The sequence below is a fragment of the Anguilla anguilla genome, chromosome 2 (assembly GCF_013347855.1).
Source record: "Anguilla anguilla isolate fAngAng1 chromosome 2, fAngAng1.pri, whole genome shotgun sequence".
NCBI classification, from domain to species: Eukaryota; Metazoa; Chordata; class Actinopteri; order Anguilliformes; family Anguillidae; genus Anguilla; species Anguilla anguilla.
In genome coordinates, this window is record NC_049202.1 from 50,412,146 (window position 1) to 50,555,905 (window position 143,760).

The window sequence follows — 143,760 nt, forward strand, 5'->3', positions numbered from 1 at the left end:
GGGCTTGGGCTATTTAAGCCATAGGAAAAGTTCTCCTGGCTTGGAATTTTTATTTTCTGTGTGTGCTGAATGGTTATGCTAGACAGGCAGCTTATTTCAACAAGTAGGGCCTACTAGGCATAGCCTACTGTGTTTTGTTTACTCATTTTTGTTTTGTTTGTGGTATTTGTTGTATATATATTTTGTCTTGTTGTCACCTGTACATATTTTGCACCGGTTCTGGGTTTGAAGCACGTCTCCTGTAAATAAACCTGGGTGAACAGAAGTTTTTGTCTCCTGCCACTCTTTTGCTGCTCCAACCGCCGCCGGACTCCTTCACAATACCTGTAGAAGAAAGTGTCAATGTAATTGAAGTGGTCTATACGTCAGTACTTGAGCACTCGTTATTTTTGTCAAACTTTGGGGTACAGTACTTATTTTGCACTTTGTTTGCCTTCTTTAGGGCCCACCTCTATTTATACTGTAACTGAGTACAAGCCAGTGACACGCACATGCTCACACACACACATGCACACATAAGCACACATATACACATACACACACAGAACGAACATTTGCTGTTCCCAATCATATGGATCACGCACAAATATAAGGGACCTCACCACTCTATTATCTCTCCCTTTAAATGGTTCATTACAGTGCCGTGAAAAAGTATTTGATCCTGATTTCCTCTGTTCTTGCATTTTTGTCACACTGAATGATTTCAGATCTAAAAGCTGTATTTGGCTAGTTTTAGCATTTTTTTTTTCCGTTTGTTTTTTTAGTTTTTCATTGCTTGTCCGCTTATGTTGATCATTTCAATTTTTTTTATTTTTTAGAATAAAGTCAGGATGGGCTAACTGGAGTAAAGAAATATAGTGCAACAATATTATGTGAGGAAATGGGGAAGAGTACTGGACGCAACTAAATTGCTTGACAAACTGGACTATTCAGGACATTAGTCTGCTCATTGCATGTCTTCCTCTTCAAACAAAAATGCATCCTCTATGCATAAAATGTGCAGTTGATTCGTAAGTGCAAGTGCCGTATCTAAATATGTTCTAGAAACATTCGATTAATTAGATTAAATGAATGATAACACACCCTACTATAGTGGGTTAATGCAGGACAGCGAAATGTAGCGTGTGTAGAACACCAAGCAGGAAACCGAAACCACCATCTGTGAGCAATAACTCAAAGCTACCTAATGGTGTTTTTCTTGTGTTTCTCAATCAATCAAGGTGTTGTGTTGCAGCTGGAAAGGAAAATCTGTACAATCCAATAACGCCATTTAACTTCAAAGTTAAATTAAACAGGCGCTCAGATTCACAAACACACATAGATATGTCATCTTCAACATTGTGGCAAAAGTAGGAGCAGGGCATAATTTAGCCAGCCAGATAATCTTTGGGATAAACTATATATATATACAGTGAGTTCCATAATGTATTGTACAAATAAATATGTTTTTTTTTCTCTATAATTTTGGATTTGTAATCAAACAATTCATGAGTGATTATTGTGCAGATTCTCTGCTTTTGTTAAAGCATGTTTTTACCATGTAGAAATTACATCACTTTTTATACATAAATGTCCCTAATCTCCAGATCTGAAGCCCTCTCCATGAACTCACTGGGTACCTGCCCTCTCATTTTCTCTTTAGATAGCTCACATAGTTTGTTATAGCCACTCAGAGGTGGTGTAACTGTAACAGCTGTTACATTTATACAGACAGGGACATCCTGTTTTTTGGTCACCTAGCATCCAGTTTTTCGCTAGAAAACACTCAGAAACCATAGAGAATCTGAGAGACGCTGACTGGAGATGGTTGTGTATTTGGTACGAAATTAAACAACTTGAAATATTAAAACTGTGTTCTGAAGGTTTTTACTAATGAGACCTGTTAACATTTAGAGGTGGCTATCCATGGCATCAATGGATCCTGACACCTGTCCAAAACCTGACTTCACCAGAGATGGTTGCTTTCCTGCCATGCGTAAGATGCATCTTAAATACTGGCAGTGCATTTAAATGAACATGGTGTGGCTGTGAACATTTACATAACCGCTCTTAGTAAATACCCAGCTAAATTGAAAACATGCGGTGACACAGAATTTTGCAGCACTGACGGTAATTTGTGGCAGGCTTAGTAAATATGGCCCTTTGTTTCAACTGCTGACCTTCTGTCTCTGGAGTGAATCTGTAAATGATGGTTTTGCACCGAATGAACCGTTGCCATTAGCCTAAAAAATGACATACAATTCAGAGGGCACCCACATTGTGTGAAAGGGAACTCAACTGCACTAACAGGCAGACGGCAGCACAGGGTTATGTATATTTAAATAGTGTTATCTACATAAATTTCAGCATGAAGGTTACTAATTTTATGCAAACAGAACTCAATACAGGGCATATCTGTTTCACAAGAATGAATACAAATTACCACTGGCACAATAAACATAGATTTTTTAAGACAACTTGAAGCCTGCCGGTAATACGGATCTTCGGTCCAACGGTACCTTTGGGACAGAAATGACTTGTCATTACAAGCTGAGTCATGCAATTTCTAGATTACAAAGGTGACATTGTACGTGCTCCATGTAATTTATGTTCTGCTGCAATTTCATTGCATGGAGACAAATATTTAGGCCATTCCAATGCCCAAGTTACTTTAATTAAAATCATTCATTTATAATGGTCCAATTCTACAAATTGAAATAGCTGTTCCATGAATATTGAAGAGGTGCTTTTGCAGGTCATTCAGCCAAACTCATCTCAAGCTTAGTGGTTCCTTTTTCATGTAATTATCATTCCTGCCCCATTATTTGGGCAATTCAATCGTTTAATTGATTACAGGTAAGTTTCCAATTTCCTACTGTCACTGAATACGTGCTTGCTCAGCTTCAAAACTGGTGTGAGAAAAACCAGACTTTTTCCTTATTTGTTAATTTGGAGGTCATTTAACACCATGACATGTTTTCTTTTTTTTTCTTTTTTATAATTGTGCTCAGACAACTGAGACGAGGTGCAGCCTCAAATGTAATCTAATGCAGACGAGAAGATGAAACTTAGTGTAACTCTACAGTTAAAAAAAATCTTATGAAGGCTGACCTGAAGTTGTGTGCTTTTACACACATGCATACCTTACTTTTGCAGCTTTTAGTCTCTCTCTCTCTCTCTCTCTCTCTCTCTCTCTCTCTCACCCAGGGCTTTTAAATAATAATTTTGTTGAATTTAATGCAGTTTAACCGCATTTGTTTACAGGTACTGCGCTCTGTTAAAACTAGGCAGTTTTAATTTATGTGGGTAAATGTCAATAAAAACCTGAATTCACATTTATCTAAAACCCCAAAGGAAAAGCCAATGAATAAAGATCACAATGCAGCTTGCTGGCTTTATCTGATTTCACAAGTTAAAATAGCGGGTCGGAAATTCCCTGAAGTCACATTATCACGTCAGCCCATACGGACAGAAACATTTCAAACAAACATGGTTGTACAGAACTATTATTATCCTCTAAAGATCTGTTATTTATAGTTCACTAATTACCTTTGCTCACCCATATCAGAAATTGCATACAAAATACACTTGGGATTAAATTTATTTGAAAGACTTACTTAGTGAGGGGCGTAAGGGGTTACTAACTTATGCATTTACATTGCATCCATTTATACAGCTGGATATATACTGAAGCATTGCAGGTTAAGTACCTTGCTCAAGGGCACAACAGCAGTGTCCTACCTGGGAATCAAACCTGTGACCTTCAGGCTATAAGACCAACTCCTTACCCATTATACTACACTGCCACCAAATTTTTTTATATATTGCAGTATACTCCATTTGCCAAGGACAGAGACCCTAGGTGTCAGGATCCAGTTATGGTTAGATAGATTTAACATCAAAATATTCATTGTTAAAATGAGATTACATGGGACAAGTTGTCTTCTCATTCTAGTAATGATGACTTAATAGTAGAGCTGAAGAGGAAATGATAACGTTTTCCATCAAGAGGGAAGTTGAAAATGTGGTGTAGTATCAAGACTTCTGGTGAATATTGTAGAATTTCACTGATGTCATTTTTAACATGTCATCTGACCAATAAAGGATGAATTACGACCAATATGTCATTTGCTATGGTGTTCAAAGGGGCTCATTTACTGATCTACCTTAATGTATGCCCTTTTCCCAATGCATCCAGGGGGAGGGAGAACGGTACATCAGAGTTTTCAGATCGGACAATGGATAATTTTCCTCAGAAAGTTAAAACTAGAAAGGTATGTTATTTTTAACATTTTTTTTTCATGCACGTGATAAAACCAAAATGCAGTAAACAAAAGGAGAAAGATATATCTACAAGCACGAAAAGTATATTAAATTTGGATAGAAAGTAAATGTTCATTGCAGGCTGTAGGATTTTCTGTGGAAGGATAACAACAGTATTCAGAGCTGGCCCTAATATTTTGGTGGCCCTAAACAGGAATGATGTGGTGGCCCCAAAGTGCTCCAACATAAATTACTCCCTCCACTTAACAGCTGACTGAATGAACTCTCTTATAGCAGTCTAAAAACAAATATGTGATTGCTTCCATCCTTCAGCAGGATGAAACTCTAATTCTGGTGTTGCATGTGTCTACAGGGAAACATGCTGGCCAACTGGATATACAGACAAGCAGACAGACAGACAGAATGTTTATGCCAGCGACTGGGTCTGTAAGTATTAATGTATGCATTTTTTCTTTTTCATGTAAAACCATTAAATTGTCCTCTTTATCTGCATAATCACATTGCACAAGATGTAGCCATATCTTTGGCACCCCCTCCCCTTCCAAAATTCCAGAGATATGAGTAAAATATGCAGAAGTTGATCATAGAGAACCACTGCACTGGATAATGACTGATTCAGTTCCCAAAATGAGATCCTTCAGAACTAAATGTTGGCATGACAACTGGCAGCACAGGTTAGAAATGTTAATAGGCACAAGTCAAGCATGACATTATGCTGATGGAAGGATGTTATTGAATACCAGCTGAATAACTGCCATCTGTGAGTCTTTAAACATTATTAGGTATGGAAGCTGCTGTGTCTTTTGGGGATGCATTAGGACACTGCATATTAATAGAACTTTAACCTTGTGTAATAATACCTCATCCACCAGTTGTTCAAGTTTGGATTTTCAGGATTGTTGGCTAACAGAAATATATGAATACTGATATTGTCTGGACAATAAATAATATGCAACAATTCAAAGTATGAATGACCAAATGAAAATGAATACACAAATAAAGCAGTCCACAAATATAATAATAGTATATAATAGTGATACATGTGGTTAAAGACTGCAAAATCCTATTTACTGAAGATGTTCATATTTTTGACAGATGTGCATGAACAGAAGTGGAGAGAAAGGGTCAGAAGTAGCTTGTCTCAAATGCATACCCTATGACAAAGCTGGTCCTGTAAGAATTTATCTGGTATCCTTCTAGCTCTTAAAAATCACTGGAATATCAGTGTAATCTGTTACTGATTCACTAATTATTGATAACTGCAAACACATGATGTTATAGTGGCAAGGGAGTACAGCAAAGAAGAATCTATTGTTTCTTCCAAGTAGTTCTGAGCAACAATGTCATCATATTGACAGTGGTCTGAGGTTCATGGCTTTTTTGCATGTTATTTTATTATTGTGTCAGTGAGAGGCATCAAAATAAATTGGGTTTAGATCCTTTGATCATAACTGGTAATTTGGTATGACAATCTTAAATGAATAAAACATGATATTTTTCTGTGGCTTATGGTTGTCTTTGTTTTTTCCATTTGCATAAACCTCAAACCCTGTTTGCTGGCTGATGTATCCTCCTTAATTTCCCAACTTCACAAAGTTTTGAGATCCATAATCATATTTCACCATGTCTGGCTCATGTTCGGGTATTCAAGTTAAATGTCATTTGTCTTCATGGCTTCAATCAAACTTTCACAAGTTTCATGCATAAAAATATCTTTGGACTGCAGCGTCCATAAAAAAGGTAGATGGTGAATGAGAGTGTAATTAAAGTTCCTGTTTCCAGCACAGTCTGTCTCTTGTTGCTGATTTCCACAGGGATGTGCTGCAGAGATTGAAAATTCTCGGTCTTCTTCACATCACTTGTCACGGCTGCACAAAAATAAACAAGATGACCTCATACAGAAAATAGACTCCGAAATGTTTAGGGAAATTCAGAGGTTCTGTGATTGCCCCATTGATTCTAACCTTTAATTTATTTTACATGCAGTACACCATGGTGGTGTGTGAGATGAATTGAAACTAATCGTGTCAACAGGAGACACAAAGTACGTGTATACTGTAAACTTGGCCTTACAGCAAGACTAAAAATATGGCTAGTACTTTCTATATGTACAAATTACAGTTAGAGTAAAAACTGAACTTTGCGCTTTAGTGAATATCTATGTGATTGAATCTAAGAGCTAAATGTCTTTAATTAGAATGTTTTTCATATTATTGTATTTTTCAAGATTTGTTATCACATTGATTCTGTCTATTGAGTAGAACACAGATTGTGTTTTTACTCTAACTGTAATTTGTAATCACTCAGCATATACCTTTATTCAGAATGATGTCCAGTAGTACGTGCAATAACCATGCTTTGTACATGTAGAAAGCTCCAGCCATATTTAGGCCTTGTGCTAATAGTGTCAGACAGCATTGAATTTCACCTCTCCAAATATTAAAATGTTTCTGCTACTGTTTCCTAAAGCCCCCAACTGAGATGCTCCCTAGATCAGAGGCTGGCGAAACAAAGAATTTTAATGAAGCTCCTCAATCAAAATGCATATTTACAAGCATCCAACCTGGTTGCCTGGCCGTGGCCCGAAGTTTGACGCTGGATCGGCGCAGCACTCTCTCCTGAATGCCTCTTCACCTCTCTCTGTGTTAGACTGTCCTTCAGAGCTCTCACAGTCTCTCGGGGGCAGGGAACAGCCCATCAATCACAGCTCCCTGATAGAGCTCCTCCTCCCGTCCCTTTTAGACCAGCTAACCGGATTTTGTGTGCACTGAGGCATGGCACACCTGCTCGTGAGGAGAGGCCTGTTACTCCACTGCATGAGAGGGTTTTCATACCCAGCAAAAAACTATAGTCTGTACAGCATCCCATAATTACAGCGCTGAGCATTTCAGTTAGGCAGCAAAAGTATTTGCGATAATAACTGATTTACAGCTTGGGTCAAGAGGAAAAGCAAAACAAAACATTTTTTTGACAGATTACTGTGTCAAGGGCACAAATTATTGGAGCATGATCATAACTTATAAATATAATGACACTTAACATAAGTATGTTATTTATTTATTTATTTATTGTGAGAGGAGGGTTACAGTGCCTATTACATACAGTATATATTATAGCTGATTCCACTATTAGGCAACAGCCTATTTGACTAACTCTTCTGAATAGCTACATATCCAAAATATGAAGTTTACTTAGACTTTTTCATAAGCCTTAACTCACAGAAAATCTGAACAAAGTCTGAGTTACCTGAATTAGATAGCATACACGAGAAATTGACAGCACAACCCTCTATAATTGGCATGTCTGAATTCATTTTCTATTTCAGAAAATCATTTATTTATGAAGAAAACTGAGCTGGTCCTGGTGATTGTTCCTGTGTATGATTTTGCACATTACTGGATGACGACAGCTTCATTGAATGGCATCGGGGTAGATTTACCTCTCAACTCAAAGTTTCAAAGTGAACCACAGTTTGCTGAAAAAGTTCAATTTATATGCAATCATTCACTGTCTTCAGACAAATTACTTCCACTTCCCTAATTGTTGTCTGTCACATTTCTTGACTAAGAATAGGTATCACATTGGAAACTGAATACAAATGCATGATAAAGTGAAATGGAAACTTCAAGTCCTTTACTGCCCTCTGCTGGCCTTTCTACTCAGGCCCACAACCCAGTCCCACCAGCCAAATTACTAACAATGTGATATCAATAAAATTCTATGATTCGCACAGCTCTCAGGCTGCAGATGCAAATCTTTTTTTTTTGTTGTTTGGTTTGCTTTGTTTCAGTGTGTTTCCATCTGTGGTTTCCCCCCATAGATTTGTTTATTCCCCAGAAATATTTAGACTTCCATCAGTACAAATTTGTATTCACTTTTTTTTACAGAAGAGTTCACTGATAATAAAACATGTATTTTATTATTATCTGTCTGATAAATGAGAGAAGAGTCAAAGGGTAGATTTTTTACCATGTGCTATACATCACCCCTATCAATCAATATCATCCGTCTCTGCAGCACGGCCACAGGATTCATTCTGTTCCTTTTGATCTGCCATTTGATCTGCCATACTGTAATACACTTCTCCTGCCCGTAATTGCTCTTCAATAAACCAGACATCTGCTGTAATGAAAATCAATTCAAATTTGTGTGGAGGAAATATGATATAGATCATGTTAAATACTGATGAAACACACACACTCACACACAGGCAAGTCTTTTATATATATATATATATATATATATATATATATATTTATTTTTCCACCTGGGCTCACATTTCTGTACAGATAATCATAAATGCTGAAGCTTGTGAGAGGCCCATGTGGTCATTTTTGCAGGAATGCAATCACAGTGCCATTATCGGGCCATCATATGAAGGCGCCAGATCCATTCACCAGAATATCAGCCACAGTCGGTTGGGTTTAGTGTCCCATTCCAGAAGGCCAAGATCAGATGCAGGTACATAGTGGAAAATATTTTCCAGTGGAGTTCTGCAGTGAGTCAGAAATAAGATTGATCAAGGGTTATATTGAAGATTTATGAGTGATTTGTGAATGATCTTCTTATTAATAGAATGTTTCAGTAGTTAGAACCTATCAATTTCCTAATTGAACAACATCAGCTGTTTATTGGGCACAGATTGGGTAATTATTTACTTTTTCACTGCTTTGCTTGAATTGGAAATCGTGCTATTATGACCAAATAAATACACATAATCGTTTCATAATTAGCGCTTACCTTATAAATATATTGTCTTCAACTGGCCAGCTGGCACAAAATGATTGAAATGCCTTGATTCATTTGAATTCCGCATTACATATATGCATTCATGCAAGCTGTGTTGTTGTGTGTGTGTCTGTTTTATCTACCCTAAAATGCCTCATTGAACTTTGTTATATTGTAACTTTAAAATGTGGCATTTCCATTACACAGTGAACCAGATCAGAAAGAAATCTTTGGCACATTATGAACCTTGTGATGCTCTGAGGTCAACTTCATAAAGAAACGAATGTATTGACCATTAGTTTCCAGTCACACTGTAGAGCGCCGGTTTGATGTGACTCAACTGCTGGACACGGAATTATTTTCAAACAGCTGTTGAGTAGAGCAGTATGTGTATTAGTGTTTGGCATAGTATTTGTCAGATTTACTTTTTAGGCATTTAGCAGATGTTTTTGTTAAGAGTGACTTACAAGGTATGACATAAGTCATTCTTTTTTTCTTTCTTTTTTTGAAGCAATTCTGAAGCAATTCTGGTTTAATATTTTACCCAGGGCACAACAGCAGTACTCAGCCTGGGAATAAAACCTATCACTTTGGAATTACAAGCCCATTTCCATAGCCCTTATACTACACAGCTTCACAAAACTGCACAATACATTTTTAAAAAGAAATAATCGGAACTGATGAACACAAATCTGACCTTTAACCTAACAGGTCGACTTACGATAGGAAATAAGCAGTACCAGAAAGTAGAAGAGCTGTAGTATTTGAGTAATAAATTCAATCTTGCACCAAAAATAGCTAAAAAGTTATTTGAAAGAAGAAAAAAAAGCCTAGAAATGATCCACTGTGTACAGTTCAACACCTCAGGTGCTTGGCAAGGACAATCATGGTTGGGGTGCTGTTCATGTGGCAGAGGTTTGGGAAAATATGGCATGTTTTATTTACAGTATGGCAGGTGTATTATTTATTGTGGGATTTTTTATTTATTTTTTGGATTAAGGGTGAAATTGCTGTCATTCTGGAGAAATCATGGCAATATATCATGTAGGTGTAGGGCTACAATAGCACTTTGAATGACATTCATGTGCCCTTGCATCAGATAAGCCCCACTGAGCTTCACGGACAGGAATCCTCTCAGAGAGATGTTTCCTATCCATTTTAATCGAGTTGCACAGTCCTGAAGGGTGATCATCACAAGGGGCAAGGCTCGTAATCACCAGTGGACTTTAAGGTTGTTCTCTCATCAAAAGTTGTTTTCTCAGTTGATTGCTTTTATCTGAAAATCAAAGGCACCAAAAAGGTCTGCCTCCTCATTTTGCCACAATCAATTGAACAAACACGCACATTCTAACCCAGACAACACGGTTCAATTTTAAAAGCCTCACCTGTTTGACAGAAGGTCCAAAAAGAGAAAGAAAAAAAAAAACGTCAAATAAAAATAGAGGGAGAGGTGATTATATACAGAGTGATAATCTGTCTCATCTCATTTATAGGCATGTTCTTGGTTGGGAACAGTCCATTGAACTTCCACTGACCCCTCCGATCATGGGGGGAAACACACACATCTTTTTGAGACTGGGCTCAGTGCCGAGCACAGCCAAAATCTGTTGTTTCTGCACAGCCAAATCTACACAATGAGCAGGGTCTGCTGAATATAATCATTGGATTATCAAGTGTATTAACATAATTACTGTACTTTTTCTTCCCCTGAATATGCTCACTATCCCTTTTTTCTGTTTATTTAGGTATACAGTATGAAGTGCATATGCATGAGAAAGGTTGTATTCAGTTTTCTATTTTTACAGTCCTGAAAAAGCCTTCAAACACTAGCATAATTGACCAGATTCACGACTCCCAGCTGGGAGCTTTCCATATTTAGTAAGAGGGAAAATAAATGAACCTCAGTGCCAGCAGAAGGCTTGCAGTTGTTTACAGCACCTCGGTCCCCTAGGATCTGCACAAAGGGACACAAAGGCATACTTGTTTATCATCACAAGGAACCAAAGACCTTGCATCATAAATCATACAATGAAAAAGGAATGTGCATTATGAAAGGTATCTGTAGGTCACGAGTCATTCTTCCCTATTGATTTGTGGAGTGGACTGGACATATGGGCCTCGTCTGAGTGAGGTTTCCTACCCCTGCATGCCCAGGCAATCAGCCGTTGTCAGGGACACTGTGAAGCAGGAGCACTGATTGTTTAAGGTGCACAGGGAGCACACCCGACTCCCCAGTCAGGAGGATGAACAAGATACAGTGTGAACCATGATCCCTATCAGACTGCAAATATTCAATTTAAGGTAGTCTTAGGGGGATGCTTGGATACCAATTTGTATAAAACCAGAGTTGTGTAGAATAACTAGGACAAGTACTGTTGGAGAATGCTACAGAAATACCCAATGTATGCAATAAAGAAACAAGAGAGTTGTAAATTGGGTACCTATATATTTAAATGGATGCCTTATATGTGTTATTTGTGTGAAATGAAAATCCATCCATGAATAGCCCAGTTAGAGGAAGGAAATCAAAGACAGGAGCCTATATGACTTTAGAAAATAGAGTTTAGGGGAACAGTAAGGGCAACATTTGCTTCAATATCACCAAGACCCATTAAACAATAATGACATGCCTCGGTTTTCAACAAACCCGGGCGAATCCCGAGCAGGTACAATTTTACAGGAAGCTTAATTGTTGATTTTTACTTACTATTGCTGTGCAATTCTATCAGTTGGTTTGAATTTCCACAGTAAGGCTTAAGTATAAGAGACAGCTCCTGAGGTGTTTTTGTTGTGGTAACCGATTTGAAACAGGTTTCAATGCTACAGTGCAGCTGTGGAATGGTAATTCATTTTCTGAGCTGTCATACACAAAGGGGCTAATGAATTACGTCACTTCCATAAGTTCATTCAAAGAGCAGGCAAACCACTACAGAGCAGCATCTGAAGGAGAGTCAAATGAAGACCAACCAGTTATGTTTGAGTCTCCCCTGCTTAAAGAACTCCAATCCAAATTCAGGTCTGCAATATTTTTTATTTCAATTTTCAGTGTGATCAAGAATATCATCCAAAGAGGCCATTTTTTAAACATTTCATAAGGACACAGTCAAATTCATGACAGCTATGTTTGGTGTATTTTTGTTCATATATTGCAACTGTTTTTGTCATAATCATTTTATTCAAGTCGCTTACAGTTGAGTATAGCCAAGTGGAAAGAGCAAAATGAACAAGCAGGAACCTCAATTTAACCTCTACCCAGAATTCAGACAACAGTAAATGAAGATTATTTTAAGATTAAAATTATGATTTAACCTGAACTTCAAAATTGCTTTATTTATTTATTTATTTACTTATAATTTGCAGTTTAAGGCAGTGCCTTTTTTAAACTAGCAGGGCGTTTCTTTCTTATTGAGGGAAGGGGTTCGTGTAAATGTTACTTTTTTAAACTCAGCATGTTTTACTTGTTTCCCATTGTTATACAATAAAAAGAATACAAAAGAGCCATACAATTAACAGATGTATTGCATAGCTCAAACATTCTTTTTTCAAGCAAACATGCATTTAATTACACTAATTAACACTGTGTCGTTAATGCAAATGGATGTATTTCAGCAGTTATACAGGCAAATGCAAAAGTATTGGGCTAGTGACACGCTTTTTTGTTGTTTTGGCTCTGTACTCCAGCACACTGGATTTTAACCCTCCTGTTATGTTGCGGGTCAAATTGACCCTTTTTAAAGTTTGAAAATCTAGGAAAAATACTTAAAATTATTTTTTCAGTATGAAACTTCTTCTACTGGCCTTAATTAGTGTAATCAACATTTTAAATGAAAATGGTTCATTTCATGTATTTGCAAACCCCCCCTGTATGGGGATTGACCCGGGAACATTTTTGCTGTACCTAAAAAATGAACAGAACAGGAGGGTTAAATAAAACAATGAATGTTAGGGTAAAGTGCAGACTGCCAGCTTTATAGCAATTTGAGGGTATTCATATCCATATCAGTTGATCTATGTAGGAATTACCGCCCTTTTTATACATAGGCCCCTAATTAAGGGGAGAAAAAGTAATTGGACAATTGTGTCTTGGCCAGCTGTGTGTCTTTGCATCATTAGCTCATGCACAAGAAAGCTAACCAAAGGTATACAGTTGATTCTTGGTGTGGAATTTGCATTTGGAGTCTGTTGCTGTTGTCTCTCAACATGAGGATCAAATAAGTGTCAATGCCAGTAAGGCAGGCCATCATGAGGCTGAAAATCTGCATAAACAGATCAGAGACATAGCCAAAGCACTAAGGGTGTGAAAATAAACTGTATGATACATTGTTACAAAGCAGACATGCACCGCTCAGCTCAGCAACAGCAAACGATCCTGGTAGACAACAGAAGACCACTATAGTGAATGACCAAAGAATACTGAAGAAAAACCCTTTTCAACTGTCCAACGGTCACCTGATTTAGAACACTGTTGTAGGCATAGATTTGTACTGTAAACACAAACATAAAGAGAAGACTACACCAGCATAACCTCAGAGGGTACACCGCAAGATGCAAACCACTGATAAGCCTCGAGAACAGAATGACCTGGTCAGAGTTTGCTAAGAAGTACATACTGGAGAGTTCTAGAATTAAGTAATCTTATGAACAGATGAGACAAGTATTAACCGGTTCCAAAGTGATGGAAAGAGGAAAATGTGGATAAAGAAAGGAATGGTTGGCTAATGATCCAAAGCAGATGGTTAGTGCTCTGGCTTGGGCATAACACAGCAGCGGGATATATTCTGAAATGCACAGAAACATCTTATCAGCTCAGATCCAATCAAATACCTCAAAAATCATGACTCCAAACATACTGCTAAAGCAACCAAGGAGTTTTTCAGGGCCAAAAACTGGAATGTTCTTGACTGGCCAAGTCAATCATCTGTCCTGAACAACTGAACATGTGTTTCACTTGCTAAAGACAAGACTGAAGGCAAAATGCCCCAGAAACAGAAACTGAAGATGGCATATAGTGATGTCTGTGGTTTGCAGACTTCAGATAGTCATTGAATGCACATGATTTGCACTCACACGTATAACCTAACAGTAAGTAGCCTCACAGAGTTGATTTAATACGGACTATTTCACTGTGGAAATACTAAATATGACTTTATTTCAGATTGTGATAATTTGTCTGATTATTCCCATAAAATGGGCCAAATTAATGTACAAAAGGGCCGTAATGCCTACATGGATCACCTAATATAGACATAAATGCCCTCAAAAAGAAGACAGTCTACACTTTAACCTCATATTTTATTATATATTGTTTTATTTTAAATCCAATGTGCTGGAGTACAGAGGCAAAACAACTAAAGTTGTGCCCCCATCCAATACTTATGCATTTAACTGTCGTAAAATGCAAAACAGTGAAGCCAATAGCTTGATTTTCTATGTAAAAAAAAAAAAAGACTCTCATTGCGCTGTGTTCTGGCACTCAGGTCAGCGGTCTCTTTGTAATGTCCTGTTCTGTCAGGTAGTAGTTCAGGAATCCGCCCAGAGCACTGACTGCAACCCCTGTCATATGACTGGAGCACCCATCTGTAAGGGAAAATGAGAGGGTTCAGAATCTCCCATGGCCTACTGTAATCCAATTAATGTGTTAGAGTGAAATTACATTCTAAACTCAAATCATGGCTCATGAATGAATTCAAGTTCCCATTTAATTGCTGTGTAAAAGCAGACAATACATTCATAATGAAAGTGTGTAATGATGCTAAACCAAAGCAAAAACTGCCTTACCATTTAAAGTTTTTTCTCTTCTCCTCACTCTTTTGTGAACCTGTTTGTTTTCCACCTGCTCCTCACCAAACACTTGTGCGATGTCCTTCTCTATAAATGCCCACAGAACATATCATAGGCATGCAGTCGTCAAGGCTTTTAAAACAAAGATCAAATGGGAAGAAGTGAACAAAGATGATGTTGTGAAGCAATTTCAAGTTGTTTCGACCATTGTACTCACCATCTTTCCCAAAACAGCCCACTTCTGGGTCTTGCCATGACAAAATATGCCGTAACCAGTCCGATTTGAAAAAGTCAGAGAAGCCAGTCAAGCCACACAACATTACTGCAAAACAATGAAAAACATATTACAGTTCTTAATGCTAACCTGTGGGAAGATTCACGTCCCTTGGAAAATTTGTCAAATGATTCACAGAAAAAAGACAGCACTAACTGTTCTCTATGAAGATATCCCTTGTTTGACCAGGGAAGCCATTTCTTACAAACTCTGTGTTGCTCTTCATCATATTCGAGCAAAACAGCTTCTGGTAGTCTCTGTCTGTCATATTGGCTCGAGACTCCCTCCTGTCTCCTTGTAGGATGTTGGAGCATCCTCTCTGGAAGAAGAGGGAAGACAGGGAGAAACAGGTCAACGGCAATTTGTAATACTACAGTGGATTGTTTTATTTTTAAGTAATATAATAACCATATTAGCTTTCTGGCTAAAAAGGATTAAGATCGATGTATCTATCAACCTGACTGTTGATTAATCAGTTACGGTTTTGGGACACAGAAACACCCAGAGATGCGGATCTGGGCTCAACCAAGAGATTTTATGACTTCATGAAAGCATTGTTCATTTTATTTCAATATCAACTGGAACTGGAATATCAACTTACACAGGTGTAATACGTCTGCTCCCGTTTGGTCGGCTCTGATCTTTTAGCATAAACAGCTACAGTCATTTCAGCAACCACTGAACTCATTGTTTTAAAAACTTAACACTCCTATATATTTGCTTCACAATGTTAAAGGGAAGGTGCATCGAAGTTAGAATGAAGATGGAGCAAAATATCTTTCTTTGATCTTACCATTTTCCCAACCATGAAATATAGCAGCTGGTGAGAGAGGGAGTAATGAGGACAGCCAAACCTCGTCATTGTGTCCCTGCAGGCCTTTGTAACAATGCAGGGAGTTCCATTATCTTTCCTTTAAAAGAGACAGAACAAGACAAAAAAAATTTGATACCAGTTTTTTCTGAATATATACTGTACTACAGTACATTAAGATTCAGCTATACCAGCTATATCAGGTTTCCATACCAGGTTCCCAAGAGCAGAGTGATGCACTTATCGCTAAGTTGCTCATCATAACACTCCATCATCCTGAAGGCTGTGTAGGCCAGCGCTGGATCCGAAGTGTCCCATTCGTGGGGAACAGTCCAGAAGGATGCATCCAGAACAGGTTCAAATTCTTGAAAGACAGATGATTGCTTGTTTGTTCTTGGGTAGATGCATCTTCCAAAAGTCAACTTTAACAATCAGGTCACTGTTCTTTTAATTAGCCTACTACTGTTAAATTATGAACAATTTCCTTGCTGTGCAGTACAGTTACATGCATTTTGATTTGTGACAACAATACCTCTGAAGTACTTTGGATCAGTCTTCTGTAGTGCATCTACAGCCTGGGCGGTGCTGCGGTCAAGTCTCTTGGCCAGGTTCGCAGCTATTGAGCGCTGACTCACAAGGTCTGCTTGCGGCCATATCCGGATAGACTCCTTCAGTTCAGCTATTCATGGTTGTAAATTCAGAAGTACAGTGATTTTGTTATAAAAGAGAAAACAATTCTTGCTCAGACATATTTTATTATTAAATGTATGTCATTTGTAAGAATCAAACAGTAGGCTAGTGTAACAAGCAGGCACTTACCTTGCAGTTTTTTTTAGCAGCAAGAGACATGTTTTATCCTTCCCACACATAGCAAACTTTCACACGGTTGTTTATTCACTCTTAACTCAATAACTATCTACACTGGAGCGAATGCTAAGCACACTTAACTACTGTTACACATCAACAGTTTCAGCACTAAAAGTCTGAATCTCATGGCGTCCATTGAACTAGAACAGCGACGGACGTCTACTTATTTTTCAAGTAAGTTGTTCTTATAATCTTGATTTGGAAATACTAATAATTTTAAGTTCCATAATCAAATGGTATACCTGGTCTATTATTAACAATTAACAAGTAAACTCCAACAAAACGTTTGACAATATTTAAGCAATGTAATTTGTTGGTCAAATCCTCATTTCTTTTAATGAAATAAACTTACAAAAGTAAATTTCAGACAAAATTACTTGTTGGCCATTTATTTAGGACTGACCAACTCAATCACTTCAGAGATATTCAGTAATTTTATTGAGACAGTGTAACTTACAATATTAAAAAATATTTTTGAGTCTAGGCTACTGTTTACTGAAGTAGGCTACATTGTGGAAGTCTTCTGTGACTCAGCAATAAAAGATTCCACCAATTAGGTGGAATCAACTGGCCTATACTGTAGCCTTTATTTAAAAGTCCACGGCGCTGCTGTATAAGATTGAGTATACAGTTATGGATGGGGAAAGATAAATCACATCATGGTGCACCACCGGGAAAATATTCGGGTTACACAATGTAACTAACTACAAAACTGTAGCAAGGTATAATGTTACACTGGGCTTTATTTAATTATTATTGGTGAGATACATTTAGCCTACAATAGGCTACCATCCACTAGACCGTTCTGTTAACGTAAAACTGTATTTTGGCTGCGTTTTCACACGACGAGCGACGCAATAACTAATTATGTTGGTCCTACTCTAATATGTGAGCTAATTTAAAAAGCCAATTACAAACGTGGATGAGAAAACACAAATACATGCTTTCAAGCACGCTTGATGAGTAGCTGTGTATTTTCAGTTAGCCTATTTGAAACGTCATTCGAAAAAATTACATTGTAGCCTACATACCTTGCAGAATTATGTACCCAACTACTCCATCCAGGTTTATTTGTTCGAGCTGATTTTCAAAGAAAAATGTCGCCTTGCCCAACCTTCCAAGAATATCGTCAATTACGTCTTGTTGTGAGCCAGTAGCTGTCGCAAAGAGGAGGGCTGTCAGCGACATCAGATGCAAGCCTCTCATTTTATTTCTAATTATTATTGTTTCGGTAACTTTTAAATACAAAAATAAATTGTTACATTAAAATTCACAGTTACTATTGACTAGTCTTTTCTGTGCCACGACCCTTATTTTGGTTTCAATGAAGAAGCGTGGACTCCCTCGGAGTAAAACTGGTGTCACGTGGCTCCTTTGAAGTTGCTGATGCTATGGGAAAACGGTGTGTCTGCATATGGAAAGACATTTTAATCTGTATTAATATTGTTTGCACACAGTAAGTTTTACTTTCATTTGGAAAATAGCTAACGAAAACGCAATTAAATCTCAAAATGCCACTGAACCAATATCCTCCTTGTGTACAAGTATGTCAGGTCTGGCTGCATGACATGGACATACTTAATTAGTTTCAGCCATTCAAGAGGTAATGGGCCATAATGTCTGAGTCATAACTGACTGTGGTAGCAAAAATGAGCAGGAAACCAAAAACAAAACGACTGCCTACAGAACTCTTGCTTTCAGTACAACTCTCTGCTCTAAAAATGCTTCAATTTAAATGCTGACACAGTGCTTGGTACCATGCTGAATTTACAACATATCAACATACCCCCGAATCTTTTGACCTTGAATTTTACATACAACTCACAGTCAATGAGACTCAAACCAAGCCCTAACTTGTAGCTACCAGGCATGTATGATGTCGACAGCAAATGAAAGGAGAATCCATGCTTTCTATCAACATCTGCCAAACATCTTACAAAAAGGAAGAAGCTTGGCAGATGTTCCTCCACCTTCCAGTGGAGAAGAACAGACAATTGAGGTGCATTACAATTGACTTACGTCAATAAATAAGAGGTTGACAATATAGATCTATTAGAACTGAACCAGTGGTATTAAAGAATGCGTAGGAACAAGGTCTTATTTAAAAAAAAATGTATTTGGGTGAGCAAGGCAACCAAATAAATAAATGCTGCTATGTTGGATGAAACATAGAAATTCCAGGGTAGCTGAAATTCAAATAAGAAAAAATAGCATATACTGTATATGTCAATACTCAAATTTCCTTTCAAGAATTTACTTTACACAGACTCACTCGAACCAGTAATCTCTGCTTGTGTCACATTATTGCTATGCTGATGACACAATTTCTTATTTTCTCCACCTGACACCCAAGTTTAGGTACATACCGCTGCATGATTGGATGACATAGCAGCAACCACCTGGTCCTGCAGATTCTCCCTTCACAACACGGGGATAACCTACCCCTTCTTCACCCAAGGGGCAACCCAGCTACTTGTACAAGCCCTTGTAATCTCTTGACTGGACTGCTCTGACACCTTGCCAGGTGGTTTACCAGTCTGTGGAGATCACTGTAACTGTTCCAGAATGCTGCTGCCTGCCTAGTCGTCAACCTGCCAAAATTCACACATGCCACGCCAGTTATGAATCTTCACTGGCTTCTGGTGGCTGCCCACATTCAATTAAAATTTGTCATACTGGCATACCAAGCTGCAAATTGTATGGTATCTCTTGCTGTTATGGTGTATGGAGGTTGCTATGGTTACTGTGCAAAATACACTTTTGTAAGTTGCTTTGGCTAAGAATTCCTAAATTTTAAACTGCTTCATGGGGCATTGAACAAAATACTGAGCAATGCTCTAAATACAGCAGACATTTACAAATGTTCACCTTACGTATGATTGACCCATGTTAGGTCAATTCATGTGTACTTTACCTGTTCTAACTCCTTTAACATGCACCTCCGCGTGAATATCCTCTCTCCAACTTATCACGGATCAGGCTGTTTCTTTGTCTGCAACACATAAGTGCACCAGTAGAGTGCATCATTTTACAAAAAAAGAAGAGTCACTATTGTCATTAAAAGAGTCCCTTGCACTGTTTCTGAAACACACAGTAGTTTACCCTAAACTATTATTTAACATATATGTGTGTTAGCATAGAGAGGTGGGTGTGTGCATGTGTGTGTGTGTGTGTGTGTTACAGCTGCAGCCATTCTCTGCCTCAACAGTGAACAGCTTCCACCGGATGCACGCAAATCACCTATGTGAAAACCCCCTTTCTAATATAGGTATATATCACTAACTTTTAATGATCAGTGTGTTAAATATTACTGCAGTATATTGTGCTGTAATGTCCATTTTGAGCATTACATAATTAATTTACTGTTGTATATCTTTCTGCCTTCATTGTTTATACGTTTATCTTAGTTGACTTAGTTATTGCACTTGTGCCTACTCAAATATTGCGTGTTTTATTTGCATAGACTAATTTGTTGCTGTTTTTGTTGTGTTAATCAGATTAACCTACAGGGTCCAAGTTAAACTATGCGGTCGTTCCCTGCACTTGGAACTGGACTTCCCTCTAGGGTTTTCAACACACCTGTTCCTGGTTTTGGTTATAGTCTTTGTTGTATGTCGCTCTGGATAAGAGCGTCTGCCCAATGCCTGTAATGTAATGTAATGTAATGTAATGTCTTTCCTCATGTACTACATTGTCTGTACTCTGATAAATATGTATAGCAATATGGCCAAAGGGATGTGGTGGATAAGAGGGCAAGCCAATGCATACTACTGGTGATATTTATGCATTACGAATGGCTGAATGCAGTGTGGTTCAGGAAGGGAGGGACTTCCTTTTCAAAGCAGGTAGCAGACCACCCATGTAGTGCAGGTAATTTGTATATGAGCATAGTGTTATTTGTATATGCGCATGTATGAACAGTAACTAAACCTTTGTGACCTGCTCAATGCTGTGTAGTCAGCATTGGGCAGGACCAAATAGTTATTATACCATTGCACACAAGCTTCTTGGCGGTGCACCACCAATATGGTGCAAACAACCAAGAATACATTTAACTGAGAACACATTGAGAACACAAAAAGTAAATGTTCTTGCTAGTCCAGTTGTGAAGAATCCATACATCATTGGGGGAAAAAAACTTTACAATGAAACATGATTAACCTGAAACATAGATGTTGATTGCTGCTATGAGACAAAGACACATGATATTGTAAATATGGTTGCAAGTTCTCTAAATTGTGTGTGTATGTGTGTGTGTGTGTGTGTGTGTGTGTGTCCTTGTGTGTGTGTGCACGTGTGTCTGCTGCTACCCAAAGGACTCCCAGATTTGTGCTAGAAGCCATCTGTGGTAGTGCTCCTCTCCCTTCATAGACACTAATAGGCAATATGAGAGAGCCAAGGAGGAGACACTTGTGGCATAGCTAGATTCAGATTTACACACCCCCTCATGTGGTGTGGACTCAGCATTTAAAGTAGCATAGGCACAGCAGATCACAAGGGCAGCAGCAGTAGAGTACTTCATCATCTTGTCATGGCTCGGACTGGGTCTGTGTTGCACAACAATATGTAATTTGCACAAAATAAATTATATTTTACATGCAATAAAAGCTCGGTATAAGGCATTATTATAGCTGGAATGTACTGCAATCCTTTAAAAACAGATTTCCAAATACACACTTTATGAATTTACAATGTATGTTGTTAGGGTTTTAGTAAGTACATTCCTACTGACTTGGCAATGCATTACACATGGATTACCAGTGCAGTAGTAAGCTGTTTGCTGTGGCATTAGATTCTGTTGTGATGTTGCATGAAGGATTGTATGGAGAGTTTTGTGTGCATGCACTACAGGGTTCTTAGTGCAAAACTGAAATGAGATAAAATTATTTTCTAATGTAGTTCCATATAGTACATTAAAATGCATTTTAAACATGTCCTGACATAAAGCATGTAATGCGGTGCATTAGTTTTAGATGTTGCACCTATAAATGCAGCTACTAGCTTTATTTATCTAAATGCATCATACATTCCAATGCCATTGTGTTTCCAGCACTCAGTTTAAATGATATTCCAATTAGTGTCAGTCCTCATTGCATTCTTCTTAATTTTATGTGCCCAAGAATTTATTTCAATCTCTGAACTTTATAGGATGAAAGAGAAAAAAAATGCACAACACTACTTTTAAAGAAGCATTTTATTTCTGCAAGAAAAGTAGGCTTCTGTTTTTTTTTTTGGTTTTTACACCAAAATTTTACACCACCTTGTACACCACGAGTACTGCCATTTTGTACCTGATAAAACCGTGATAGGTCAAATGATATGGAGGCAATATTGAATTCCATGTAAATATCACGAATCGGTACTGCAGCGGATGCATTTTCTTTTTTTTTATTGACAATTGATAATATAAAAATGACAATTTTATATAATCATACTTTTTATAGTATGTTTGTTGTTGTTGTGTGTGATACTATTTTATAATGTAATGAGACACAATGAGACATCTGTTTATGAAATACCAAGACCGTGACAAAATCGTCTCAGAGATACACTCCAAGAACAATTTGATGATATTCCTTAATGCTGTTCTATGTATATTTTATGGTGTTAAATGGGCAATCATGTTTCGGGGACCAATAGGAATGAATGTTGTGCAATGTTTTTTACTTTGAGTGCGCGATGTGGGTTGGTGTTTTTTGACTGTGTATGATAGTCACAGTCAACTGACTGAACCAGTATGGTGGTTGAAGAGACAGGTAAAGCATCAGGACTAGATTCATGATGATGGAGAAGTGGACAGGAAGGTACAATAGGGTAAACCTGAAATTACAGTGAAAGTAATTGTAGATTAGGACAATGGTGCATGTCACCATGCACTAGAAACTGTTTTAGAATGTGCTTTTGTGCTGGGTTATGATTTACACAAACTTGATTATAATCATTGTATTGTGTTCTACTCTATTTTCAGTTTGGATTACTTATTTTTTGGTCTTATTTATTTATTTATTTATTTTGTTCATAACTGGTACCAGGCAATACCATTCTCAATGCTCAAAGTAATGAAAATCTGGGACACAAACTCACTTGTCACCAACATTATAATAAATCATGTATTCCTGAACATGCATTTGTGTGTAAAACAATGACAGTTTTCAAATAATGCCCTTGATATTGATTCCAGAAAAAATAACATGACACTACAAATAGAATAGAATCTACAGCTGGTTAAAACATGATATCGTGACTCAGGAGAGGCATGATAAATATTGTGAATGAGTCCCTTGGCTGCATTGACCATGTGAAGTGAAGAAACATACTACTTGTTCTAGTGTGTACAGGAGCAAAGTACATAAAGTGGGTTGTTTATTGGCAGGCAGTTGCCAGGAGACTGGGGGCATGACTTAACTGTCAGCTCACCACCAGCCACTCGCACTCCCAGCTCAAGCATGAAAAATAATCTTTGCCACATCAACAACCCTGAGGTAATACACACAACAGTGCTGGCAGCAGCAAACAGTGCTCTATTTGAACTGCACACGCGGGTGGCTTTAAAAGCCTCACAATACGATGTGCATGTAGCATAACACAATAAGGTTCACAAAGTTAATTGGGTGGATTCAAGCTTAAAGCTATAAAATATAATGCTTCTCACAGATTTTAGAGATAAAATGAAAATTCTTTTGCATCCTACATTGTCAAGATTAGTAACACTCAAGTTTGTTCCTTTATCTTGGCATTTCAAGACAATTTAACCATTTAGATGCAGGCTTCTTTCTTCCACAGAGACAGAGCTCTATTTATATACATACATATAAATATTTATATACATACATACATACATATATATATATATATATATATATATATATATATATATATATCATTGCCAGTTGGGAAGTCTGAATACTGGTTGAAAAAATTGCTGGGCCCAGATGGCCTCTTTTTCCTGGGGAGCTGCTGGTCGCTCTAATCTAAATGAGCAGACACAAAGGCTGCTCACATTTGCATTTTTATCCATTCTGCTTTCTCCCCCTTTCATCATCATCATTTAAGTGCTGATCATCTCCCCTAATCATATAATCTCCTCACTATTTTACTGCACCATAGAGACAGCAGCCCAGAAATCACAGATAATGATGATAATGAACGTGTGGTAGCCAGGACCATGGAACCCTACTATGCAACATCAAATATGTTAATGCAAACATGCCTTATTTAGTGAGTGACTGTGAGCAAATAAGAGCATCTGAGTCATAGAATTGGCTCTGTTTTTATGTACATGACTCTAAAATGTAATCTGTGAGTGTTAACTGCCCTGACTGCCTACAATGGTGAGGTTTACAACCACCCTACATTTTGTTTACTGTTAGTGTTATTGCAAATAATCTATGTGTAGTTTACTTTGTTTGCTTGGCTACATTATAAATTAAAAGCCATACATAATGCTCCAGCCATTTGTTCAGAATTGCTCTTTCTTACCATAGTCCAGTTAGTCATTTTTCTGTTGTCTATAATATTTCATGCATGTGGTGTTTGTTTTGTTTATTAAGATGTTAACAATTTAGCATTAAGTTATTATTAAAAGACGTATTATAAATGTGAGTGCGGGTCCATTAAATAGTATACATTTTCAATACAAAGTTTGCTCTCCTATTGTTAAAGGATAGTGTTTTTATAATGGCTTTACTGTAAAAAGAAGGGGATCTTTATCAAACGTTTTAACAAATTGGTAAAACAAGTTTAAGATGAATACAGACATCTATGTAATATTTTTACTCTTCATGTCAATTAACATAAATTATTACATCGAACTTTGACAGTAGTTAAATAATCTAACAGATCATAATATGGTATAATAAGAATATGTCATGAATATGTTCAGTGCTAAGGGCTATTTAATTGCAAGGCTAAAACTGCTGAAAAGCAGTAAAATATTACCCTTATCTTATGACATATACTCATTTTTATTTATTTATTTAATTTTTTGGTTTTGCTTTTGGTTAAATGAACAAATACTAAAATGGCATTTCCCCAAAAATCTATACTGCTTTTGATGTGTAATGTTTTTTCATTTGTAATGCTGCTGTCAGGTTTGTGGGTAAACAGTGGGTAATCTTTCTCCAGCTGTGACAGTATATGTGATTTTTTTTTCCCATTGGCAGTTGTTTTTAGAAGCAAAAAAAAAAATCACACCAGTAGAGTTGGCAGTTTTATAAACCTCTAAAGCCATGACAGGCAGTGGAGAGGGGTGTTTGAGTGCCTGAGTGGAATCGATACTTGGAGAGAAAAATACATTAAAAGCATCAATGCAGAAGGTCAGCCACTCTGAGATGCTCTGCGATCTATGAAAGAACAGCACTTTACATAAATGAGGTGTTCAGATTAAGAATGTTCTCTGCAGCTTGGAAAGAAATTGTCTAAGCACTGCAGTTTTACATGGAGTTAAAAATTACTAAGTTGGGAGAAGGGGTGGGGGGAGGGGGGGTTAATAATATTGTGCTTTCAGACCAATCTGACCATGCTGCATTATTTGCTGCATTATTGTTAAACTCTGAGAAACTCACAATCATAGTAACACCACTGACAATGTATTATGTTTATAAATAATAGTATGTGAACTACTGCAATCATTACCTGTAATTATCAGAGTATTTATGCGGCAGCTGTCAGTCCTGGTAGAGGCATACCATAGCTCTATGCAACCTGGGTTATTCTATCTCCAGAGTAGATCTTCAGGGAATAGCATTTGGCAAGCATTTACAAAAACACAGCTGATGTCTAGAATTTATTACATATCTAAGTCTGGTATTGAAATATAATTTAGTAGAAAACGGAGGATGGCAAATGCACAGAATGGAATTATAACATTGTTATCTGATTGAAGTAGTAGGCCACTTCATATTTGATTGTTTCAAAAGTATTAGGGGTGTTATTTATCTTAACTGCCCCACAACATGATAATAAAGGTATAGAGGTATTCATGCACGGCACCAAGTTGCTTTTTCCCTTCATTTCAGATTGCCACTACTTGAAATGGACAAAACACAAGATTAAGATAGATTTGCAGAAATTTCCTAGAGGCAAGTAGTTTTACCTCTGCTTACCTCGTTGAGGAAATTCTCTTGGTTCTAAACCTAGTACAGAATGCAATTTTGAATGCAAATCAAAAGGAGTAGGGTTAACATCTGCTTTATTGAAATTTGAGCAAAAGTATTGTGCCTAAAATCAGGTCAGTTCCAATCTATGTTCTGTGTGAGTGATGAGAAATGCAGACTCGGGTTTTTTTAATGCTAGTCATATATTTTTTAATAAAGAAAGGGATAGAAATACTTTCTTACACATAACCATCAACAAAGAATTAACTTACCAAATCGAGCAATTACCATTCACCTCCTCGATGTGTGCCAACATCTAAACCTTCATATCCCCCATACATGACACCACAAGCCTTTCTGCAATGACACTGACCTGACTGTTGTTTGATCTGATACTTGCACCCCTTTGTGGTGAAATGTTTGAAGAACGGTGGAGCCCAGTCTTTTTAGTAGGTCATACATAATTCACAAAGAGAATGGGAGAGCGGCTCTTCGCAGAAGGGTCCAGGGAGAGCACGTGCTGAGTCGGCAAAGCCCGAGGGCAGGAGGCGGTCTCCCTGGAGAGTTCCAGTGAGCAGGCCTTTCAATTCAGACCACGTTGTGCAAAAGTCCAGGATGAGAGGATCGCTACCAATCACATTGTCAACAATCTGTGAATTTCAGCAATGTTGTCTGGCAAAGACCTTACATTATGCAAAAAGGTGTGTTTGCTAGAAATTGTAACAAAGGGGGAAACATTGATTGAATGCATAAATAAATAAATAAATAAATAAATTGAAAAGCTCTGACCGGTTTAAATAATTTAAAAATGTAACAAATATACTCATGTCAAATGTGATGCAGGCATGTTTAGACAGCATGTCTAGCATGAAAAGAGTAACTAAACAACAGGCTTCAACCTAACAAATATATTTTAAAAACAAGCCTATTGACTTTTATGCAGGTTGTATTTTTTTTTTAATCAAAAAAGAATGAATTATTGATTCCTTGGCTGCGGTAAAACAATGAAGCATTAGAAAAATGCAATTTAAAAAATTTAAATATTTCTGTTCACTGCTATGCCAGTTGTTCAGATAACAGAAAAATGAACTAGGCTTGTTATCAAACGTGTGCTGATATTCAGTCACTGCATGTAATAAAAAATAATCTCATCCCATTCATTAGAATTAGGCCTATTCATTGTTAATAATTGGTGATATGGCAATGAGGCCACATGTTATAGCCTCAGTTCTGATGCATTACCTTACAGTCAACTTCATAAAATGACAAAACGTTATTTATTTATCAACAGATTATATAACATGTGGCTGGAAATCTTCCAGTACTGCTGGGTCAATTTCAAAACGGAAGAGGGTGGGATTTGTAATAGTTGGGGGTGGGCAGAGTTACAGCGTGTGGTGTCACCGGGCAGTGACAGCACAGCAGCTAGGTGGCCTGTTTACTGCCTGAATATGTGAATCAGTCTGAAGATGAAAATGCACGAAATGTGAAATAATGTTATTTTCATTCTAGTTAAGATTTACTATAAAACCACTGCGTATCCTACTTATGGAAAGGCGTTCCTGTGGCATTATCGTACTTAATCGCTGTGGAATATGCAAGCTTTGTTGCTGAGCTAACTAGCTAGCAAAGGCCTGGATCCAAACCTCGGAATGGAAGTAGAAATGCATGCGGTGTTTCTGTCGCTTTGAAGCGGAAACCCCGGCCGCGCACTAGATTGTGCCCACTGGATTCGCTGGTTAGCTGCTAAATGATGGGAACGGATTTGAATCGGTAAAGGGTAACGTTAATTTACTTTAAGCAAATGGTTACTTCTCGCGTGTGACGTTATAAAGATTTTTGCGATTCCTTGCTTAGCTAGAACAACCAGCTAACTAACATTAGGTTTATTATCATACCTACCGTGGAAATCTGCCTACACAGTCTGGCTAGCCTACCTGACTGATTCCGCCGTACATTAATATACATTGTAGTTAACGTTTGCTGCCAGGCTAGCTCTATCTTTGACTTCACGGGAAATAATCTTCTGCAGTAATCCACCTACCAAGCAACGACAAAGGTGTGCTACATTTTGTAAGCTTCATTGTAAGAGATCAATGCGTACATGCTAGCTAGCAAGCTAGGCAGCTATTTTAGCAATTCGCGCAATGCCCGGAAAACCTTGGTTACTTAAATCTGATTTAGCTAGCTAGCTAACGTGGCCGCTTTGTGGCTACTGAAGATGGCTTTTCCATTAAAATGTCAACGGTAGTTTCCTGAGTAGCGTTGGACATTAAATAATATAAGTATGATTTGTTATTATTGGTGATGCGTTTCTTATGTTACTATGGGACATTTTGAACATTTCGTTTAAAGTAATTCCTTTTGCTACTTGATCTTTCTGATAAGAACAGTATCTTAGACCTGACCGGAGCTCATCGTAGCGTAAACAAATATGATTGTCTTCCCAAGCCAAAGCGCAAGAGGCTGGTCCTGGTGAATAGCGTTTTCCATTTCGTAACTTACCTAGCTAGGTTTTTGTTCAACAGCAATTATGTGTTTTTGGTGGAAAATACTAGATGATTAGTTGGGACCCACGGTGCCATTTTTTTCATTTTGTGAATCAACTGTCTATCTAGTTTGCTCTCGACTGGAGGTGTCAACAATCTTTCAGAAGATAGCCAGGTTGTTAACAAGCGGTATGCCGGCAGATAGTTATACCTAATACTCGGTCATCTCACCTTGCGTTTCATATGATCTAGTGATATTTTCATATTTACTTGTAGTGCATGAATTCGGTCAAAAGCTACTAAACTGAATTTGGTTTGTATGTCAGAGACAAGCAACGACATACTTTCCGATTATTTATTTTCGAGGGAGTTTCTTGAGAGGACAATCTTGGCTACTGCCTAACTGTAGAATACTGACATTTGAAGCGGAGGTGCATGCGGTAAATCTTTGACCTGGAAAGAAACAGAAAGAAGGACTGCTATCGGGAGAGAAATTCACGGGGCATCCAGCTCTGATCTCAACTTGGTTCAGATGCGAGGAAAGATGGGCACCCCGGGCAGCCCTGTCAAGAGTTATGATTATCTTCTCAAGTTCCTGCTTGTCGGAGACAGTGACGTTGGGAAGGGGGAGATCCTGGACAGTCTGCAGGATGGATCAGCTGAGTCCCCATACGCATACAGCAGTGGTAAGTGTTACTTAGGTCATATTATGTATGAAGTGTAACAAATATGAGTATTGGAATCTGGCCATTCAGCTGACTATAGATCAAAAATTAAGACTTGAATTTTAGATGTTCATCATGAACTGCAGAAATCATGCCAAGAAGCCTGCTACTGTTAATGGATTCTCTTGCGGTGTTGGGGTTTACCTCAGTGCCAGGGATAGCTGAACAATAATGGTGGGTTCTGCACCTTGATTACATGATGAGAAATGCGCTTCATATTTGTACATTGACTGTGTGCACTCACTGTCAGTAACCCATCAGCCATGGTTTAAAGAGATTTATGTGAGGAAATTGTAGGATTATTGCAGTAATCTATGGCACAATATCTGTAGGATTTACAAGCAGGGTATGAGCTTCATAAAAAAGACTAAGTGGGGAAGAGGCTTCATATTTATCATGACTGTGATCAGCTTTAGGCTGTCATTATCAACCAAATGGTAGCCGACCTGGTGTAGTGGCGGAGCTTCACAAAACACCCTTGTAATCCGAAATTTATTAATCCTTTACATTCCCTGGAAATTAGAGCAAAATACAGTGCAAATACTCTTGAAGTTTACAGCACTGTACTACTGGCAGCGCTTTCCTATAACCACCGGATGAGAAATTTGGAAAGCCTGTTCTGATCACTGCACATTGACCATGGCATGTTTTCGGAGTACGAGAGTATCGGCCATTAGGTGTTTTTTAATGCAGTTGTGAGGATGGGGGGCCTGCCACATCTTGACCTCCCTGAAGCTGAGATGTTATCAGATCTGCCTGTCCAGTTGTCTCCCTAAGCACAGGAGCATGTTGAGGCTTGTTTATGCATCGCTTTGGGTGCCGAACAAGTAGGGCAGAACAAAATATCTTACACATTTTTAAGCAGCTACAACAGAAAATACTTCCCCTCTCACCATGGGGAAATGTAAATGATGATAATTTGGGATTACCAACAGCTTTTAGGGCTGCCTGAAACAGAGGAGACTGAATCTCAGATTTGAGATAACATTATGGCGCACGGGCACTGAAGAGGCCTGAGCTCCAGCACCCTGTTAGCTAAGCGAGGATCCCCAGACTAGAGGACTTCTCAAAGTGAAGGGAAAAGCGGTAGGCCTGGTATCAATGGATTTGTCGCGCTTTAGCATGGAGATGCTGCAACCATGTTTCAGGCATGTTACCTTAGAGTGTGTGGAAACTACTTTTAATATAGGCCTTGCCAAAAACATACATTATTATGTGACAAGGATAAACATCTACCATACCAATCTACTCTTTGTACTTCAGAAGGCTTTCTCTGCTTTGGACACCATAGAATGGTTGGTCCCACTCTTTTAAGAAATGGTCTTAAAAGTTATGTGGACACAGGGTAGGCTTTTGTGATTGTTGTTTAAGTCTTAAATTCCCCTCAAGGCATTTTGCTGCCACAGCAATAAGTCAGAGTGGTTGTCAAGACCGAACAACACTTGTCATAGATTCCCTGCAGAGCTCAAGGAGATTGTCAAAAGTCAGTGAAAAATATTCAGCTTTTTTCCTCTTATCCCTGGAGGCAAATTTGGCCTGGCTGTTGAGATAAATATTTCATACATCAAATATATAATTCATTACTACCAGTGCTGTGTCTTTTCATAAGAGTGTAGGAGTATGAATCATTAAAGTCTTTGTAGAAATCTTCTCATCAGGAGAATGTGAAGAAAAGGGTATCTTCTCTTTTGTAGATAGGTGAAGCCCTTTTCCCTGAGGAATTATTCTTAAAGAGGATACTGTTCAGTTTGTGTGATGGAGATCTAAAGGCTGTAGGCTATATGAGGCATTTCAGCTTGAAAGAGAAAGGAAGGCAATTTGTGGATACACTGCCGGTAACAAAGCAATAGATTTTGTATTTGAAACAGTTTTTAAAATAAATACTGTAAGAGAAGAGGGCAGACTAGGGTTGAGCAGCCCCCCCCCCCCCCCCTATTTTAACCTCCAGGCACCACATGACAGCCATTTAAGGTTGATATGGAAAGAAGACTGTTTGTTGAATGGACTATTGCGTCGCTGCCACTGTTACTCAAGGAAAGTAACGGCACACTGTCAACCGTTTCACCCGCCTCCCAAGATTAATGGAGCCCTTTAGCCCAAGGTTCATTTTGTGGGTCGGGTTTCATTGGGGCTGTAATCCTCCACGGCTGTGTGTCTGCAAGCCGGGAGAATGTTGTTATTGCCATGCCCATGTGAGGTGTAGCGCCACTGCTGTAGGGGCCACTTAATCATCTCTGTTTTAGCGGTTACCTGTTGAGCAGCCTGAGCCCTGAAGCATGATGCCACAGAGTTCAGGGAGGTCAGAGTGCAGCTTCAAACTGGATTTGCCCCTGTCACTGGCTATGGCCCACATATTACTCCCTTCAACAGTGTCAGCAGTTAGTATTGCTAGAGAAAGGACATTATTTTCATCGGATAGGGATTATTTGATTTCTCTAATGTTATAAAACATTCTAAAATGCTACATCTGTGCTACAAGCTGTGAGAGATGTCTTCAGATTACTGTGTAGCCAGTAATCTCCCCTGTACCTGTGTTTAGGTCATCGGGTGCATCTCTATGTGCACTGCAGTTCTGTGCTTGTTATGTTATTATCAGATATCCTCAATGTCAAAACTTGTTTCTCAGAATTAAGAAGGAGATTGCTTTAGATAGCTTTTAGTACACATGAGAAGCCTATCACTTTGTTCAAAATTTCCTGTTCTTAAAGTGGTACATGCATAAATTTCTCAGTTTAATGGGTTTGGAGTGAATTATTGCCTTGAGCTCAGATGGTGTTCAGTCAATGCCTTTTGAGGCCAGTGTTCAAGATCATTCAATGCCACCTGCTCCCGCTTATATTAAATTGTTCAGAGGTCTGTTTCTGCATAGAGAAGGAACACAGGTTCAGTGCTGCTCTAACAGTCTCAAATGTAAGGGCTGCACTTTGTTTACAATCCAGAATGATGAATCTGATGCAGAACTGTGTGATTTGTAAGTACTAAGCAAATGGGAAGGTATCATCTGGGATAAAAATGACTGCATTGCATCTCAGCACAAAATGATTGTCCTTAAGGCAATTATGCTTTTGAATTTTGTACTCAATCTCATGTGACAGTGGGAATTTCACGTATGTGCATTTCCACTAGCAAGTCTGGCCAATCCAACCCCCGAACGGAAACATAAAAATGCAGCAGTAACAAATAAAGGTAAAATAAATAAGATACAGCTTTTGCTTCAGTTGAAGTTGTTGAACCTGATTTGGAAACTTGTAGGGACTTGCCTTGTAGCTGTATGGAAAGTTAACTCTGCTAGCTAGCAGTAGGCTAACTAGTAGCTTTAAATATACGTAATCACAGCTCAATTTATCTGGGTGGCTTGTTAAGCTCTATTCATAATTGCAGATGGGGGTTCTAGATTGAAAAATAGGCTATCTCTTGTTCCCAAATGCCTCATTTGTAAAATTTAAAATGTGAAATATTTTTAGATTCCTTGTTTGATGTGGACTGTTTTCTGAACACATGGATAAACTACAAAGCTTGAGGTAGCCTATATTATTAGTGTCTGTATCCAAAGTGTATTGAAAATTGGCTTTAAAAATGACTGGCACAGAAGATTTCATAGATTTTGTTTGAGAAGACCGGTGAAAATCAATTGGGTTCGTCTCTCAGGGAGAGAGAAAAAAGTGCAGTAATCAAATGAGGTTTTAGGGAATCTTAACTGTGATGAACAGAAATGACATGTATAGTGAATCTTTCCCCTGCATTACAGTTTAGGTTTTCAAGTGACTGAAACAGTACAAGCATGCATGTCTCCCACTCCTACCTGGCTTACTGACCGACTGGGGATGGTGCTGTCTCGGGTAGGCCCACATGTAGGTGGTAGTGAGGGGGAGAAACATGTCTGTTGTATCTGTTTCTGTCTGCTGGTTTATCCCCCTGCTGTGGCTCTTGCCCATGGATGTCCTGTCACAGAATCATCAGAGCTTCAGAGCCCTTAACTGCTCTCCTAGTCTCTCTGCTTCACTGGTCAGGCAGATTTAGTCTAAAGTTAGTTTGACCCACTTGGGAAATGCTTTTTAGCACGCGTAAATAAACAGTATAGATGAAACGTGGACTATTATTGTGCATGGGTGTGATTGTTTTTTTCTCTCCCTTTCTGTTGGTTGTGTTGGCTGAAGTCGTGCTGGCAATGTAAGCAAAGGATGTGGTGTTTACACGGGGCATAATAACACAGAGAGCTCTAAAGATCACACAGCTGCGCACTGTTTCCACAGATCCTCCTCCATCTGGATTCAAAAAGTAAATGGCACTAAAGCCATGTTTTTATCCCAGAGATTTCAGTTTCTGTGTCCCCCAGACACCTCAACTCTAGTTTAACTTGTCGAGATTGAAAGGGAAGCACAGAGTAGTTTTTAAAATACAAAATTATACATAAATTCCATAATGGCTCAGAACCATGCTAGGCAGAAAGACCAATAGAACAATACAGGGAACCTGTTGCATGTATAGTTTATGAAGAATAATCGACCATTATACAAACTGGATAATTGATTGAGAATTTTGACATCTGTGGGTTAAACAGGCTTAGGAAGCTTTGTTTGAAATGTGCACTTGGACATTGTCCTGTTTGGCAGAGGTCCTATTGTACTCTGCTGCCATGTAATTCAAACATTCAAAATAAACTCATAAGGAGTCCAGTTACACTCATACTACTTCTGTGATATTGTATTAAAATTAATTTTAAAAAGCAGCATTCCATACAGTAAATGTTTTGCATTGTTGCCACTTGGCAATATGATTGGAATGAAACAGTCCTGATATTACATCAATACTCATTAAAGGGATAATTATTTTGTGTTTTTAAAATATTAGTTTTATGTTTCTGAGTGCCCAGGCACTTTTTTATTCAGTGAATGATATTTTATGAAGTTTATAATGATCCTCAAGTGTTGCAATTGCTGGTATAAATATGATAATTTATTCCAAATTATAAACATACAAATCGGCTTTTATGTCATGATAGTACTTCCTTGTGGGCAGCAGTCTGAGGTTGTATGCACTATAGGAAATTGTTCTAGTAGAAAATAAGGTTACACTTAATTTTGTGAGGAGTAGGCTAATTGGATCGTGTACACACCTACAACCCCTGGAAGCATAATGTTGCTGTACAAGCTGCTTTGAAATTGCATAAAGTGTAGTTCGACCAGCTCTGTCAAATTTTCATTTTTCACTTGAGCAAGCCTTTGGGTAGAGGGGAAAGGAAAAGAAAGCCAGTGACTGTACTGAAGTAGGCTGCTGCACTACTGGTTTGGCAGTGCTGTTGTAGTGAGAGCTGCAGTTTCTGCCCTGATTTCATGGGGAAGGATACATACTGTGTGATGCACTGTCTTCACCACGCTTTGCAGGTATGATGGATTGTGACAAAACTTTGAAATGAAGCTAAAATAAAAGAAGAGGTGATAGGACATTCCAAAAACGTAATTTGATTCAAAATGAGAAAATGTGTTGTAATCGATCAGGTTAGAGGACAAGGCAATATTTTTCTAATTTATTTTCATAATGGTAAGCGTATAAAAATATAACTGACATGGTTATTACAGTCATATAGGTGGTCACAGTAAGGTAAAACAAACAAACTAAAAAAAAACCCCTGGTGTTTATGAATCTGAAAACATTAAAGCATAGTCAGCTGTGATATCCTCACATAAATAGATGGTAAGTTTCACAAATAACCCCACGGACATTTTCCTCTTTGGAGATGAAGTGATTGCAGCTGGCCTAATTCTTAAATCTGTGTACTGAACTAAGGATTTGAATCTCCCAGTTACAAAAATATGAAAGAAGGTTATTGAAATACATCTGCTTTGATATTGGGACAGAAGTAGCTAACTACATTTGAATGAGCAATCTGTACTCTGCAATGGTATATGAGTTGGTTATACTGCTCTAACACCATAAATAAGAGCTGGGACTATCTTGGAAAAATCTGGCCATTTTGTTGAGCCATTGAGCGAACTGATGTAAATTTGACTCGTGGCAATAGCTCCACAAAGACAGACACTGAAAGGTCCTACCGTCTGTTAATCACATGTATCTTTTTTCAGGGATCGACTACAAAACCACCACGATCCTGCTGGATGGGAGAAGAGTCAAGCTGGAGCTGTGGTATGTGTGCCCTGTGGTCTCAGCACTGGGTTTGGCTGCAGTACTGCCGGCCTGTAGAAGCAGACCAGTGTCCATTAAAGTCTTTGTTCCCATGTTGTTCCTGTTGTTGCCGTTTGCTCTTGACATGCGGTTGCAATCTGTTTCAGTCAGATCACAGAACTGTGTTTTTGATGACCATGAAAACTGGCACCAGGTACCGTTCTGTGATGCACTCCTCCACTCTGCCCGTTCTTTGTGTCTTCAAAGCAGGCCTAAATTATTCATTTTTACCTTAGTCAGCCCACTAATGAAACTGCCCTCATTGATTATAGCTGCCAGTGGAAAGAATTTGGCATTGGCCAGAATATCCCGTCAGGATCTTTTGTCTCTGAACACTGCGGTTTGCTGGAATCTAGATTCTGCCCTTTGTGTGTTGGCAGATTAATAAAATCAATGAGCTTCCCCTAGAACAAAGCTGGCAGAGTGCGGCGGAGGACACAAGCCCTGCAAATGGCATTGGCGAACGCACAGGATTATGAGTGTCCCTGCCCTCGCTTTTAAGAAGATTAGCGTTAGCATGTTTGACCGTAATTGCGGGCTCCCACAGCATCACAAATAAAGGATGAATTGGCCAACTGGCAGATGCTGTGATTAATCTCTGAATGTTAGTGTTTTCTGTTGCTTTTTGGCAAGTGGAAAGAACATCTGAGGCCTTTTTCTAATCAGTTTAGCGTTAGGGATGACTCACCCCCCTGCAAGTCTGCATGTCTTCGACTTTGTGAAATTGCTCATATTAAAATTATATGGGTCTTAATGCAGGACATCCATCTCCAGATATATTATCACCATCCAGCCGGTGGGCTGGAATTCTGGCACTTAATGGAGAAAAAATATACTGCAAGATTTATTATTTATTTTTTGCTTGTCTGCTTTGTACATATTGTTTGTTTTGCACTTGCTTACTCAGATTTTTTTTCCTTGTAATACTCTAATAAGCAGAAGGGAGTCTTGTATTACAATCACTTTTTCATTTGGCTGCTGCTGAGAGTTAGCTGTAAGTGGTGAGACATGATTGGCACATATTGGCCCCAGGAAGGAACATTCCTCAGTGCTGGGCGCTTTACCTTATTATATTACCTGCGGTTTAGAGTATCCATGATTACATCAGACAGCTGTTGTTACTATAAAGCTCAGATGGTTTGTGTCCTGATATTTATAGTACATATATATTTCAGAAGCCTAATTTAGAATTTTTGAATGAGCTTTCTGCCATAGAATCCCCATATTGCCCCAGCCCAACAGCCTGTTTATGTAAACTGATTAGCTCAGTGAGACCTGGTCTCTCTCTTTATTGACATTTCTACTGGAAACCAAGTGCTTTATCTCACACTAGAGTGAAGATTTACAATGGCTCAGAAATCAATCTGGGAGATTTTATAGTGCTGAATAAACAATGCCGTCCCAATGGGGGTAAACCTGGAGTTATTACAAGAATGCTCAATCAGCCTTATCTTAACAAAGATCCCTTCTCCAGTAGTCACATGTTCACAGTGTAATCAGTCACATTGGTGTACGTTCCGAGATTTATCGATCAGTCTGCTTCGCACCGAAATATTTGTGTTTTAGAACATCCCAGGAGTAGATGAGAAATCTGTTAGTCCTGGTGGGAGTCCACACCTTGGGATCAAATAAGGTTCTTAATGTGGCATTTTTTTATCGCTTACCTTTAGATAATGTGACAAGTTGGACAGATTTCCCCTTCAGTAGGGGTGCAATGTTTCACCAAACCCATGCGTTGGTTCGAGTCACTGTTTCGTGTTACCATTTTGGTTTGGGTCTGTGCCTGTTTGGTAAAACAGAGAAGAAGTATCTAAAAGCCAATCTAATTTTCATTTATTTGACACAGGTTTTCGCCGTTTTTCTTTCAAAAGGAAACTGTTATTTTCAAATATTAAAAAAATAAGAGGCTAAGGTCTATTTATGTAAAATGAGACATAAACTCAACCTGCATTAGACTGTATAAACAAGACATGAAAGAGTACATTCATTAATTCAGAGCCCAACCAGTCATATGTGCCGTGGGTGGTGAACTGAATGGTTCGTTTTTTTTACATGAATCGTTGCATCCCTACCTTCCAGTGACATTTAAACTGAATGTCAAGAGCAAACTTCTTAACATTGTCCTGGGTAGCGTACAGTTGCTAGTTAGGCTGTTTGCTTATATTGACAATTTTACTGATGGTAACAGTAAGCTCGACTGCACTCCTGCATAATACTTTCCTCAAAGCAATTGGATGAAAATCCAGGAGCGGGTTATGGCCATCTGTGTGTCTGTTCTCACCAGCCACTGATAAGGAGCCCTTCAAGCGTGCAGCAATAAACATCCATATATAAATAATCTAGGGTCTCACACAGGGTGGGGACGAGATCTTGTTTAAGCCAGCAAACCATTTAACCGTGACTTTTATTGTATTTTAGTAATAGTGGGATTGAAATGGCCCTTTGATAACTGAAATCAGCACAGCGCTAAATTATTTGTGTTTGGGTGGGGCGTGGTACAGTCCGACGGACTCTTCAGCTGTGTATAAGTCCCCGTGCCCTGCATGGACGAGAGTTTCAACCCCTGAGGCATTTGGCTGAGATGACTCATGCAGCTCACACACGGGACTGCAGTGGTTTTGACTGTCTGTTTTGTCTCTGTCAGGGACACCTCAGGGCAGGGCAGATTCTGCACCATCTTCAGATCCTACTCCAGAGGCGCACAGGTGAGGAACTTGGGAGTTTGTTTGTTTGTTTATTTGGATCCCCATTAGCTACTGTATTGTAACGGTAGCTACTCTCCTGTTTGGTAGAGGATTATGCTTTCATTTTAGTCTTAAGGGCTACGTGGTTCTATAAAATGTGGTATTTATTAAAATTATTTCAAATTTAGCATTTATTAGTTCATTTTGACCTCTTTCTGGTAAGTGAGGGAGTACTGAGCTGTGGAGAGGAACAGGCCCTGATCGTCAACTTTGCTGGTGTCCTATGAAATAGGGTTTATTAAACATTGTCCAATTTCAGACTTCAGTGTCCTTATCTGAGGTTACTGCTGTTTTAATAAATGATAAAGTGAAGTTTGAAGAGCACAACTGAGCTGTTAACTGTAGGCAGACTTTGTCTCTTTAACAACTGTGGCTGCTGCCTGCATGATACAAACAAGCAATGAATTATGCTCTCCTCATGTTCTGCTCTCCCAAGGGAATCCTGCTGGTCTATGACATCACCAACCGCTGGTCCTTTGATGGAATTGACCGCTGGATCCGGGAGATCGATGAGGTAATGGGTTTTTTTAATTACCTTTTTCAGCTTTCCATTATTCTTTCTCTATGTGGTGTTGAGCATAGTTTTATGTACATCTCAGAGTGCTCAGGCAGCTGGAACTTGGGTTTTTTGGCTCTGGGTGAGAGAGAAGTTATGGGAGATGCCTCCTGTCTGACTGGCCCCTGGGCCCAGCCTGCTGAAGTGCGCAGAAAAGTCCCTGTCCAGGGTCTCGGTGTTAAAAACAGCAGAGAGAGCACAGGCTTCAGAAGCAGCCCAGAGTGTTGGAATGCAGGGCACGGCTTCTCCCTCGCCTCTGTCCACTTCCTGCCTTTCCTTTCCTGCCCACTCTGCGGAAGAAGCCTGCCTAGTTCCCTGGGAGGACGTCCTGTGGGGGCTGGGATGTGTGTGCGTGTGTGTGTGTGCGTGCGTGTGTGTGTGTGTGTGTGTTTTGTGCGAGGCATCACTCTTTCCTGCTCCACCTCTGCAGCACTCCAGCAGGGTGGAAGTGGACAGATGTTTCAGAGCGTCAGCACTCACTCTGTGTAGGTCAGCTCTTCTCTGTTCTCCTGCGTTCTTGCGGTCCCCATTACCTGACTGGCTCAGGACTCGGGACGCTGCTAGGCAGTTGAACAAGAAAGAGTATGGCCATTCGGACAGAAATTGTACTGTACCTTTTTCATGATGGACTGGTTAATGCCATTTAGGGCATCTCACCACATCACCTCACATTTAGTGTACTCCTCAGTTAGGCCGGAATAGGTTTACAGATTAAACGTACCGGCCATGTATTTGCTAGCGTTGAGTATGGCGGACAGAGCGGGATTAAACTGAGCGGTAGCCCATCCCAGCCAGCCTTTACGCTGTTGATTGACACTTCCCTGGTTTTCCTGTGTCCAGCATGCTCCAGGTGTGCCGCGCATCCTGGTGGGCAACCGGCTGCACCTGGCGTTCAAGCGGCAGGTGCCCACGGAGCAGGCGCGGGCCTACGCCGAGAAGAACGGCATGACGTTTTTTGAAGTGAGCCCCCTGTGCAACTTCAACGTGATCGAGTCGTTCACCGAGCTCTCCCGCATCGTGCTGATGAGGCACGGCATGGAGAAGTTCTGGAGACCCAACAGAGGTGAGCAACGTGGGAATGCGTTTCACACAAACATGCTCGCACATATATATGTGTGTATATATACACACACGGTTGTGCATACGCACACGCACACACACAAAAATACACACTGTAGTACACACACACAGACAGTTGTACACACTCACACGCGCGGTTGTACACACACATGCACACACACACGCACACACACACAGTTGTATGCATGCACACACACACACACACGGTTGTACACATCCACACACACACGTGCACACGCACACTCAGTATTGGCACAGGTTGAGCAGGTCTGCCACAGTGCTGTGATGACTAGGCCATTCAGCTGACTGGGAGTTAAAGCAGACTATGGATTCTATGGACTCCGGTGCTGCAAGAAGCAAAGGAAGTGCCTAACTCAGCATAGCTCTCCATCCACTTCCAGTAACCACCTTCAACCGCATTCAAACCAGCAGTATTTAATTAGAGACTGAAGATCTCTAGTACAGACTGTACTGTTCCTCTCTTTACGCCACTCAAGGGCATTACCTGTTAGCGCACATTAGGCATCAACATTCTTTCATTGGCCAAGTTCGGGCTTGAGTGCTCTTAATGCACTTGGATGCTGCTGCTGTTAATTTAATTTTCATACATATTCAGTTTCACTGCTTAAGTTTTCAGAAGTTCATACCCATTAAAGCTCAAAACTAATAGCGATTTTCCATTTAAAGGACATCCAGGGTCATTGCCTAAAGCACTATCAAGACAATGTCTTTATGTCAGTAGTTTGTTTTAAAAAGTGGTACCTTTATTTAACTATATGGGTCAACTGAGGACTCGATGCTCATGGCGCTGACCCAATGAGAAAGGAATCAGGGTATTGGGTAGCCCAGTGGTAACCAGTCCTGTTCCTGAAGATCTACCATCCTGTAGGATTTCATGACCCTACTAATGAGCAGCTCAACAAGACCTCTGACCATTGAATGAGGTGTACTTTGTTAGGGTAAGAGTGACAGCCTACAGGATGGTAGATTTCCATGGACAGGGTTGGTCACCACTGGTGTGGCCAATCAGAGCTGGGGGGATGAGAGGCAGTCTTGTGAGAATTTTACTCTGGCTGCGAGGTTAGCGTTCCTGCTCTTTCAGGGCCTCGGTTTAGCATCTCATCTGAAGGATGGCTCCTGTCTCCATCACTGTGCTGGGCTTTTGGATTTAAAAAATACTGCACCAGAAGCATGAGTGCTACCCTACTGTCCTAGCAGCACCTATTCCAGCCACTGCTTATCTTTCCCAGGAGATCTCCCATCCTCTTAACTGTTAAGGTACAGGGTGGGATGGCTGCCAGCTGATTTTACTATCACTTAACATGTCGATGTCCTTACAGTACTGACGAATGCTTGCTACATCTAACTAAATTCTTTCTGTGCGTTTAATTTTCACATTTAATAATAAACGAGTGTTTTGCCTTTCCCATAGAAATTCAGGTAAACACTGAATTTTTTAGTTAGACATTCTTTCTTTGAATTAGTCATTTTTAGGTATTTGTGAGTCTTAAAATTCCGTTGAGTAAATTGATATGTGAAATATTGACAGGTAAGTATATATGGTATTATATTTAGAACCCCATTGCAGCAGATTTGAATGAACTTTCAGTAATGCTAGTTCGAAAAGGTCTTGGGAGAACACAAAGAAAACATTTGCCGTTTCTTAATGCTAAGGCTGGCATCTAAAGTTGTGCAAGATCACCCTCTGCTGGGATGATGTAGAATTCCAAGTTTGGGTTTTTTAATACAATATTGCTCTGATCATGTAATTATGCAAATAATTACATGCTGTTTGTTTGATTCCCCAATCAAAATTGTTTGTTTGCGAGGACGGGTAAATAAGTCCTAAGATTTCTTATGAGACGTGTTGTGGCAGTGGGGTTGTATTATTTTTTTTTTAAAATAATAAAGCCTAGTGCTCATTTGCCATTCAAAGAAATACTGCTGTCATATTGCCATTAAGCCTTTTTGTGCACCGGAAGTGATGTGTTTGTTCCAAATGTGTGTTGTCTGTCTGTAGTGTTCAGCCTCCAAGACCTGTGCTGCCGTGCCATTGTGTCCTGCACCCCAGTCCACTTAATCGACAAGCTTCCCCTGCCCGTGGCCATCAAGAGCCACCTCAAGTCCTTCTCCATGGCGAACGGCATGAACGCTGTGATGATGCATGGCCGCTCCTACTCGCTAGCCAACCCTGCAGGAGGCAGCAAGGGCAACAGCCTGAAGCGGCCCAAACCCGTCCGGCCTCCCCAGAGCCCCCCTCAGAACTGCGCCAGGAGTAACTGCAAAATCTCTTAGCGTGGGGTCCAGGGCACTGCGCCCCGCACCCCCTCCAGTTCCTCTCAGGGCTACAGAGTTCGGACTGTGCGCCGGCCGGAGACAAGAGTCCTGCACCTTCCTGCTACAGAGATTATGCTCTCCTAGGAGAACTGACAGAGCTCCGCCCACTGAGGTGTTCATTGGAGCTGACAGGACTGAGAGCAGCCAATCAGGCCCGAGCCTTGCCTCTTCAGTCACCCACCCACCTCTTCTTCAAGTCTGCTCCTTTGGCATGCTGGAGTCATTCAACACTATAGTCAGGGCTGGGACTATTTTACTGCATTGTCTTTTAATATATATTGCATATGTACTTGATATTTAACAGGCAAAATTGCAAATGATTTTGTGTCATTTTGTTTTTGTTTTTTTGTTTTTTTTGCACTGAAGTTCCTCTTGTGCTCTGTCTTGTTTTGAAGAATCCACAAAAGAGCAACAGGAAGTTTACATTTTCCCTGCCTACTTCTCATTCTGCCCACAAATTTGATTCTGCACTCTTAACTTTTCAGCATGTATTCTTAAACCTCTCATAACTTCCTATACGGTTACCCATCTTTCATATGACTGCATGGTATTTTTCAGTTTTCCATGAGTCTTATGAAATCCTTCTATTAATGCTTCATTTGAACAACATGCATAGTGTGGAATGTTGGGCTGAGTTGGTGTTGTGGTGCTTTGTGTCAAGTGAAAATCACTTGCAAACAAGATTTACCATAAAATGAAAGGTGTCAGTTCCCTGAAGGGCTTTGTTTGGAGAATGTGCTTGGCAGTCTGGAGCTCTGCAATATTGCTTTATTTTGTTGCAGATAATTTCTCATTGCTGCTAAGCAACAGGATCAAACTTACCTAAACTTTTTCTTCTTTTTCAATTTCATGTCCATTAGAACATGATTTACAAACAATCTCCTTTGTCTGTAGGAGCACCTTTTGTTCCTCATTTTAAACTGCCCTGGATTTTTGGGGAGGCGTTGCCCTGTGTCCTCTTCCTCTGATTAGCGATCCAAACTATTTTGTTTATGTTGTGCCACACAGCTCAGCTAGAGGCACTTTTCAAACGTCAAAGGCAGGAGATGATGTTTTGGGAGAGAATCCAGAGCAGGCGTTCAGTGTCTGTACATTGATGATGGCTCTATCGGATTTTTCTCTTCACAATACCTAACAACATGCCCAGATGTGCTTTTATCTGAACAATGAATCTGCTTTAGTTACCTACCAGGTTGTTTTTTCTCTATGGTGACCGCATATCTCAAGTCATTTAGTGAACCCTCCCCCTTCTGATCCCTTTTCCCGAGCGCCCACTTGTGCCAAAACTCTTGGGTTAAAAAACTCACTTGAAGAACAGTGCAATCCCAATTTATCTCCATCTTCAGTTCTGATGAGCTTATGCAGTCATCTGTTTAACTTCACCTGTCACCTTTTTCTAATTCTGGCTGGCTGGTTTTTTTCCTGTTTACCGCATGTAACAGCTTTTTCCCCTGTTAGAAATGATTTTGTGCAGAAATCAGTATTATTACATGTGCTCCAAAATGATTTATTTTTATTTTTACTTCAAACATTTTTAAATACCCATGGAACAAACTTACGTTTTAAATGAGGGCAGTATTTGAAAGTGTTGCCAAAAGTGAGTTGTAGATATTGAAGAATGGCAGTGGAGTTCTGACACTATAAAGCACATTAAATAAGACTAGATTGACCCAACATGTTTGCTTTTGCACGCATCGTAAACGTTGCCATCGCAAAATGGTGTTCAGTGTTGTCAGCCCATGAATAACCTGAAGCATTTATTATTGTGATGCACAGCACCTTTTAACCTCAGTAGGACCCTCTGCTTGTTTTGTGCTCAATCTGTGTATCTGTGGGCTTGATTACAGTTATTGCAGCACAACCAGGCCTGCTTGCTTTGATTTTATTTTCTCCAGCTGGCAATTAATCTATTCATAATCAGTGCTTTTGAGAACACCATTATAGTTTATGTAAAATCTGTAGTTATTTCTTCCCTCTCCCCCATTGAACCACAAATACTCAGGGACCAGTGTAGCTTCCTCTTGCAGAACCAGCCAATGAAGTCAAGTGACTGAGCGTTGGGACTGTTTGAAGAGGACGTTTCATTATTATTTTTACATTTTCACACAAAGGCATACACGCTACCCCTGCTGTTTTTTTAAAAGGTCGAGTGTAGCCATTACATTGGGAATTTGAGAAGTGGCACAGGAAGGAGAGAGTTGCCTGAGTGGAGTCTGCTGCAGTTAAGAGCCTGACAGAAGCTGTAACATGGTGGCCTTTTGTTCTGTGTCTGACCTCTACAGCACATCAACTACGACCTTCCGCTGCACCTGTATTCCAAGGCCTTTGGAGGCCTTATATGACTAATCCATATGGACTGGAACCTTGTTCGTTTTTGTCGTTATGGCTGTTTAACACCCACTCCCCACCACATAACACGCCCACTGGTATAGTAAACAAGGAGTCCGATGAGAAGGGTTGGGTGAACTGTTTTTATAGTCTTTCCTGGCCTTTTTAATCACACACATTGGTCCATGAGTACAGATAAAGGTTTGCTGATAAATTGTAATTATTTGAAAGGGAATGTTTGGCAGGGTCTGTTTAATGAATGCTTAAAACCCAATTAGAGTAACATTCCCAGATATGTTTGGGTGGGAACCTGCAACTGTTCGCTCAAAACTGCTGTTAAAATCCGATTTATTTTTATCTCTTCTGTGGGTAGGGTAAAGGGAAATGTAATATTTTGCTTATTCACCTGTAAACACTATTTTCTTGTGGTTTAAGCTGCTGGGTAACTTTAAGAATATGTAAGTATTCAAAAAAGAAAAAAAAAAACTTGTGTTTTTTAAATTATTTTTTTGACTGTACAGTTGCTTGTTGATGAAAGGCAAGACATTTCCCAAAATAAAGTTGTTAACAATATGATTCAACTTTTCTTTCCAGCTGGTGATTTGCAACGTTATGGTTATGAAAGAGCATAATGCAAAATTTTCATTCTTGTGATCTTTTCCAATGTCTGTGACAGGGTTGGGGGAGGTTTACTTGGTGCTATTGAAGGCTTTATCTTAACGCGGTCAGTGCACAACTGTGGGAATTTCTTTTCCCCTTTGTCCCCTTGTGAGGTTTTTGTCCTCTCGTAAACCGGCTCTGTCAGGCCCATGCTCAAGTGCAATAAAACCATGGGGCGCTGAATTGATTAGTCTCCCTAGTGTTGTTGGACGTCCTCTGCCTCGCCCTGACTAACCAAGGACATCTCTCCCGTGCTTGAATATGGAGGTCAGGAGTCACGCGAAGGTTGAAGGGTCACCTGCGATCAAAAGAAGGGGAGTAACTTCTCAGGGTCTGTGGGGGACGCGAATACAAAGCCGTGTCGTAGACCATAGAAAATCTCACTCTTTACGCCTTTCCACCTGACCGTGGCATCTCAAAGCTTTGTGTGAATTAGTGATGGTGCATCACCTCCGAAAGTCTAGACTTGGATGGACGATAAAGAAACATGTTTGTTTATATATTTAAACCACAGTATTAAAATTTGCAGGTTCCGGTCAATAGCCTAGATCGTGTTGCTGTTGCGTGTGCATTAAAGCGAACCAGACCAGGAAATGTTCCAGCAAAATGACAGCCATTTGAATTGTAGGCCTATCGTTAAATTATTTGAAATTCACGTTGATATTTACATGTGGCCATATTGAATTTGCTTATCGATCTTTATTCTGGATTCAGTTATTCGAAACACGTTGATGCGGTCTGTGCATTGCTAGATTATTGCGACTGTGAGACAGACTATAACATCCCGCCGCAGACACGCTCAGTCAGTGCTTGCCACATAATGGCTACCCGTCGCACATTTTTCAGGATCTTGATGTCCGAGCTCGGGAAGTAATTGATTTCCCACAGAGATGTTTGGCCCCGTGTTAAGCTGTTCGGACAGGACGACTGTGGGCCTCATCGTTCCTTTGATGTCTTTACAATGTTTGTCCAGTTGCTTAGCGCAGGGTGTTCCTTAATAAAACTCTTAAGACGCTGGACGTGTATGGGGGGCGGTCAAAGGGCTGCCCTTTCTGACTCCTGGAACATAAGGACCAGATTCGCTCTTTTCACGTTTGCGCCATACTCGAGCACAGCTTCGTCCTGTTACTCTCAAAGCCAGCAGGAAACGCTTTACTAGTCGAATTTATCGTACCTGTTTTAAAATTATTTGTCATTTGAAGCAATTCCTCGCGTCGTACACCGAAGCTTTGGAGTTTTGTTGTCCGGACAAATATTTTACATTTTCCAGCGGAGGCTACGAGAGAGGTGAATTTAATGCGGGACAATAGTCAATGTACTCAATGTGAAGCCGCTTTGGAAAACAGTTCATCTCAGCGTGCAACAAATTGGCCATTGTATATATGTTACGGTATAATCATATACATGCTCGTGAACAAATGCTTTATTTGTTGTAGCAGCAGGAGTTATGCAATTAGTTAGCGCTTGGTGGCGAAGTAAACATTTTGCAACAGGTTTAAAATGAGCAGAGTCCTCAATCATCGGGAGAAAAAGGCTGATCTTTATGCTGATGCACATTGGATACAAACTGTGAATTCTGGTGGAATAACGATTGGGGTACTTGGTTTGCCTGCTTTTTTATTTTGGGTTTTCATCTGCTCTTTGCCAACACAAACTTTCGGCGCAAGTCTGTCTGGATCTAAAGCCGATCACCCGGGTGTTTGTCCGAACAAGTTGAATGCTAACCTGTGGGTTGATGCGCAGAGCACCTGCGAACGGGAGTGTCTTGTAGACCAGGTGAGACCATGTTTATCTAACGTGTTCATGTTGAGTCTCATATTTTTGCATTGTCACAATGAACAGGTGAAACATAGGCTGCTATAGCTGAGTTTAAAGCAGACCAAATTACCTGCTGTGAGCAGTGTGAGTATTTAGCACATTCTATATTATTGTTCACTTTTAGGCTATTTTAGACACCCTATTCATATTTTGTAACTACATTATTTAGTTTAATAAGCTGAATTATTTTTTTGGACAGAATTGTATTGTTTTTGATGATTTCATATATTAGCAGTGTACAAATAGAATATAGTTTAGAAATGTAGTGATAATTCCCCGTCCCTGTATCTCTGCCATTCTGGACAGGATTGTGCAGGATTTGAGAAGTGTTGCACCAATGTATGTGGACTGCGCAGCTGTGTGGCTGCTCGCTTCTCTGACGGCTCCTCTGCACAGACAGACGGTCAGGGTAGAGGGGAGGGCGCAGGAGGGAGAGGCAATCCTGCCAGCTGCCATGGCTTTGTATGCAGCCAGCAAGGGTCCACGTGCGACGTGTGGGAGGGCCAGCCGATCTGCAAGTGCCAGGACCGCTGCGAGAAGGAGCCAAGCTTTACGTGTGCCTCTGATGGGCTGACCTACTTCAATCGCTGCTACATGGACGCAGAGGCCTGCATTAGGGGAGTCACTCTGACTGTGGTCACCTGCCGCTATCACTTGGCCTGGCCACACACCAGCCCCCTGCCAATGGACACAACCGCACATCCAACACCTACCTCATCACTGGAGGATCCACTCCCACCCACGCTCTATAGCAACCCCAGCCACCAGTCAGTCTACCTAGGGGGCACAGTCAGCTTTCACTGTGATGTCATAGGAATCCCAAAGCCGGACGTTACCTGGGAGAAACAAACCGAGCGTCGCGAGAGCCTCATTATGAGACCCGATCAAATGTATGGCAACCTGGTCATCACAAACATTGGCCAGCTGGTAATCTACAACGCCCAGGCCCGGGACACTGGCATCTATACGTGCACCGCCCGCAACTCGGCTGGGATCCTGCGCGCAGATTACCCGCTGTCTGTCATCCGCCGCTCCGAGGACGACCTCTCGGAGGACGCCGAAATGAGCATACCTATGGGGCGCCCCTTCTCCCCAGCCGACTGCTTGGCGGAGGTGGACAGGCGAGAATGCGGCGAGCGCCACGTGGACTGGTACTACGACAGTAAGCGCGGCACCTGCCTGGCGTTTACCAGCGGGGGGTGCGAAGGCAGCAGGAACCGCTTTGAGACCTACGAGGAGTGTCGCGCATCATGCCAGCGGGAGGGCATGGGCATGTGCTCCCTGCCTGCAGTTCAGGGGCCCTGCAAGGCCTGGGAGGCTCGCTGGGCGTACAACGCCCTTATAAAGCAGTGTCAAGCCTTTGCTTACGGTGGCTGCCAGGGCAACCCCAACAGCTTCCGTACCCGGGCAGAATGCGAGGCCAACTGCCCGCAGCCCAAGAGCCGGCCCTGTAAGACCTGCAGGGCCAAGGGCAAAATCGTACCCAACCTGTGCCGAAGCGACTTTGCCATCGTGGGGCGGCTGACTGAGCTGATCGAGGACCTGGACTCCGGAATTGCTCGCTTCAGCCTGGAAGAGGTCCTGCGCGACGAGAAGATGGGCCTGTCCTTCTTCAATACACGCCACCTGGAAGTGACGCTGGCCAAGATGGACTGGAGCTGCCCCTGTCCCAACATCACCATGGAGGAGGGCCCCCTTCTGGTCATGGGTGAGGTTCAGGACGGCATGGCTGTGATCCAACCAGACAGCTACGTGCGCCCCATTACTGACCGCCGTTTGAAGAAGATTCACGAGGTACTGGAGAAGAAGACTTGCGAGTTGCTCCAGCGCTTCCAGGATTAGGACTAATCCTGCCAGGCAATGCTGCCATCTGCTGAAACTGTGGGTATCTACCGCACACAGCCTGGTGCTGACTGCTCAAGCTGAAATTACTTATGTATTTGAGACTAAAATTGAAAATTAATTTATGCAAATGCAATAACGCAACATTTTTGAATCAGTATGTTCATTAAGTGAGGCTTACATATTTGTCAGTGGTATTGCTATATTGAATAGGCTTGTTTCTTTTTAGTAGTGTGCCACAATACGATTTATAAGGTTTCTATTTTGTGTAAACCCAGAGATACACTGATGTTTAAAGTGATGTGATCACACAAAGGATAGTCAAACATTATAGAATGCATAGGGTATGAAAGACTCCTGTAGAGGTGCTGTAATGTGTATATATACTAGATGTATGTTTGTATTATCTACCTCCAACTCAAAAGCTTTGTTTACCAACACTGTGCTCCTTTTCATGTCCGTTTTGTCCATTTCTTCCTCAATTTTAAAATTGGTGCAGTTCAGATTGACCTTAACCAAGAATAATTGTAGGTTTCTATGAAAAAAGTATTACACCACCCTTGGAACACACCTTACATTTGTTTGCCCATGGCTGCAACATTCTAGCAATATTTAGGAGCAAAATGGCATACAGACAAATGACTGCAGAAAATAAAGACAATACTAAATAACTGCATGATCAGCTTTCATTTTATTCCGTCTCATAGTTATATAGCCAGACTTTACATGGTCCAATACAGAATGACATTTGTGGGGTTATGGGTGTTTGTATGTGCTTGCATTGACCTCAAGTCTTTTAAATAATTCCAGAAATTGTAGCTATTACATCACGGCAAAGTGCAATTTATTCATGAATACGTGAAGGTGAGGTATAAGTGTAGACACAATGGCATTCAAACTTAATATGGTAGGGTTCCACAAAGGGATGACAGGGAGAACCCAAAATAGGTCTATATGATAATACAACTGGTCTTTGTATGTTAGCAGCAAAAAATAAAATAAAATAAAATGAAAATAAATGTACAGTATATCTAAGTTTTGTTATTTGGACTTGTTGTACAATTGGTCTGATGCAGGATTCCTGAGATTAGTCTGGGAAGAAAATTCTGGAGGCACAAGGCAACAGGAAACTGCCACATGTCACTGTGTTGGCTCTTCTTGTGTGTGTATTCTGAGGAGAAAAGAACTGAGGTCATTTGCTCACAATTTGAGTTACCTGACTTAAGTCCCAAGAAACTTTGTGGCCAAATTGCAATTAGTGGACATAAGCAAAATACTTGGACCCCACAAGTGTTCAGGACTCCTGTAAACACTGCAAGGAAGACTGTAGCAGGAATGCCTAGACCTTTTTCAAAAACAAGCCAAGGAGATATGTCATAATTTAAAAGGGGATATAAAAGGTATTAAAAGTAATGAGTACTTATGTATATTTGTATCATTTATGGTGTTCAGGCAAACATTTATTTTTGACTGCTAGTGTGTTAACTATATTTTAATAAACATTTTTGGCTGGATGACAAAAATGTACACAACAAAAGGTGTGATATGACAGCCGTATCCTAGATGAAGAGATGGAGCTTCAGTGAGGAGAAACACCGGGCATCTGAGACTCTACACCAAGCTTTCCTTACGGAAGAGCAGGCACTTATTGTTTGCCGGCATGTCAACCTAAAGAGAAGAAAATATCAATGTGTTAAACAATGCGCTCTGGTTGCACGCATACTCTCATGTATTAGGTTACCCCTGCTGCCCTAAGCCCTTCCCATTTCATTGAATTTTGTGTATTTTCTTGTAAATGGCTCTTTTGCACACTATCCAGGGATGGTCTGGGTCCTGCTCACCACTTTTTCCAAAAACATGCCATTCTTCTCGGCCAGAGAGCTTAGCAGGGAGATGTCCCTCAGTCCCCACTCTGGATTCCTGCAGACATAAAGCATCATCTCTCACCAGCTGACATCAAGCACAGGGATGTTGGACATGGTGCTTCATCACCTTGATATTTTTTATTTTTTTGGCTCTTCCCAATTCCCATTCTTTGAAGAAGCAATACGCCACCACATTGTGTATGTAATTAAATTTATGTTGAACACAGACCAGGTTTGTGCTCTCATTAATTAAACGCATAAAGCTTATTCTACATGCTTTCAAATACATTGATAAAAAGAAAATGAAGGAAAGAGAGAAGATGTATTGTAATCAATGCCCCCCTTATTTTACCCAGAATCTTTCATTCTGTACTCTGACTGCAGTGACATATGACTCAAATATCTGAATTTTCACAAATCCTTGAATGACAATAATCATCATAAATAGTATTCTTCAAATTCCCACACTGAAAGGCTGGAATTCCACTCACCTCTGTTTCAGACTGAAATCAAAGTCAACATTACTGTCTGGGGTAATCAGCCCATTCACAGAGTAGGGCTGTGTTTAAAAAATAAAAAGTAAAATCAGAAAAGAATGCTTTGATTAAAACATGCATCATTTTTTCAATAAACTGCCCAACAAACTATTTAAAAATGATTACTGATTTTTAGCCTGGCATAAATAATGTGTAACCTGAAAATGAACAGTTAACTATTTAAAAAGGAACAAATGAACCATGTATATATCCAGGATCAGAGGAAGGAAATTGGAATACATTTGCACAAATTGTGTACATTACCCCATATGTCAGAAGCAGTCCATGTGGTTTCAGGATTATTCCAGCAGCTTTGAATAAGCCCTTCCAAAGAAATGCAATGTATTTAATACACACATAATAAATAACTGTTATAAATTACATCAATGATTTCATCATAGCAGTTGCCTTGTCACAGTCAATTTCTTTTACATTTGATTACATATAATGAAAGGATCACCTCTGTGCACGCCAGTGGGGAAATATGGATCATGTTGATGTTGACAATGAGGTGCTGAGACTCGGGTTGTATTCCACACCAGTATTCCCATGACATGGAGGCATCCAGACGAATGGCTGGTTTAACGTTTTCCAGTTTCACACGGTCTCTGTATGCCTCTATACTAATGGAAGGACAAAAACATCTTTCATTACACAGTAAATTTTCAATGAGCATTTCTGTCAGCTAATTAATTTACAATAAACTCAGTTAATAAGTCATAACATTTACGTTCGCCATCACTTTCGTTGGGGAAACCTAACCACAATCGAGATACGGGCAGGCCTTCGTGAGTTTTCTGACCAATGCCGACTACGCAGAACCGTCTGCATATAAGCATACCTGATTATGAACATCAATATACGATCTGCTTCAGAAACATGCATTAGCACCAGATACAAAGTATCAACAACAAGCACATTAGCACAATCGAAACAGAACCAAAAATAGCCTACGTCAAATTCAGGAATATTTCTTCGCCGTACCCATCTCTACATGGACTTACAACTCACCTGTCAATTGATCGTTGATCAATGTCAGATGGCTGCCATGTGATATTGCGCAGACACTGGGCAAAGTAAACGACATGTTGCCCTGAACCAGAGGACACCTCCAGCGCGTGAAGAGGTCTGTCTGAGTCCACACAATCCCGAAGTACGGTTAGAATGGGCTCCTTATTCCTCTCTGCCGCTGCAGCACAAAGCATCCTGCTCACGCCAAAAGATAATCTTCGCATCAAAGGGAGTCGCCAGAGCAGAACTGAAGCGACCTCACAAACGTACAGACAATGTGCGAGGTAAAATTGTGCATATAGCAGGTAACAAAGTTTGCTATATAAACGGAATGTGCACGAGTTGCTTATTTTGCAATGGCTGTATTGTTTCACCGTGCAGGAAGTTGAAATAAATTCGCGGTGTCTGTCGGGACCTGTAGTTTCTGTTATTTGATCGCTTACACAGCAGGGAGAATGTCGCATGAACAATAATTATAAAATAAATAAATAAAACAGAAAACTCACCAACTTAAGTCACTGAACGCGCGCCAGTCACTTGATCCGCGAATGCAGATTTAACACTTTACAAGTAAAACATTTATATCTGAGGATGTCTTATTGCGAAAAAGACACGCGGAAATTGGAAACGTTTTTAGTTTTTATATACAAAGTAAGAGGTATTCCGCAAAACGGAAATGTGCATTAATAAATATGTATGCATTTGTACAAATCGGTGCACAATAATTTTAATGAAAATGTACGAGACAGAAGTTGAGAGATATTTCTTTGTAGGTAGTAAAACACATTTGTGACTTGCCTCTTATTTATGGATCACAATGAATGCATTTGTCAATAAGATTTCTGTTTGTAATAACCATTTAAAAATGAAGACTAAGGTACAATGACCAATCTTTATACCTAAATATTATTACTTAGGTAAAACCAGTTTTCCTTCAAGAAGCTAGCTGCATACTTCTGACAACATTTAAATAATTCAGTACCTCTCATTAATTAAAAAATGTATTTAATATATTAAATTGTTTTACTTCAAAATATAATGTCTACTATAATTTACAAGGAGGAAGGTAAGCAGGATAGGTTGATGAATATTTTATGTAATAATTACACATTTTTACAAAACTTAACTTAAATCACACACTTGTTCTCAGTACAGTAACACACATCTTGGTCAACAATACCATGTCAGTGCAGATTGGTGGGAAGGCCAGCAGTGCATCACTGGCCATAGCTTGCTCAGGGAGGTAGGGTTACTGTTGGACAGCCCCCCAGCCCATGGCAAAAACGAATGGGAAAACCTCTTCCAGAAGCATAGAAGCTTCACCACTCTACAACTGTGACATTAGCATTTAACCATCTGCTCAGTTTAGTTGGACTGGGTTGGACAGAAGCCAATAGGCATGGTGTTATCTTGGTTACATCCATAGGAATGAACAATATAAATATTAAACAAAAATCTAAATCAACATTTCCAGGGTTAACCAAAAGGCCTCTGTCTCTTTGACATCATACAATGTTTCAATTTACAGTAAATTATCTTCCATTTAATGAATTTAGATGCTTTGACGGACTGAAAAAAAAGGAGAATGACCTGTGGCCACTTCCCAGATCACAAGTTGGTACCTTTAAAACATAAATGCTGCTGCATACTGATGCCTGCTTGAGAGCTTGTATGTGGCTCAAAGAAGCTAAGTGTTCTATCCAAATTCATTACAATAATATCTGTACATGCATTTTCAGGGTCCAAATAGTCTCTACCTTGTTTTTTTTTCTGCACACTGGTGTCTCTATTTTTCCTTACAATGAAGTGGTTACTGTACAGTTGGGTCAACGGACCAATGGAATGGAATGGTATTTTTTGTTAGTATAAATTACAAAAAAATACATCATCATGTACATCAAGCAGGCCTTGATGCTCAATCAACCGGTGTCATGACTGCAGCATCCTCCATCCATTCTGGAGGGTGCAACTAGTGAATGTCCACTGAAGTTGTGAAATCAGCTGACTACCTTTTTTCCCCACACTGTAATTTGTCAACTAAGCAGAGTAGCTGCTGCTTACAAAGCAGCAGGCAGATTATAAACATCGAGCAATGGGGCGGATCACATGTTGACTGAAACCCTCCCTCATTGGATGACACCGTTGTCACTTACAGATATGTCAGACCGGCCTAAGTGGACACTGACAATGTCTGAAAAGATGAATGCATGAACATCTGTACCATGAAAAGCACTGAAGGTGGGGAATGTTAGTCCAGGGAACGTGGATCCATTTGTTTATTACTGGGGATGTTTTTTTCTTGTCAGAACAGGATTCATGTCTTGGGGCAGGCCAGTAATGATGTATTTCCTGGAAATACATTTTCTGAAATCTTTTTCAGTAGCCTTCCTCCTCATCTTCCTCAGCCTGCTTCCGGGCCAGCATGGCCTGGATCAGGGCGCTGGTGATGGGTGGACCAGTGGGACCAGAGCCCTCTTCAGGATGAGGTATGCCAGGTAGGCCTTGAAAATCTGACATACAGACACAGGTTCCTGCATGAACTTATTAATACTGTACAAGAAGATTACAAAGAAAATGTATGGTAAATTAATGCCTTTGGTGTTCATGGGGTGACTAATATGATTATGGGGTCTGGCACTTGGAGAAGTGTCGGTTTGGTCCCCGGTCCTCTGGGCAAAAAGTGTCAAAGTGTCCTTGACTGAGACTCCAAACCACTAATTGTTCCTGGCGAGCTGGTTGGTGCCTTGCATGGCTCCCTTTCTGGTGCGTGAGTGTGTGTGTGAATGGGTGAATGATAAGCATTGATTGTAAAACGATTTGTGTAGCCATAGTCGCTGAAAAAAAGTTATATAAAAACAGTTATATAAATGAAGTCCATTTACCATTTACCAGTCCATGATTAAAACTATATAATGTAAATTATATTTAAGTCTGAAGAATGTGGGCTGTCCACTCATATCTGTCACATAATTATATGATGTGCTGTTGTCTGTATTCATCATGCCCTAATTTTTAAGACATTTATTTTTCCTCATTATTTTTTCAGTAAGGTAGAACTCACCCTGCTCATAATCTGGTTCAATCTCCTGTATCCTGGCATAGGTCTGAAAGGGAAAAAAAAACTATTTTTTTGCAAGAAGAATGAATAGGTGTTACAGGGTTTTTGTGTTTGCACAACAAGTATAGATCAAATGATTTTATGTCCTCCATTTAGTAGACAATTTGAAAGTTGCTTGTCATGAAAGGATGCATATTAAAGTACTTCAATAGAGCTTTGTTTTCCTCTGAGCATTCAATAGTTCTCTAGATTTTTCCAGCCCCTTTCTGCCCCTTATCCAAATCTCTGCCAGGCTCTGTGTTTCCATTGATCAGAGGTCTCTGGCTATAAGCTGAAACTCTAGAGAATGTTCTATTCCTCACCCACTAAATTCGCTGATTCATTCTTTTTCTCTCTTAACTGAATCTGACCAACAAGGGGAAAGGCAGCCAACTATATGATTGTTCAGTGAAGGAAATGCTTACTGACCTGGAAATGGCTATGTTAGTTGTTGCTGTATGATCCAAAACAAACAAGAAACATCCCTTGCTACAATGATCAACACAACATCCTTACTGTAAGTCCGCTAACCTGGGGCATCTGTGTGTAGGCTGGTTGGGAGGAAGCCATTGTCGGCATTGTTTTCTGAAGCTTCTGCAGTTTTTCCAGCAGGAATGCCTTGTCTTTTCCCTCCTTATTAGCAAAGAGGAAACGGATTTTGAGCAAGGAGAAAGAGGAGATAACAGGGCAGAGGAACAGTAAAGAGTTACGGGCATAGATAAAAGAACATCAAGAGAAGGAATGTTTTTTCTGTTAAGTAAAGGTGTTCAAACAATAAAAAGTTATGAAATGTCCCAAAACGTAAAGCCTAAGGACTCACATTAATGATCTGCTCTCTGAGAAGATTTATCAGCAGTTTGCGTCCTTGTGTTATCTGCCAGAAGAAGTATATCAATACCCTGGCAAGAGAATAGACATGGATGAAGAGGACGTTTTAGTAATGTAATGTACAATTACACTGGAGCTGTCAAACTGTGCTACTGACTATAAAACACTACTAACAAATATGGAAAATTTCACTTGTAAATGTGGACGAGCTGTTTTACAATCAGTATGTACAGGGTGAGGAAGCTCCAAGAAGCAATGTCTCACAGGATTATCAGGCTGATGAGGTAGAAGAAGAGCTCGCTTTTGATCACGTTGTGGAATATCCAAACAGCCCACATGGATTCTGGGAGGTTCAGGATGTTCACTCTTTCCATCCAGAGAACCACAGCCTCAAAAGTGGTGTCGAGGCCCTGGAAGGGCCCACAGTGCGCTGACGGTTTCAGGCTGCAGGAAGGTCCAACAGGGCAGAGACAGGCATAAAGAAGCTGAGAGGGCATGACAGGGTTGTTTATGTGTGCTGTCAGTATTCTATCCTGCCTGCATTTTTATGCTGTATTTTTTTTCGTACAATTTTGAACGACACTTGTATTTATTGACCTATCTCGTGTCTCAAGTCAAGTCCGTAAGGCACAAACATATACATGCTCCTCTCTGAAGTGTTTCTTTCTCATGAGCTTTCTATCCAATGTTTCTTTTCACTATAGTCAACCAGGTGAGCTGCGGTCTAAGTACAGTACAATCACACAGAGATTAAAGAAATCCCACCAACTGAACCCCCTCCTCCTTTGGCCACACTACAGCCAATGCACCACCCTGCAGGGCTGCCGGTCCCACTCAGTCACTGGTATTGTCACAATAAAATATCAAACCATGGGACACATCATAAAACCAAACCTGTGCTTTGCGCTACCTAGCAGTCTGCCACAACAGATTTTACATTGGTGTGTGTGTGTGTGTGTTTTTCTTTCACAAACACTACCAGATCTGACCTCACACCCAGAGCTGCATACCTCCACACAGTGTAGGCCACCATGGACACTGCCCCCACGAAGGAGGGGATGAAGAGTAGGGCAATGAAGATGGTCTGCATCTGCGCGGCCCTGCCGTAACGACGGGGGGGCTGGCAGTTCTGATACAGGCTCACCTGAGCGGAGGAAAGAAGACTGCTGAAGCCGAGCACGTCGCTGGCACACAGCGCGCACGTGACTGCGTTTTTTATTTCTCAGGTGCACGGACTTAACCTTATAAAGGTACTGTTACAAAATGGCACTGAGTAGCACTACCTCAGTGGCATTATTGTTCCTGAGTACATTGTTTTTAAATGAGTTTTTAGAGAAGTAACATGAGCACGGCACGCAGCTCTCCAGCCATTGTCTTTGTATCAGCGGAGGGTTCGCGTTACTGTCACATGAGTTAAAGTTCCACTCACAGCCTACCTTCTTCAGATAAAACATGATGAACAGCTTGATCATCTGTAAGACTGGCAGCAGTGGAGAGAAGTAAATCCCAATCCTGCAGAAAGGGAAATGACGGAGAAATTGGGGGAGGATGTTAGGCTAATGCTAAGATTGGAAATGTGATAAAATAGTTCTACAGTGAGCAGGGAAAGGGAAGAAAAGGCGCACCATGCCAGTGTCTGGGCATAGATCAGGTTGAGGACGTTCCTAGCGATGTCAAATTCTGGAACCCCCAGACTTGGCAGACACTTGGTCCCAATGATGCTGAGTCAAGAAAAAACATTTAGAAACATTTATTAGTGTGTTGAATTAGCAGTTTGAATTTCTGTAATAAAATATGAAAACGTTGCCAACTCACTTGTGTAAAAACTCTCCAAAGAAGGTTTCCAACATTAAGAAGATAAAATCAATGATCACCAGCCGGTACAAATCTTGTCCAACAATGGACTCCCAACACTGAGAAAGAAAGTGAATTATTATGTAAGGTGTAATACATGTTAAAACACATATTTGCAGTATAAACCATAGGTTTGACAACTTAGATCCATAAATGAACCATCCTACATGAGAGAAAGCATCAAATCTGTGATTGTAAACAAAACTTCATGAGCCCCTTGGTATAAATAATAAATGATGATGTACAATGGACTTACTGTAATTCTGTTAGAAAGTATTTTCATCCAGTAGTAGCAGAGAATTCCCAATATTCCCATCTTTAGGAAGACATTCCTAAAGAAAAAATAAAATAAAATGCATGGAATTCCACAGTTTTGCCACAGAGGTATTTGTGGTTCATTTAAGTGCTAAAGATTTCAAAACAAAACATAATTACACAGCTACACATGATGGCCAACTAGCTAAATTGCCACAATCAAAATTAGCTACCGTGCCACATTTAGCTACCCTGATAAATATAACTCTTTTCAATATGTTTTTGTATCATCTGTAAAGGAGAAGCCTAACAGGGCTTTAAAAGTTGGAAAGACGGTCTGCACCTGAGGATGATGACATAGATCTGTGTGCGGGGGTTGGAGTATTTCTCAATCTTGCTAAGTAGTGAGTACAGCAGTGGAATGACAAGGTTTATGAGGGAGACCACAAAGGGCAGCAGAAGAGTGGAAGCTTCTGTTAGCAGGCTAGAGTCCTGAGAATCCTTGATCGACTGCAAAAAACGAAAAGGTCAATTTTTTCCAACCAAAACTTACTATAACGTTCAGGGTTAAGCACTCATAACATTGCTCAGAGTTGTCAACAAATCAGCAGACTGTAATCTGGTCATATTTCTGATTGACAAATCAGAAGACCATGGAGGCAATAATGCTTCAGCAGTTTTGTGCAGGTATGCTGGACTTACGTCAAGATATCCCAGACACAGGAAGTAGATGGCAGCACAGGAAGCTGCTGCCAACCCCGTGGAGATAAACCAGGTTCCCAGGTGGATCCCAAACTGTTTCAATTTCTCTGACATGGTCATATGGAACCCCTGGTTCTTTTCTGAAAGGGACTCCTGAGATCACAGCAGAACAAGTCCAGTCCCAACATGGAACATAAAAATGACATTTAATCAAAGTTGTAGGAAAGATACTCCAATGTGTTTCGGACTACAGTCAGGCTCTCAAATAGAATTAAGAAGTAAGACCACCTTGAGCTGGACGCGAAGGTTGTTCTGGCGCTGACGTATTGCTTTCACGTTGGTGATACTGAAGTCCCAGCTGCACAAGAGACACCAGGCATTGCCAGAGGCAGACAGCACAAAGTTCTTCTGGAAGGATCTAGCCATACTGCAGAAAATCAAAAGTAGCAGGGACATCTTAACTGATGACAGCTCCAATGATAATGCCAAAACAATGCAATTCATCAAAAATGATGATTGGGTTGTCACCCTTGTCCCCAAGCTCTCTGCATTTGTCCTGCAGTGTCCCACCCACTGACCTGTAGATCAGAGAAAGTCCACACAGAACCAGGTAAGCTGCAATAGTGAAGAAGTATGCCAGCTGCATGTCATATGCTGGAGGATCTCCGATTGTTTCATTACTATAGCCACCATAGTACAAGACTGTCTGGTTGAAATATCCCTGTCAAAAAAACATTTACAAGTGTTCATATTTTCAGAGTAATGCATATTGTTTCTAATTAATTAATTGGATATAAGAATATATTCCCTATGTACACATAGAAGCTTGTAAGTACAGGACATAAAACACAAGTAGGGCAGAACTCACAGCTCCAGTGAGGAGTTCCAGCCCCCTGAAATTAATTTGATCCGTTCTGTTGGGCAGCTGCACTAGCTGCGGCACAGTAATGAAGCCAAAATTGACCACGAAGGAGAAAACGTTGAACATGAGCAGCCACTTGAGGAAAAGGAAGTAGGAGAGGACACTCGTGCCAAACTTGCCCCCTATTTCCTTTATGGTGCCATGCCACAGCGTCATCGCCTGTTTGGCTGACACCATGCTGGCTCCAAACCTACGGAAGGACTGAGGGGACAGGTCAAGACATGCAGGTAAAGTTACTTTGAGTGGGGAGGATAGGGCAGCGTGGTATTTTAAAAAATTCACAAAACATTCACACATTTACTACCTTATATTTACAGTATATGCATGGATTTGTGATGTGCGTTTTGCTGTAGTGGAATGTGTTTGTTGCTGCAACTGAAGTATGGGAAGGCCATCAGCCATTCATCTGTTGAAGTACAGCTCTCAATCTCAGCTCTTCTTGGTATTTCATATTGCTAGAGTATCTGAGATATGACTGTATCCCTTTCTGTGAATTCCACACATTTTCCACCCTACAGCAGGGCCGTGAATACCATACTCTTCATCCAACAATGCAGTCATGAGGTGCTCATTTTAAAAGAAAGCAATGTTCTACCGGTAGGCAACAGCTTCTCACCCGAGACACTTGCTCAGTGCAGTCTGTAAGGCAGGTCAGCTTGAGGCCCCGCTTGGAGGACTTACAAGCAAGTACTTGTCTCCTGGTGAAAACGGAACGTGTGCTGGATTACTAAACATCGTCTAAACTGTGTATGTAATTTAGCCTCTCTTTCTGCAGTTCAGTCATAAATCATTTCATGCTAATGTATATTTTGTCATATTTTCGCTGTGTGTTGATTACCTTGGAACTTCCATGTGCATACAGCATTTGGTAACACTTTATGTGATGGAACAGGTTGGAGACTAACACTTAACCAGTGAGCTCACACTACAGGTATGATACCAGTTAATGACAGTACTGCATAACCACCCTATCATTGTGTAAACATGATTTTTACTTCCGGGATGCAGTGGGCATTCGGCCTGTTATAATGGGCTTAATGTTTAGCCAACCCTAATGAAAAAAACAGGTGAGCTTTGACCTACTGCAACTTGGCTTACCTAATATGTCGTTTGTCTTGAAGGCTCATCTGGAGGACTCGCATGGCTTGGATTTGGTCCCTGGATGACATAGCAACCAGTTCTTTCACCAACTCCTGCTCCCCTGTTGAACATATAATTTCAGTTTCTCTGATGTTGCTGCTTTGAAAATGCTACCAATAGGTCGTTCAGTATATGCATATACTTCAAATGAAAGTCAGTATTTCAAGCTTAAGCCAATATGTGGGCATATGTGTGCTACTATGTAAGATACTGAAAAAAATGCTTTTTTTCCCTTTGTTGAAGGTAAACCCAGAAATGAGATGGGTCATCTTCTTGACTCAAATGAAGCTATTAGCTTAATGTGCCACCCATGGAGTTATATTTTCTTGACAAAACTTAATCTGTAATATAATTCCCTGTTTAATTGTAATATACTTGGTGGAGATATGATGGAAAATGGGGACTGTCAAGGAGCCAGATTAAAACAGCATTATGACAGGTTACAATGCAGCAAATACATGTCCTGTGGCATTATTCCCTACATCTACTGTGATTCAAAATAAGCACAGTATATACATGTTTCCCAAGGCTCACCGCTTTGAATCTCTTCCCTGACGTCTTCCTCGGTTATGCCCAGTCTGCCCAGGGCAACACCACCACCTGGAAACAGGCTCATTTTCCTTGTTCCTCTCTGTCGCAGTGTCTCACCTGACAACACAGGACAGCTATTGGCACAACATCACTGACTGTATTACAAACCAAAAATGTAATTTTATGGTTATATTTTGGCCCACTGATAAGGACTATTCAGAATCAATCTAACAAGGAAAAAGTCGAGTATATTGTATACATAGAATTATGACCATGATTTGACAGGAATTATTTGTTTAAATTATGTGAAAATCTATGATACTCTAACTCAAGGCATATAGCTATGATACGAGCTGCTATTCTTCCAGAACATAAGTTACAGTAGCTATTTCATCGTTGTAAACGTATTTAGGGCACCAAGTTGGATAGTTCAGTTGATAGCTTGTCAAAAAAAAACTTAATCAATAATTTATATTTTTTATATATAGCTGACAACTATACAAACCTTCAGAACATTTTCATTTAAATAAATTACTTTGACAACATGACAACTTGTAGTTTGATTCAACTTATTTATATATTATTCATATCAATTATTTATGCGATTTCAACAAAAACAATGCTACAGTGTGAGACATAATTAATGCAAACATTATAAATTAAAATTTAAGCTCTAAAAAAAACCAGCTGATTCACAATACATAATAACAGAACACTGATATCCCATCAGTGCAATTTTTATAAATACTTTATTATCAAACTTCAAAATATTTAAACTTCAAATGACAGAATGAGGCTTATTGACATTACATGTAGTCTTGAAGCATATTACCTATGATTCCTCAGTGAGTGACGCACATTTTATTATGATCATAAACATTGCTCCATATATGTTTTAACACATACACTGATAAAGACATTCACTCTCCTATCAAATCCCACACACAGAACTATCCTACTGTACTGTACGAAAGCAGTCATTTAGAGCAAAAAAAACTACATACAGCGCTTGGTTTCAGTGGCCGTGTTTCTGCCATTTGTAATTAATATTTGTTAAATTACTTTATAATCTGTTGCATAACAAGCAATTCCTGGCATTGCACTATATCACTATACTCACAGATCGATAGCCCATACTGTAATCTGTCTCATGTACTGGGACAATATAAGGAAATGTTTTTAAATGGTAGAGAGGGACAGCACCACTCTTGTTCATTCAGGTCTGTGTATACCCTGTTACCAAGACTACAGTGCACAAAAGTAACAAGTAGTCATACTGACCTCGAGGAGGACACTGTACTTATAGCTGAGCCACTTAAAGTCTAACCAGATTTGCCCCAGCCACAAACAGATCATTTTGCAAAGGTTTATGCATCTCGCCAGAGCCTATTTATATTATTAGATGTCTAAGCACATTTTTAAACATTCAGTCATAACCATGTGTTATTACTCTTGGGCTTGGCTTTAACATTAGTCACTTATTAACAGTTTTTAAAAAAACACATTCTATTGGCAGCTTTGAGCATTAACAAAATAGTTCCTTCGCCACATTACCTTATTGCTGAAGGTACAAGTAAGCTCTGAATATCATTTCAAAAACATGCACACATGCTTCCTCAGTTTATCCCTAATTCTGCCCTTTATCTCAATGGGTAAAACATAATAATGGTCCATTTGGAATGTATTTTCCTCTCTGTGTCAACTTAGCATCAATAACAATGAGACTGCTGTAGAAAAGTACAGAATAGTACAGAGAAGTGTTTGATAAATGAGGGTTAACAAATCAGCAAATACACAGGCTAATAAATAATTTACGATCTTGGCTATAGGAACAATCTACTATTTAATAATTGCAATCCTCAAGGCTTAACATTGGCTTTCTCTAAATTTGTAGCTGTCACTTCTATCTCAAGACAGGACAATCATTTTCATACCTAAAGACCACGAAGGCATTTTCTTTGTAGATTATCTTCCATTTGTTCACGTTTTATTACCTTTAATTAAACTTGGGCCTATGTGTCAAACTGACATGGAGAAGCTGTAAAAGTTGTAACTAAGGGAAATGTAGCAGACAGGATGCTACACCATATTAACATATCCCTCCCAGGCATATTTTCTGCTCACACATACTTTAAAAGATGTGTGATTTTGTGTGTCAGCCAAACGTGTTCTCTTTCATGTTATACCTGCATCTGTAATGATTTCTCACTTTACAAAACCTTTATAATAATCTTTATAATCTATCAGTTATCTCTCTCCTCCTCTTTTTTCTCTTTTTTCTAACTCTTGCCTACCCTACACATTTGAAAGTTACTTTTACTTTACTAAGAAAAAAAAAAAAACCCACTAAAGCTAGTATGTACAACAATACTGAGCTTCCAAATACTCTTGCTCCATTTGTGGCTGGAGTAAAATGCTCTTATATCTCAATTTATACTACATTTATCTCAAATTAGTGTTCGTCTCTCTGCTGCCCCTAATTTTTAAATTTTAAAATTTTATTTTATTGTATTTTATTTTATTTAGCTCTTTCGGTATCAAGTTTTTGGTATCTCTTTGTACCATTTGTACTGTTTTATATTTTCTCCTCTGTAATATTTTAAAATTCCTTTTTTATTTTTATGTACAGCCCATTGAGCTGCATCACTTGCATGAAATGTGCTCTATAAATACATTTTTGATTGATTGATTGATTTGCATATGGGTGTGCTGTTTTTTTTTCACAAAATTCACAAAAATCTGTTTTTTGCAGACATTCGAAATTTGCTATGCTGACTAAGCGTCTCATTACAAATATGCATATGCATGTTTTTTTCATCTGCATATGTATTTGTGACTGCATGCTTGGCCCCCTTGCTGCTTGCAGCTGTATTTATTTTTCTGTTCTACCTCTTTGTGCGCTCTCTCTTTTTCTGAGAATTATGCAAAGAAATATAAGTCTAATCCTTGTTTACCACATCTCTCTTTGTTCATCTCTTCTGTTCCTCTCAGGGGTGAGTCACCGCAAGTGACAAAAAAAAGATTGTATTTCAGGAAATGGCTATCTTTATATTTTAAAGCAATCTGTGTGTGTGTTGGGGATGGTGCTGTGGTAGCCTTGATTTAACTGCTTATCTATTAATATTGAACGTTCATCAGTACATGAATATTCTCAACTTCAGATGCATTCCCAACAGTGTATGAAAAGAAATGCTACAGTTTGTTAGATTTGTACCAGAAAAAAATGCTGAAGTCTGTTTGGCGCTACTTTTTTAGTGGTAACTAGCAGTGGGTGAGCCAGGGCTCCTCCTGTTTCTCATTTCTGTCTTCCATATGACGTGTATGTCATTCATATCCATTCTTTGCAATGCCTTTGTTTAAAAATAGCTTCCTGGACACTGTAAGCAAATTCAGAATCATTTGGAAAAATTTGTTTGTCTACATGAGAGATTATTGTTTCTCACCCATGTGTGGAGCCCAGGGTGGCTGTTCTTCCAGTGGGGGTGTAATGTAGTCCACTGCAGAATCTGCTTGGTACCCAGCGTTAACTGAACCTAAATACAGGAGATAGGGACATACAGGATATTTATTGCAGTGCTCAGGACATGACACACAGGATACACTTTACTTTTACACCTTCAGCAATCCCATGCAGATACAGCAGTCTCTTCATCCTGACCAGCTTTCCAACCCACAAATTAGTTCATTAATACAAGTGTGGTTCACTCACCCTGGTTATGTTGCCATCTTAGGCTGCCATTCGGGTGGGGAACGAGGCCCATTGCCATGTGGTCTGTGGGCCTCCAGTTCCCTTCCCCACTGTCCCCGAGGTACCTGCCCTGTTCATTGTAGCGGGGCAGTGCCTCGGGAGGTGTCCAGTCTGTCAAGCCCCTTTGCCAGGGCTCACTGTCCCGATCATAGGGATTGTAATGATGAGACCTTCTGGAGGGGCTATAATAATGAGATAGAAGGTATTTTGTCCTCACTTGGCACTGGAGGTATAATAGTTAACATTTTTTTTTTGTTTAAACAATAAATAACAGAATACCAAAACAGTAGGAGAAGCTCAAATATTTCTGGCAGGAATTAAAATGTAACACACCTGCTAAAATCAGTATTTTTTCCTTCAAAAGTTTACAGAACAATAATTAGATTATATTTGGTGCTATTATGCAAATTGTGTATTCATTTTAAGACTGATTTAATGCTTGATTCTGTAAATCATTATTAAAATAGAATATTTTCCACATTTGAGAATTAAGCAAAACTCAGGATTTGGAATATATATATATATATATATATATATATATATATATATATATAAAATTCAGTATTTTTGTTCATCTTTTTTCAATGGTGTGACCAGCACTATAGTCTATCTACTGTTTTTACTTTCTATTTTTTTTATTTAATATTAACTGCACAGTTTGGTTTCTTTAGAGGATTTAATAACATCTGACTGAGAACACTAGATGAACAGCTAGTATTAAAAAAAAACCTTTTTGTTAAGGTTGAATCTGGCTCATGTTGTTTTATTTACATACAGCAACTAGGGAGGTTCACAATTCAGTCTGAAAATTGACCTCCCATCCATATATTTTTGTGTTCTCTTTTCTTATTTTGAAAATGAGTTTTAAAAAAATGAATTATTTTATTTTATTTTAAATAAAACAAAGCCAGTGCACTTGTTTTAAACTCATGGCTGCCTAACTAGGTGTCCTTATAGCAAACAAGAGCACGCAAACACAGCTACATCACAGCTACAGTCACATGTCAGATCACTATGCCTAACATGCCATCTTTTGCTGAAGTATGCAAGCTTTTTGAATAAGGCTACAGTGTGATAGTCAGATTGCATTTCAATTATGTGTTTTTGTCTACTAGAAAAGATTAGTCCATTTGGAGACTAACCTCCTGTCGATTTCAAGAGTTTCACTGTCATGGTAGGCAGGATTGAATAGTCCTTCTCTGTTGTAATACGACATCAAGTCCTTGTTCGATTCCTTTCTCAGTGCACTTTTCCTTCTTCTTTCTCGTTCTGATCTTTTCCCTTCTCAATGTTCATGCAACATGGGATTTATTACAGGTATTAGTTGGTAGAGTTTGCCGTCATCCCAGTGGGTTGTTTATGATAATCATTGGTCAGAATTCAAAATGTGAACATTTGAAATATGAAAATGATTGCTACATGGAAATTGAAGCATTCACGTTCATCAAATTGCATTACGACGAAACACATAGAAAAACACCATGTCTGCCCGCTAAATGCTAACGCATCCTTGCACTTCTGGGTAACTTAACACCCCTTCTATCCCAGGCAACCCTCATTACAGTTTAATCAGCAAGATACAATTTCTTCCACAATAGCCTGAGTTTCAGTAATGAAAACAGTTGAATACCTCAATGTCAATGTATATAGTCAGGGCCAGAAATGGGGGGCGGATTCTGTGTGTTGTAAATATCAACGGTGGACGCCGTTCCGTTTCAAATTGGCTCAGTTCTATTAATTTGAAAAGCTGACGTCGTCCGCAACGTTGGCTTTGTTGAATATACGCGCAGTCAGTAGGAATGCAAGTCTTTATCTCCCCGTGCACTCAGAAAGCTTTTTTCTTTGTTGGGATACGTGCTGGCACCAGTCTCTGTTGGCACGCTGCTGTATTTTGCTCTGTGTGTGGCCGTGGTACTGTTCCCTAAGAGTGTTAGAGCAAATTAGACGGCCATACTCCATTTATCATTTATATGTGTTTTTATTCTCACAGTAAGAAATGCCCAATCGGCTGTTTTACTAGTCGATTAGGCTATTTGAATGAATGATCTTAATAACCATCAAAATAAAACTGCACTATAGTGGTTAATGGTAATCCTTGAACAGGATGTCCTCCTCCATCAAAATGATTTTTTGTGTGTTTAAATACAGCAACAATAGTTCACCCATAGCCTATCAATACCAAACAGGGACGTTCACTTTCTGTTATACATTAAGTCATTATTTTACGCTAGCTATTCACTAACTTCATTCGTTATTCAGTACAGGCTATGTCAAATGCATGTAATATATCTCGTCTCACTACAGAGAGAGTACGGAGCAGTAGCCTAGAATATGTGTTCTCGTCTTGATATCACACCGGACAACCAGTTTTTTCAGCATATTAAAACACCAGACTGCAACAATGTTAAAACAATGTTAACGTTATTGACCTATACAACAACCACAGTTAATTCTACATTAAACAAAACACATTCATTGGTGAAGTACCTCTGATACATTTCCATATTAGTGGACAATTAGGCACGTATTAGGTAATAAAGACCACTTGCTAAATTAACAGTATATACAACTGAGACATCTTACCTGATCTCTTCTGTGGGAAAATGTCTTCTTTGGCTACAAACAGTTTACTAGTATACCATGTACATTATAACCGAATCATTCATAGTTTAAATAACGCTGTGTTAACAATTTAAGCTACATTTAGCAGGCTAAAATCTGCGTATCGCCATGCCAGGCACTAAAGTGTAACTAAAGATAAACGTAAACACTTATGAGGTACTTGCTGACAGAAAATCGTAGCCTGGTGTCCTACCTTCCCGGAACTGTGGGTCTTTGGCAAAGTCGTAAATCCCAGGTAAAAGTCCGGTTTGAATCGCCTACATTATGCATGCTGGCTCATTCGCCACCTCTGTGTTCCACTCCAGGAATTGATTCAGATCAACCACTTAAACTGGTGGTTGAGCCGAGTCGGCCGGTCTTGGCTGAGCACTGTGAACAATTTTGAATAGACGTGCGAAGCTGTTCAACCGTAACACCTGTTGATATGTTTGCTAGGCATACATAGAGACGATATGCAAACTACATGCATTCGGAAAGTATTCAGACCCCTTCACTTTTTCCACATTTTGTTACATTACAGCCTTATTATAAAATTGATTCAATTCATTTTTATTCTCAATCTACACACAATGCCCCGCTAATGACAAAGCGAAAACAGGTTTCGAAATTTTTGCAAATTTATCAAAAGATAAAAAACTGAAATATCACATTTACATAATTTCGGACCGTTTACTCAGTACTTTGTTGAGGCACTTTGGCAGTGATTATATCCTCGAGTCTTGGGTATGATGCTACAAGCTTGCCACACCTGTATTTGGGGTATTTCTCCCATTCTTCTCTACAGATCCTCTCAAGCTCTGTCAGGTTGGATGGGGAGCTTTACTGCACAGCTATTTTCAGGTCTCTCCAAAGATGTACAATTGGGTTCAAGTCCAGGCTCTGGCTAGGCCACTCAAGGACATTCACAGACGTATCCCGAAGCCACTACCGCGTTGTCTTGGCTGTGTGCTTAGGGTCATTGTCCTGTTAAAAGGTAAACCTTCACCCCAGTCTAAGGTCCTGAGCGCTCTGGCAAAGGTTTTCATCAAGGGTCTCTGTACTTTCCTCTGTTCATCTTTCCCTCGAACCTGACTAGTCTCCCAGTTCCTGCTGCTGAAAAACATCCCTACAGCATGGTGCTGTCACCACATGCTTCACCGTAGGTATGTATTGGCCAGGTTATGAGCAGTAAAATTATCTGCCTTTTTCATTATTGCTATTACTGAGTGGGTAATCCTGTTAAAATTAAGTTATGTTGAACTGAAGTTGAGTCTGACGAGAACCTGAAAGATTTTCTTAATACTTATTACAAAACTAATGCAGTGAATATAACCTGGAACAGAACTGTTACATAGTGACAATCCATAATTCACCATATAAATGTATTAGACCCCTTTGACAAACTCATTTGTCAGAAGAAAAGACCTTTAGTCATGAATTACAATACACATATACATTCAACAAAGAGTCCATGCAAATTAAGTTTCAACTGTTGATAACAATGGACCAGATTCTCCTGTTCGGATGGAAGAGTATCTCTATTTTGTTCACATTTTTTAATTCATTTTTGATAATTCAATCAACAAAATGGATTACATTGAGGAATGTGAAGGATGGAAAAAACATAGCAGCACTTTTTGAAACAAAGTAAGTTGGGTTAAGATGGTCTGACAAGAAACAGTGACTGAGTACCACCAGCTCTCAGTTTATCTACACTCACTAGCCACATTATTAGGTTCACCTTCCCATTAAAGCAAATAAGCTGCTCCTCCAAATAGTGCATCATGTGGCTGCAACTCGATGTATAAAGCATGCAGACATGGTGAAGAGGTTTCATTTTCTGTTTGACCAAACATTAGAATGGGCAAGATGCCTGATCTGAGTGACTTTGACCACTTAGATCAGGTATTATGATTGTTGGTGCCAGAAGTGGTGGATCCAGCACCTCTGAAACAGCTGTCCTCCTGAGATTTTTCATGCCTTACAGTCTCTAGTGTTCACAGAGAATCATGTGTTAAAAATACAGTAGCAGAAGACTATGCCAGTTCCGTTCCTTGATTGCTAAAAATAGGAAGGTAAAGCTTGTTCACTGTAACATGCCGATGGTAGGGTCAGAATGGCATGAATTCATGGATCCACCCTGCCTTGTGTGTGCAGGCTGGTGGTGGTGTAATGGTGTGGGGTATGTTTTCTTGGCACACATTAGGTCTCTTAATACCAGTTTAGGATCATTTGAATGTCACGGTATACATAAGCATTGTTGCTGACTACGTGCTTCCCTTTAGGACCTTCATGTGCTTTTTTCTAATGGAAACTTCCAGCAGGATAATGTGGCATGTTACAAAGCACACACCATCTCAAGATGGTTCCCTGAACATGGCAGTGACTTCAGTTTACTCCAATGTCCTGCACAGTTTCCAGATTTCAATTTAAAAGAGCACCTTTGGGATGAGGGAGGTTCACAGTATGAATGTGTGGCTGAATAAGCTGCAGGATCTGCATGATGCTATCAAGTCAGTATGGACCAAAATCCCTAAAGAGCATTCCCAAAACCTTGTTGAATCCATGCTGTGAGTGTATATCCTAAGTATTCCTTTTAAATCTACAGCCAAAATATTCAAAGCCTCTTCAGTTCAATACAAATGTCAATGTAAACCAGAAAGGTTTTGTGATTATTTTCAAATTTGAACAAATGTGATTTTTATTCAGTAAAATGTGAACATTATCATTTAATGCATAATTTTCTGATTTTATTCTTTTTCATTTCCTAATTGTCCCCATTGTGTTTACTCTGTAACAAAAAAAAAAAAAAAACTTTGCATTCCACACCCCGACCGTGAAAGAGCTTCCGATATTGGGTGGGACAAATGCAACTGTTTCCAATATTGCGAGGGACACGTCCCACCCGGTTCCTACGCCAATATGCTAATTACAGCCCCCCCCGTAATTTACGCCCATGGAGCAATCAGGGTGCTGTGAAAATATTCCCTCTGCTTATTCAGTATTTTGATTGGAAGAATGGTGGCGTGGGAAAGATTCGATCTTCAGGATAGTATACCAGAGCGCATCAGGAGGACTGAAAAGTGCCTAGTGAAATTGTGGATTTTTTATAGCAACTGATTAAAAAAAAAAAAAAAAATTTAATCTATGGCCATGAAAAGAAACAGTGTTATGTAAAAGATGTTAAAAGCTAAACTATTTTTTTATTTGTTTGTTTTTATTTTATTGTTGAGGGCCAAAAGTTGAATGGAAAGGAATAAGATTATCTGGCCATAATGCCTATGAAGACATTTGTTATTTGTCTTGTTAAAGACTAGCTGTTTATGTATTAAGGTTCAATAACACAGTTGCATGGTTGTGGACGCATTTGTCAACTATTCAAACCCCCCTCCCTTTTTTGAAAACCAAAATATGGTCACCCTATATTTTCTGAAACGTTATCGAGTCCGCTTGGCCACAGCGAGTGAAACTAGATGATCTGAACTGGTATGTAAATTGCGTCAGAAGGATTTAGCCTTGTGGTTTTCTACCTAAATTTCACAACACACTCATTTCCGTCAACATGATTGTAGCATGACGTGCCTACTTTCTAAATCAATTTAAACCATTCACAAATTCCTACGCCAATGTGCTAATTACATTGAATTGAGAAAACCAACCACTTTATCATGTTTTATAACAGTTCATATTTTTCATTCATCATGATGATATGATTATTTGGGGGGGGGGGGGTTGTATTGGCCGGTATTGATTATTGGGGGGGGGGGGGGGGGGGTTTACAACCCCAACCCCCCCGCAATTTACGCCGATGAATTAATGATTTGGAGACAGTACTTTGTATGCGTGAGCAACTTGACATTTTTCTACTTTGAAAACGTGTTTAGATGCGATCCAACTTTCTGGGAAACGTCAGTTTGCATGCGTAGGCTAGGTGCGCCCAATGCTAGAAATAGAGTAGAGTAGAATGGTAATGACTGTGAAATCAAGTTTAAAAAGGGTTAAGGAATGTAAGTCCGCATAAGACTTACAGATCCTAATGAAAAATATTTTTGTTTGCAATACTATATGAACGTCAAATTTAGCAGATTCATGTAAATCATTCAAAAGTAATAATTCATTAGAGCGTTTTACAAATCTAGTCGTAGCTCGTCTATGTCTATAGGTCTGTGGGAGCAGTGTAGTGACGTCCCTTGGGACACAGGAAGGGAAAATAGCTGGCGCTTCAACTCTAAGAAGCAGGCTACGCTCAACTGGTGCGAGTAGAAAAAACAGAAGTTTCGTCTTTACCTGGTTGACAGTCTCAATTAAACCATCTGAATGGATTCCGTTGACTCAGGTCAGTGACTTTTTCCTGTTCTGTAATGTTAATCGAATTTGTCCCGCGCAGTCTTTTTAGCTGTTCAGATAGGTACGCTAGCATGCTAAGGTGCTAGGGCAGAGACGAAAGAGTGTACTACTAGAAACTATTTATGTCGTCAGTCAGTTTAGCAAGATTAGTCATACAAAAAATAAAAAATAAATTCACGATTCTCAGTGTTTTATCGCGGGTTTGTTGTTGCTGGCTATTAAGCTAGTAAATGTCTACATAAAGGAACAACCAAGTGTTATCTAGCTTGCGGTAATGCTATCTAGCTAGTAGATGGAAGGCTGAAGTCTGAACAATTCTTGGTGTGACATGTTGTACAATATAGCCTAGTAGAATCGAATTACTGTTTTTCTCGGGGGAACTTCAGGAACTTTAGTCTGGCATACAATAGGAAGTAGGTTCGGCGCTATATGGAAGTTGCCGAATGCACTAAATTATAATAACATAAAAATACGATATTTATGCAGAAGTACTATTTATTTAACGTAGGCTATTCCAGATGATGCCCAGGTCTATCATGTAGTAGTCTGCATTGATTCAGAGAGTAACTATCTGACAAAACTCCAGAAGAACATTACAGTAGTGTGTGTTTTTAACAAACAGCTTGACTTTGGGAGAAGTTTTGTCTCCCCAGATTCAATGTTTTTATTTTATTTTTTAAATTACCTGTGGTCATGGAAATACAGACATTTCATTATGACTAGATACAAAGCAACGTGGGGCTAAAATGCTCTTTGTTAAAGAAAATTGTTGGTATTTAAATATTAATTTTTATAAAATATCTTCATGTTTATAGTTTTTGGACAAAATGTGGAACAGTGCACGTGAAATGAGCTTTTCTCAAGTTGAAGATGTGTTGATGTCAATGCCATTTAGCTGCCTTAGCCTGTTTCATCACATCTGCTGTCTATATATTGCTCTCTGTCTGGTAGTGTTCTACTCAGAACGCCTGGGTCCTTCCAGTAACCCTTTGCTGGACCAGCTACCCAGCTACCAGTCCCTCCTGTACCGTAGGAAGTCCTCAGCCACAGGCAGCACGAAGAGAAGAGGCAGCTCTCGCAGACACTTAAGCTCGTCTTCCAGCTGGAAATGGAAAGGGGACAAAGTGGAGGAGAAACCAAAGGCTGTCGCTCATCAGAGGCTCATCTGCGAGCTGCCCAAGACTATGGAGGAGAAACGCAGAGACAAGTGAGAAAGTTTCATCTCTGTCTGTCTCACCTCTGAGGTCTCTTTCCTGTTATTTATGTTCTTAATGTGTGTGCTTAGCGTTATTATTGCACTTTTAAGATACAAGGTTTGGTATAGAAGTGTGTGACCTTTAAAATATATATATATATTTGAAATTATTGGGTATCATATAGTAAGTACTGTATTTTCTATCCCCATGGTACCTGCAATTGGGTGTAATGTGGTTGATGGGGAGAAGTGTGTTTTTTTTTATTTCTATAACATTTCAGTTATACAATCATTTTATGAGACTTGGGATTTACACCCAGTGTATGATCTAATTCGGTGTTTGACAGTTATAATTTGGCTTGCTGTGACAACAGCAGTCCTCAGGCCGTATTGAATTGCTTGCTGTAGAGATCAAGTTCCGTGACACTCATTTTCTTCCTTCAAAGCGGGAGGCCAGTGTTATTGAATTACTTTCCACTGAGTCTCAATGACTGGCTATTCTGATTCTGCAGCCTCACTGTTTAGCACTGCCTACTACTTAGTAGTGAACACAGTGTAAATAAGAGACCTGAGAAAATGTTGCAAGGGAAATAAAATATTTGTAATTTTTTTGTGAATGGTCAGTGCATAAAACTGCAGTTTTTCCTTGTTTTTGTTGACTTTTGTATGGTGTGAAGGGTGCTGTATGATGAGGTTAAGCCATGTTAGCCTTGGCCTGCTCAGTGGGGTTATTGCAGGGATGTTAGAGTCCAGTCTCCTGGACTCCTGGAGGGCTGCAGTATCTGCTGCTTTTCAGTGTTTCAGCATCAATGATTCATTGAAGTCATTTACTGACTAAAGAGCCCACACACCTTGTTTCCATTGGCTGTTTTGGGTGCTGATTTAAAGGAAGCCTCAAAATTCGCAGACACTGCGGCCCTCCACGGCTTGGGCTTGACACCCCGTGGGTTTTTTTGTGTTAGTGTGCAGCGCATGGAGCAGGCTCGGGACCTGAGCAGCTGGAAGCAGTGGCGCCAGAACACACACCACTCCCTGAAGAGGCTGAAGGAAGACTGTATGGAGCTGCTGAGAAGGCTGAAGCTGTGGAGAGGAGACATCCACGTCATAGAGGGTGAGGGAGGCGAGAGAGGCCTGGAGAAAGGCCTTAATCTGCTGTCCTTTTGGGCCTGTTGTAGCCTGACTAGAACAAGTTTTGACCTTAACTTTGAATTTACAAAAACGTAAACAAGTGGTACATAATTTATAGCGGGTATCATGAATAATGAAGGCTTCTTGCCTTTTGAAAGAAGATAAAACTCATTCAGATTGAAATGATTCTGCGTTGCAAAATGGGAGATTACAGAATCAGAGATAACAATCAGTTTGGTCAAAATGAAAAGTTTTGAAAAATTGGTCCCTGGAGAACACGCATAAATCAAAATATTTAGCATACAAAATATTAAAATATAGCAAAAATATTTTAGGAAGCTCCAACAGCTTTCCACCATTTTTGTTCACAGTCCACTAACTGAGTTGTGCTGTCTTTGCACCTGCATCCTAAACTCAGCCCACCAGAGCTTTAATAAAGACCACCTGCTTGTCAGGATAAACAACTGCTGTTAATTTCATACCAAGTCGATTCAGTCATCCATTCCAGTGCTCAAGCATGGAGAGACCCAGAACTCTTATCCTCCTGTCCTCCATGCTCCCCAGGGATGTTTGGCACTGGGATCCTGTCTTACTTCTCCTTCCTGCGCTTCCTGGTGCTGCTCAACTTCGTCATCTTCCTCCTGATGTTTTGCTTCATCATGTTGCCCATCATCATCGCACCCCATACTTCAGGAAACGCCACCTTCGACCTCTACAATGGTAAGGACCTGCTCCCCCTTGTTCAGTCAGAATGGGAAATGGCTGGGCAAAAGTCCAGACAGGTAAGAATCTGTCCAAAGATCACATAGCATAGATGTCCCTTTAAAGGACGGATGACTAAAACCAGTTAAAACCATTTCATCTTCAACCATCATAGAATTACAGGGGAATGCAAATATAACGCATGCATAAATCTTGTTATTAAATTTGGAATACTGTTTTCTGTTTTGTATCTTGAACTTGGGTTGGGTTTCTTTAATATCTTATCTTGCCTGTGTTTGACTGCTTTTTTGAAGATTATGTGAAAGAGTGCAGGGCATTTAAGGGCTGAAGGTCTGTTCTCTGAATGAACATCTTTGTTTTTCATCTTTGTTGCCATTTCTCTTTTTAAAATGATTTATTGTAATTATCTGTAAAGAATAAGCCCAAGGAAAGTGTTATGTTACATACCCAGCTTTCACCAAGTGTATGGCCTTCACAGGGTTCATTCATAAATGCTTGGCATGTCCCTCAAAACTCATTCCCTGGAATTTGACCCTGTAGGTATGGTTTATTGTGTTGTGTCATGGTATGGTACGCTTTTCAGGACATGAATGCAGTAACTACCCCAGCACGTCTCGTCGTGGACTGGTTGTGTTCCATCAGTATATCACAGACCTACTGTCAGGGACGGTATGTACCGCTGATTCCAGATAATAGACACATTGTCTGTTGGGGTGGGATTGTGTCTCTGAAAATGTACAAGAATGGCTTCGTTGTGATTGTTTTATCTGGGGTATGTTGTTGTGAAACTAAATTATTTTTGTGTCACAATACATAATGTTTTTTACAGCTTTTTACTCATATTGCTATTGGAGACACTGTGAAATTCCTTGTTTCCTAGTTAGTTTTTTTTGCAACACATGAAATATAAGTTGATAGATTTTATTAGTCAGATAAGGTGTTAGGCAGAAACATGGAATGGTAGTTAAGGTTCCGAAGCGTTCTAGAATAGTTTTGATATATTACAGTATTTATATGTGTATGAGAAAAAAATATGAGTGCCTGGTGGTTTGTTGATCAACAGATTAGATCATTGATCATAGTCAAGTTGCATCCTTAACTTGCTTTGAAAAACTGTAAATCGCTGTAGAATATATTCTAGAAAATACATGGATTGTGTACTGTAGATTAAGTTTAAGGGTACATACCATACCTTAATTTGTTAATTCAGAATTGTATGTGCACAGCTATGTGTACATTGTTTGTATATAATCTACTGGTTATTTCATGTTATACAGGGCTTTCTGGAAGAAACCTACCTCTTCTACGGCTACTATAAGGTGGAATCCATATATTTCCCTAAGTTCTCCTATAATCTCCCCTTGGCCTACCTGCTCGTCACTATTACCTACCTCTTCCTGAGTCTCATTTGGATTGTGAAAAGGTACTAGCCAGAATGATTGCCACCAATATCCACTATGTGCTGTGTTCAACTATATATTGCTGACTTACAAAGCTATCAACACTTCCCAGCTGTTTGACATGACATGAAAGTCCTGCTAGGCTATGCCTTCATCTAGGGTAGGACAGGGATGGACCTTTGCTAAAGGAAAGGTGCCATGCATGAACACTGAGCGACTGGAGAAGGCCGGTGGGGCCAGAGCAGAGCCGTCTGCTGCTCACGCCCGCATGTTTGGTCAGAGCGGGTCACTGGTCTCCTCTGACCCACAGGTCGGCGGCCGGTTTCAAAAGGAATCTGGTGCAGGATGAGGACCGCTTCCAGAGCTTTTGCAACAAGATCTTCGCCGGCTGGGACTTCTGCATCACCAACGAGACCGCCGCCCGGCTGAAGCAGAGCAGCCTGCTGTACGAGCTGAAGGTGAGTCCCGAGGTGGTGCTGTTGAGGGGAGGGGAGGGGGTGCAGCTGAGCAGGCACGGTTCCTCTCGCTCTGACCCTGCGTCCTCTCCACAGACCGACCTGGAGGAGGAGCGGATCAAGCAGAAGATCGCCGACCGCACGCGCAGAGAAAAGTGCCGGATATACGTGCTGCGGCTGGTCCTCAACTTGTTCGTGGTGGCCGTGCTAGCTGCCTGCTTCTATAGCATCTACAGGGCCACCATCTGCTCACAGGAGTCCCAGGTGCAAAACTCAAAACTTTACCTTGATTTAATAGATATCTCTATTGTCAATTTAGACCAGTGGTCTCCAACCCTGGTCCTGGAGAGCTACAGGGTCTGCTGGTTTTTTTTCCCTTAAAATCAGCACCCGATTGAGACCCAAGACACTAGGTGAGTTGAGTTAACTGTGTAATCAACTGCTCTAATTGATTCATGAAGTTCAGAGTCACTATGAAGACCAGCAGACCCTGTAGCTCTCCAGGACCAGGGTTGGAGACCACTGCTTTAGACTGACCCTGTTCATTCATGTGTAATTGAGGTCACTGTATCCAGTTGATTTGAAGGCACTGTTATCCCATTGATTTTAGAACACCATCCAGTTGACTTCTTCAGGCATGGTGTCTTTCTTGTGGGTCCATGTAATGGTGCTTGTTTTATTTTTCCCAGATTCATCCACCAACCAACTTCGTCCTGAAACTGATCTTTGAGTACCTCCCCTCCATCGTCATCACTCTGGCCAACTTCATCACCCCGCTCATGTTCACCCTCATCATCCAGTTTGAGGACTACTCTCCTGCCTTTGAGATTCGCTTCACACTGATGAGGTGGGGCTCAGCACCCCCAATGTGTGCAGTCCACGTCAGATCTGGGCGAATAGAAAATGAAAGCCAGTCTATGTCCTCTGAATAACAGTGGAAATATAAGTGTGGCTGTTGGTTGGCATTGGCTGATGGTGTTCCTGTCTTGCGTTTTTGTCCAGGTGTGTATTCATGCGTTTGGCCAGCATTGGGGTTCTGCTATTCTCCCTCTGGTCTCAGATCACTTGCGATTTAGGACCCAACTGTCCCTGTGAATACAAGCACTCCGACTACCCGGTGAGCGAGGGAATGAGGGCGAATGGGATCAAGGGAGAAAGTTGGGAGGGATGAGTGATTTAGCTGGGGTAGGGCGTTAGGGGAGGCGATGAGTCTGACGGCCATCTGACCTTTCTCCCTGACCTCTATCCTTCTGCCAGTGCTGGGAGTCCCGCGTGGGTCAGGAGATGTACAAACTCACGATCTTCGATTTCATCATCATCGGCGCCGTCACCATCTTTGTAGAGTTTCCAAGGAAGTAAGTTCCTTTATCACCTCGAATGGCCATACATTCAGAGGTCAAAGTGCGAAGGGCATTCAGGACAGAGATGTGTGTGCCTGCTTGACTGTGGCTTCCTCTCTCAGGCTGATTGTGACGTACTGTGACTGCGGCTTGGCCAAGTGGTGGGGTCAGCAGGAGTTTGCCATTCCCCAGAATGTGCTTGAGATTGTGTACGGCCAGACCATCTGCTGGATCGGCACATTCTACTGTCCCCTGCTCCCAGCCATCTGCACCATCAAGTACTTCATCGTCTTCTACATCAAAAAGGTTCAGTGCCTTTGTCACTACTGCAGTCTTGGAAAAGACAGAAATGCATAGCTCAACAAAATAAGTTTAGTATTAATCCTGTTTTCTTCCAGCTTTTGTTGATGTTATTTTTTGATTAAATGGTTTTTGATTGAGTGCTGTGACTTCCATGCCACGGTCAGTCTGTTTGCAGTGTTGAAGATGCGTGCTGTAGTGTGACAGTGTGTCTGTTGTGCAGATGACCCTGGTTGCTGTAGTGTGACGGTGTGTCTGTTGTGCAGATGACCCTGGTTGCTGTAGTGTGACTGTGTCTGTTGTGCAGATGACCCTGGTTGCTGTAGTGTGACAGTGTGCCTGTTGTGCAGATGACCCTGGTTGCTGTAGTGTGACAGTGTGTCTGTTGTGCAGATGATCCTGGTTGCTGTAGTGTGACAGTCTGTCTGTTGTGCAGATGACCCTGGTTGCTGTAGTGTGACAGTGTGTCTGTTGTGCAGATGACCCTGGTTGCTGTAGTGTGACAGTGTGTCTGTAGTGCAGATGACCCTGGTTGCTGTAGTGTGACAGTGTGTCTGTTGTGCAGATGACCCTGGTTGCTGTAGTGTGGCAGTGTGTCTGTTGTGCAGATGATCCTGGTTGCTGTAGTGTGACAGTGTGTCTGTTGTGCAGATGACCCTGGTTGCTGTAGTGTGACAGTGTGTCTGTTGTGCAGATTACCCTGGTTGCTGTAGTGTGGCAGTGTGTCTGTTGTGCAGATGACCCTGGTTGCTGTAGTGTGACAGTGTGTCTGTTGTGCAGATGACCCTGGTAAAGAACTGTCGGCCAGCCACACGCCCCTTCCGGGCCTCCAGCTCAAATTTCTTCTTCCTGGTGGTGCTGCTGATTGGCCTGGCGCTGGCCTGCGTGCCTGTGATTTTCAGCATCGCACAGTGAGTACCCTGTGTGTGTGTGTGTGTGTGTGGCCGTCAGCATCGCACAGTGAGTACCCTGTGTGTGTGTGTGTGCGTGTGTGCGTGTGTGTGGCAGTCAGCATCGCACAGTGAGTACCCTGTGTGTGTGTGTGTGTGTATGTGCGTGTCTGTGTGTGTGTGCGCGTGTGTGTGCGCGTGCGTGCGTGTGGGTTTGCATGTGCGTGTGTGCACCAGCCAGCATCGCACAGTGAGTATCCTGTGTGCACGCGTGTGCGCACATGCATGTGTGTGTGTGTGTGTGTGTGTGCACGCCAGTCAGAATCGCACAGTGAGTATCCTGTGTGCGCGCATGTGTGTGTGTGTGTGTGTGTGTGCACGCCAGTCAGAATCGCACAGTGAGTATCCTGTGTGCGCGCATGTGTGTGTGTGTGTGTGTGTGTGCACGCCAGTCAGAATCGCACAGTGAGTATCCTGTGTGCGCGCATGTGTGTGTGTGTGTGTGTGTGCGCGCCAGTCAGAATCGCACAGTGCAGTACCGTTTAAACGTGTTTTTTGTGCTTATCTCAGGATAAACTCCTCCCGCGCATGCGGCCCCTTCATGAACTACACCAAGTCGTGGGAGGTGGTCCCGGAGGCGGTGTCCCAGCTGCCCGGGGGCCTGCCCACCTTCTTCTTCGCCCTGTCTTCAGAAGCCTTCGCCGTCTCCTTCTTTGTGGTTACGTGGTGAGTCCTGAGGCAGCTTTAGCATGAGCAGGGTTTAGCTCTGTTCTGTGTTCACGGTGCTGCTATCTTTCCTCTACACAGACAGGGCTGTACATTTACTTGCCAGAAGCAGTGGTGCCAGTTCAAAAACTTTGTAGCACAGATTTAAAAATTGTGACAAATTACAAAATATTATGACAGATGAATGTTGTGACAAATTACAAAATAGGCTCTGTTATAAAACGAAAATGAATATCGCTGTGGAATGATAATGATGACTTGAAATTCATCTCCCATAATGCAGGCAATTGTCTGTCTGAGAAGATAAATCATGTTGAACTTCGAGTCCTAGAGATGTAGCATTTATAATGATAAAACTCAATTGAATCAACTTGTCAAACGGTTGCTTGAGGATTATTTTTTATGTTGGCACGTTAGATCTTTTAATCTTAAATGGGACAGTGTTGTCACACTGTACAGCCCTGACTGACTGTGGCTGACCCTGACGTGCTGTGTTGTGTGCCGTCTGCAGCCTGGCCATGTTTTACGTGATTGCGCTGGCTGGAGCCCACAAGCGTGTGGTGGATCAGCTGAGGGAGCAGCTAGCCATGGTGAGTGCTCGGTCTCAGGCTCGCCGTCACGCAGGAGCGAGAGAAAAGGGAGGCAATACACCTGTCCTCTCCCGTTCTGTTCCACAGGAAGGGAGAGACAAGCGCTTCCTGATCCAGAAGCTGTGCCAGGCGCAGAGGACGTCCGTCAGGTCTGCGGGGGTGCAGTCTCACGCGGACAGGGACCGCCAGAGTAACCGCGGCGCCCAAAACCACGACGACCCCGGGGGGGTGTTCCTGGCGCAGCCTCCGGTCTCCGCCACGCACGTGTGACGCACGCAGGCCTCAGGCGGGTAGACCAGGCCTGTGCGGAGAGCAGGGAGACCGGCCACAGAGCTACAGCCTTAACTGCACATCGCTCTGACCCAAAGCGAACTAACATCAGTCACATTCGTGCGCGGTCTACTGGTCTTTTCAAAGATGAGGGTCCCTGAGGTCTGAGTGCTGACAGCTGGACTCCCAGGAATCACCTACAGGTCTGAAACAAGGACCAATACATTTACCCTCTTTTACCATTATACCACTAACTGGTTTGATTATCATATTCTTATTTTGTATTTTTAATACATGTCTTAAATGTTTTCTTTATCTTTTTTGTTTGTAACTTAACCTGGTTTGGTTCTGTTATTGTTCGTAAGTATGCCGGGGATATTATCATGTTTTCCTTCCAGGAAGGACTTTATATATATATATATATATATATATATATATATATACATATAAATCACTTTAACGTCTATTAGTATATAAAAGATTTTATGTTACGCGAAAGGCTACTGTGTAAAAAAACAAAACCATTTTATTGTCTTTCACAAATTGAAAAACAGTTGGGTCCAGTCAGTACAAACACTGAAGGAAACAGGCTTCCTTATAAATCGAAGTACACTAGGGAAATGGCTTTGCTTTTGAGAGGATTTACACTGATAATGCACGTTATGAATTCTCTCTCTCGTTTCTTAACTGGGGAATCGGGATCACAACGAGTCACTGAATTGGGCCCTTTTCACTGTGGCGATATATCTGAGCCGTTTCTTGTGCTTTCGGACTGTTTGGGCACTGCTAATTGTAAGGGTGTACTTATTGAGGATACTGTCCTCGGGTCTGAAAGCTGCCTTCATAGTATTTGGGATTGTGTTCCCCAGCATAAATTTTATACCAAATATGTATTTCAGTCACTGCCTCGTTTACACCTTGCTGAAGAGCACAGTGGATGGAGGCTCCTTGCTTCTTTGAGTGTTGTTTTCCTGTGTTTGCACAATGAAATATTTTTGATACTTTTACGTTTTTTATCATTCGACATATCCACTAACATAAAATAATTAGGGATTTTTCTACCAAATGTTTATTTCATTTGAAAAATATACATTTGAAATGTAAATTTAAAATAAACATTTACATTTTCCAGAAAATATTTTGCATATCCGATTCCTCTTTTACCATGTTGATTTTTAACAGAAATGTGCAATAAATGAAACAATATTGCCGACAATAAAAAATATATATATTATTTAAATGTAGCTCAACGGCACAAAACTGTACAGCCCTCATTTTTGTTGGAGAAAGTTCAGTCATGATTTTTAATTTACATTGAAGAGAAGTAGTATCTGACAAGCTGTGCTTTGCTGTAGAAAAACCTTTGTCCTGTCTCTGAGATTGTCCCTGATTGATATACCTTGCCAGACAGGCAGATGTAATCTGTAAGATAAAGTGAGAAAGGCCAGCCAGGATCAATCACACCAACTACCCTGTCCGGCTGTGAATGATTGCCAAGGTTATAGGTGAGATTTAGTTGGTGATTTCCCACCTCAAGGGCTTTCAGGAGCTTTCAAGATTTCCTTCAGGATTTGACGTTTTACCTGCACAGTTTCCAGTGTGGGTGACTGTGGGCTCAGCTGTCTGTTCTTCAGCATCACTAGGTAAGGCGCTCTCTTCTGCTTTTTGCTCACCCTCCTAGTCCGAGTGGTCGTAGCTGCTGTCTGTGTCTCCAGACAAGGCCATACCTCTCCTCAGATGGCAGGGTCTCTCTGCCTCATTAATGGGGCTCTGTGGACTATGGGCAGCACTGAAAACCACCCTGCTTTCAGCTTCATCTGATGCAGCTCCCTCTTCCTCCAGAATACTAGCCCCCTATTCCCCTCCATCTGAGTCTTTGCTATTAGCCATGTAGCCGTCTGTGTGGCTGAGCTCCAGAAACCATCCTTTCTCTATGTTTGTTACTTGACACATCCTGCAGGACTCTGTGAGTCAGTGCATTTCTTGTTCCAGGACTGCCCTTTCCTCCCCCTACTGGCCTCTCTCTGTTCCCTGTCCCTCCCGTCCCCTCTCTCTCTTTCCTCAGGGTCACGGCTGTGATGCAGGGTGTGTCCACTCTGCCTGGTCTGAGAACAGGCCTGCCAGACCTATAGAAAGGCTTGCTTCTCTTCCTGGTGTCTCCACCCCTGCTCTTTATCTGTCTCCTACATTGTGATTTTCTCTTTGTTCCTAGAAAGCAAACAGGGTACATATTTTGTCTATGTTAATCACAAATTGTGAACAAAGTGAAGCTTAGGTTATGTTGTGTGTACATTATTTTCAATGGCTTCTGAAGTTTGTACGGTATAAAGCTATAAGGTTTTATGCAACAGGCTGATAATGTGCTGTACTCATGAATCATCTTTTGTCCATGTTCTTACTCTGTCACAGCAGCTGGAGATATAGTAATTGCAATGATTGTGGAGTTTTACCAGAGGCTAATACTTCTAATACTCTCTCATGAAATTTTTGGCTCATTTAACATTTGGCCTAACAGTTCTGTAAGTGACTGGCCTAAAATAAACAGAAAATAATTATACATTAATCAATTAAGTATTTTTAATTAACCCTTTTGGATAAATGTTCTTTGTAACCTACAATACAGAGGGTTTGGTATTGTTGTTTTTCATTGTCAGCGTTGATAGCTAATTATGACAGCCAGTCTTTTGCTCTTTTGAGCCATGGCTATTTTCTTGATGTGTTTTTTTTCCCCCTTAAAAAAGGCAGATATATCGGTCTCACCTCCATGGACCTGGATTGGTGGTAAGAACATATCACTCTGAAAAAGAGGCCTATAATATGTGTTAAAGTGACGTCACTGACTGAGTCCTGAATTGGCACTGCGTAGGCTAGATTGTGGGCAGATAGAGGAACCTTTGTAATCTTCCCATGGATGATTCATGCAGCTAAGTGTGATTATACAGTTATGGCTATGGCTTTCTTATGCAACACCACTCAGAAACATTGTTGCCTACAGAGCTGTTGCCAGTTGTTGCAACAACTCCCCAATGCTGCTACAGACTTATTAAGTTGTGGGTAAAAATGGGAAAATGGCTCAAACAGTAACAAGGGTAAGGAAAGGTGTCCTGAGTAACAGAACAGGCTGTGAGGCACTTGCACAATATCTCCTGTGTACAGTTCATTCCATACAAAATGGGCAAACCACACTATTTAAGAGTAGGCATTCGATTATAGCTTAATGGCACAGAGATAACTGTAAAAAGACACTTACCTTCCCACAAACATTGACTTGTCTGTTTTTTTTTTTCTGGGAAGTTCAGCCGGTCTACTGGCCAAAGAAATGACTTCCTATAATGAAATGGGAGACAAATATGCCTGAGCTTTAGAAATATAGAGAATAATTAAATCACAATTCAGTACACAAAGTACTTCTGTCTTGTTCATAAAGGATTAACCTTTACAAAATAGAACTGGGAAGGGCTTTTGATTTCCAACCACATAAAAACCTTGAGAAATTTCCAAGAAATCACAGAATGGAAATATAATACATATAATACATTGTCTAAATATATTTCTTTTTGATGTGGTTGAGAGGAGTACATTTACAATGAGACGTCCCCCATGTATATTTAATAATGTCACTGATGTTTCAGGAAAAGAGCACACTATAGCCACACATTTTAACTTCAACAGATTAAAGTCATACATGCTTGATGCAGGAGTTCTTTATTAATTAATAAAGTATTTATGTTGTTCCACAGGCAAGAGTTCTTCTGTGTGTCTTGACTACACCGTTGATGCAGTTTTAACATAAAATAACTTTGTTGTCACTCCAACTTTGAAATCCATTTAACAAACATAATTTAAGATTTAAGTTTTTTTCTGTACTGTATAGCTTTATTATACTCACAGTTTTTTGGCAACTAAACTGATGACATCATTTGAAGACATTTTATTTCTTCTGGTAAACATATTGCATGTAGGCAAGCTATTTGTAGTGTACATTTGGTATCCAGGCAGTCCACATTAGAAGTCCCACCTACTCCAGCCAGAACTTGCTGCAATGGAGACTATTTGAAAGAAGATGAAGACATTTGGTTGTAACTGTACTACTACATACATTGACAAAACAATAATTTGAAACATTTCAGTTAAGTAGACAACTTTCTATAGACAAATCATGAATAGGCTCCATTGTAATTGTGTGTGAATAAGGCCAGAGGAGGAAAGCCCAGGGGTCAGAAAGTCCTGCAATGTGTTTCTTTCACCCATGAACTCAGCCGGTTGACTAATTATGTCTACCTACTGTCTGAAAAATTAGTCAATCCAGTCTGAGACAAAATACTGGAGTCGACTTTGACTTTCTGAACCTGGATTTTCCACCTCTTTATAACGTCAGAGTTACAGCTGGAAGATGGAAGGAATGCAACCGGTTTTGATTTGGCAAAATGAAGAAAAAACAGACAAAACTACATGAACAAATTAAGGAAATATGGGTAACGTTGCTTTAAAACGGTCCCATTTTCGTGACAGACGGGTTAATTGTTCATTGCAACTTGGAATAATTTTCATATCGGTACTTTGGTAGGTTATTTTATTTTAGAGAAGCGTATTTACGAATGGTGGACGCTTGTAGAACTGTTTTACGTTGGAAACGTAGGCTTCTTTTTCGATGCAGACGTATTTACAAGGTGGGCGATGTTACCTCCTCACCAGCAGATGTCGTGACCAATTTTTCTGCTGGATAGGTTCGTACTCCATGAAAACTCCCGTGAATCTCGAGACCTTCACGACCGGAACCGGCAGCAGCGTGCTTTAATGGTTTGACAGCTAAGAGGAGAAACGGGAATATTACCTAGTCAGTGCTGGTGTATTTGATAATAAATAATCAGGCATGGGCGTACTGTGGATTTTGTTAGGTGTATTGGCTTCCCATTTGACCGCCCTTAAAGCGGATGATATCGTTGTGGGCTGCGGTGGATTCGTGAAGTCGGAGGTGGAAATCAATTACTCACTAATCGAGGTGAGAAGTTGGCCCGGGGTAGTGAGTGGTTTCGCTGGTAGGATTCCTGATCTTTGTCTAGTCGGTTTGAATGAAGCACATTATATCATTTACTTGTTTCCAAAATTCGTTGCATAAACAACGAAAAAAATAAATAAAACTCGGGGTATAAAACTAACGTTATATCGAGGTTCTAACGTGGTATTTTTCTAAATCTGAAACCGTTAAGGTGAAATGGCTAATTGTCTCATTTGCTTCAAGCTGGGTGACGTTCGTGAACTTGTACACAGTCTAATCGTACTATAGCATAAAGCAGAACGACAACTGCTTACGTCGCATAACTGGCTAAATAGCTCGCAAATTAAACTGACCACATTCATGGAGATGCGGAATAATTTAAATATATTTACGTAAGCTACACGCATAGTGTTCTCACTGTTGCTTAAGTGGTTTTGGGCCCATTTGTTTATACATTTCCTACCTTAAACCCCAGTGTGCTGACACAGTAGCGGGGACCACACATGGCTGTAATAGGATTATCGGGGGGCTTCTCTAAGTTGCTGGTCTGAGAGATGCGTGCTGTGCGTGCTTGATTTTATTTAACGACTCTATGTACTTGTTGGACAAATAGACTGTTGGTGAATTGCGTGCTCTGTTTTGTTTACCCATCAGATAAAATTATACACAAAGCAAGGCTCCTTGAAGTACCAGACAGACTGTGCTCCAATCAATGGCTACTTTATGATCCCTCTCTATGACAAGGTAAGGCCCTGGGTTATGTGCTGTGAGAAAAGATGCATTAATTGCACTAAAACTATTCCCAATGTTATGTACTCATTTGAAAATTTCTATGTACAGGGAGACTTTATCCTGAAGATTGAACCACCACTTGGGTGGAGCTTTGGTAGGTAGCTCTGTCTGTTCTTAAAGGGTTTTGTTTTTGTGTATTTCCCTGCCTACTATTTAACATATGCCATCTACCTGTTTTCAGAGCCTACCAGTGTAGATCTCCATGTGGATGGTCTGAATGACATCTGCACCAAAGGAGAAGACATTAACTTCGTATTCACCGGCTTCTCTGTGTTGGGAACGGTGAGAGGAACTAATGCCATTCAAAGAGATGTAAATGTCCCCTGACTGGACCTGAGGGGAAAGCTGAATGATATTTCCATTGGGCTAATCGTCTCTGTGGCTTCAGGTGCTGAGTAAAGGGCAGCAGCTGGGTCCGGCTGGGGTGGAGGTGAACCTGCGCAGAGCTGGAGCTGAATCCAGCCTGCAGACCGTGCTCACACAGCCAGGAGGAAAGTGAGTACCTCCCAGAGCACAACCACACCTGCTTACTTCCATTCACTCTAGCTAGGGTTACAGCAGGGTTTTAATGATGAGCCTAAATGTGTTACTTGGCCTTTTCCTGTTATAAAACATGCTTATGTCCTTATATTACATTTTGAATTGTTCCCATTACAATTCTTTTGTGTTCCCCTTTTTGATTGTTTGCATATTCCACTTCTTCTGTTACTGCCTGACAGGTACACCTTCTTTAAAGTTCTGCCAGGAAATTATGATATCACTGCAGCCCATGCATCATGGACTCTGGAGCAGGTGAGTGTTTCTACACGTAACAGTCTTTGAGCTGCTGTTCACTGGAGCTTTATGCATTATCACTAAGCAAGGTTCTTCATCCTAAATATTTCAGTGCTACTAGTGTATGTGTGTTTGTTGAGGTTTCATGTTTTACATTTTTTTTCCCCCCTCACTTCAGAGCGCAACAGTGGTGCACGTGTCCAATGCCAACGCCCCTGCCGCAGCGCACCTAGTGGTGGGAGGGTACGACGTGTCCGGGGAGGTGCGCAGCGATGGAGAGCCCATGAAAGAGGTCACCTTTCTGCTGTTCTCAGCCACTGTCAAGCAAGAGGTGAGGGTTCTTAGTGATGGGGGTGGGCGGAAGGTCTTATATAAACAACTGCTACATTTTATCTGTGTGAGGCATTTCACAGATAGCTGCATATATCATGATGAGAAACTAAGTGTGGGTACAGTGGAGCACCTGTGAATGGTTTCCTGTGGCAGTGTTCTGACCTGTTTTTTCTGTGGCAGTGCTCTGTCCTGTGTTTCCTGTCACAGTGTTCTGACCTGTGTTTCCTGTGGCAGTGTTCTGACCTGTGTTTCCTGTCGCAGTGTTCTGACCTGTGTTTCCTGTCGCAGTGTTCTGACCTGTGTTTCCTGTGGCAGTGTTCTGACCTGTGTTTCCTGTGGCAGTGTTCTGACCTGTGCTTCCTGTGGCAGTGCTTTGACCTGTGTTTAATCTCTGCGTGTTCCAGGACATCACGGGGTGCAGCACGGCCCCCGTGGAGGGCTCTCAGTCAGTCGAAGACTCCCTGTCCTACCTGTGCAGTGTTCTGTCCCGGGAAGATGGCACCTTCACCTTCCCCTCTCTGGCCAGCGGAGAGTACACAGTGGTGAGATGCATGCTTCCGTTAGCACACTCTTACACTTTCAAACTGCTGTACCACACATGCTGTCTTCCAACCAGCGAGCCTGTCATTGCCATCATATGCTGTGCTCAACCTGTTCCAATTGTGAGAAGGCTATTTGCTGCACCAGTCCTCATTATTCTTAATTGAATAATCAGTTTGTAAAGTCATTAGTGACAATATTGTGTGTTCCCCAATTCTGTGTGTATATGTGTCCGCACCATGAGGATGAACGAGGACAGTGGCTTTAGTTTTAGTGTGTAACCCATCCTCCTGTCTCAGTTATACTTGATTTGACCTTCCTTTGTTCCAGATACCTTTCTACCGGGGAGAGAGAATCACCTTTGATGTTGCCCCATCACGGATGGAGTTCAAGGTGGAGCACAACAGCTTAAAACTGGAAGTAAGTTTAGTCGTAGATCCTGGATCCCGAGGTGTTGGCTTATGGCAGGGTTTTTGCCTCTGTGTGCATTTGCCGTTATATGAAATTGAAGCCTTCCTGCTTGTGAGGGGGTGTGGTTGTAGTGGTGAAGCGTGGTATATAAGCTGTGGATGTGTCATATGTCGCTCTGCTCCTCTGTCCTCAGCCAATCTTCCGTGTGATGGGCTTCTCTGTGACCGGCAGGGTGCTCAACAGCCCTGACGGGGAGGGCGTGCCCGATGCCACGGTAACCCTCAACAACCAGATCAAGGGTGAGCACCCAAGCCCCTTACTCTGTGTGTCCTCTCTTACCGGCTTACGCTTGGATGATTACTGCAAGTCCAAGCATTCAGGTATTACTTCTGTGGCAAAATTCCAGCTTATATTTATCTGAAAGTGCTGTGTCTGGTTTTCAGTGCTGACCAAAGAGGACGGATCTTTCCGTCTGGAGAACATGACAGCTGGGACCTACACCATCCGCACGCACAAGGAGCTCATGTTCTTTGAGCCGATCACTGTGAAGATTGCCCCTAACACGCCTCAGCTGCCTGACATCATCACAGCAGGGTGAGGGCAGGCTAATGCTAATAAACGCATGCCTCTTCAGAGCCCTTCAATTCAGGGATAACGGTATCCGCGTTTTCCGCAGGTTCAGCGTGTGCGGTCAGATTTCCATCACCCGGCTGCCCGAGGGCATGAAGCAGCAGGGGCGCTACCGCGTGACCCTCACGCCCCGCGGACAGGACAAAGCCGCCGGCCGCGCCACCGACTCCGACCCCCAGGGGGCCTTCTGCTTCCAGGCCAGGCCGGGAGACTACAGCATCCAGGTAGCGCTTAAATCCTCAGGCAGTCTGGCCTGCGCTCTGTTCCGTGTTCGTGCAGAAGGCCTCACGGCTCGGCCTCCTCTGGCTGTGCGCAGGTCTCCCTCCCGGACGCGGAAGTGAAGGCCGGCCTGGCGCTGCAGCCTCAGTCTCTGGACGTGTCCCTGGTCGACCGGCCTCTGTCCGACGTGCACTTCACGCAGTTCATGGCCTCCGTGTCGGGAAAGGTCACCTGCTTGGGTACGTTTCCTCTAGCTGCCATGCGACGGCCCTCTGGTGTTCCGTACCGGTGTCAGTGGAGGAGATGAGTGAATGTGTCGTGCTTGTTCCGCTTGAGCCCCACCCTAACCCCCAGACCCCTTTACATCTTTCAGTGGCCTGTGGTGACCTGACGGTGACCCTGCAGTCTGTCAGTCGACAGGGAGAGAGGCGCAGCGTGCAGCTCTTGGAGAAGGCCGAGTCTCTCGCCTTCGCTTTCGACAACGTCCTTCCTGGAAAGTACAAAGGTAAGACGATGGTGTTTAAAATCATTTTTAGAAAGCTTATGCTACTACGCGCATCATTTTAGCCTTCCCAGTTTAGTTAGCAGAACTGAATGGACATAAAGCACACTTGATTTGGCCTTTTGGAGTCCTGAGTGTTTGCGCTTTCTGGGTCTGTCTCTGCCAGTGAGCATCTCCCATGAGGAGTGGTGCTGGAAGCACAAGTCGGTGGAGGTGGAGGTGCTGGACGCGGACGTGCCGACTGTGGAGTTCAGACAGACGGGCTACATGCTGCGCTGCTCCCTCTCCCACGCCATCACTCTGGTCAGTACCCACAGTGCCCTGCTCCCCCGTTGCCACATCATACATTCGCTGGCGAGCGTAAGAGCTCAGCATGATTGGTTTGACTCCTGTTCCCCGACAGGAGTTCTTCCAAGACGACAGCATGCCTGAGAATGTGGGAATTTACAACCTCTCTAAGGGAGTAAACCGCTTCTGCCTCTCAAAGCCAGGTACGAGCCCCCCCCCCCCCCCCCCCCATACACACACACACACACACTGTTTCACCGTCTGAATGTGACTGACCGTTCAGCTAATGGCTCTACATCTTGCTAGGTGTGTACAAAGTGACCCCACGATCCTGCCACCAGTTTGAGCAAGATTATTACACCTATGACACGTAAGTATTATTTGAAATCTATGCGTTAAACGGTCTCATTATTATGTCTTACAGCAGTTGTGTTTATTGAGAATACAGTTTTAAGCAGTGTTGCTTGTTCGCACATGTATCGTAGTCCAAGTTGGCAGTGACTGCGCGGTACTGACCGTGAGAGCAGCAGAGGGCTCACAGTGTGTCTCTTTTAGCTCCGCCCCCAGCATCCTCACCCTGACTGCAGTCAGGCACCACATGACCGGACTCATCACCACTGACAAGATCCTGGATGTCACTGTCACCATCAAGTGAGTGGCCAATCACAGCATGGCTGCTCTGTCATGTGACTAATCATTCCTTTGTGGTGATTTTCTCATGAGTGAGAGAGACTGTTAGTTCAACCACGCACAGAAGACAAAACAAACTAACGCAGCAGAATAGCTGTCAGCTGTCTTTGTTGCTTTAGTTTGTTGTTTTCATTCATTGTTTTTGCCCAGAATGCATAAGGGAGAAGGGTGAACGTGTTCATTTATTAGTTGTGTTGGTGTGGGTGCTCTCTCTCTCTCTCTCTCTCTCTCTGTCTTGAAATTTGTGGCTCCCTTTAAACAAGCTGTTTGCTCATTTATATTTCAACAGAAATTTTGCAGGCTGTCAGGAGACTGAAAATTAATTTAGTGTGCGAAATTGCTTTGGGGTTTTCATTCACAGGTTACAGCAGCCTTTAATTCACTCTGTTTGTGAAGTATGTGTTGGGAAGCACGCCCAATTATAGAGAATAAATCAGTAAGATACAGTTTACATAAATTACATAATTCACATGTTTCATATATTTTATTTCAGGCCAAGTAAATTTACTCAGCAGCCAAGAAAGCATCCAATCATTTAGAACATGAGAAGGGCCTAAAATAACTTTGGCATTCACTTCTTTCCGAGAAGTGAAAGTTTTCTGCTTTTACATACCCTGCAGGAGAGAGTGAATTGTCTGGTATTTTTCCACAAGAATTACGGAAGCATTTTTTTTCTCTCCAAAGGACACAGTGCAATTGAGTCTGCATGGTGCAAAGACTACTGCTAGCAACTGAATGTGAATACACATTTAATAAATAAATAAGCATCCTAATCTGGGGCTGCCGGTTGTGATGTGCACTTTCTTTCAGTATCGTGCTACTGACTGTGTAGTTAAGTACAGTAAATGCCTTAAAACATTTTCATTCCTCACCAGTGGGCCCTTATTTAAGGACATGACTGAAGAGAGCAGGAAGCACCGCGCCCTTAAAAATTCTGTTGTAGCTTTCATTTTCTTTATCGGCAGTAAATGCCAAGAGTGAGTGCATCACTGCGGTGAGATAGCAGCTATGATTGGCATACTAGATAACATGCTATCAGTCGTATATCAGCAGATAGTTGTGAAAAGCACTTTTAGCATTGTCATATCTGCAGTTCTTTTCCAAGATTGCTACAGTACTGTAATTTGGGCATACACACCAGTGGAGTGTATGGCTTGTAGATATGCATGTTTTAAATGCATGCTCACATATATGCTGTCCAATCGATGTCCACTGTTATCAAATATGAAATGTGTTATGAATCAAAGGAGCTCTGTATTTACTGATATATTTATGTGCCAGGAATTGGCATGGGTAGAAGTGAGGTTTTGAAAGCAATTACAAACACCTACATGCTTAAAGATACTAGACTATTGGAAAACTGGAACACTGTTGTAGAACGTGTGAAATATGTTTTCAGTGCAGCGATAAATTCAGTCATGCTGCAAACACAATAAAATCGCTGGTAAGATGGCTTCTGTGAGAAGGGTTGATTCGTCCTGCGGAGCTGCTGTTGAAGGTTTGATTAACGGTCGATGAACGGTCTCCCTCAGGTCCTCCATTGAGAGCGAACCGGCCTTGGTCCTGGGGCCCCTGCGGTCCCAGGAAGAGCAGCGGCAGGAGCAGCAGCTGCAGGAGATCGAGCTGCGCAGGCAGGAGAGGGAGCGGCGGGGAGAGGAGGAGGGCAAGGAGAGCCCCCCGGTGCAGGAGAAAGCAGAGGACCTGAAGGGGCCCTTTCACTACGAGTTCTCCTACTGGGCCAGGTACTGCCACGCTGCCCCCTGCCTAAATCTGCCATCTCTGAGAGGGATCAACAGCCTGGCAACTGGTGCTACAAAAACTAGTTAGGGCCACGCTACAGGGACTGTTTCATTACTGTTATTAAAACAGGTTCATATGGCTGGCAGTACGAGAGCGCTTCAGGTATTTGCAAAGGGATATTGATTAGACGTGTTTGATAATTGTGCCTCATTTCATTGCATTTTAGACAGATAGCACATTGTTCTATCGTATTCCAGATCAGAAAGATTGTAGAAAGTGCTTTCGAAGTGCCTTCTGGTGCATTATTTTGGAATGGGTGGTGTACTAGAGGGGTGGACAGCACACATGGTTAGTTTATCAGGCTTTCCTCTCTTCCTGTCTCCTTGTCCCCTACTCCAGGGCTGGGGAGAAGGTCACCGTCACACCCTCTTCCAAGGAGCTTCTCTTCTACCCCCCTGAAGTGGAGGCCACCATCACTGGAGGTAGGACTTCCTGTGTCATGTGACTGGGGCAGGGGGTCTGATTCGTTGAAATGTGCTTTCCTAATTCCTTATGCTGTCTATTGACAGATGGCTGCCCAGGACGGCTGGTGGACATCGCCGGGCGGGCCGGACTGTTCCTGGAAGGACAGGTGTCCCCTGAACTGGAGGGTGTGGAGATATCCATCAGTGAGAGAGGAGCAGCCACACCCCTCATCACTGTGGCCACCAATGAGAAGGGAGCATACAGGTACCACAGGCCTGTCTATCCAGCCAACTGCGCATCCTTCAACCAGTCCTCTGGCTTTAAATGGACTATGCTTATTAACAATCATTTTGCTGTGAGCTGCATGATATCAGTGATTTTGTAATTCATATACTTATGAAAGTACATGTGCAGCTGCTAATCGTAGATCCCAGAACTGCGCAATCCCAGTCAGTGTAAATGCCGAGATGTAGTAATATGAGCTGAGTCTGACCCGAATGCAGCTGCAAAGGTATATCTCTAGAGCGTGGCGGCTCTGGTACGGCTAAGCGTCTCTCGCCTCTCCTCTCCCAGTGTGGGGCCGCTGCACAGTGACCGGGAGTATGACGTCAGCGCCGGCAAAGAGGGCTTCGTGCTGACGCCAGTGGAGGGCACAAAGGGAGACTTCAAGGCCTTCGCCCTGGCAGGAGTCACCTTCGAGGTAGTCTGAGGAGTCACAATATACTGTCTGGGCTTTTGTGGATGACAAAGATCATTGGAATGGAAGGGTGTATCGGAAATGCCGTCACTGTTCAGTATCTTCCTTAGGTTTTTTTTAAAAGTATAAATATGACTGCAGGAAGCCCAAAGGCCTCAATATTCTTCATATTCTAAAAGGGTCATTATTTTGGGGCATGATGGTGCCGTAGGTGATCCTTTCCAAAAGTGTTCCTTCTCCGTTAGTGTATGTTCAGAAGCTTTTTGTTGTGATTTACAGTGTTACAGTGCATTAATGGCAGTGCTGGGTGTTCCGTTCTGTTTGTTTCTCTTAGATTAAGGCAGAAGATGGTCAGCCCCTCTCTGGGGTCCTGCTCTCTCTCAGTGGAGGACAGTTCCGCTCTAACCTGCTCACCCAGGAATCCGGCCTCCTCACCTTCAACAACCTGGTACATCCCGATCCAGCTCTCATCTGCAGCCTCAGAATCCATCTGGCCCTGCTGAACCCTGGTCCAGTTCATACAGCCGGTTCTGTGAATTTAACAGGCTTTAGATTTCCTAACGTGTGCTGTGCTGTCCTGTCATTCAGAGCCCCGGTCAGTACTACTTCAAGCCCATGATGAAGGAGTTCCGCTTTGAGCCTGCCTCTCAGATGATCGAGGTGGAAGAAGGCCAGACGCTCAACATCGCCATCGCCGGCTACAAGACCGCGTACAGGTACGGTCAGGACCACGGGGACCCGTGCTTGCGAGGGACACACTTTCTCAGTCTAGTTTCTGGGGTCGCCCCCCTGTGGCCGGGATGTAGCGATTGAGAGAGCGGCGTCGTATGGGCCTCTCAGTGCGACCCCTCCTCCCCCCCCTGCAGTTGCTACGGCGCTGTGCAGTCTCTGAGCGGCGATGCGGAGCAGGGCGTGTCCGTGGAGGCGGTGGGCCAGGGAGAGTGCAGCCTGTACAGCGAGGACACTGTGACGGACGAGGAGGGCCGCTTCAGGCTGCGCGGGCTGCTGGTGAGCCGGAGCGGCAGGGCTGGGGGGTGTTTGTGAGGACATCCCCACGTCGCAATTAAACGTCTCATTTAAACTGAGCGAGATAAAAAATAATTGGTTTGTTATTTCATAGCTCTGTAAACTTTAATTGTTCAGGCATGTGTTCTGCCTTCTCTTTTTTCCTGCTGCAGTGGCAGTTGGTGCGGTGTAGAGTTGTTGTTTTGCCCTGGCGTTGTGTTTATAGTCACTCTCTTTATCTTTCACAGCCCGGGTGTAAATATCTGATCCAGCTGAGGGCTGAAGGTAACGACCACATAGAGAGGGCCCTGCCCCAGCACCGATCTGTGGAGGTGAGAGCTTCTGGTAAATCATTGGCCGCGGTGCATTCGCCTGTGTTTACCGCTGCGGTGCTGAACTCTGGCTTTTGCCGTGCGTCCGTAGGTGCGGAGCAGTGACATCGAGGGCGTGAACATCATCGCTTTCAGGCAGATCAATCAGTTTGACCTGAGTGGAAACGTTATCACTTCCCCAGAGCACCTTCCCACTCTCTGGGTAGGGCTCTCACGTTTCACCCGTCAGCGCCGCAGAACCGCTGGAAACGAATCCAGTGGATCCAGTGACCCACTTTCACCCGCTAAGTGAAGAGACAGACCACAAGCCACGCTCTAGTTCACGTGCCTGTTCTCATGGGAGCAAATGTTAAGCACATATTGAGTCAGTTCATTTACAGCCATCTCTAAATGCAGCATTTAGGCTTAGTCCATCTCAGAGTTTCACAATATGTTGCACAACTGTGCTTGACCTGATGAATTTAGAGTGTGCTGGAAGATTGCGTGTAATTAAACGCCTACTCATCACCTCTGACCACGGACTGCAGACTTTTGGGAAGTTTGCGCGTGACAAGTTGGGTGACACAACAGCCCCATAGTTGAACTCTACTGCATTGCTTGGTGCTGTATACTGAATAGATTGCATTAAGGAATGGCCGTCTGATTTGTGCTTGTGTAATTCCGTGTGTTTGAAATTTGTGTGGAAGTGATGCGAACATTCGTACTCCTTCAAACACAGGTGAAGCTGTATAAGAGTGATAACCTGGACAACCCCATCAACACCGTGTCCCTGGGCCAGTCGCTGTTCTTCCACTTCACCCCGCTGCTGCGGGACGGGCTGGTAGGTCCCGTTAGCATCACCCCCCTTGGGGCTGGACTGGGGAAGATTTTGGGAATGACTATGAAATGCTGTTCTCTCTTTGGGAGGTGACCGTCTTAACCATCTGAGATTGTGTAGCCCTCGGGTACATTAGGAGAATTTTGCTCACTTTTTGTGTGACATCAATTGTGAGGCTATTTGGTTCCCATTAGAATTATAAGTGCAATTTATTTCACTGCGCAGCAGAATGAAATGAGATCTGTTGAGACAAAATGTGCTTGTGAATGTTGAAATCAGAGAGTCGCTGGTGAGCATTAGGCTATATGAAAGTGCATTAAGAACCCCTCTGTGGTCAGTAGTGCTGGCCGTTGACTCTGGTTTGGCTGTGTCCTCTCCCCCTCTCTGCAGAGCTATGTGCTGATGCTGGACTCCACCCTGTCCCGCTCGCAGTACGACTTCTCTCTGCCCCAGATCTCCTTCACTGCTACAGGATATCACAAACATGTCACTCTGACCTTTAACCCCACCGTAAGTACTGAATTACACATGACCGTGCAGTCGGCTATCACTGCACTGACCAATTCAGGTGAATAAAAAATGATTCAGTATTTATAAATTGATTGACCTGAAATTGAAACGTAATTAACAAATGCTTTTACTGTGCATGTAAATATATACCTCTGCTCGTCAAAAGAAAAATGTATTAAAATAATTTAATGGTGTAGCAGCCATCAGCAGGCATATGTTGTAGCTGACATTCCTAATGGACTAAATGGATCACCAGTACATTTTTAGCCTCTTTGGGTTGGAAGTACATGTATGTGGAAGTATATGTATTTGGATTTATGTATTTCCCACATAAACACATGTTTCTTGCCTCTATTACTTGTAAACTATATGCCTCTAGGCCACTTACAAAGCATCCTACACCGGCACCATTTTGATTGCTGTATATAGACGCAGTAATTTTGTAGGTCTTTGCCCGTCCGTGCATATTGATTGTACCGTGTGAACTGACGCAGTGGGTGTGTTTCTCAGCGCAAAGTGCCCGACCAGGACGTGGCTCAGGGCTCCTACATCGCCCTGCCCCTCACGCTGCTCCTGCTCCTGGCTGCTTACAACCACGAGAAGGTACAGTGAGCCCCGCATGCCTTTGCCTGCCTGGGTTAAACTCTCCTGATTAACTGATTAACTTCTCCTGTGTCTCAGCTGCTGCGGTTTCACCATGTTCGGTGCTGCGCCCTCTCCGTTTGTCGTAATGCTGGTTTTCTTTGCTGTCGCGCTGCGCAGTGCTTTTGTGTGGTGCGCGCAGTGAGAGTTACGGGCGGTGTGCGGGCCGTGTTTTCCAGGTCATCCCCTTCCTGCTGCAGCTGGTGAACCGGGTGCAGGGGGTCCGAGGGCTGGCCCAGGCCGGCGGGGACACCATGGCCCTGGATGAGGCCAAACGCCAGGCCAAGAGGCAGAAGACCAGGCGCATCTGAGGAGTCTGAGGAGGACCACAGACTCCTCCCACTTTTCCAGAGTGGGTGGGGACCTGAACGGCGGACGCTCTCACATTACCTCATAGGCAGATGGACTGATGGGACTGATATTGTCAGCTTGGATTCGATGCTGGGGCTGGAATGGTGCCCAGGCGAGATTGTCGTAAAGTGGCCTCTGTGAGACACTCGCTCCTGTGAGGTGTGCCTCTCGTTTCAGAAGAACATGTGTTATACTCTCTGAAGAATCCATACTGCCAATATGAGGCTTTTCTAATGCTTTTTTTATTACTTGATATCTGAGCCCTTTTTAACAAGTGTCAAGTGATGCAGGAAGACGACAAGGAATGGAATTCCTGTTCCAGTGTTTGGCATTGTCTGTAGAATATGGGGTGGGATAATAGGGTGTGTGTGTATGTCTGTGTGTGTATTTGGTTATATGAAATGGGGCGGTTAAAGTAAATGGCAGGTATAGAAATGATCACAAACAATCATGAAAGCGATTAGTTTTGGGTTATAGACATGGTAGGATGCAAATTTGAGAAACTAATTTATTACCATTAGGTGTTTAGATCCAGTTGTGACCTGTTTAGTGTGAGGCCACTCCAGGAGTCCTTCCTTGCGGGGTGATGTCGCTCTGCGGTCCTAACAGCAGGGGGAGTTTGTGTGTGCGAGTCTGCCTGTGATTCCGACCACTCACCTTGCAGAACCTTGCATGTCAAAATGTGTGTGGACACAACTCAAACCTACCCTTACCTTTTTTCCCCTCGCGAAATTAATGGGGTATTTTATTTTATATGATTAATGTGTCTGTCATGCAGCAGTAAAAAATGATTTTGCATTTGAGGTTGAGTTGCTTATGAAGGTGGCGAGTGCAAGAGTAGCCAGTGGCACTTCCTGTACTGGAATGATGGAGTGATGGTCTGGGGTAATGGGACTGGCAGGACGGAGGGGAGGGGAGGGGAGGGGGGAGTAATCTTAAATTATGTCAAGATTTGATTATGTTGAGATAATAAAATCGCTAAAAACCCTTAATTGAGAAAACGTTGTGTTGTCCCACGGGCTTGCCAATGGGGGGCGGTGTTGTGCCACGGATGAAAAATGGCTGATCTTTGGGGCATTGCGCCTGGGATCTGACACAGAGGCCATAAATCACGGTTCCAGCAAGGCAGGTTTGCTGCTGTGGAGAACAAGAATCTCATATCTCTTGGACAAGACAAAGGGTGGTATAAGAGATGACAGAGCCGTGTTTTGATTGACTTGTAAGGAGTAGAATTCACCATGACATTTAGCTGGATATTAATGTCCAGCCTTTTCTGTTTCAGGTTTCAGTTACAGAATGTGATTAATGAGAAGCAATCACATTTTCAACATTATCACAAATGGTAATTAATGCAAATTGCACAAGTGGCAGATAATTTCATGTTTGAATTGGTGTTAATACTGCCACCTCTTGGTTAGGAATGTATACCTTTTCTTCAGTAAAACAATTTCCTTCTTTTTTGTATACAATAAATCAGAAAAATATACTTGATAATTGAATGGAAAGTATTACCTAGCAGGTGACCTGATTGTTACACACACACTCTTAAAATGGTTATTTGTGTAGACTGCACCTTATAATATTTGCTTTTGCAATGTCTGAAGCCGATTGCTTGGGAGCACAATTCTGTAATATTGTTCAAAATTCAAAATTATTTTTTAAAATTTAAACTGCTAACCTAAAACACTTAAATTGGACACATTTATAGAACTAAATAAAATACAACAGAAGATTCAGAATAAAGGGTTCAGAATAATATATCATAAATTTCAATTGATTAGTTAGAACTAAACCTTTAAATCAAAACCTTCAGCAACTACAGCTATGGCTCATTTGTAAAAATAAAATGGTGATTAAACATTCAGTGCAGTTTTAAAAGTGGGCAATAAACTGTGTTGGTCAGATATGACCAATTCAGAGCAGATGGTCTAGTCATGTAAAATGAACTCCAAGCAGGCCAGCTCAACCACTTTCTGTAACCTTTAAGACACTGCTTAGTAAACCCTTCTGTTCTGAGGTTAGTGGAAAGCATTCTAACACTGAGTCATTGCATTGTATATTTGCCATATGGGCTGCTTTGCTTCTTTGTATCATTTTGTGTCGTTATTGCAGTATGTATAATATTTAATTTTTTCTTGTGGTTATGTTTATGGAAATACAGATGGCGTTAGGTCTTATAATAGCGATGTATGTTTCCCAGATCTAACATACCTTACTAGAAGGCTACTGGCTTTAATGTGTGTTCTCTTAGAACTGTGAAAGGCAAATTTCATGAAACAAGCAGCATAGTTCTGTGCTGCCATTAAGGTAGAACTCTGAGGGGAGAGGTAGTTAAAGAAGATTGCTGCCTGCCTTTGAAGTGCATTGGGGTTATTTTCCCTTCAAACACTCCTTATCGCGGGAGCCAGTTCTGCAGCTCTGCGCTTAGCGACTGCTACAGTGGACAGCGGTGTGTTAGCACCTTCTTAGCCTCAGTCTTCCCTACCAGGGCAAGGCCAGTGCACTCACACCTGTCAGTGCAGCCTCTGAGCTTTTTCTGCTCTGTCTGAGCCTGCAGGGAATTAATGGAGCTGGCCGGGCTGGACTGGACCTGTTAAATGTTGTCCTGAAAGAGAGCCAGTTAGCCACTCTGAGCCTTTCAGGGGCCTATTTAAGAAGGAGAGGACGCAAATCAAAATGGATGCTAAGGCTACATTAACTGAATTGGCCGAGAGATAAACACAGAACTAAAAGCTGTCTGAAGAAACACAGATACTCTAGAAAGCACATTTGTTTTGTCCCAGGGATCTACAGCTTTACTTTACTGATAAACGCAGGGTAAAGGAGTTTCAAGGTGACAGAAAATTTGCAGGCTCGCAGATTCTATACTGTCTCATTTATGCCACCGTTCTTGCCAAAGTCTCCTTTAGTCTCCAAAAGATTGTCCTTCTTCAGTTTCAAGTTTGGCTTATTTAATACTTCTCTTACTTTTATCACATCCTCATATTCACATCAGGGGTTCATTGGGAGTAAAAATATGAATATGAACGTTCAGCGCATCAAATTTGATTTAAGAGAGCCAGATCGAAGTATTTGTGTTCAGCGCTACAATTTAGTGTTCTGAGTAATTGGATCAGCTTATTATCACCTTATTTTAAAGTGATGTGCCTTGAAAATTCAATCTCAATTCAATCTATTCTTTTTGACTTTGAGCATTTAAACAGAGTTTTTGGGGAGGGCATTGCAAGTTTGCTTTGGGGGCTTGCTTGTGTCTGCTACTGACAGATTCCTGTGCAGGGGGTGAGCGTATTAGAGTCGTGAGTAGCACAGCACCCATTGCATTCTGGGCTCCCGGGTTCTCAGCACTGTGGGTGAATCATCGCGTCCGTCATGACACGTCAATGAAGACACAAATCACCCAAGAGAAGGGGGCAGAAAACATTGAGATATTAATAAAAAGCCATTCTCTGAGAATGCCGTGAAAGATGGATTCATGAAATATTCATAGAAATAATGAGGAGGATTATTTTAGTGTGGCGAAACCTGATCCGAATGGGTAATTGTATCTACTGCCGCGGTGTGTCGGAGACGGAGGGGGAACGGGAGGGAGGGAGGGAGAGAGGGAGAGTGAGAGAGAGAGGCCCGGCTGCAGACTGTGACAGCTCTGAGTGCCAGTCTCGCTGAGGGCCAGGAAACATATTCTGTCTCTGCAATGAAATACACAGTCAGGGATGAATGATGCTGCGATGTAATTAAATTACATAGAGATCTCCCTCCACCGCTGCACATGCTCAAGTGCGCTCCACTTGTCCTTCTGCGCGTTTCCTTTTCTCCGCCACATCTGCCCCTTTTCCCCCACATTAGGCGCACAACCGTAAACAGACGGCATTAAAGAAAAGCCCCATGACTGCCAACGACATCAGCCGTCAAAGAAACGCAGTGCTATGGAAAGATGCAGTAGGGGACCTATGGCATAGATAAGGCAATGCCATTAGGCGCTAGGTCTGAATCTATTCATTTATTACACAGTTTTATGTGTGTGAAATATGTCACAAAGCTTAAAGGACCTGATATCTGATGTGGGCTACATCTTGTTTGCTAGTCCTGCGTTTTGGGGCAGATAATACTGCATGCCAGCCATTTCTGCCTTCTCCATCAAGTATGCTGAACTCTGATCACTTAAATATGACCTTTCCTTCATATTTCCACCGTTATTGCTTATTGGCATGGAAACTTAAAGTGCTTAAATTGTGCTGTTAAATACATGCCATTCATTTAAACAGCTGGATATTTTCACCGAGGCAACTCGTAGTGAGTATCTCACCGAGGGAACGAAGGTCCGCTGGACCTGCGACTCATAGTATAACAAGCCCAGTACCTTGACTACGGCATGTGATACTGTAATTGACAAGACTGGAAGTGTTTTACTTTAACAATGCCCACCGAGGACTGAGACGCGGTTCCCCCATGGATGTTCCCTCCCCTGAGACCTGTACTCCAGCCCTATTTCGGGGCATCAGCACTTAAGTGGCCGGTCAGCGTGAGACTGGCCTGGCCGTCTGGCTCGCTGCATCAGGTAAAATGGCCTCCAGTGAGCTCATCCCTCACCTCGCGCTCATTATCTGTGTTCCAGCATGACTGATCCTGACTCCCAGGCCCAGCGACGCGGGCCCGCCGCACGCTCCATGGTATCAGCGTTATTTCCGTCACGGCGCTTAAGCTGTCCAGGTAAGCGAGCCCTGCCCACGCACCGCTGGCTAAGACCGGCCTAGCGAATCAGATAAAGGCTTAGCCACAGAGTAATTCGACAAGGTCTCGGTGACTGCCTTTTCCCTGGTTTTAAAAGATTTTCGGTGCCTAACTCCATGACAAAAGAAAAGAAATAATGATAATAAAAGGCCTGTCAGGCTTCCGGAAGATTCTGCCCCTGATGGTGCTCAGTCCCCCTCTCAGGAACATTGCTGCCTATATGCTTGGCAGCACCTGACAGGCCTTCCTCTGTGGAGAGTCCATCAGATCAGAGTCCTTGGGCAAAGTCAGGGCAAAAAAACTTTTCCAGAACTCTATTTCCTAAAACCCATTCATCTACTGTTGTTTTTGTTCGCTGTCTTTTCCATCTTTGAATGCTGCATGTCTTCAGCATCATATTTAATCAACATAATCCGAGTTTATGTACCCATTTTGTTACCAGTGTCTAATTGCTTAATTGAAATAACCATGTTACACATCAGCACCCAAAGTTAATCATGTGTGTACATGTAGCCAATAAGAAGGTGTTTTCATTGCAGAAATGTCATTGCATTTTCCCCACACTGCAAATGTAAGCAAATGGCAATTGATTCATTGTATTTTTAGCAACCATTAACAGATATATTACATTCTAAGCAACATTTCTTGTTGCTTAAAGTGGAAGTTCATTAATCTAATGCCATCGCACTGCCAGAACATGGCAGTGATTACATTAATGCACCGTTTCAGTGAGTGCGGTTAACCGCTTGAAGAGAAGGACGTGACTTTCAACGTTAATGCAGTTGACTTTAACTTTGACTTGCCCTTCACTGTACAGCAAGCATAAGATAATAATGATATTGTGGAAAAAACATCACATATGGTTCTTGTTAGTAGAAGTGTTTACCTTTCTTGATTAATTGAATTAATTAGTGAAAAGGGATGAGTAATTGGCAAAATGATGAATAGAGAGAGCAATTGGCTGTGTGTGCTATTAGAGCGGGTGTGTTCAGGATGATGCTGCGAGCGGTGGATAAAGCACGTGCGCCCGAATGCCCTCGGTTGCCAGATAGTCATTGAGCCAGTGATGTCACAGTGTAGGAGAATGGCGATGTGGGGACAATGGAGGCAACGCTAAGCGAATAGCTGGAGACCCTGGCTGGTTTGGGGAGGCAGGGAGCAGCTGTCTAACAAACAAGCCGCGTGGTCCTGAGTGCTGCGAGGAGCCCAAAGTCAAGTTGCAGCTGGAGGTCATTGGGGATAGGAGCAGGCACAAGTGGGGCAGCACTGCTCTGGAAATAAGCTTTCTCTTTCCCGCCCAGTTCACTGACCCCCGCTCCCAGGCTGTGGATATACAGCCCAATGGTGCAATGTGTGGAGAAGGGGCTGCAGCGGCACATTAACCTGGTGCAGTTCACTGTGTGGGATACGTGCAAATGTGTGCGATACGAGTGCGTGTGGGTGTGTGTGTGGTTGTGGGGAGGGGGGTGGGCTTGGGGGTTACCAACGATTGAGTGATTGCATGATTTCAAATTCCAGGGCTGTATAATTTGTCAAGCTGGATGCCCTGAGTTATTACTCACCATGTCAGGTCAGGCAAATATTTATTGGAAGTGTTCAATAATGAATGGAACAGTCAGTGCAATGGTGTGTCTGTCACTTTGGGTTTGGAGAGTGAATTGTGAGTCAGCAGCCAGGGACTGGGTGCAAGGTGCCCTCTTTGACTGCATGGTGCTGTCAGTGTCATCATCACCCAGCTAACGGGCTAACACCATCCATTAGAAGGTCATTCATTATCTGCTGGCTTAAATGACTGAAATCATCTGGTGTGACGTTTGACTTCGCTGCAGCACTTAGAGAGAAAAGACTTGAAATTGGCTGTATTTAATTGAGCAGGTTAATGTGACTGCAGCAGTAGCAGCAGCTGAAAGAAATCTTTTCACTAAGTGTGCCCCAAAAAAAAAAAAAAGTAAAACATTGCTTTCACCTATATTATCAGCTACAGGTTGCTGTAGATGGCTATACTGCTAAATCTCATGACATTGATAACTGATGTCATTGTAGTTTTAATCAGTGTTACAATTACTATGTGGTTTTCTTCTATTCTAGTTCTATTCAACAATGTAAGATATTTATGTCATCATTACGTGTAACATATACATGGAAGACTAAATGTGCAGTGTGTGATGTGCAATACAACTTTCACATTTCTCGTCACAAAATCATTTCAATACACTTTGCTGCTCTTAGTGTATGTACGTTTGTATCACCAAATAGACAAAAGCTTGCAGCGCTATTGAAGGTAGAAGCTATTTTTACTGGTGTTATTTTCATCTATGTTTGGGCTCTCTCATAGTTAACTCTGTCAAGCCCTGTACCACAAGTACATATGAATAAATCAAGTCATTTTTAGTGCATTATGAAAGATTCAATTGCAAATTACAAGTTACATTGTGGTAGATGCTATGGTACGAACCAAAAGTTCAACAGAACCAGTCTGTACAAATCTGCTATTTTGAATGCTATTTTTAATTCTTCTGATTATGTAATTATCCTCCTCGCCATGGTGCTCTCATTATCACTACCATGCTAAACAGAATATAATGGTTTTGTCTGCCATTTTATATGTGCTTTGCTACTATAAAATAATTACTGAAAGCAGATCAAGCTCTTAACACCTGAATATTTGAATAAGAAAATCATGCATGGTTATATTTTATTTGGTGACAATGTCTATACTTTTAATTTATTGTATTTGCAGTTGTTTTCTGTGTATACATTTACAGTAGTAAAACATATTTCTATGAACAGAAATTAAGAAAGGAGAAACATTACTTATTTTAGCCTTCAGTTTCAGGAAAGAGAATCTGGGTTTAATTTTGAAGGTAGGCACATGACACAAAAATGTGTTTGTAAGGACAAAGAGAAGAGATGTGTTAACACAGACAGAGTCCCTGGTATGCACCTTTGCCTGCGGTCTTCTCCTGGTGTTCTGGGGAAACTGGGGGAAACACTGAGAATCTTTCACTGCTCTCCAGTCCCAGCAAAATGGCCTAAATGCACACATCATAGCATGTGAGGTGTGTGTATCTTATGCAATTATCTTCGCTTTACTCAATAAAGTGATAGCTTTTTTAAAGGTTCAGTTTGTAAGTTTGGAGAAACATAAGAGAGATAGATTTTGAAGGGAAAAAAATCATTCCACCCCCTCCCTCCAAACACTCCAACGGACGGACGCTGAGTACTGGAGAGGAAATGAGCGTTGAACAGTAAAGTAGGGGCATCATGCCTCATTCACAGGTAGAAAATGAAACATAACATCATCAATGTAAACAATGAACGTAGAATATATAGCTTTTATTTTCAGCTATGGGCTACTGACGGTAGTGCTGCGCTATTAGTATTTTTTGTGTTTGGTTCGATTTCGATTTGGTTTTTGAAATGAATCAGCAGTAACACTAACACGGCACTAACACTAAGAATGAATAAACACTAACTTTTAAAAAAGAGCTTTAAAACTCTATTTCCCAAGGCTCCAATGCGGTGACTTCAATTAGGCTACAGCAAAAAAATTCTGCCGTAATTGAATCCCACTAATCTGAGGCCACAAACACAAAAATCACACACCATAAAATAAGGCAGCTGAGATCCGTAACGTGCTTCCCCAGATTCTGAATGATAGTATGTTCATGTTTGTGATTTTGCAAGAATCATTACATTAATTTATATTACATCCCCTATCCAGAGTCTCTTACGAAAGCATAAATAACATTCTAAGAGTCAGAGCAAGTCTGTGAACTGTCATTGACAAATAGACTTCAAGGAAACAATTACCACTGAATTATATTTACAGTAATCAAATTTTCACTGTGAGTTTACCGATAATTCCTGCCCTGTTTCATGCTGAAGTTCATGCATAATTTGTAATTATGATATACATAAATAAGTAAAGAAATGTAAATGTGGCTTGTACATTTTAACAAATTAGCAGTTAAGAACCGTAAATACATCTTTATCTTCTAGTTTAACACTTTACTTCAGTTAAGAAATGTTTGTGCATGGTTTTCATATTAAGCCATTAACATGACTAAATATTGCAAGTTAGAGTCTTAACTATAAGATTTTATTGTTTTATGAATCCTGTAATAGTACATTTCTTGAATTGCTGTATCATTGAAATGCATTATTACATTATAGGTTTTCCACCCAGCCAGTTTTTACTGATTTGACAGTCTGCAGGGATTTCTTTAGAAAAAATCCATTGATCAAATGTAAAAATTCCCATTATAACTTCTCTTTTTGTATGTGCTTTAAGAATAGTTATTTTTGTTATCAATTGGAATTAGTCATAATGACTCATTTTGACTAGTCAAAAACTACCATAATCTGCCATATATGTTTAGCTAACATGGTATGAGATACAATTCCTTGCTAGCTACATTATTTAAAAAATTATAAATAACATTGTGCAGAATGAGAGAACAACTGTATCTCCTTAAATCATAAACAGAGCTATATTTTAAAATATCTCAGTAGAAATAAATGAGATTAAATTAACTGGTTGGCTAATAGCCCTGTTAATAATGAATAATTATTCTATTTTATGAGAGCAGGAATGAAACACCAATAATTTTCTATTATATTTATGATTTTCATATGGCACAGTCATTATGAGCGGTTCATCAGTTTCACTGGTTGAATTTTTATTTTTTTGGTAATCATTAGAAATTTTTAAAAAGACTCTCTCTTCCTCTCTCTCTTTCTGTTTTTATTTCTACTGCTCTACTGCATGTGTGTGTTTGTGTGTGTGTGTGTGTGTGTGTATAGTTGTGTTTCTTGTTTCTTTAATTGTTCATTGTTTACTTGTTTACATCAAACCATGCAAATCTAGGTTGTAAAATTGACTCTGTGTGTACTGTCATCATGTTCACTCATTATTTGTAATGAAAGGAATGAGCCTTATTTGCTTCAGATTCTGTATCATTATGGAGACATTTTACTTGGAGTGGGAAGGTATTCAAAGCCACACTTATTAATAGACAGGAATTTACATCCAAAAAAAAATTGTTCCAAGGCTGTTTCAGTTTCTAAAGAACTGCCAGATTTATTTAGGTCTTTATTTAGTCTAGCTTTCTAAAAATACATGTGAATCTGAAGTGTTATCTCTCTATATTGACTGAAATACATATTTTTAAATATTAATGGTAATCTGATTGATGTTTTAAGATATTTGACTGCCTTTACCAGAAACGACATTGAATACTACTGCCTTAATGGAATCCACATGACAATTGCTTCCACCAGATAGCTAGTCTAACCCGAGAGCAGTGGATTGATTGTGAAGGCAGACAGATAAAGATGCACAGATAAATGACTGCGAGCTGGCTCAGTCAGGGACCCGGTGGGTATAGCTTGAGAAAGGCAGGCACGTGGCTGTAGGCAGATAGAGAGACAGTAGGGGCTCTTGATTAGTTCAGTGACTCTGCTTGTCTGATGATCTAAACGGACCTGATCCCAAATCCCATTAAGTGGTTAAACTGTAACCCTGCAGGATTGGCTCTCCTGAGATGGGCAGTGAGAGCGGTTGCCAGACAGAAGGGCTCAAGTTCTCTGCCAGTGAAAAAATAAAATAAAATGGGCCAAATAAAATGGCCTAATGAGTTTCTCTCCCTTCCCCATTGTGTTGAGTTCAGCAGTTTTGAATGGGAAATTCTGGCGTAATTGAATCCCACTAATTTATATCCTGCAGATGGTGATTCGCTGCACCATACCCTGAAGTGCAAAGCAATTTTATGACTAATTTGTATTTACATTGCTCTCCAAAACAAATAAGGTTGCGTAAATTTGCTGTGGGATTGCGGCCCCATTTAGCAGGCAGAATTGATCATCTTCACAGGCAGGGGTTCTCCTTGGTCAGGGCAGGGCGAGGGGCAGGGGCAGCAGGTCTGAGACATTTGGGAAAATAGCTCAACCCGAGGCTACATTGTTAGCGTGGCTCGCACAATAGGGGATCCTCTGTGTATTACTGCAGGAAACAGAGCACATTTGTTGAGGGTAATCAGCTTCTTTCAGGCCATTAATCTCATTTCTCCTCACATTCAGATGCTGGTTAACCGTAGTCATCCTGGCATGGAGCTGCATCTGATTTACACCTCATTTGTTAAACACAGGGATGGGCTCCATTGAAATGATAGCCCCTCGGGTCTCATATTCTCACTCAGGGTCAGCTCTAGACATGAATAATGGATGTTTTTTTGCTTGTAAGTTATTGACTGTTTTTTATGAATAATACATAATTGCCTAATTATTCAGATATGCATATCTGATCCTTTCTGTTGAATGGTTTTTGACACCCGCGCAAAGCTCTCCAATATTTGTTGGTTGTCATCTTTAAACATCTCCTCCCCCTCTCCATGGCCCCAGTTGCTCTTTCTTTTTTTAAGATATCACATCAGGTTTAATGTAATGAGGAGACCACAGGAATGTGAGGCATGTGAAAGTGAATGCTAATTTTATGTAAGGGGCTTCTGCGCTTTGTGATTTGGTCTTCCCCTTTTCCCTGAGTCTTTTTATAGTAGTAGAATCAGAGTAAAACATCCATGGTTGAGTTATGGCCTGTTTTTTTTTCTTTCTCTCTCTCTTTTTTTTTTTGAAAGGCCCTCTGGGATGGTTGTAGAACAGACAAAGTCCATCGCTGAGAGAGTTGTGTGTTGTATCACACCGATGTTCTCTGAAGAGTCACCCAGATTCCCAACCCCCGCCCCCTCCCCCCGGGGTGCTCTGAAGTTTGTCATATCTCCCTTTCCGAAGCTTATCTCTTTTAGTAGCCTTCTCTCTTGTTGCCTGTTTTTGTAACTTTCTCCAATTTTTGCTTTGTACCCCAAAAAAAGAAAAAAAAGAAATCTGTTTTCTCACAGCAACCCTGGCACACCTGATGGGTTTGAATAAAACATGGCACCTAGGAGGCTATCTGGCTGTCCCTTTCACATGCCTGCAGGCAGACAGTGGCCTGGCTGGTTGTGTGTGGAATACTGAGCGTGCTCAGACACCTTGCGCTTTACCGAGATCTGTGTGAAGTGTTTTCACTATGTCAGTCCCACAGCTGTGCGGGTCAGTTTGCATCTGGCAGGTGTACAGCCTACCAAAACACATCCCTCTTGAAGAATCAACCAATTTTAATGAGAAGAAAAATAAAGTGTGTGTATTGGGGGTGTCAGTAATTGGTTCTGTCAGAGTCTGAAGTCTGTTAAATAGCCTGCCTGTAAACCAGTCTCAAAGCATGAGAGATGTTCTGTTGAATCAAACTTCAACACAAGGCAACAAAAAAAATAGGAAGCCCAATTAGGATACCATTGGTACAAATCCATAATAGAGGATCCATGCAATCCCGTAGTAACAAAATCTGTTATGAAACTAGAAATAGTTCATATTACCTTGTCTTAACAGTAATAAAACAATGTCAGTATGAACAATGAAGTTAAATAAGGAATATCTTATTTGAGAAATTTCAATCCTGTTTTCTCTCAGGGCCTGAAACTGGTCTACTCCGATTAGATAATGGCTTACTGTTTCTATACCAATCAAATCATATCTTAGTCCTTTGTATCGGAGTACAGTCTTTGACACCATTTATTACCCCATTAATTGCTTAAACATCTAGGTGGGTCTTTACAGCATTGTTCATATTTTTTTCTGAATGGCAGTATTAAGTCTTTCAGGAACCATGAACCAACCATTTCCAGAGACAGAATCAACTTTCTTTTGTCTAACTGTTGACAGCCTAACACCTACTGTTAAACTTGATGTTAGGAACCCTGGCAGTATGTTTGATTTAAAAATGCAAATTAAATAAATAAACAAATAAATAAATAACCTAGGATTGGTACTGGCAATATATTTCTGAATTATTTCTTACTTATACTGGATAAGGTTTATCTTTCTGCTATGTGGAAAAAATCATCCATACTTTCATCTTTTTTCTTGCAATGCCTTGTGAGAGGCTGACTATATATTTAAGTAGTGAGAGGTGTAATTCTCATTCCCTACTGTATACACAGAAACACCAGAGTGAAAATTTAATTCTTAAAAACCCTGTTGTCCTTGATCAGTACAACTGGATCAGACGCCATCCGGATTTCTGTAAGTGGACTAAGACCTGAAGCACACCTGACTGCTGTTTATAGTTGTACTGGAGCCAGACGCTAGTAATTACGTTTCTTATTGGAGCTGTTACACTTAGGGATTTGTGTGCTGAAAAGATAAGATGCCTCTGTGTTGTCTGTGGTTTTCGCGTCCTGTGGGTTCTGTTGAACTTTCCTATCCATTGTTTCACATTTTATTTATTGACTGGAAAGGACAAGCACAGATAGCATTTACACCAATGCAGCGATAGCATCCTGTGCTCTCTACATTAGTACATAGCCAAAGCTAATTTTCAAACACCAATCCCTTGCTGTTGGTGTTTAGAACTGTATTTTGCCACATCTAACGGATTGAACATGAAAGAAAGAAAGCCACAATCTGTAATGCTGCTGCATCTAAAATGGATGTTTTTCCCAAGTGGAGGTAATGGAATAAAAGAGTTCAGCTTTCTTTCCTTTGATTTAGATATAAATTCGACCTGTTAGCTGGCACCTTGTCTGTCCCTTTTGGTACCTATTTCCCTATTATAATATCATGATGGTGATAATGATATTATTCAAATTCATTGTCAGCATCTTCATTGACATCACTACCAGCAACAGCATAGTCCACAGTTACACTATAAGAATATTCAGTGTACAGGCTGCGTGAATCCAGGATAATACAAATGCTCAATCAGGCAGGTACAATTGCATTCTCAGTTAAACTGCACAAACAGGTGTGCTCACAATGTACAAGTTAATTTTCTGTTCAAACATTCAAATCCAGTTCACTCTGTCAGCTTTAAAAAATGACATCATAATCATAACAAATGAGACAAAACCCCCTTTTAATTAATGACTTCATTACCTGTCTCCACTAAACCATTAATGATGATCAGAACCAAAACATTAATCTGCAAATTTCCCCAAGTCAATGGGTGATTGCCTGTATTCCCATATGAGAGCAAAAGAGCATTAAATTGGTACAAGCAGCCGGAGAAAGCAGCCAGACCGCACTGTGTTATGCCAGGATTGCTGTTAAAATCGTCAGACAGCCATTTTTCACCGGGGGATTTGTCTTCTCGCAGCAGCTGTTCTTGAACGATATGGGCAGAGACGATTTTATAATAGCGCAGTTTCTGATTTAAATCCACGGAGGTGACACATCCTGTACGCTCTCGCTCTGCGTCGCCTGCTATCACGTGCGCCTTGTATGCCAATAGAATAATGCATCCAGAAGAAGAAAAATGGGGACTTTCAGTGTCTGGTGAACCTCTCTGCATGTCAACGTTTTCAGGGTGTTTGTTGCGTTCAGCGGTTTTGTTGATCTGTTTCACTGTGGCCGTATATGGGCATACAGCCTGGAGACTGACTGAGCCCAACCTCACAAAGAGGACGTGGATAGGCAAAGGGGTTGTTCATTATCCAGCTGTATAAATGGACACAATGTAAAATGCTACGTAAAAGTTGTGTAAGTCGCTCTGGATAAGAGCGTCTGCTAAATGCCTGTAATGTAATGAAACGGAAGAGAGAGAGAAAAAAAAACGGCTAATTTTTCGGACGTTGACAGGATTCAGCCATCGCCCGAAACACGCGATGCTTCCCTCATCATTAGAATCGTCTTTGCCGCAGAGGCACTCGGTGTGAATTGATGAGCAGTCCCGGGGGCCTGGAAGTGATCAGCGCAGCGATGTAGGCAGGGCTGTGAATCAGCGGGCGCATTGTGTGTGGAGGGGGGTGGGGGGTGGGGGGGGGGGGGGGTTGGAGTGAGCGCGTCGCAGCCGCAGGGCCGTCTCTTGGCTCCCATCGCTGGAATGAGGTCCTGGATCTTTTCTTTCTTGGTGCTGTATTCCTGGTAAATGGTGCTTAGTGCCATCATCCACTTCCAGGCCCCTAACAGTTATAGTGAGGCTACACAGACCTTGCACATTCACAGAGACACTACTCTATCATGGGGGTGTTAGCAATGGATATCAAGACTTATGAAAACCTTGTAATTTAATTTATTGTGCTGTGCATGTGTGTGTGTGTATGTGGTGTCTGCATGAGTGCTGACTAAAGAAGTTGCATGTGTGTTTGAGTGATGTGTGCAGAATGTGTGTGTATCTGATCTGCATGAGTGTGCCAGCTGTGTCTGCATGGCGAGAGGTAAGGACTGCGTGGGAAAGGCTGTGTGTGTGTGTTTGTGTGTGTGTGTGAGTGCTGGGTAAAGAAGTTGCATGTGTGTTTGAGTGATGTGTGGAGAGTGTGTGTGTATCTGAATGAGTGTGTCAGACTGTGTCTGCATGGTGAGAGGTAAGGGATGCGTGGGAAAGGCTGTGTGTGTGTGCACAATGTGAGTGTGTGTGTTTGTGTGTGTGTGTGTGTGTGAGTGCTGGGTAAAGAAGTTGCATGTGTGTTTGAGTGATGTGTGGAGAGTGTGTGTGTATCTGCATGAGTGTGTCAGGCTGTGTCTCCATGGTGAGAGGCAAGGGCTGCGTGGGAAAGGCTGTGTGTGTGTGTGTGCGTATGCGTGTTGTTTGTGTAAGATGTCTGCATGGCAGGAGGTGAGATATGTGGGGAGGGTGTGGGTGTGTCTTGGTGGGGGGCCCAGTGGGGTCTTGCCTCAGGTCTCCTTGTCACTGCTTTTTGACAGCTGTCAACTAGGGCCTGATCTGCCAGGCTGCTGATGGATTATTTATCTTCCGCGGGGATCTTATCACAGCAGCTTGGCAGCGAGGAACTCTCGGGCATTCATCAGTGTCATCAGTGCCGATGCCCACAGCTGTAGTTAATGCTGCCCTCTATAAACTGTCACACCTCTGAGACTCTCATCCAGCTTTATGGCTGTTTGTTTTAGGAAACTGCAGCCAGGTCGGCCTTTTTAATTGGCTGTGATATCACAGCTAAATCTAAAGCTGCAATGCAGTGCTCTCCAGAGCCATTCTCTTTCAGTTCTAAGGTAAAAGAAAAAGAAAAAGAGCATGTTTTTTGTCAGGACTTGTTTGTTACCAAACTTACTGTGTTTGGAACATGGATTTCTGTTTGACTTTGCTCTTGGCTTGTACTGCAGCAGAGATGATCAAGGTCTGATACTCATCCTTCATGAACATGGTAAAACACATCTGCAAGATATAATAATATATTTGTTTATCCATTTATTGCATACTTAGGAGCACCATAGTTACTGAACTGAACCCATCCTTGTTTCTATCTGTTCTTGAATTGAATCGTTTCAGAGAGAGATTATTTTGCTGCAGCCACAATCATAAAGGCTAAATCTTTTGAAAGAACTCAAAAAACAGCACATGGTGATGTGCACATGCATAGTGGATGGTATGAACAATGGGTTTTCGGTTTGAAGTTTGCCAGCCTGCAGATGTAACACTAATGTAGGTTACTTGTTGATCTGTTCATTAGCTAGCCTATTATACTACCTGGAGTATATAAGGAGAAACAGGGGAAGGAATTAAAAAGTTCTGCTTTGATGATGCAGCAACTGAAGGAAATACTGCAAAATAGTTATTTACCTCAAAGGCACCCCTCCCTATTGAACCATAAAGCCCATGGAAAAGTACCACTAGGTTTGCAATAAAAATCTATTGTAGCTTCCAAAGGGGGTTATTCCACTAATGGGCATGCCACACAAAGGCAGCAGGCTCCTCTCAGGTCACCAGTGTGCAGAAATAATGATACCCGGATTTCTCCTTTTGCACTCTGTGGTGATGTCATCTCCAGCTGTTTGGGGGCGGGGTTTGGCTTTGACGAGCGTGGCTTTTAGACAGTTTCCAAAAAATACTGCGTAAACTGAATCAGTGAAAGCGATGAAGGTCATTAAGCAATACTTTTTATTGCAGCCTGTCTTTGTGCCGGGGATGTTTGCACATTGAATTATCCAGGGCTCGCTGATTAATGAAAACAAAACATGAACTACAGCGATGCACTTTTAAGTAGGACTGGGGGATTGTGGAAGTACACAAATAAAGCCGATCGATGCAATGCTTACAAAGCGTTCTGGCTGCACAATCAAAGCCAGGCTCTCAGCTTGAGTGACAGCTTGGCAGATAGCGGCCGCTCAATCCATCAGGGTGTGAAAGCAATGAGCGGACTGACCCCCTGCTCCACTGTGTGCGGCCCCATCTCCCGTCCTGTTAATAAGGCCATTAGGTGACAGGTAGGGAGGCTGGCAGCCGCTCTGCGCCAGCCTGCCGCGCGTTTGCGCCGCCGGAGACTGCTGGGATTCAGGCGTCGTGCCGCCTGTTGGCACCCGGGGACTGTCTGTCACAGCCTCGACAGCTGACAGCAGCACATCCGAGTCACTACGGGAGGGAGGGGCCTGCGTTTTGACTGAAGAGCCACCAAACCTGCACCCTCTGCCCTCCCCCGAATGGAAAAGGAAGCTGATAAGAATTTGCGTCCCTGTGCAATTTTCTTTTGTCCCTTGGTGGAACACTGTGGGCCTGCTGTCCGCAGGACAGGTACACAGTAAAATGTCCAGTATTAATTCAGTGCTTAACAGATAACATTTGGTCCCACATTCCAGAGTGGGACCAAATGTTATCTGTTAAGGCTTGAATTAACACTGTTGGAGTTGAATTAACACTGAACATTTTACTGTGCACCTGCTTGGCTGGAGCCCTCCCATGCCACGCGCCAGATGGAGCACAGTCGATTTGATTGGCTCTTAACGACGGAGGCCCCGCCCCTCCGAGTGCGAGGCAGGTTTCCAGTGCAGGGTGCCAGGAGCGGAGGCGCGGCTCGGCTGTGAGGGATGAGGCGAGAGGCAGCCTGCAAGGTGGCGAGCCCCCGCCGCCTGCTGGAGCTCGCCGCCGCGGTCCTCACTCATGTCCGATGGCGCAGATGCCCCTGTCCGCCCGCGCGCGTCTCACATGGACCTCGCGCTGCTGGAGCCGGGTGCCTGTCTCCCACATGCCTCTCCCCGGCTCCTCCACACGCTCCCTGACTCCGCAGGAGAGGGAACAGCTCAGCCATCAAGGTTAACGTGAGAGCGCAGAGACAACTGTGCTCTGACACGCCTGTTTTGGTCTCTGTTAGACACCTCTATTGTGCGCTGCGTTGCTCCATGCTAAAGTATGTGCCTATTTTTTAGCTGTTTCCCAAGTTCCCTGTTCCCCTTTTGCTGTGTGCAGTTCTATTTCAACTGCAAGCTCTGCAGCACTCTATGTGAGAGGGTTTAAAGAGAGTTCACACTATTAAAGATAGATGAAGCTACATGGAGGTTCCTATTGATTCCCCTCCGCTCCACAACTCCAGGGGTAATAAACAGGTCTGTATAGCCTCCCTTCAAAGCCAGCTAGCATCATATTTCTTTGAAATGAGAAAACCTGAAAGCATATGAAGATGAAACTGAAGCAGACTAATGTAGTTTCGGATGTTTCCTATATCCCATCCAGCAGTTAACTTCCCATTGTTAGATAGCCACCACTATTAGGTGCATGGGGACTTCGCAGATGTATTTTCAAGGCTGTCTTTGTCACCTTATCGGAAATGTCGCTTACACGAAAAACAGGAAAAAATAATTTACTTCAGAACACCAAGCAGTTCGCATTTGTATTCTTGTTTTGTTACATTTGTGGAGAGAAAAAGGTGTGTAGCACTGTCAGCTGCAGAGAAGTTTTGATTTGAAGCAAATGATTTTTTTTCCAAATGATTTCCCAAAATCTTGAAACAAATGGTTTTGTTCATGACTGTGAGAGAGAATGGTGTTTAAGCTGAGGTGTCTGCAGGCAGCATATGTAACCGGTTAGTTTAGTTATAGCCTAGTAATATGTTAGTTGTAGTTTTACTTCTAATTTTAGTCATATTTTATCATTTTACTGCATTTTTCTTTGTGTTTGTTTCGGTTTTCGAGATCAGTAGTTTCAAATCGTGTAAATAACAATTTTCTTCGCTCTTTCTGCTACTGTCCTCTCCTGCTTTCTTTCTACATTCTTCATTTCAAAATGACAACACTATATTTCCCTGTGCACCTCACTGCAATGTCAAATTGCTGCTGTCCTTATTTTACGTAGGGTCTAAGAGAAATATTGATTGATTTTACAACGCACTGGTTTGCAATTCCCCCTGTTAGGTCTGGGAATATATGAATATCATTTTTACACCAAAAAGTTTCTTGATCAATTTATGGAACTCCTGAGAATTTAGTAAAGTAAACACACAAAAATAAATGCGCGCACAATGGCATCTAATTGAATGCAAAAGGGGTGATTTGTGAGTGACTTCTGGCGGTTTTGCCACAGCAGAAAACAGGTGATTTCTCTCGTTTTAATCTTGTCAATAAAGTTATTTTGCTGATTGAACTCTGCCGTGCATTCGCAGCAATGATTGACTGGAGGAGTTAATTACAATTCTGTGCAATGCAGGAAATAAATTAAAGGTATTTGCTATTTAATTATAGCCATTCTTTCCCTATGCCATAGTCCTCCTCAGGACCTAGTCGGAGCCCATAAAATCTTACTAATATTGTCTTCTTGTAGCAAATCCAAAAGTGTAATTGGTTTTTAACCGCTGAACTAATGTGATATAATATGTGATGGCTTAATAAAAAGCTGGATAATTTAAAATATAAACTTTGAAAGAGCAGAAATATGTTATGCCCATATTTTGATGGCTTCATGGTTCAAATCTTTCTCAGTTTTTGTCTCTGCCAGATGAATCATCATTTGAGATGAATCACATACTTTCCTTTTTAATTCCCTTGTAGTCTACTTAAAAAAATAAATAAAAAATAAAAAAAACAACAATGGCCTTAGATAAGTTCTGTTTATATTGTAACCCAAAACAAACCTGTACTGTATATTAACTGCACAACATAGAAGTAAAATCGTTATCATTGAGGTTTGATAAAAGGGTACTGGCTTCTTCCTTCTCTTGTTCTAGAAGGAAAGCCTGGTTTCTATGGAGATGGAAGTGAGTGTTGTCATGGGAACATGAAGCCCAGCTGTCTGGCTCTCAGGAGTGAGATGTAGTGGCTCTGGTCCTGAACTGTTGCCCTTTTTACTGTGACTTTCAATCACTTCACAGACAGACAATGGGCTTTGGTGCTCAACGATTCTGCCATAGGTGGCACCAGTTACTGTGGTTATGATGAAATTTTGTCTAATTGTGATCATTATTATGTGCATGTACCTGATCAAGAAGGGTCCTTAAGGCAGTGGATATTGATGAAATGCATTCATCTCTGGTGAACAGTGCAGTGATTATGACACATTATCAACAAGCACTTGACTGAGTAACATCAGTAAAATATTGTTACGTACATACCTGCTGGAAAATGTTTTATTCTTTATTTTTCTTAAGCAGGGCACTGTTAAATAAAAGAGGCATTCAAACCATAACATTTACACCAGCTATGATTCATTATCAGTTTTAGTTCCTGGAAATAGCCGTGGAGCGCTGCTATGCTGTATATCATAGATTATGTCGGACACTGTGACCCCTTTTCATAGCCAGCATTTCAACTTGCGGTGCCACGTTAAGGCCAGGCACAGTTTATGTACAGGGCACTGGCACTGGACAGTGGCGAGGGTGCACAATTGGTGGCATGGGTAGGTTAGGTTGGGGTTGCCCTGTGGAAATGGAAAATGGGGTCTGATCTGTGCCGAAGGGCCAGTGCTGCAGTGCGGTGCCACATAAACGGGTTCTGCATTGATTTCCTCTGGTCTCTGATTCCCCTGTCTCCCCTGAAAAAGGGACTGTTGACTGTGATGTACGGGTGATCCGATGCTGGATTAAACCGGTCCAGCGGAGTGAGATTGCCCTCGCTTTTTCATGTGCCGGCAGTGTGCCGGGTGAAAAAGACTAAAATGCTCAGGCATGCGCTGTGACACTCCAAACCTGAACAAATGCTGCAAAAAAGCCCACGGGCCAATGGTTCTGTTTCACCCTCTGCTCACCTCACATGTCCGATAGCATATTGGTGGAGATCCTGATACATTGTACTGAAAATTGGAAGGTACCACTAACGGTGATTATTACACGAGAAGAATGTTTAAAAGTCTGGAAAGTATTTCTGGCTTTAATGATAGGACCAATCACAAATGACAGGTGTGAAAGCCAATGCTGACTGACGGCTATATTAATGTATTTTATTTCAGTGGCTGACAGATGTGACAAGGAGAGAAAGAAAGAAAGAGAAACCGATAAATATTCAGTGTGTGTGTGTGAGTGTGCGTATGTGTGTGTGTGTGTGAGTGTGCGTATGTGTGTGTGTGTATGTGTGTCTGTGTGTGAGTGTGCGTATGTGTGAGTGTGCGTATGTGTGTGCGTGTGTATGTGTGTCTGTGTGTGACTATGTGTGTGCGTGAGTGTGTGTGTGTGTGTGTGTGTGCATGTGCATGTGTGCTGTGTGTGAGTGTGTGCATGTGCATGTGTGTGTTTTTGTGTGGGTGTGTGCGTGTGTGTGCGTGCTGTGTGTGAGTGTGTGCATGTGCATGTGTGTGCTTTTGTGTGGGTGGGTGGGTGTGTGTGTCTGCGTGTGTGTGTGTGTGTGCGTGTGTGGTGGTAACTGCAACTGCTCGGTTTTCCCTTCAACGTGTAATGGGCTCACACCGTCCCAGCTTTGCTGTGGGCAGCAAAATCAATCAAGAGATTTAATCCAGCCAGCAGCAGTAGGCTTTACAGTCAATACATCTGAAATGCCAATGCCCTTTAATTAACTGTGACATGAATAAAATGTGCAGATATATCGGACTGCCAAAAAGACTCACTGTTCCAGTTCCCACAAGTGACACCCTGCCCCCCATCTCCCCATCACCCCCAACCCCTCCTTCTCCACACACCTTCTACAACCATAGAATATATGCCTAGGGTCATCCAGACATGTATTGCTATGAAGCAGGCTACCCTCAATCCGTTTGTTGCTATATAACCAAATATGCCTGCAGCTGGTCAAAGAATGCGTTACTGTGTCTCCAATGCTATATAAGTGGACATAAATATGACTACATATTCGATTGTTTTGCATACAATATAAATAACATTGCACTCAAACCTACTTGTGAGTGCTGGCGGTTTGCACTTCATCGTTAATCTGCATTATTGTCACATTTTTAATAGAACCTGACAACAGATGAATTATACATACAGGTAGTACCTATTACCATAGAAAAAAGTATTTTTCAGTAGTTCTGCAGTAATGAATATTCTATGCAACTTTGGTTCTCATACAAAGAAAAACAAGTTATCTAAGAGCCATATGTTGGAACAAAAATACTCTTGAAAATAATCACCATTTTATATTTAGCAATGCCGTGGGACAAACTTGATCCTCCTACAGAATTACTAAAAATATGTCCTCAAGATAGCTGGATTACCTGGAGACTGTGTCACTTGTAGGCACCATTTTAACTTCCATTATCCTTTTAAAGTGGAATCTGTCTCCAATGATCCCATGGCACCATTTAATAGGAGCATACCATTTATCCACTCATTTATTTGACATTGTTTTAAGAATTCCATTAATGAAGGGTAAGAATGAGGCTTTTCAGTTGAGGGGTTGTCTCTCTGTGTCCCTGCTCACAGTGTCGCTTAATTAGCTCCAAATAATTAGGTGAATGGGAGGGAAGTAGTGGCCTGTGTAATGTAGTGTAGGGAGCTCTCAGTCTCCTCTTTCAGCTGGCAGTGGGGCAGGCGCGACAGATGATTTCTGTCTGACCCCTGACCTCACCTCTTACATCATCTGTTTAGCAGGAATAATTATTCATTTTTAAAGCTGGGAATTTCATGGAGCACTTCCACACTGGATTTGAACATACATCTTTTATGTCCTCTAACAACCATCGCATGCTAGCATATGTTTCAGTGTTCCATCAACACTGCAGCTCCATCAATATTATTGTTGAAAGCCTTTACAACCCTTTACTGCTTTTTTACAATATGGACTAAGGCAATTACATCCCACCTGGCCTGTACTCTGTATCTGAGCTGACAACCATCTGCTGATTGGTGTAGTGCAGTGATGGTGGTGCCTCACTGTAGCATGGAGGGCTGCTGCAGATGGCCTTAACACTGTGCTCTCTCTCTCTCTCTCTCTCTCAGTGTTTGTCTTTCCCTGGAGGAACGTTTCTTCCGTTGATTGTTTTTACAATTGCTTGAAGAATCTTTGGCCCTCCAGTGAACTTGAAAATTCAAGTTCACTGGATTCATTGGCTGCTCCTGATTTGATTCAATGTGTAGAGACACTAAGAATGAGGCACAAATGCTCAATTCAGTGAGCCCTTATTATCAAAGAAGAAGAAGGGATATTGTACGAGCATAATTATTTTTTGCTTAAATGTGTCACAATGTAGAGTGATCATTCCACAGCTGCATAGGGTTTTGAATGCTTCAGTGGCATCACATGTGTTCAGACAGGGCAAGGAAACCCAAAACGACAGGATTTTGCCCTCCTGTAAGTTGCAATGGATTTACACTCAGCTTAATGGTTTGCTCATTAAAATGGAAATGTCCATATTAATTGCAAAATGAGCTTAACAAACTGCCTTCCCTGCAAAATATGTGGATTTCCAATGGTCTCATTAAAATAAATACATGATTCATTATGCCTTTTGTATTAAGTGGTTTTGCAGGAAACTAAACAAACTCTGATAGCACTTAATGTAATTATACTGCACAGTGCATACACACAAACGTGCAAATTATATGTATATATAAATATATATATATATATAAACATTCTTTTCAGAAATTGTTGCAAATTTAATTTGTATGCCTTAAACAAAAACATACTACAGCGTGTTGTTTGTTTGCACATTTACAACTGAATTATGAATAATTGCATCCATTAAAAAATTTTTTTTTTTTTTTTTACCTGAACTTATCAACTTTGAGACTTGCTTTTCAATAGCTATCTAAGTAAGTCCGTGGGAACGGCACGAAACGACATCAAAATGAATCACAAATGGATGTAATAATATAACAATCGTTAGTGATTAGGCCCAGTTACCTGCGCTCTCAAGGGCCCGCCAGCTGCAGCGCGGGCGCTGTGGCTGGGCCTAAAGTGCCTGTGCTCTGTGGGAGCTCAGCTGCAGCGCGGGCGCTGGGGCTGGGCCTAAAGTGCCTGTGCTCTGTGGGAGCTCAGGTGCTGCGCAGAGCGCCTCAGAAGTGCGTGTGCTGGCCTGCCGACCCGCCGGCTCAGAGCGTCTCACCGGATCGTTTTTGCTGTTTCCGTGGCTCCAGTGGCGCGTCCCCCCGCGGCGTCCCTCCCGGTGATGAGTGTGGCTGCACGGGTGCCGGCGGGGTGTCGCGGGGGTGTCGCACCGCGAACGCCCCTCCGCTGTCACCGCTCGTCAAATGGAGCTGCGGCCAGCGCTCTGGGACTGCCGCCTCTCGCCGCGGACGAGGCCTTCGCCTTTTCACCGGCGCAATTGAGTGCGAATCCGCCGCGTATAGCCGCCACTCTTCCCTCGTCTGTCCTCGGGTCTCTCCAAGCAAGAGGACAGGTGGGAGCGTTTCTCCTGACCCACAAACTCAATACAAATGACCGTAAGTCAAACAAACTCCACCGGCAAAGGAAGAAAGTACAGTGAGGCCAGTTCTGGGTTCCCACTACATCATTTTGATGATGGGTTTTCTTCAGAGCTCACAGGTGTAAGCAACCCAGTATCACAGTTTCAAATGACGGAAAGTATTGCTTAAGGTATTTCAGGTTATGGGCGTATTCAAAACATGATGTTGGTGCACAACTACGATGTAGCTAACTTGATTACAATTTGCATTCGGAATAATTCATACTGGTCTCTAATTTCCTGTGTGCGATGTACTGCCAATTACAAAAAAAATGAGTAACAAAGGCTTCACTCTTGGCCATTTATGTTGTTTAATACAGAAATCTTAGAACATTCATAAACAGTTTAATCCCAATTACCCAATAAATTATGAAGTCACAAGATTGTTAATGGAAGGTGCACAAGTACACATTTCTGCAGTGTATTCATAGTTACGATTCATTTTCCAAGTCCTAGTGCTGCTTGATGAGATGCTTGTCTGAGACAAGCCAACATGACACTTTCTATCCATGTCTGATTATTATTATTGTCATACATTTACTCTGTCATGCAGACATCACTGCCCAGAGACGTTCTCATGGACTACGTGTACTTTGTACATTATCCATTTATACACCAGAATATTTAACGCTACTACAGCAATGTTCAAGGGTACAACAGCAATATCTCAAATGTAGTCTAGGCACAGGTCCTGTTCCTTGACAACAACAAACACTTTATCTTTGTAGAAGACTATCTTTAAGGTGGTCCAAAAGGAATTGTTCTCTTAAGTGCACATATTATGTGGAAGTTTTGTTTATGAATATGGGCTTCATGATCCTATTTATGCAGTATATTACAATACATAAATTCAGTAGACAGTCTTACCCAGGGTCGCTAACAAAATTAAGATCATTAAATATAGGAAGTAAGTAAGATCAGTAATACATACAAAAGAAAAAGTGCTTGCATAATCAAAAAACATGAGGCGGCAGTTACTGCACTCTTATGTACTGTTTATGTTTTTTGCACTGTTGATGGTATATTGACCATTGACAAAATGGAAGTAAGTTAATTGTGAAATAGGTCCTATGAAAAGTGTCAGAGTTGGGGGTACCTAGACTAGCCTGAAAAAACGAGAGAGAGAAAGAGAGAGCGAGAGAGAGCCACTGCTATTCTTAGAATTGTGCTGTATTATTTTATTAAAACGTTGACTGAACAGTTTCCATAAACCTTGTGGAAGTGTCGCCTGCCAGAAGACCAGAAATGGATCATTGCGAGTCTCTTGGCGTTGTGTCTTCAGTCCCCATAGGCTGTTGGCAGCACTTCTTGGGAGATCAGGTCAAAGCACCTTTCCAAGCGCAAACACACTCGCAATTACTAAATGTAGCCAAAACGTTTCTGATGTGGGAGAGGTCACAGAGGCAATTATGGAGGGGTCGGAGACTCTGTAACGCTTATCATTCAATCTCCTGACTTAAAGCCACAACAGGCCCATTTTCCTGAGATTGGCTCCTCATTGTGACCAGACTGTCCAGCCTAATCATTATGTGAGAAAGGGTCGGTACACATTTTTTGATCAGTTCTGCTTGGAGGAACATGCAGTTCATGTAAGTCTTTTCACTTCTTGTGAAAGACTATTGGAAAATATCACAAGGTTGCAATTGCGTGTCAGCGTATTAAGGGGAAAAAAATCTGTTTGCGCACCTGCTCATGTAGACCACGGGGGCAAGAGATGCACAAACAAATTATTATCAAAGATTGTATGGCAAAATTTCCACAGAGCAGGGGCCAAACCCCCAGCTTTCTGGAATATATCAGAAGAGAGGGCCAGAGAAGTGTTAGTGGTCTGGAATCTCAGACGTGCTGCCAGGAAGTTAACTTTCGGGCAATGACACCTGGACCCTGTAATTGCCTTCACTAAACCAAACTTTTCATTATTAGCAATGCTGCCTGGTGTCCATTGCAAACCAGCGAGATAAAGAGAGAAAGCGAGAGAGAGAAATAGAGAGAAAGGGGGGAGGGGGGAGTAATTGGTGTGGTTGGTGGTTACTGGCGGAACGGAGAAGATGCTTAGCTCCAGCTCATTAAGTGAAGCCTGTTAGGTTGGAAATAAATTGGGTGAATTTCAGTGCGGTGGAAAGTGATTTGTTCGTTTTTTCAAACAATACATCGTGGGCGTAGTGAGGCGAGCGGCCCTCTCCGCAGGCAGGAAGCTCTGCTTTCCCGCTCCTCCGGGGCTCTGTGGCGTCTGCGGCGGCAGCTGGCGACGGGACGGTGTGTTTGTCGGCAGCACTGGCTCCCCATCCAGAGGTCACCCCTAATGAGAGGCGCCGAGCTCGTCGCCCCGGAGCGAGCCACCGCACTTCCTGTCCGCTCCCCGCGCAGTTCGCTCTTTTACTGACTGTTCTACTCTGGACTGAGGAGACCGGCGCGCCTCTCCTCACGCCAGAAGGGAGAAGCTGACCGCGGTCTTCATGCGGCGATGAATCAGAGAGCAGCAGGACGGTTATGCAGGCTGGGCGCCGGTCCACGGGAACGCGTCCCGCTCGTTTCGCGCGTGCCGCCCGGGCGCCGATATCGCGCCCACGTTCCCGCATCGCGCCTCCTCGCTGGCCGGGTGCGGGCCGGGCTCGGGGGAGGAGCCCGCCTCTCGGGGCGCGGGGTGGGAGCGTGGGGGGCTCCTTCTCCCCGTGTGTTTTGACAGACTCCCAAGGAGAGGGTCCAGATTCGGGGGCTGCTGACAGATGCCTGGCGCGGCGCGGGCTGCTGGGAGCGTGCGCTAATTGGATTTGTCAGACATGAGCCGCGCAGTGTGGGAAGAGACGGAATTAAATCTTTGATTTAGCACGCTGCTTTCACTCTGCCCTAATGCCTGGGGACAGAAGGGATCACTTAATGCCTCAGCACTGGGCATGCTCCTTCTCCCCTCGGTCCGTAGCGGGTTTGAACCCGGGACGGACAGATGGCCTCCTGTGATGTCACCGCGTGCCCCTGTGAGCCCCGGATCACGGAGGGAACAGCATCATTGAGTACGACGATCGAGTAGATCTGAACGGAGAAACATACACTTCACTGACACTTCCGTATTCATTATAAATGCATGAGTGTTCATTATATCTATACATAGGCCAGTGAAGACTGATGAAGAGAGCGAGTCGAATAAAGAGTAATATTTATGCTGCAGCGCTATTCACTGAACTAAATGTTAATCACCTCTGGAGACAAGCGAGGAGACATAATGAGTCCATGTGTGTAATTCTCCCCATAAAGTGAAATGTTCCTCTCACTGGAATGAATTCCTTTTTGTTTCTCTTTTCAATTTTGTGTTTTTCACAAAGAACTAAACGAGCGCCCCTGTGACTGACAGCCATCTCGAGTCAATACGGCCCATCAGTGCGGATTTGCGCAAATGAGGCTTGAATAATGGCAGGAGACACGCGGACAATTGGCCGGCGCGGGGCCTTAATTGCCATCGATAAAGACGGCGTTGGCGCTCCGTGATTGCGAGCGGCGCGGAGGCGTGAGCGCGTTCGCTCGAGGGACGGCTTCCCGCCGGACCGGCCGCAGGCTGCGACGGTATTGACCCGCCGCGTCAGGCGCCGTGATCACGTCCGCGCGGAGTGGTGAGGAAGCGGTGGGGGCGAGGACGCGGCGCGGATTAGACGAGCCGCTAACCGACTGCAGGTGGAGGGATGGAGGCGCCGAGCAGGGCCGGCCTGTCTCAGCACGTCCTCCCGCCCCCCTCTACGCGCTGCACCTGCACACTGTGAGAAACGCGCCTTAATTGGGCTGCTGATGTAATCAGCGATGTACTCTATCCTGTCAGTGAACTTGAGCGGCTGAGTTGGGGGGGGAGGGGGGTGTGGCTAGATGGCCGATTGGTGGCAGAAAGAGGAAAGGAGGGAGCATTAAGAATTGAGTGACACGTAGGTGTGGGAGAAGTCGGGAAAGCTGATAAAGGGAGATTGGAGTGGTGGCTATTTTGTGCTCGTGGGAAATGTGATGGGGGGCCGGTGTCAATCAGGAGGTGGGCGGCAAGGAAGTCACACAGCAAAGGAGCACAAAAAGGAGCAATTCTCCCGCCAATACACCAACTCACATATAAGTAAAGAGTATAGTGGCCCTCTAAAATGTCCATTTGAATTCTTAGAAAATAAGAAACTGTAACACCATAAGACAACAGGATGTGAATACACGATCTACTGTGTGTTTCATGCATACGATTATTTTGTGAGGAAATGCATATTCATCTTTCTCTAATTCATGTAATAGTTTTCTGTGTTTGATTAATGTGGTATACATCAGTCTGATTATCTCAGGCCTCAGATCCTGCATCTCTCTCTCTCTCTCTCTCTCTCTCCTGCTCTTGTATTTCTACCTCTCCATTTCTACAGTCTGCCAGTGTCTCTGGTGCTGCCGCTTCTTGGCTCTTCTTGGCTCAGAGTAGGATGAGCTTGTGGCTTCTCTTGACTCTCGAGGCCAGTTCAATGGACTCTTAATTGCCACCGCTTCTCAAGGAAATGCCCCAGGGTTTCCCAGCGCTCAAGTCAACGGTCTCTCAGATCGTTATCTTATGTTTGAAGCACGAGCATCCACGGGGCAGCTGTTACCCGTCAGTTATTGACCAGCTCTTTATTTTTATCCTAGCTTTAACACGTGCCCAGATGTGAGGTAAATCGACTGTTTTTTCTCTTTATTTCTCAAATTCATATTCAGTTCAAACATGGTCTGAGGTGAAAAATTCAGCATTCAGTGGTCAATTCCAATTTGCGACTAGCCGCTTCACATGCAACTAGCCTCTTCACATACAGCACTACACAGTGATTTTGCTCTGTCCTTGACCAAATCACTCCTGTTCTTATTCCTTATAATCTCGTACACTACAGGGATCATCAAATATGGCCCTCGAATCCAAATCTGGCCCATGGTTCTCAGCCCTCGAGGACCGCGATTTGATGATCCCTGCAGTATCAGGATAGGTAAGGGGAAACACCTCTATGAATTGTAGAATAGTGAGAATAAATAATTAAAACATATCTGTTTTAACAGTCCCCACAAATGGGCACCAAGGAGTGCAGGAGATAAATATATTACCTCATGTGGTGGTCAAATTGTGCAAAAGTACGATCAATCACTCTCATAATGAATCATCTCGTAAAATTAATAATTTAATCCTGATTATGAATTTCAATATTAAATATTAAAATAATAACCAATGATGTAACGACATGCATACGTTCTTGGAGGTGGTGGGCTCAAGCATTTATCCAAATAATAATCAGACCGATGACGAGGTTAAACAAAATAGAATTTATTAAATAAATGAACAAACATATAAACTAAAATCCTAAAAGACTAGTGTTGCATGTGTAGCTAGTCATATGTTCACCAGCACATGTGGTGCAGGGAACAAAACCCCATGTGATTGTGATGTCAGTCTGAGCTGTTGATGAAAAAATGGTGCCCAGTCCTTACAGGAGTAGTAACAAGGTACACTATTTTGCAGCTTGACGCAGTGTAGACAAGTTGTGTCACAAGCAACATGCTGCAGAGGAATCCTACTGCCCCCTTTTTGTGTATTTCTGCGGCGCTCCTGGGTGGGTCAGTGCCACGTGTTCCCTAATTACCCTGCCATTAGCTGCCAGGCCCTGTGCCCTGCGGATTTATGGGGACTGTGGTGGCAGGTTCCCGGGAGACTGGCCCTGGAGCAGACACGGTATGCCCAGGCTGCTAATTAGTAGATGTGAGGTCGTTAGTGTAGGCTGGACGAATGTCAGGGATATGCAGATAAGGCGGCAATGGGATAATAAATCATAGCGCTCAGCTGGCTGCCACGGCAACACATACTGCATCCCAGCCGGTGCGGCGCTCCATCAGTGTCGGGGCTGCGTTCAAGGGCTCCTGCTGGATCGCCCCTCTCTCTGTCCCCCCTCCCACACTCCCACACTCCCTCGTTCCATGCCCAGGCCTGCGTGTTTTCTTTCCCTCAGTGCTACAATTGACACAACACTTCTTTTTTTAATCTGTGTTTTTGTTTCAAGTTACAACTGAAATTGAAAATGCTGGGCTTTTGTCTGAGTGAATGGCTGCAGGTGGAATTGGTACAGTATGTGCGGAGTGTAAAAGATGTGCACTGATGGAAAAGCAATGGTTTGACTTAATCGTTTTCCCCCTCTGCCTCGTTCTGAAGCAAATGCGCAGTGGGGCTATAAATCACACTATCAGCCTGACTGATCCCATCTTCTGACAGATACACTTGCAGCTCCTCCTAAATAACATGCAATTGCCATATAGGAAAAGACAAACATAGGAAATGCATTTCCTATGTAAAAAAAATGATTGGGCCTGGGCTGGCCAGTATGAATGTTGTATAGTTTAATATTTGATTTTTCAGACATTTTTGTTTTATATTCCAGGACAGCCAACCATAGAATATTGCATGCATAATGAAAACAATATCGCATATGCTGAAATTTGTTTTTTAAAGATAAGCTATTTTGCAATTTGTTTGAATCAGGCCCTGAGTCAGTTCAACAATTCTCTCACTTTATTACCCTTTCAAAAGGAAATTTGTTCCACAGCTCAATAAGACTGCTACTTTTATATGCGTACATTTGATTGCAATACAATGAAATACAGTATACTTAATCTAAACTGACATGAACCCCATCTCCTATCTAGACACATAGCTATGGTGATCAATCACGGTTCAGTTTTGTTCAGAGAACACAATATTCTGGAACTGTTAGCTTATGTTGGCAAACGTGCACGACAAACAAAACAGGAACTTTTTTCTAAAATATTTTCATATGTGCGTGGCCACATGAATGTTGCATATTTCATGTAAACTGCAGTTTTCATTTGTCCATGTATGTATTTATCAATAGAGTGTAATTAGTCATTCAACTGTTTTATTCTTAAAATGTCAAAACAGCACAAAAAATTACAGTTTATGGCATCAATATCATAGTTATTGTATTGTATAGCATCAATGTATTGTTCAAACTGGTTAGGCACCTAAGCGATTAGCTGTAATCAATGACTATGTACATAAGTGAAAGTAATATGTAAATACTAGTTTCCTCCTTCCCAGTTAGTGCTCTAGCTAAATAAGCTTAGCAAACAAGGGTATAGATCTTTGTGAAACTAATGAACTGCATTAGTTTCCATTAGAAATTTTTTTGTAAATGTAGCTGTCTAGCTAACACAGTAATTTTGTAAACCCCAGAGATTAAATTATTTATTATTTGAAAGTCCCTCTTAAAGATGTCATTCTGGTGCATAATGCAAGGAGAATAGTACTATATTCATTGATCAAATATGGCAACCAAAATGAGATAAATAGCCATTTCCTTATTATTAAAATTTAATTTGCATAAATCACAAAACACAGTACCGGGCTTGAAAGAGGGATCCCATTAAACATACAACAAGAAGGCAGTGGAGTGGTGAGCGGTGAAAGAATAAGCAATCAAAATGCTTATCCTAGGAGGACTATATAAACAGCACAAGCCTACAGTTCCCCATCTGCCCAAAATAGGGCAACTGCCTTTCTCATGGTGATAAAATTCTGTCTGTTCTGTCCTGAAGTGTCAACCACAGTCCCTTGAACTGCCTACAGCAAATAAATAAATAAATAATGGTGGAACTATTCAGTATACACTACATTTCCAAAAGTATGTGGACACTTGAACATCACACCCATATGTACCCGTTCATTCATTCCAAAAGCATCTGAATCTTGTTGAGTTGGACCCCACTTTGCAGCTGTAACAGCCTCCACACTTCTGGGAAGGCTTTACAGTAGATTTTGGAACATTGGTGTAGGGATTTGCTTCCATTCAGCCTCTAGAGCATTGGTGATGTTGGGCACTGATGTTGGGTGTAAGACCTGGCTTGCATCAGCATTCCAATGCCAAAAGTGTTTGATGGGGTAGAGGTCAGGGCTATGTGCAGGCCAGTCAAGTTTTTCCCCACCAAACCATTTCTTTATGGACCTTGCTTTGTGCACAAAGGCAAAGCTGAAACAGGAAAGGGCCCCAAACTGTTGCCACAAAGTTGGAAGTCCATAATATTTTAGAATGCCATTGCATGGTATAGCATTAAGATTTCCCTTCACTGGAACTAAGGGGCCTAGCCTAAACCATGAAGAACAGCCCCAGACCATTATTCCTCCTCTACCAAACTCCACAGTTGGCACTATTTGAGCCAGTACAGTTGGCACTACGCATTCCGCCAATCCCAAATTCATCCGTCTGACTGCCAGAGAGTGAAGCATGATTCATTACTCCAGAGAACGTTTCCACTGCTCCAGAGCCCAATGTTGGTGAGCTTTACACCACTCCAGTGCATGTTTGGCATTGGAACTCTGTAGTGAGTGTTGCAACCGAGGACAGATGATTTTTATGCGCTACATGCATTGGCACTCACCAGTCCCATTCTGTGAGCTTTTATGGCCTACCATTTTGCAGCTGAGCTGTTGTTGCTCCTATACCTTTCCACTTCACAATGACAGCACTTAGAGTTGACTGTGACAGCTCTAAATGGGCATAAATAAGAACTGACTTGTTTGAACGGAGGAATCCTATGACAGAGCCACACTGAAAGTCACTGAGCTCTTCAGTACAACCCATTCTACTGCCAATGTTTGTCTATGGAGATTGCATTATGCACCTATTGGGTGTGCAATGGGTGTGGGAGAAAGTGCAATGGGTGTGGCTGAAATAGCCCAAAACCAATCAGAAGGGGTGTCCACGTACTTTTGGAAATGTAGTGTAGATTGAAATGTCATGTTGATAAACACACATTTTTGTATGAATTTTTGTGTGAATCTGCACTTCAACCACATGTGAATTGACTGGTTACAAATCTAAAATTATTGAGTACAGAGTCAAATCAAGAAAATATATGTCTTTGTCCCAGATGTTATGGACCTCATATCTTGCTTCTCAACATACAGTGCAATATGTGGAAAAACTGTAAATTACACTGCCTTTGAAAATTATTCACACCCTTGATAAAAATGTGAAAGGAGGCTGTATAAAATAGTGCAGGCACACAAGTTCAAATCAAAGTTCCGTTGCTGAGCATTGACTGGAACTGGGTGTTATAGTCAGATGAGGCCATAATTTAGATTTTTGGCTGGGCACACCAGCAGTGGGTGGGCACTGGAAGACGGATCCTCACAAAGGGAGAGTGCAAAGTACTGAAAACAGGGCCCTTTTAGGAAATAAATATTACTTATATATTACCTAAATATTACTTTTACTTATACAGTATGTTGAGCTGCTTATTATGTGTTGTGATATTTTATGTGAGTTGTACAACAATTAAATGAAAATGGATGTCCACTTGCTCTTGCACTTTTTCTTTGAGCAACTATAGAAGTATATAATAATATATTTCTCCAAAGAAGAAAATAATTTTAGCAAGACCTTTAAAACCCTGAATCACTCACGAGTGACCAAATTAGGGATCAGGGATCAGAGACAAAGTGCTGAATCTAGAGAGAGAAATCCATGTGTCTTTGGGCCTCCACATCCACCATGTGGGGATGGGAAAATGCCTACTGAGAAGACACAAGCTTACTGAGAACCAACTGACATCAACAGCGCTGCCTTTGGAAACAGCCATTCTGTCCACCAGTACTTTCCTTTACTCACCCAAATTTGGCTCCCAGCCAGCCGAGGGAGATTGGTGGGTGCACTGAGAAGAATACAAATAGCTGTTTCTCCATTTCCTGCTGTTTTATCTGTATTTTCATCAGAGAGAAATACGTGTCAGAACTGAAGTCCTGACACTTCTCTGTTATAGAGCTGACCTTTGTATACTACTCTGTCATTTTAAGAAATCATATACCTGGTTTTAATTTGGGAGTTATGTCTGATCTGTTCAGTGCTGACACCAGAGAGTTCACCTTTGTCCTGAGTTAACTCTGTGTTTGAGGGGGAAACCGAGGGTACAGGGCTGCCGTACAGAAGATGCCCAAGCACTCAGGAGTGGAATTAGATGCTGAAAACCCACAGCAATTGCCTGTACTTTGTCAGAAAGTGCAAAATTGTCCTTTGTCGAGAAACCCTCTGTACACTCTAAGCTTCAAAGATTTCACATATTATTTAGTTGTGCCATAAAAATCAATATTGTTTCTTTAGCACATCAGACTGTCAGCTTTATAGTTATACTCTGAATAAACAATATGTTAAAGACTAGGAGTGTACATGAACTTGAATACTCTATTTATAAAGGAACAGATAGCAGGTTGTATACAGATATTTTTTCCCCCTGGATGAACAATATTAATGATACATGTTGTGTGCAACAAAACGGGAATTTTAATGCTATTTAATGACATATTGACAGATGCACGAATGAAAGTTGAACAAGCGATGGCTCCCTATTCCTTTTGTACATACAAACTAATTCATTTAAAAATAAACATTTACATAAATTTTTCACTGACGTTTAACCTTTCATAAACATTAAGTTTAATAATTCATAGGTTACAGTTAAACAGTGTGGAAGCTGAGTATTGATGTCCAGTACTCGACACAGAGTACAGTACAGAGCCTTGTGAAGAAAAGAAAGTGGATTGTGCATGTGAGCAATCGTTTCCATACATTGTAAATTGAACATATACAGCCAGGTTCAGAATTATTGGCACACTTGATAAATATGCAGAAAAAGACTGTTGAAAGCAAATAACACAATTACAGATATAAATTGTCATTTTTCATGTGGAAAACATCGCTCTTTATTAATGATAAAACGGAATCATTGAATTATGATTCTGTACTGCCTCCTCTGGCAAGGAGAATGGCACTGGCCCTTTTCCTATAATGTTTGGTAAGGTTGGAGTGTACGTCTGGAGGAATCTTGAATCAATTCTTAATGGAGAACATTTCAAGATCATTGATATCCTTAGGTTTGCACTTATGTACTGTCCTCTCCAATTCAGACCGTCGTTTTCGATAGAGCTTAAGTCTGGAGACTGAGATGGCTATCTCAAAACATTGATTTGTTTTCACAAAGCCGTGCCTGAGATATGTTTAGGCTCATTAGCTTGTTGGTAGGCCCACCTAGATCCAAGATGCAGCCTCCTGGCAGGGACCATCAGGTTCTTCGGAAATGTCCTGGTATTTGGTGGAATTCATTATATCTCAGATCATAATAAGAATTGCTGGACCACCGACCACAACATAGCCCCGTAGTATCAACATTGGGTGTTTGACATTTGACGGCATGTATGACATGCTTTTTTATACGCCTTCCTCTATTGACACAGAACATGATTACATGGCCAAAAAGTAAGGATTTTCTTTGTGAAACACTTACAAAGAGTCTATTGGTATTGCATTGACATTTTATGGTTGATTTTTACATTACTGTAATTGGGTACTGTTACTGTAGATAGGTATATTATAATCTGGTAATCTACCTACATACGTATCAGTAGGCAATCCTGGTCATAGAGTGCAAGTGATTTTTCTGGTTTTTGCTCTATTCAAAGGCCCGTGGTTATATAAACCTCCGTGCAGGACAAGTGGTCAATGCTAGTGTGTAGAAAATCTGTGCCCAACAAATTGGAATGAAACGATTTGACAAGTGTACTATGATTTTGACTCTTTTGAACTCTTTCTCAACACCCTCCAACCTTGCCCACAATGCAACCCTAAATGGAATTCAGGGCAGTTTACTGAAAGATGTTTAGCTGAATACATGTTAACTGAGAATTGTGGGAAATGATAAATACATTACATTAATACAGTCTTTGGCGAAGGTTTTGCCTGTTTTGTTTTTCTTTTTTGCTGAAACCAAATTTAAAAAATCTGTGGTGGTTGGATGGGGATTTACCTCTTCAATGTTTCAATTTGAGTAACTGTTTATATCACAATTTTTTTCACTGTAAAACATGGACAGCATTGAATATCTCTTTGCTCTATTAATTTTTTACAGCAATCGATGGTGCAGTGGGAGACTTTGTGACTACATACAAATGTTTATATAGAAATTAATGATGAAAACAATGCTGAAGTAGTTTACTTTTAGAAATGGTTCCTCAGAGATTTTAATCAAGATAAATGTGATTGTTATCACTGTATCTACTCTCAGTTTTCATGCAGTTCATCTGTTCATCTGTTCTACTCCACAGAATTTCTATAAATCCTGAGGTATCTACACCCCCCCCCCCCCCATTAACAATGCTGCTACTGACACTATTCTGTTCTCAAACACTTCCTTTTGAACGATTTTCTTTAAAAATTTTAAATGCTGTGATGTTGTGCTTTGATGTTTAAAATAGGCCTGAATGGCATTCAGCCAATTTACTGTACAGCTTTCATGCTTCCATGTCTTAAAGTGAATATTTTATTTCAGGAACACATTCACAGCCTTCAGCCATCTTTTAAAACCAGTAACCTCATTGTCTCCTGCAGCAGCTGCCATACAATGCAAAAGATTTTAAGATAATCATCCCACATATCTGCTTCTGTTGCTATTTCTTTTTGAACCTTTGACCCTTGCTACTCTTTGCACCTATTGCCACAAAATCGATATAATCTCCAAGTGCACGGAAACAAAAGGAATACACGCAAGCAGCAATACACGGGGTCCATGCAAAAGAAAGAATAATCATGTCATATACTGTAGAACAATGTGGCAAGTGACGTAAGTCTCATGTGGTTTGGCCAAAATAGGGGACAGAGGAAAATGGATAATATCATTCCAAAATGTGGCCAATCCAAGATGGAGGCGACACATAAGATACAAATATACTATATGGCTAAAGTATGTGGACACCCATTCTTATCAGTGGGTTTGGCTACTTCAGCCAGATCCATTGCTAAAAGGTACATTTAAAAAAAAAACTTATCAATGTGGCACTGTCATAGGATGCCATCTTTTCAACAAGTCAGTTTTTCAAAATTTCTGCCCTGCTAGAGCTGCTCCGGTCCACTGTAAGTGCTGTTATCATGAAGTGGAAACGTCTAGGAGCAACAACAGCAGAGCCAGGAAACGGTAGGCCACACAACTCCTGGAGATGGACTGTCGAGTGCTGAAGCGTGTAGTGTACAAAAATCATCCGTCCTCGGTTGCAGCACTCACTGCTGAGTTCGATACTGCCTCTGGAAGCAAGGGCAGCACAGGAACTGTTACTCGGAAGCTTCATGAAATGCGTTTCCATGGCCAAGATGTTCAACCAGCACATATGGGTGTGATCTTCGGGTGTTTTGATCATATAGTGTATATTTTCCAGATGACCTACTTGAACACTACAGACAATGTTACATCTCTAAAAGGCGACTGATTTTTTCATGAATTTATGACATTTATTTTAAATATTATGCTCTATAGCACAAATATCTTATTTCTTTTAAGAGTTTAAGACCAACATTCAGAACAGTAGTCATCGTTACCCAGTTTATGTAGCCTAAGCTGACCACAGGGATATTTCCGATCTCCATTTTCATGAAAACAGTTTTACAAAACAATATGGCTATATACTGTAGCTCCAGTCCCACTTAACCCTCCTGTTCTGTTCATTTTTTAGGTACAGCAAAAATGTTCCCGGGTCAATCCCCATACAGGGGGGGTTTGCAAATACATGAAATGAACCATTTTCATTTAAAATGTTGATTACACTAATTAAGGCCAGTAGAAGAAGTTTCATACTGAAAAAATAATTTTAAGTATTTTTCCTAGATTTTCAAACTTTAAAAAGGGTCAATTTGACCCGCAACATAACAGGAGGGTTAAGATCAACAATCCTTTAAATCTGGCAATCAGATTCCAGTCCTGGGCACAGAACTGAAACTGTCCTAGTCAAGGTAACAGATGGTTTATGAATAGCAATTGGCATGCTCCTTTCAGGCTGTCGGCCATTTTATTTTACTACAGTTTGCAGTTGATTTTTGGGTGAGACTTAAATTGGGTTTAATGCTAATGAATCCTGGAAAGGTCCTCATCAAAAACAAACCTTGTCACCTGTGATTTTCCCCACGAATATCTTTGCATCATCATAGTAATCAGACACATTACCACTAATCAGATACTCTACCACGTGCATAGTATTCCCTTCTGTTGCTATGCTACAAGCACTGAAAACAGCCCTTTTAAAGGAGATTCTAGCATGAACTTTACTAAAAAAGCAAGAACTGCAGCAATAAAATAGACAGAATAGACAGATGGTGTGCAGTTCACCATTGAATAACAAACAAGTCTGCATTCTACATATGTCAATTGCCTTGATGCAAAGCTTGTCTTCCCATTAACTTTTGATTGTCATACAAAAGCCATACATGTACTGTACATTATGATATCCCTCAAATTTCTCAAATGAGGATGAAGAGAAGAAACTCAATGCCTTTCTCTAGTATAGACAATACCTACTACACTGCTTTTTACATAGAAATCTAATCTTCTAAAACTTGGAGTGTACGTGCAAAAAAAAATTTTAAAAAAAGAAGCATAGCCAGGGAATCAATAAATTCACTATTGCTCCTGGTCTCTCAACACTGGAAGCCAATTAACTACAGGATTTATTTTAAGTTTTGTCCATTCACACTTCTGTCTTGAATATAATTTTTTTAATTTCCAAGCAGCACTGCTCTAGCTATGACATGTGTGCTGCTTGCATATCCAAGAATAGCGTCAGCCCCCCCACCCCCCGACAGACACACAGGCACAAAGACACACGAACACAGACACACACACATGCAAGCATGCGCACAGACACACAAACACAGAGACATACATACGAACACACACACACACACACACGCACACACACACACACACACACACATATTTAAGTAGGCTAAATCCTTTCTCTTTTAATTTTACGAAGCAAACAATTTATTTTTTGATTGTAGCCTATTTAATACTGTTGTGTGCGACCAACATTTTTTCTTTGACTATAACTTTTACCTTTGTATCCTTTCTAGTTCTTATAAAGTTCTATGGGCAGTCCTCACATTCGGAGAACAAGGAAATAATACAAGCTAGCCTGCTATGGACCAAGATCACAGACACCAAAAGGGGACTTCTTGATTTCCTTTGCAATCCCACAGCACTCAAGTTACGCGAGTCGGGTGAAGTTTGCAAGGTTTGTTATGAAGTACCGCTAGCACCAGCTATTTTCATGGGGTTTCTAACATTAATGCAAGCTATCTAGCTAGATAGTCATGGTTTTTGCAGACCTGTCAGTGCAATGTTTCTATTAGAAACTAGCCTACAGTATATAGTGCCTCCTTATAGTAGTACATCAGAATATTGTAATGTTTATGTATTTTATTTATCTTCTGGGAGCTACATGGACTAGCTAGCTACTACAGCTAGATGCAGGGCACAGTGGCATAGTGGTTAGCACTGTTGCCTCGCAAGAAGGATGTTCCGGGTTCGAATCCGGGTCCGACCGGATCCTCTCTGTATGGAGTTTGCATGTTCTCCCCGTGTTCACTTGGGTTTACTCCGGGTACTCCGGTTTCCTCACACACTCAAAGACATGCATGTTAGGGGCGCTCCTGCAGTTGCCCTTGTCCAAGCCACTGGCCTCAGAACTGGAGTTGGTCCCCGGGCACTGCACTGTGGCTGCCCACTGCTCCTAAGTAACTAGGATGGGTCAAATGCATAGGACAAATTACCCCACGGGGTTTAATAAAAGTATATCTTATGTAAACAGAAGTTAGAGTTTGAAACTGGAATCTGTGGTTGTCAATATAGGTTGTCAAAGTTCAGGAAAGTACCCTGATGTGCCTCAAGGTAGTCAAACCTGGAAAATACATGGTTGCTTTAAGGGAAACCTTTAATTAAAATCTTTCTATTACAATTTTTTTGCAAATTCTCATGGGCGTTTGTGGCCCCTCTGCTCATTGGGGCCTGTTTCAACTGAAACTGTAGAAACTGCTACGGCACACCTCTGGTCAAATGTACTCTTTTATTGTGTTCAACAGACCCTATAGAATGATCCCAGCTAAGTGAGGGAAACCACTGGGCTTTAGTTGTAAAGAGTTTTACAACTGGAGAGGTCCAGCAGCCCAGGGTGTGTGTGTGTGTGTGTGTGTGTGTGTGCGTGCATGCCTGCATTTGTATACGTGCATGTGTTCACATGCGTGTGTGTATGTGTGCTTACAGGAACTAGCGCAGGTGGGTGGGACAGTGGGGCTGAGGGGAAAGCCAAAGTGCCCGCTATAACTGCTATTCAATCATAGGGAGGCTGAGAGAGGTCGGGGGTCATTCTGCCCTGACGCAAATTACAAATGTTGTGCAAACAGGCCACCACTGGCAGCTGTGTAGACAGAAATGAGAGCTTTTATCACATCAAATAAACACCTAAACAGTATATCCTCCTCCTTGCAGGATCACAGGGTCAATCTGTACCTCAAACTAAATCAATATGGGAAATATAAACGTAAACATTAGTAACTTCCTTTATTTATTAATATTATTTAACAAAGCTGTGCTTATAAATTGTGTGCTTTTCATAGATTCATTTTGCCTCTTTAGTTCAGTCCTAAATATAACTGCTTTATTGGGTCTACCAAAACATGGTGTCTTGATGACAAATGAAGAGGAGGAGGGGGACTTTTTTCATATCTGCTAATCAGATTTACCACATGCACAGGCTCGCTGATAACAGGAGAGATGAAGAGGTGAGAAATGTTGGAGAAGGCTGCCACTGGCACACCACCACAAGCCCCGCAGTGAAGGTGCTTTGGTCTCTGTTGTGTCGAGCGATGGGTCACCCTCGCTACGCTCCGCTGCACAACTCTATTATGAGGAGCCCCATTCGCAGACAGTCACAGACTCCTGTTGTCAGCAGTGATGGGTGGGGGCACCATGAGCTACAGCCTCCAAGCGTCTGGAGCACGAGCCAATGGCCCAGGACTGCGGAGATTTATGGAGGGAGCATGTGTCGCTGCGAACGCGGAGAGGTGTACAGTACGAGGGCCGTGGCGTTCCGCTGCTCGGCAGCGGTTAGAGAGGTGGCAGAAACGGGGAGGGAGATATGAAATTAACTTCAAATATCAGGGCTCTGCCGTTGCTAGGATATTTCGGAGACCTGCACCCATCAGTGCCTCTAAGGCTTAAATTGGATTTTGGTTCAGAAGAGTGAGGAGAGCAGATGTCAAAGAGTTTGCTGCTGTGGAAAATTTCTTATTTCAGTGCTGGGTAGATGAGTATGTTTTGAGTCCGGTCAGTTTGGAGGTCATGGTAGTAGTTTTGAGTAGCACTCATTAGCTGAAAAGTAGACAGTTTAGAATAGTATGTAAACTGTTTTACCTGGATTTATTCCTACTGGTGAAATTGAGTCCTCTCCTAGTCTCTGTCTGAACAACTGTGCTCTCTACAAACATGTCCATCTATGAACAAAAGTGACCTCCCCCTCCCCCACAAACAAAGACAAATCTGTGTTTTGAAGTTAAAGTGGAAAATGTTACCATCTGCCCTCACTGACACCTCTACCCTACCTGTTCATCTGTTTAAATATTAATCTGTGTTTTTCCCAAGATTGAATTTTCATTTTTGTTTTTCTTATTTCCTATGATTTTGTCTCATCACTCGTTTTACTGGAATCATTTTATTGGCTGCCATGGAAACAGCAGTAAATGAATTCTGTGTTTTTTTTTTCTATTATACTTCCCTACTTTATTTCTTGTTCCATTTTTAGAAGTTAATTGCCACATGTCCTATCAGGTTTTTTCTCTGCTTTTTGATTATTTTTCAATTGCTTTTCCATTTACTTTACTTGTTTATTTAATTTTTTTACATATTTGAAAATGCAATAATATTACGTTTTTATTTGCTGCTACAATTTACAGGTCATTGATCTGAAAGTGTAACTAACTATTTATCACATAGCCCCCCCAACTGAAACTCACCAACTTCATCTGTCGTTACTTTTCACTTCCCCTCCTCCTTTCTTTCCATTGGAATATTGGACAGGAATTCTGCATGCTCCGCATTGAACTATTAAAAAAACCCATGCGCCCACAACATAACATTACTAGAGACTTTAAAAATTACATGAATAATCTTGTTTATGATCACCATGATAGTGTTTTCATTGTTGTGACTGGTGTTTATGAGTCGGCTTCCATTTAGTCAAATTTTACATTCCCGTAGCCAAACCAATAACCAGTGATGTAAATGCTGTGTATGGGTTTCAAAGCTGGAATCCCACAAACTGCAGCTGAGTCAATCTCACGATCTCACCCACCTCACCCCCAACCCCAATGCAGCCACAATGGCCTCTGAGCTTCACCCACAAGTCATGCTGAGTATTTCAGACCTGTATGTATTCTGTGTCTGTGTGTGTGTGTGTGTGTGTGTGCACGCACATGTGCCCGTGTGTGTGTACGTGTGCGTGCGTGTGTGCATGTGTTTCCTTACTTTTATTTCTTTTTAAATTGTGAAACCTATCAATCTGCATGTTTTTTGGATTTACTTCCTTGCACATTCACAGAAGAGCGCTGGTCCTCTGCCTCCTCAAGCTGAAAAATAACAGACACAGGGAGGACCTCTTAAGTCCCAGACGTCTGTTACATGCCTAATAGTAGGAGCCACAGTTCAGAGTACAGTATGGAAAGGACAATGACGAGACACAGTGGCATGGCATGCCACCAAATTCAGACCACCACCACAGACTAGGGCGTGACATCAAACCCAAGTATGCCACAATCATTTAGATGACATTTAAAAAAAAATTCTAATTGTAACCAGTGGGCTGAAAAGTGAACATGCAGAAGAAAAATGAATGAGTGCAGAGTGATGGGCGGAGTGGTAGGAGATGTGGCTCTTTGCTCAACAGCACGGGTTTACTCCACTGCCTCACTCCTCTTCCTTATCCCGATCTGATCCAAAATTGCTCACCACTCACAGAAAAAAGCTATCACTCAAAATTCACTCCCTTCTTTTTTGTTTTAAACAGCATTTAACCCAGGCATGTCTAATCACAAAAAAAAATTTTCTGAAGTACAGCAATAAAAAAACTATTTGTACAATAGTGAATTAATAAACACAAGTCAAAACTTGCTATTTGGCCACACATGGTTTGAAAATTAAATTGGTCTAATAAGGAAACAAAAAGAGCAATTGCATAACAGTAGCTCTTTTCACAAACATGATTTCTTATCAGCTAGTAAACATAAAGAGCTTTTATTAATACAATGCTTGTTTGTTAAATGTATGCGATTTAAGCAAAAAATTAAACACAAACAGTTTGAAACAGTGGGAAGAGTTACCATAAATGTAATGCTTGATAAATGTCACGGATTGCTTTTTTCAATGTGTCATACTTTTTTTGTGGACTAAACTAATGTTTATTCTGTATTCAAAATAAATCTGCCTTTAGCTTATCCTTTGACATTCATGGTCTTTCTTTACTGAAACTATATGCCTGCTCTTCTTCGATTAAACAAAATAAATCACCTTGAGATCTTAACAGCAGGTTTTGGTGGGTGCAGTAGGGACAGGCCGAACAGTTGTCCACCACGATTTGAATATAAGCCATCTGATTAGTCACCTGGTTCATTTTTAAGCAATTCGTGATAATCTGTGACCAGCTATAGATTTACGTTGAGGTTCCATTTAAAAATTCCATAAAGATGAATTCCAGGCTACTTCCTTACTGCCACTGTCACTGCAGCAAAGCTGTTGTCGGTTGTGCTATGTAGAATAGATAGCGATGTCTCACCCAATCATCAGTGTCAATATTGTGTGCTTGCGCATGGTCACGGGCGCGTGCTTCAACTTGTACATATTGGGCAAGCGGACCAACCCAAATAGGCAAAAAACCAGCAAAAAATTCACCATTATTACAATTATTCCCCACCTCTGTTACATTATCATCATACTTTGGTTTTAATTTCATCTGACTCCTTTAGTCGGATAGCCTAATTGAAACGGATAATGACTATATACACGTCAAAGCTGTTTGAAGTAAAATGTCAGTGCTAGGCTAAATATTTTCTGAAGAAATTAGCGAAATACAAAAACTGTCACATTTATGGCGACTCTCCGCTATACAGACATTGTGTGTTTTTACAATTTATGGCATCTGTTATTTAATAGGTGTAGGTTATGTTTTAATTAGACAGAAAATGGTCTATTATAGGGAAATACTTACAAAGTGATAGAAAACAATTGCAATGTATTACTTTAGTTTTTACAGTGTACACAATATCTAACAGCGTATGTGTGCCTGAAATGATATGTAGGCTTGATATAACTAATCAATAAAATTAATTGGCTGTAATTACAATAAAACAAGATTTGCTGGAGTTTTTGACTTTGAGGAATGCAGGTTTTGAGATTTGAGGTTGCCTATATGTAATACATGCAATATATATTAGGAATTACAAACTAGAAACGGAAATTATGAGCTAGATGTGGGAACGGGACATTATTGCCACATTCTGTCAACATTCTGCTCTTTCGAGTATACTTCTATGGTGCACATATTTGTCAGTCTCCTTGCGAAAATGTTTAACAAACTACTTTACAAATGTAGCCAATTGCTCGCTACGGGGCAAGAGTCGGGAAAATGGGGAAGCAGCGTAGGCCTGCTGGGCTGAGTTCTCTGTCTCATGCGCAAAGCTTGCGAGTCAGAGACATTGGAGCAAAATTGGAATGTGGGAAAAGACAGACACTCGATCCTTTGAAACCCCGCTCCGCACTCCAGTCAAATTACGTTCACTCCAATCCACTCGCATGCTCTGGTGATAGGTCAATTTCCTCTAAATTGTATACATCTTTCAGGCAAGTGTGTTATGATTACAGTAAGTGTTTATGTCCCTTGATTGAAATGTATTTTTCATACTCCCTTTCTGCATATGAAACAGATGGTACTATCTTGAGCTCATGGGCTTGATCTCCAGATCGCGCAAAACATTAACGTGGTCTGGGTGAGGATCTTGATCTCAACCCTCAAAATTCTGGACTGGGTCTTGGTCTTGGCATATGTTTTTAGGGCAGACAAGACCAAGATCTCTCTCCAGCATAGTAGCCTAGATAATAATCACTCCACTCCACAACTAGTCTGTGCCATAATGTTGAAACTGGAGGAAATTCCCTGATTGCAAGTTTTGTTTGTTATGTATATTGCAGATGTATACCCCATGTCTGCCTCGTAACATGGTGATAAAAGAAGAACTGAGTATTCACCTTATGACCTCCCAAACTGCAAGTTATTCAATTCATATCTGTCTACTAAAATTTAGCTGTGAACAATCATGAATCACACATGGATATTTGCATGATAGCTAGATTATCATAGCTAGCCAGCTCGAGAACAATCCATTTTTGCCAAATCTAAAGTTGAAGAAATGGAGGGCAACTTGGAAAGTTTGTAAAACATCACTCAGCGAATTTAAAGGTACAATGTCCTCTTTCACAAGTTATGTTGACTAACATATAACACTGCTCAAACGGAATACTTCCTGGTTATTTACTTGTAACCCACTTGGTTTAGCTGTTTTAGACAGCATAACTACAACAGAAATTTGATTAGTCAGTGCTAGTTTAACATTTACTAATATTAAACTTGACTGCTCTTGTCAGTGTTCTGTAGATGGCATCACTTCCTGAATTACATCACGTTAACCTGCTTCATTCATTCAGCTTTCCTGGTAGCCTTAATTTTAGTAAGACAATGTCATAGAGCGTAAGCAGCCA

General features: G+C 41.6%; 6 protein-coding genes and 1 long non-coding RNA gene across 13 annotated transcripts; 3 read left to right on the forward strand and 4 right to left on the reverse strand.

Moving 5' to 3' along the window:
• Positions 1-12,922: 12,922 nt before the first annotated feature.
• On the reverse strand, positions 12,923-18,109 carry c2h16orf89 (chromosome 2 C16orf89 homolog). Its single transcript, XM_035403139.1, has 8 exons — positions 17,756-18,109; positions 16,390-16,536; positions 16,071-16,221; positions 15,840-15,957; positions 15,203-15,365; positions 14,990-15,094; positions 14,770-14,859; positions 12,923-14,568 (listed from the first exon to the last, which is right to left on the reverse strand). Exons 1-8 carry the CDS (start codon positions 17,928-17,930, stop codon positions 14,465-14,467), a joined length of 1,053 nt encoding a protein of 350 aa, XP_035259030.1. The 5' UTR covers positions 17,931-18,109; the 3' UTR covers positions 12,923-14,464.
• A 9,090-nt stretch (positions 18,110-27,199) lies between these two features.
• Positions 27,200-44,842, forward strand: LOC118219573 (ras-related protein Rab-40C-like). The gene is made up of 6 exons (XM_035402822.1): positions 27,200-28,994; positions 35,117-35,177; positions 37,861-37,921; positions 38,397-38,474; positions 39,357-39,579; positions 41,617-44,842. The coding sequence occupies exons 1-6, from the start codon at positions 28,841-28,843 to the stop codon at positions 41,889-41,891; spliced, it is 852 nt and encodes a 283-aa protein (XP_035258713.1). The 5' UTR covers positions 27,200-28,840; the 3' UTR covers positions 41,892-44,842.
• Positions 44,843-45,202: 360 nt separating this feature from the next.
• wfikkn1 (WAP, follistatin/kazal, immunoglobulin, kunitz and netrin domain containing 1) lies at positions 45,203-49,257 on the forward strand. The gene is made up of 2 exons (XM_035402820.1): positions 45,203-46,697; positions 47,046-49,257. Exons 1-2 carry the CDS (start codon positions 46,422-46,424, stop codon positions 48,579-48,581), a joined length of 1,812 nt encoding a protein of 603 aa, XP_035258711.1. The 5' UTR covers positions 45,203-46,421; the 3' UTR covers positions 48,582-49,257.
• On the reverse strand, positions 49,254-52,398 carry mettl26 (methyltransferase like 26). The gene is made up of 6 exons (XM_035402821.1): positions 51,994-52,398; positions 51,443-51,605; positions 51,247-51,306; positions 50,938-51,005; positions 50,423-50,501; positions 49,254-50,249 (listed from the first exon to the last, which is right to left on the reverse strand). Exons 1-6 carry the CDS (start codon positions 52,215-52,217, stop codon positions 50,193-50,195), a joined length of 651 nt encoding a protein of 216 aa, XP_035258712.1. The 5' UTR covers positions 52,218-52,398; the 3' UTR covers positions 49,254-50,192.
• A 671-nt stretch (positions 52,399-53,069) lies between these two features.
• tmc5 (transmembrane channel like 5) lies at positions 53,070-68,072 on the reverse strand. Of its 7 annotated transcripts, none has more exons than XM_035402815.1 (22): positions 67,886-68,072; positions 66,213-66,351; positions 65,032-65,252; positions 64,766-64,855; positions 61,326-61,439; positions 60,750-60,852; positions 60,268-60,349; positions 59,598-59,852; positions 59,308-59,450; positions 59,018-59,156; positions 58,730-58,882; positions 58,371-58,537; positions 58,029-58,104; positions 57,734-57,831; positions 57,544-57,639; positions 57,355-57,430; positions 56,929-57,062; positions 56,183-56,362; positions 55,911-55,989; positions 55,622-55,723; positions 55,055-55,097; positions 53,070-54,503 (listed from the first exon to the last, which is right to left on the reverse strand). In XM_035402815.1, the coding sequence occupies exons 2-22, from the start codon at positions 66,284-66,286 to the stop codon at positions 54,370-54,372; spliced, it is 2,559 nt and encodes an 852-aa protein (XP_035258706.1). In that variant the 5' UTR covers positions 66,287-66,351; positions 67,886-68,072; the 3' UTR covers positions 53,070-54,369. The 7 variants fall into 7 exon arrangements, with proteins under 7 accessions (XP_035258706.1, XP_035258703.1, XP_035258705.1 ...); XM_035402812.1 differs by having other exon boundaries at positions 66,213-66,371; XM_035402814.1 differs by lacking the exon at positions 67,886-68,072 and adding an exon at positions 67,654-67,879.
• Positions 68,073-71,850: 3,778 nt separating this feature from the next.
• On the forward strand, positions 71,851-98,764 carry nomo (nodal modulator). The gene is made up of 47 exons (XM_035404237.1): positions 71,851-72,007; positions 72,970-73,225; positions 74,176-74,324; positions 74,906-75,061; positions 75,648-75,733; positions 76,342-76,487; positions 76,775-76,922; positions 77,016-77,183; positions 77,609-77,766; positions 77,922-78,036; positions 78,177-78,274; positions 78,382-78,565; positions 79,340-79,470; positions 80,020-80,175; positions 80,687-80,765; positions 80,853-81,029; positions 85,903-86,037; positions 86,689-86,778; positions 86,875-86,920; positions 87,008-87,108; positions 87,215-87,321; positions 87,546-87,618; positions 87,779-87,931; positions 88,338-88,475; positions 88,804-88,893; positions 89,078-89,183; positions 89,328-89,478; positions 89,561-89,738; positions 89,831-89,972; positions 90,107-90,238; positions 90,402-90,538; positions 90,639-90,726; positions 90,830-90,893; positions 91,079-91,174; positions 92,746-92,955; positions 93,353-93,435; positions 93,523-93,682; positions 93,992-94,118; positions 94,450-94,563; positions 94,704-94,831; positions 94,982-95,123; positions 95,369-95,452; positions 95,544-95,654; positions 96,171-96,272; positions 96,660-96,779; positions 97,290-97,382; positions 97,601-98,764. Exons 1-47 carry the CDS (start codon positions 71,989-71,991, stop codon positions 97,730-97,732), a joined length of 5,859 nt encoding a protein of 1,952 aa, XP_035260128.1. The 5' UTR covers positions 71,851-71,988; the 3' UTR covers positions 97,733-98,764.
• On the reverse strand, positions 83,172-85,009 carry LOC118220935. Its single transcript, XR_004764033.1, has 3 exons — positions 84,925-85,009; positions 84,286-84,362; positions 83,172-83,243 (listed from the first exon to the last, which is right to left on the reverse strand). It is a non-coding gene; the product is annotated as an uncharacterized LOC118220935 (long non-coding RNA).
• Positions 98,765-143,760: the final 44,996 nt, after the last annotated feature.

Coding starts and splice junctions, on each gene's coding strand:
- c2h16orf89 (XM_035403139.1), bottom strand. CDS start 17,930: ATGAGAGGCTTGCATCTGATGTCGCTGACAGCCCTCCTCTTTGCGACA. Junction 16,222..16,389: donor TGATCCAAAGTACTTCAGAG/GTATTGTTGTCA, acceptor CTGTCTTTCAAG/AATTTGAACCTGTTCTGGAT. Junction 14,569..14,769: donor AAGAGAAAAAACTTTAAATG/GTAAGGCAGTTT, acceptor TTTCCCTTACAG/ATGGGTGCTCCAGTCATATG.
- LOC118219573 (XM_035402822.1), top strand. CDS start 28,841: ATGCGAGGAAAGATGGGCACCCCGGGCAGCCCTGTCAAGAGTTATGAT. Junction 28,995..35,116: donor CCCATACGCATACAGCAGTG/GTAAGTGTTACT, acceptor ATCTTTTTTCAG/GGATCGACTACAAAACCACC. Junction 39,580..41,616: donor GTTCTGGAGACCCAACAGAG/GTGAGCAACGTG, acceptor GTCTGTCTGTAG/TGTTCAGCCTCCAAGACCTG.
- wfikkn1 (XM_035402820.1), top strand. CDS start 46,422: ATGAGCAGAGTCCTCAATCATCGGGAGAAAAAGGCTGATCTTTATGCT. Junction 46,698..47,045: donor GGGAGTGTCTTGTAGACCAG/GTGAGACCATGT, acceptor CATTCTGGACAG/GATTGTGCAGGATTTGAGAA.
- mettl26 (XM_035402821.1), bottom strand. CDS start 52,217: ATGCGAAGATTATCTTTTGGCGTGAGCAGGATGCTTTGTGCTGCAGCG. Junction 51,606..51,993: donor GATCAACGATCAATTGACAG/GTGAGTTGTAAG, acceptor TCCTTCCATTAG/TATAGAGGCATACAGAGACC. Junction 51,006..51,246: donor GACTGCTTCTGACATATGGG/GTAATGTACACA, acceptor TTTTAAACACAG/CCCTACTCTGTGAATGGGCT.
- tmc5 (XM_035402815.1), bottom strand. CDS start 66,286: ATGTCGTATTACAACAGAGAAGGACTATTCAATCCTGCCTACCATGAC. Junction 60,853..61,325: donor CAGGGAAGAGATTCAAAGCG/GTGAGCCTTGGG, acceptor TATGTTCAACAG/GGGAGCAGGAGTTGGTGAAA. Junction 56,363..56,928: donor GTGGCCTACACTGTGTGGAG/GTATGCAGCTCT, acceptor ACCTTCCTGCAG/CCTGAAACCGTCAGCGCACT.
- nomo (XM_035404237.1), top strand. Junction 93,436..93,522: donor GGAGGCCACCATCACTGGAG/GTAGGACTTCCT, acceptor GTCTATTGACAG/ATGGCTGCCCAGGACGGCTG. Junction 94,832..94,981: donor GGCTACAAGACCGCGTACAG/GTACGGTCAGGA, acceptor CCCCCCCTGCAG/TTGCTACGGCGCTGTGCAGT.